General features: G+C 44.5%; 3 protein-coding genes and 1 long non-coding RNA gene across 5 annotated transcripts; all 4 read right to left on the bottom strand.

The window, feature by feature from the left end:
* Positions 1-14498: 14498 nt before the first annotated feature.
* LOC132335817 (uncharacterized) lies at positions 14499-32655 on the bottom strand. The gene is made up of 4 exons (XR_009488740.1): positions 32384-32655; positions 27814-27943; positions 21946-22094; positions 14499-14679 (listed from the first exon to the last, which is right to left on the bottom strand). It is a non-coding gene; the product is annotated as an uncharacterized LOC132335817 (long non-coding RNA).
* A 67596-nt stretch (positions 32656-100251) lies between these two features.
* DHX35 (DEAH-box helicase 35) lies at positions 100252-128948 on the bottom strand. 2 transcript variants are annotated; one of them, XM_059862452.1, is made up of 22 exons: positions 128855-128948; positions 127364-127497; positions 126888-126980; positions 126651-126728; positions 124970-125074; positions 124054-124115; positions 123333-123402; positions 122657-122716; positions 120667-120779; positions 120404-120500; positions 119191-119349; positions 117714-117924; positions 115246-115370; positions 114734-114788; positions 109777-109872; positions 109322-109416; positions 108667-108744; positions 107428-107557; positions 106644-106725; positions 106026-106097; positions 104341-104479; positions 100252-102004 (listed from the first exon to the last, which is right to left on the bottom strand). In XM_059862452.1, exons 1-22 carry the CDS (start codon positions 128892-128894, stop codon positions 101960-101962), a joined length of 2139 nt encoding a protein of 712 aa, XP_059718435.1. In that variant the 5' UTR covers positions 128895-128948; the 3' UTR covers positions 100252-101959. The 2 variants fall into 2 exon arrangements, with proteins under 2 accessions (XP_059718435.1, XP_059718436.1); XM_059862453.1 differs by having other exon boundaries at positions 104368-104479; positions 128855-128903.
* A 1675-nt stretch (positions 128949-130623) lies between these two features.
* On the bottom strand, positions 130624-135349 carry LOC132335746 (protein FAM83D-B-like). Its single transcript, XM_059862586.1, has 4 exons — positions 134645-135349; positions 133524-133691; positions 132818-132942; positions 130624-132571 (listed from the first exon to the last, which is right to left on the bottom strand). Exons 1-4 carry the CDS (start codon positions 135092-135094, stop codon positions 132181-132183), a joined length of 1134 nt encoding a protein of 377 aa, XP_059718569.1. The 5' UTR covers positions 135095-135349; the 3' UTR covers positions 130624-132180.
* Positions 135350-135439: 90 nt separating this feature from the next.
* LOC132335745 (protein FAM83D-B-like) lies at positions 135440-142626 on the bottom strand. The gene is made up of 4 exons (XM_059862585.1): positions 142109-142626; positions 139273-139440; positions 138434-138558; positions 135440-138084 (listed from the first exon to the last, which is right to left on the bottom strand). Exons 1-4 carry the CDS (start codon positions 142556-142558, stop codon positions 137130-137132), a joined length of 1698 nt encoding a protein of 565 aa, XP_059718568.1. The 5' UTR covers positions 142559-142626; the 3' UTR covers positions 135440-137129.
* Positions 142627-143257: the final 631 nt, after the last annotated feature.

Below are 143257 nucleotides of genomic sequence, written 5' to 3'. Positions count from 1 at the left end.
CCCTCCATGAAACCTTTTCTAGCTGCCATTTCCACAAGCCCATAGACTGCTGGGAGAGATCTACCCTAAGCTTGCTACAGGAAACAAAATACAACCTGTTCCAGAGCTGCTACTTGAAGAAAAGCACCACTTCAAACCCTTTGTCTTTAATGACTTTCAAAAATGAAATGCATGCACAGAGCATATGCAAATCACACTCTTTCTCCCAGGCAGGCACAATCCTGGAAGTCTCCTGGATTTGAAAGAGGCAAAGGGCTCATCAGGGAATAAAACAGTGCCCAGCCCAAGCATGGACAGCAGCTGTGGCCTTAGAGAATCATGGTAGCTATCACATCTACTAAAAGGAAAAAGAAAAAAAATTTCCAAACACTGACAAAACGAATCCCCAAAAGCTGCTGTGAGTTTGCAGTGATGTTTTTTCTTCTGTGTTTGTGGGAGCAGGTGATGTCCCCATCCTGTTTGGCAGAAGCAGCCAGCCCAGTCTGGCAGCCTGAGCTGTGACCCTTGCGTGGTGCTCTGCCAGGCAAGGACATCTGGCTGCTCCTCTGATCTGCAGTCCTGTGGTTTCCTTTGTGATGTGGCAAAGCACATGGCCCCCAGTACATCTGTATCATTAATGTAAGGGGAAAATATGAGCAACAACAGGAAAAAAAAAAAGAGCCCTCAAAGAACAGAAGCTGTTCGGGGTCAGCAGAAGGGCTGATAAAATAAGGATGCAGTACAGAGTCACAGGGTGGGTTTGCCTCCATGCATTGGGGTATTTAGGGGATGAAGAGAGCTCTGATCTCACCCTGTGCCACTGAACAAGTTCTCCACACCTTGAAACATCTGTTTCACCAGATTCTCATGTGCTGCAAGCCCTGCAGGGCAGGGACACTGCTGTATTTACAGATAAAGTCTCTACTGGACCCAATAGAATATAACAACAAGAATAAAATGGAATCTGCCTATTGCAGGAGTTACCATATCTGCAGTTATTTTAACACTGCTTGTTGTGTTTTGGCACACTGGGGCTTGCTGGGACATTTTACTGGAAAAGTGTCCTGTACAGGACAAAGGGCCACAGCTCTTACAGAGCAGAGCTGGAAATCTGAGCTCCTTGTCCTGTGAGCCACCAAAAGCCAAACTGCAGTGACACTGAGCTTCGAGCAGCCCCCCTGGGTGAGGACCCAGAGGCAGGGGTGACATCAGGGGACAGGGACTCCAAAGCCAGCAGGTCACTTCAGAGCCCTGCTCCCCTCAGGTCTTGGGTCTTTGCAATTGCACTGGTTGAAAACAAAACCAAAAAATAAAAAGGAGAAACAAAAGTAAGGCTTTCTCTCTTAAAGGACAAAGGGAAATCCTGAAATTCAAAGGAAACTTCTCATGTGATTTATAATATTTATAAAAATCCATTATCAGGGAAATGTTATTATAATTTCTTCCCCCTATACACACCAAAGGTCATAGGTAGGGGATGAATTTCCACATTTTATACTGTAAACACTGCACTGTTCAAACCTCTCCTATGACACCCTCCTCTGTGGGGATTTCATTTGTAGTTGTTAAACTCTGAGTGTCATTTAGTTGCATTAATGGATACTTAACAGGCTACCAAGTATTTTTTGGTAAGCCTTTATTTCAGATTTCCCATTATGATTAATTCATTTTGCTCTGAAAGCAATAGCCCCACTTGTAATGTATTTTTCTGGTATTAACATGCCTCTGCAAGCATGTCCAGAGGTGCTCAAGTGCAATTTATCATTAGTTAAATGAGAGTTAATGGACACTAAAAGTGCCACTTATTTTCTGAGTGATCCATTAACACACACAAAAAAAGGAGACAGAAGCTGGCCAGCAGATCCCTTTGGTAGGAGAGCTGAGAGCTCTGCTCTGCACATGTCAAATTTGTTTTGATACCAGGGTGGCCTTTAAAGCACTGAGGGGTTGCACATCTCAGGTGCCTGAGTGCAAGCAGCTGATGTGAGAGAGGGGAGGAGAGACTGAAAGTTTGTACTGAGCACTGGGGAGGAAGGAGGCAAGAGCAGGAAATGATTGCCTGGATCCAGACAGGCAGAGGTGACGTGGGTGCTGGAAGTGAGCAGTTCTGAATGCTGGGGAACTTCTGAATTCATTGGTGACTGCTTAGAAAAGGATCTCAGATGAGTTAAACTGGGTTTTACTGCAAGTCCTACCATCACTGCTCAGCTGATATAGTAACAATCAGACTAGGCCTATGTTTTATCTTTCATAAATTATAAATATCTCAGTGTTAAATCAAAACACTAATAAAGTGGTCAATAAAAGTAATTTCAGCCAGGTGAGGAGGAAGAAAAGATGCTTTTCCTGGTATTTAAGCTGAAGTGAAAGCAAAGAGTGCTAAGCCTTGTGAATCATTTTATCAAGAAATAAATCACTGAAGCAAAGCTGGCTGTGGGGCACAAGCTTCCTCACTTTATATCCCATAACCTCCTCAGAAGGTGAGACATAAGATACCCAAACACCTGAGTTCTGCAGCAGACAGTTCCAGGTGCTGCAGCACCTGCAGTGACTCAGTTCAACCTGAGGATTGTCCCAGCAAGGAGCAGATGCCAAAATCCCACAGAAAACACTGCCAAGCCTCTCATCACAATTAATACACTTCTTTTTATTTACCCTTAAATTAGATGCCACCATTTCCCACCCACAGCCCCCCAAACTGCACTACTGCAGTTCATCTTGTTGAAAACTCTAAAATTCAAGGAATTAGCAAAACATCCTCCAATTCTCAGTCCTGCATCAGCTTACAAAGGTCAACACTCAGCAGAGTCACAGAAAGGCAGCACCAGGACAGGCCACAGTAAAACCAGAGCCTATTTTAGCCATTTTTCCTTAAGAACAGAGGTGCTCTGACATTGTTATTTGACAGTATTATTCCATTTGAATGTGAAGGACGACCATAGGTGCAGACTAACATTATTTCCAAGAAGGGGATAAGAGCCCATAACTTACCTAGATATTGGTACTTAGATATCTAGGTAAGTTATGGGGTCTTACCTAGATATATCTAAGTTACCTAGATATACCTTATATACATGTTCTTTATATATATATATAATGTATTTATTTTTTATATCTAGTATTGTTGGTTTTCTTTTTATATACAAGGGAAAAAGGATCACCAAGAGGTACCACATCCAGGCAGGAGGAGCAGAGAGAAGAGGGGGTGTGGGTCTCATCAGGTCACAGGGAGCAGATGGAAGGGAGGTGCAAAGACAGCAGAGATCTGTGTGTAGCAGAGCAAGGCAGAGCAACGTGGGCCACACATTTTGCTGCCTGTTTAATCCTTCCCCCAGTTGTGGCCAGGCTCCCAAATTCCTTACTCCAGCTCTGTTCCTCTCTCAGATGAAGGTAAATGTACAGCTCAACAGAGCATGCTAAAACAACTTCTTAAACAACCTGAACAGCAAATAACTGAAAGCCTTTTACTTTTAGAAATCTGCTTTCATCAGTTTAAGGCAATTAGTTCAGGAAGATGATGATAAAGCAGTGAAGGTTGCTACAGCAATGAAACTCCTGACACAGATATGGCCCAGATTGCAGGAATAAACACTTCCCATGTTTCAGAAACCACATTGTCATCGATGCTTGCAGGCTGAAATCAGCTGAAGCAATCAGGAGCTGCTGGCAGCAGGCAGTTTCTTGGATTGCTTCTGTTTTTCACTGCAAGGGTCTCCATTTGCAGCTTGAACCCCCTCACACCTGTAACAGCTTTCAGTCGAGTTTCCCTCTGTCTGTGGCCAAGAACATCCCCAAACTGATGGAAAAGTCCAGGTCCCTGGGCCTTCTGCATCCTTCCCCAGCACCTTCTCAGCCCCAGGAGCACAGCCCAGGGGCACTGAGCTCAGCCCAGGCTGGCTTTGTCCAAGGCAGAACAGGTCCTCCCTTCAGAAATACACAGCTTTTAAAACAATAAGAAAACACTAAAATTGTCAGGGTTTCCCCCAAAACGTGTCTTGCTGTCTTCCATTTTGTCAGCTCTCTGTTGTGGCATGGGTAGATCAGAAATTAGGCATGTCACCTCTACCTGAGGAGAGCTCACTGACAGCTCTGAAAAGTCCTGATTAGTTATGAAATGTCAGAAAAAGCAAACACTTCTGCAAAGATCCCAGAGAAATTCCCTCTGTGGGGTCACCTCATCCATTCCCTGCACTCATGGTGTCAGGCACCAAGCTTCCAGTTAGCCCTTTACCCCAAAAGCAGCATCTGGAGGAATTCCCCCTGCACTGCTCAGTGCTGTGTCATTTTTCAGAACAGAATGGAACTGTTTCCAGCATTTTGTTCCTGGAGTAGAGGATCCACATCCAGGGGAGCCTCTCATGCAGGACAGGTCACTCCAGGACACAGGAGGATGGCACAGGGACCCTGGTGAGGGCAGGCTGCCTCTCCCTGGGTCTCCACAGCCTCTGGAGAGCTGCTCAAAGCCAGCCCATGACTTCTGCAGGAGGCAGCACAGGATGAGGCTTCATCTGCCTCCTTGTGAAGGTCAGAGGTGTCCTGATGGACAGGAGTTTTCCTCCCTCCCTGGCCCTGCACCTGCTTGTCTCCATTTGCCAATTATCAAATGAAGCAAAGCAATAAATCATCACCTCAGAGGCAAGTCCCCTGCAACCACAGCATCCCAATGGTGTGGCACACTCCACAGTGAAATCCCTCTGTGCTCACACAAGGGCACATTTTGTTCTCTTTCCTTCTGTTTCCCCCCACTTTTGATGGTTCCTCTGTTCTCCAGCACCTACAGATGACATCTCTGATGTTACCAGGTTGGTTTATCATTTTTTGCTTACTTGGCTCTTTTTTTCTCTCCTTTGCACTCCTTAAAACCCTTGAGGAAGTGGAGTACCTAACCAGGATTTTTAGATAACTCCCTTACACCAATCCCAAACCTCTCTCCTTCCTCCACAGAAGTGAACAATAGAAAAGAGTTCAGCAAGGCAGACAAGTCAGTGGGTAAAACCCTAGGAGAGATGGAGCCCCAGCACCAGGGCTGTTAACCTGCGTGATAAAAGCACTAAAACTGGTTTAATCTGCAAGATCTTTGCCTACTGCCCTCAGAACTCACTTCAGTTCACTGCCCCTGGCTGTATTCAGTGATGTTGGGGACAGGGAGAAAGGTCTTCAGTTGGGAAAAACAGAGTCATCTCAAAACAAGGTTTAGAGGTTTCAGTCCTGGGTTTTTCTACCATGTCTGTAGAGAGAAAACCCTTGGAGTAAGATTTCTAAACCCTGACACTTAGCTCATATTCTGAATAGCCAGTATAAAGATTTTTTTTTATTATATTTCTGCATTTCAGAAGAGAGAATACAAAAGGCATTTTTGGCCAGTCAGTAGAAGAGGTGGAGAAAGTCAGTATGAATATGCAAATATACACAGATCATGGCAGACAAAGTCTACAAATGAAAGATCAAACTCATCTTTCTCAGCTTGAATTTTTCTTTGCATTTTGACCTTATTGAGGTGCAGTGAATTGCTTTCAACCTTGCCTTGGCAGCTAAGAAAGGTGAAAAAGCTTACTCTTTCTGTGGAAATGAACAGAGAATAAAAGTTCAACAAATACCAACATTCACTTTTTCTTAATGGAAAAGAGAAAAGCACAGGTTGTGGATATTGGGATCAGAGCCACTGAGTGAACTTGCAGCTGCAAATATGAAAGAAACTGGAACGTGCAAGAGTTCATCAAATCATTTATAACAGCACAGGCAGAGCAAGGGAGAGTCCTTACAAAGAGAGGGGAATACAACAGAAATCTTACTGCCATCATTACATCCAAGCAGTTTAACCCTGCACCAGCCTTAATTTAACCTCCAGCTTTGGTCTTTTGTCTCTGCCCACAGGATTTGTGTGGAGTTGCCTCATATCCTTCTTCTAAAGGTAACAGAAAATATCGTGGAGTCTCCAGTTCTTTTTTTCTTCTCTCTCTCTTTTTGATGGGGAAAGAAGATCTGACTTTAAATGTGTCCCTTTTGTTTTCCTTTCCATATGGCTTGTTTGTTTGTGGTTCAATTATTGTGATATTCTCCCTACGGATAGTGATGCTTGGGGAATCTGGTAATACTTAACAAAAATATAAAAATAAAAGGATCCTGTCTGCCAAGCAGAAAGTAATTAAGGAACCTGGAACACAGAGGGCAATAAAGTTATTGAAGGAACAGTGTTCATTAAGCAAGATAAAGCACAGCAGGGTGTGCAGTGCTGGCCCTGTCCCTGTGCCCTACTCACCACCAGGTAGCCAAGGGCTGAGCTGCTCTTTGGAGGCTGTGAGCCAGGAGCCAGAGGAACAGAGCACTAAGGGGAGAAAGCCCAAACTACAACCTCTCACTTCTCTTCTAAATCAGCCCTTGTTTAAATTAAAGTCCAGCAGCTGGCTGAACAAATAATTCCCAATATCATTCTTAGCCTAAACTTGCTCCTCAGTGTTGTTCCAGCACTGTATTCTGCTGTATGAATTCTAGATTGGCTGAAGAATGGCCCTCAGAAGAATTTATTACTCTGGGTTAGGGATCTTTTAACTCTACCTGGCTGATACAGCATTGCCTCTGCTTCTGAACAGGAACCTGTACAAAACTGGGCAACAAAACAGAAATAAACCCCTTAATTCCAACCTCACTGTTTACAAGTTCAGTTTCTTCAATCATGCATATGGAAATCCTTGTGTCTTCAGGCAAGTTGCAATAAAACAAACTCCCAGAAACTCCAGGAAACATTTACCCTATAATATGACAGCTCTAATTCTGGGGAATGCCAGCTCCCACCCCAGAAGCTGCTGCATTTCACTGCTAATTGAAAAGATCTCAGGTCCACAGTAGAGACCTTCAGAATCATCATCATCCAAAACTTTCCCTCGAGTGACAATGGTTGTCACTGAGTTTAGTTTTCCTGTGTTGCCACAACACAGGAAGTTATTATTATTCTCACTTCCCAAAGAAAATTGTCTCATTCAGAGTCACACAGGAAGCATGTGGCAGGAATGGGAGGTGGAGCCAAGCCTCCCAGCCCTTGTCAAACCCTAATTCCTGAACTCCTTCATCATGCCCTAAGAATTTTGGGGATATTTTTCCCTTTGTTCCTTCTTCTTCCTGTCCTCAGAGTGTATTTACATTGTATTTTAAACCTTTTCCGTTCAGCCCTTAAGGCCAGAAACATGATTTGAACCTCAAGCACACATGACTCCAGGAGTTACCACTCCCTGATTATTTCTCTCAATTCTTGCCAACTGGTTGCAACACCACATTTGTATTCCGTACTCTAAAATGCTTATGGAAGAGGTAGTATGCACATAACCAAAACTCTAGATTAAATTAAATGTATTCAAACATGTGAGTGGTTCCACCAGGACCAATTCCAAGTTGCAGCCCATGTGATAATGCCAGAGTTTAATCATAGCCCACAACTACCTCCTCTAGTTTGCTGGTTTCAAATACTTTCCCAGGAGCTGCTGGGAGCACGTGAACAGATGATGATGATTTTGCTGACAATTAACTACACATTATCAAGGCTGCTTTTAGCTCAGCCCAAAAATTGTAGCTGGACACTGATCCCAATGGATATCTGCTACTGAAGGGGGCAGGGCAGCTTCCCAAACCCTCCCATCTGAGCAGCCCTGTCATGGCACAGCCCCACACCAGCTGCAGCAGTTTCCCAAGCCCATCCAGCCTGGCCTGGTGCTGTGCAGCTGGAGCTGAGCCAACAGCCACATCCTGGCTAAATGGCACTGCCACTGTGGAGCTGGGCACTCTGACAAGCCCAGGGGAAATGGTTTGCATTCATATTTGCTTTGGGAAAGCCAGGCAGGAGCCCTGGGTGCTGAGGCCAGACCTGGGACAAGACTCATCACCAGAGGGTTTAGCTGGGTTAACTCTTGGGTTTGATGAGCTCTGGGGTCTGTGCCAGCCTTAATGAGCCTGTGGTCCTACACACAGGGCAGGGGGTGCAGGGCAGTGTCACACTGGCACTCATGGTCAGGGCTGGAAAGCTCCATGCAGGACAGCAGCTCCCAGGGGCACAGCTCCTCCCTGGCCTGCCCAGGGCCCTCTGACCACTGAAGGGAGCCCAGGTGTTGGGGAAGATGAAACAGGAAAGCCTTATAAATATGATTGCCTGGCAAAAGATTGAGAATATGGAAACTGTAAACGAGATTGAAATGAAAGCAGCTTTGAGATCCCTCAGTTACTGAACACCTGGAAAACAATGGCATGGCCAGCTGAAGGCAATCCCCTTTTGATCAAACACCACCCTCTGCTTGCAGGCAGCTCCAAGGGTCAGAGCAGACCCTGCTGGCTTGGCAGAAGGGCCCAAAGAGGAGTTTTTAGGGTTTAAAATGTAACACAGTGTGGTGATGCAATGATTCTTATAGGCTGTATGTAAATGCTGTAGGATTTGTATCTTGTATTAGATTGGTTGGTGAGAATTAGAATATTCAGCACAGAGGAAGATTTATGGTATTGTAACAGGAACCTCGCTCTCTTGTACTCTCTTTTACTCTCTCATCCTCTTCACCATGCTCTTGCCTTCTTTCTCTTCACCACTCTCTCAGTCCTGTCCTGAGCTGTGGCTGGCAGCTCCCAGCAGGTCCCTGCCCCCAGGCCCTTTGCAATAAACCCCAAGTTCCTGACCTGCCTTCAGAGATCTCTCGTGTCCGTCTGTCCCCACCGTCCTACCCCCATCAGTCCCACAGCCAGGCCATTGGCATTCCTGCTGCCCAGTGGCAGGGCTGCCCCCAGCAGGACCTGGGCTACCTGCTCCCTGCAGCTCTCCTCACCATCCCACCAACCCCAACACAAGCTGTTTGTATTTAGTCCTTTTCTGCTGCTTTTCCCTGATCCCTTGTTCCTAAATCTTTTCCTGCCTCCCAGCTGCCCTGCAGGTTGTCAGCAATGGAGAGACTGACTTGGTGATTAGAATCTGATTTGATTGTGGGATACAAACACTTATGTACTATTTCAGGGAGACTGGTAATGTGTACTAGAGTGATTATGTTAAAGTCTCATACACAAACTTATGCATATAACAACATCTCTTGCTTGCAGAGTTTAATGGGATTTTCTGGTAAACCTGTTTGATTTAATCTTTTTGCAATCTAAGTCTAATTTTCAAAATTCCATTTGCTTTTGCTAAATCATCCTGTTATCAAATTTCTTATGTAACCCAAGTCCAAAGTCCATCATCTGTCTTGTGTCCCCCAATATTCCACCATCAAGTCACACTCGCCACACATCTCCCAAACTTTACAAGATATTTTCTTTTTATATGTCTTTTCACCCTAGAGTTTTTGTGTACACAAGAAGTATCTTGAACTCCCTGAATTCCTGACTGTGCTGCCTTTGATCAGGCCTCAGAGTGTCTCACCTGAGTCAGAAAACATCCTTTTTCCACCTAAAAATCAAGCATTTCCCATTTAAATGACCATTGCCACAACTCCTATATCTTACTACATGGCAGGAAGATGGAAATATGAGGAGAGTGTCTGAGTATATAAATAAAGCAGGAGTTTATCATCATTTATTTATAAAAACTATTTCTAATCTAATTCTTTGGATATTATCTAGGGGCAAGAGAGACGAGACAAAAAAATGGTTCTTAATCAGGAATTGCCACATGGAGTGGTTTTGATTAATATGCAAAACTTAGATTATAAATAGATTTATAAATAAATGATCAACTACGGCTGCTGCTTTATTTATCTATGGACTTGCAGAAAATTTGAAGGCTGAATTCTGATTAAATGAGAATCACCACTAATGGTGGACTGGCTGGCTCAAAGGGACTGGTAAAGGAAAGTGAGAATATATTTGCATAGCACCTTTGATTCAGAAGAACTCCCAAGTGCTTTGCAGAATTAATATTATATTTTAGGGGTCACTTCATCCATTAGTGAAATGCAGCCGCTGAGGAGGAGGGAAGATAACTTTCTGCATCTATTTCACCTTTCCTTGAAGATCTCTAAGCACTTTGCACACTAATTAAGCTTCCTATTGTATCTGTGCAATCCACTCCTCCTGCCAGTTACTGAACCAGTAAAACCTAAAGTACCAGGAATAAAACCAAGGAAAATTCATCAACCTGATACAACTTCATTTCACTTGCTGATCATCAAGCTGAGGTCAGCTTGTACCTCAAAAAGATGAACCCAGCAGAATGGCAGTGCAGATCCCAAACCACAATGTAAAAAAACTTATGGGTTCCATACTGCTGTCTCCTTATCACAAAAGTTCCACACCTCCTTGGTGTTCCCCGTGGGCAGCTCCTCAGAGCACAGACTCGCTCTTCTTCACAAAGCAGCCAAATGACTCCAGTTCCCTTCTCACCCACCCACCCCACTCTTTTATACCTCTCTTCTTCTCATTGCTTACAGCTGTGGCCAGTTAAAGTCAGGCCTGCTCCCAATCTTTGCTAATTGGCCCAGCTGCAACTCCTTAGGGGTGAGATTACTTTCTACACTATCTTTATTTCCTTATATTCTATCCCCCTACACTTAGGAGTTAGACCCATTGTGTCCAGTGTCACACCACACAAACTTCTCCTCTAAGAGCACTCTAGCATCCCATCCTAAGCAAAACCCCAGCCCTGAGGTTTGCAGCTCTTCCTGAGAGCCTGCACTGCTCACTGCTCTGTCCTGCTGTGGAGTCACACACATCTCTGGGAGACTGGAGCTCAACACCACACTTCAGGCAAAATCTAAAGACCTGAGGGTTTGCAGATGCAACACTCAGCCCATTCTCCTCTGTGCCAAACCCACTCACCTGGGTCAGACTCCCCCAAATCCATCCAACACAGGGCACAGGGGAGAAATACATCCCCTGAAAGTGCTGGTGAGTGGGTTCAGCCTCTTCCATTTACCTTGCCTTTTAAAAATAAGAAAGGCAAAGCATTTCTTTTCATATGGCAATGCTGTCCTGCCAAGACAGTTTTCACAGCTGAACACTTCCCAAGGTGCCAGTTCTGCAATTCAGGGCCTGGATGTGATCCCCTGAGCATGATGGATGGCTTTAAAATAAAGGCACTGCGAGAAGTACCAGCTGTCCAGGTGCACATTGGATCAGCTTGGCTGAACCACCCCTCCTCCTCCTCCTTTGCCTCCCTCTGAGGAAGGAGTAGGAGCTCATCCTGTGCAGGAAGAAGGCTCTGATGCCAGGAGAGACACAAGAGCCCAGCAGAGATGTGGCATAAGTCAGATCTCATCCAAATGTGAGCCTGCTTTTACTATGTCTGAAATAGCCTGCTGTTCTATGGCAAGTTTGTGAGACTCCTTTTAAATTCTCTTTACTTGGCCACCTCATTTATGATTTCTTCGCCCCAACAGCCACTAGCTAAGAGGCAGAAAAAAGGCAAAATTAACTTTTTTTTCCTCAAATAAACCAAGCTCAGACTCCAATAACACCCCACCTACTGCACACACTTCTTCCCTGTGTTCATTCCAGGTTTCCAGATATCCCTGGAAAGGGATTTCATTCTAAACCATCCTGTTATTTAACAGTTTCTGTTTGGAGTCCAGACTATGAAGATCATCTTTAAACACTCCTTGCAACCAGCAGGGCCATCTTGAACAATGGGCACCTGTGTAACACTTGCTATTTGGGGACAGCTGGGCTGAAATTCAGCCACCCCACAAAGAAGGACACCAGTGTGGCTCCTTGCACCTTGGGCAGATGCAACCTTAGCATCCTTGAAAGGAGAAGATTGGTTTCTACACAGGGCTTTTGGAGACAGCACAGAACATGTCCGAGGTGTTCTGGGACAGCTGATTCTGTCAGTGACGTAGACCAAACTCTATTTCACACCAATACAGCCCCACTTCCTCTCTCCACTCAGCAGATCAGCAGTGTGGAGTCTATTGACTAAAGAGAGCAGATTTTACCACAGCAGCAATAGTCTGTCCAGAGAGAGCATTACCCCTCACTGCCCAATTAGGAAAACATTGAATGCACGGAAATGCCTTTTGAATAAACACTTGATAACCCTCAATAAAACTGTAAGAGAGAGTTACTGCAGATTTACTACCCAGGAAAGCAAAGCTCTTCAAGGCACAGCCAAGAGCTTATTGCTTCTATTTAATGCTGATAAATGCAAGAGCTCCACAATCCCCCAGCAACCTGGGTTAAAGCAGCTTAGCAGGAAAATAAAATAGGTGTCCACAGAGGGTTGGGGGAACCACAAGCTGGCCACAGTGGCTGTGAGGTGCTGTGCTTGCTGTGGGTTGTGTGGGATTTGCTGAGGGCTGTGTCACCCCTCTGGAGAGGCAGTGCCACCAAGCAGCTGCACAAAGGTCCCTGCTCTGCTTGGGGACATGAACTGCCCAGGCCCTGCAGCTGCAGGGGTGACCCAATGCTGCTCTGTAAAGAAGAGAAAAGAATCATTTAAGGAATGAAAAGTAACACTCACTTGGTAACGAAGCTGCTGCTGCTGGATTGTCCAACTTGCCTGGAGATTTTTCTCTCCTCCTAAAACAATGGGATAAGCCTTGCTTATCTCTTACATAAACACTAGATGTTTGCTGGTCACCATTGGAGTGATTAAATTTTCACTCCCTTTGCAATGCACATTTTGGAAAACACTCCCAAGACACAGGTCCAAGTTTGTGTAAAAATGATTTTGCCCTTTGGCTTCAGAACCTCCCCTGTTCTTCCCCAGGGGGCACAGCTGTGAGGCACATCTGCCTGGTGAGAACACCTCTCTTCCTGCTGCCTCACTGGGAGGAAAGGAGCACCCTGAAGTGCACCAGGTGCCAGCCTGGCCACCTCTGCTGTGAGGATGCTTAAATCTCCTTGGGGTTTTCTGAAAATGTGTGATTGGCAAGGAGGAAGGAACGGGCTGGCTCTATTTACACTAATCCAGGTTTCCCAGCCACCTCGGGCAGCAGCCCTTCCTGCAGGAGCACAATGGGGATGTTCACAGCCCCAGGGAGGATTCCACAAATGAGCACTGACATAAAGGTCCTGCCCTTGCTGATGAGCATCGATGTTTTGTTTTCTGTATTCACAGCTCTTGGTGATGGCAAGGCATCTACAGGGTAATTTTGTTTTCCTCCTTAAGGAGGCTAGCAGGGAACAGCCCGGTGCTTAAAAAATAAACACCCACCAAAAATCCTCACTAACTCCCTTATCATCTCTATTCACTTGAACAGGTTTCCTTCCCAGCAGCCCTGTAGCCAGTGCCTTACATCCTTGGGAACACCCAGGGTGCTGGAGATCACAAACCCTGTGAGCAGAGCAGCCCTGCCAACATCCATGGCAGCAAATGGATTCTGATGCTTCCACTTCTCCTCTTCCAAGAAAGGATGAGTGAGCAGGTGTTGGGAAGGATGAAAGTTTGACAAGAAAGTCTCACAGATATGTGTGCTTAACAGAAAGATTTTTGAATGTAGAATCTGAAGAAGGAATAGAGATGGGAGCAAGTTTTGATAGAGAAGAAAAGAATTGCTGAGCCAGTCTTACTGGATAAACAAGAAGGACAAAGGGGATGTGAGTTAGAAGGGGGTTTTATGACTTAGAGCAAAGGATAAACCCACCTCAAACAAGAAGATGGTTTTACCAAGCAGAAAGATAGCACAGGCAAACGAGTCAGCAAATGTGGCAAGTTGAAAAAAGGTCTCAGAATTTTCCACTGCAAGAAAAATGAAAAACAACTTCTAGCTTAAACTGTAATGTACTGACTTTTAGTGATTGGAGAATAGTAACATCAATATGGTGATTATAGTAGTTATGATAGGCTAGAGATAATAGTTAAGGTATAGATTGGTTCTACTGTATTAAGATGCTCAGCAAAGAAAAGCATGTAATGCATTGTGACCAAAACCAAAGGGTCTCCAGGCCTGCCTGCAGCTGGAGCTGACAGCTGTGGGCACAGCTCTGTCACTCACAGCCCTGGACTGCTGCAACTCTTGGATACAAAAAACTGCATTTTGGAGAGCTGCCTGGAGTCCCACATCCCTCATTTCAGCTCTTACAAGCTGGCCCAACCAGGGCAGTCTCAAGGGCCCAGCCCCTTGTGTATCTCAGTTTCACCACCCTCTCCAGCCAAGGTAACTCTTCCCATGGCACAGCCAGCACTGGCTGATGTTTGTTCTATTTTAGCAGCTGCTGCTTTATTGAGGAGCCAGCCAAGTGTACTTTGGAGACCTTTCCTGCTCACACTATTAATGTGCAGTGAGCAATCTTCGGGGTGATGGAGGAGGGCAATCAAAGGAAATTTCCCTCCAGGCTCCCACTATTATTTCCTATCCAAAAAATAATATTAAGTGTGGTCTACCATTGTAGTAATTAAAGAGATAATGTGCTGTTTTATGTATTATTGGATCCCTCACACAAGTAAGTGGAGTTATATTCTTGGATGCAAAAGTATCTCTAAAAGACAATATCACTAAAAGACACAGAGGTTAAGCCATTTAAAATATCACTACACTGTTCCCCTGGTTCAAAAGGTGCATTATCACTCAAATGGGTGTGTATCAACATTTTCAAATATTTTTTAATTTATTTCTTAATCACTGTGCAAGGCAGAGATGGAGCACTGAGGGTTTTTCAAGTGGGGAAAACCGAGGGGAAGAAAGAGGGTTTTGTTGGGATACTACAGTGGGTTGATGACATCTGGGACAAAGCATCTTCCCAGAACCAAGCTGGACCCAGATTCAGAAGCTCATGCCCAGGAAGTTGCCAAATGCTGGTCTGTAAATAAGAGAAAAGAAACATTTAAGGAATGAAAAGTAACACTCACTTGGTAACGAAGATGCTGCTGCTGGATTGTCCAACTTGCCTGGAGATTTTCCTCTCCTCCTAAAACAAAGGGATAAGCTTTGCTTATCTCTTCCATAAACATTAGATGTTTGCTGGTCAGCACTGGAGTTATTAAATCTCCACCCCCTTTGCAATGCACATTTTGGAAAACACTCCCAAGACACAGGTACAAGTTTGTGTAAAAATGAGAATACATCCTTGGAGCCCCTGGCACATTCCAAGCAGGCTGCTGCAGTTGTTCACACTAATTCAGGAAGAAAGGAGGATATAAATTAGGTACTGAGCTGGCATGGAATCAGTCTGTGCATGTTATTACAACAACAGCAACATCCTTGCTCTACATCTCCTGAACCAGTAAATAAAACCCACTCTCTCTCTGATATCAGATATATTGTTTTGGATTGCAAAAAGTAACTATTGCCACACAAAACTGAGAGAAAAGCAAAGGCTTTTCATTCACAAAACAACTTCTGATACTGACATTTAAACTGGAATTTTTTAACAAGGAAGAATAAAACTCTAAAAGACACAGCTCCCCTCTTTTCATAAGCAAAACATCCAAACTTAAAATTCTCCCTGTGCAATGCCTTCAATTAATAATGTAAAGTATCTGCCACCAATTATAAATCCTTTTTATGAATGCTGAATGTGGTTCATATCTTTTCTCTCACTTCATCAGATGCCATGAATTGAAGCCTGTAACAGCATCCTGGCTATTGCTTTTTTTTTTCCCTCACACAGAATCATATCCAAATTTTTCAATGTTTTTTTAATGCTTCATTTCTCTTAATGGCAAATGAGGTTTCAAAATGCAGAGGAAGTTTTGAAAAGATATTGGTGAAAAAACAAATTGGAAAATAAAGGGAGGGAGAAAAATGAAGCACTATCTGCACCATATTATATCAGTAGTAGGGGGAAATATTGGGAACATGAGGAAAGAAAGCTTTTAAGTGCTTACAGTAGTGAATTCTGATGTTTTACAGGATTCTCCCTAGAAGAGCAGGGGGAAATTTTTAATGGATGTCCTTCACAATTCTGACTTATAAAAACAAGGACATTTTTATTGCAACTCAAAAAGAATTCTAATTTTAAATGTTTTAAATTCAAAACTTGTTAGGATCTGTCTTTTTCAATTATTTCTGCAGCAAAGTTTGTTTCAATTTGACTGAAGCAGGCACTGCAACACTTGGTCATTTTGCCATCCCTACAGTGACCTTTTTTGCTTTCTTGCCTGTCAGACTTTCACAAATGATGCCAGATCCCTACCATGCTCAATCATTTCTTTATCTGTACTGCAAAAGTTGTAATTTACATCCTGCAAGTTTTTCTTTCTCATGACTTACATCTGTAGTGATAAAGACTTGTCTTTAAAAATTCAGCTAAAATCAAGCAAACAAGTGCAAACCCTACATCAAGGAATATCATTGTCTACAAGGAACCAACAGCCACTGGTGTGGATTTTTTTCCTTTTCCCCCTGAAAAGTTGCATTAGATTTGCTGATGTGTGATGGCCTCAGTTGTGCATCCTGCAAACCTTCTCTGAGGAGCTGCCCACACATGGACCATCACCTCACAGGGAATAAAAGGCACAACACAAAAATCTTCCTCTTACCAGCAGGACCATCCTGTGAATTTTGACTTGGTTGATTTAATGTCCAAATTCATTGTCCTAAATGTGGACTTCTACAGAATTACTGATGTGTCTGAGAAGACCAAACCAAGCTCTAGATTTTATAAAGCAAGTATTTCTTTTATTGATGCTTCTTGATTGCTTTTATTACCATGATCACAGTTGTAATGCAGCTTATTCACCTTTTACACCTAACCAATATAAGCACCCTCCAAAGCATACCAAGGGGAAGCTAAGTTTGGGTAATGCAGCCTCCAGATCTCTGGATGAAGTTACCAGAGTGGAGAACAAGCACACAAAGTGCCATAATGCTTCTGAGAAAGCAGATTAACATGCAACATCTATTTTATGAGTGCATCTCTAGTGCTGGTTTTACTGAGCTCAGATGTTTATACAATGGTCAGGAAGTCCTCTCTCTGCAGGGTGGACAGCTCCAACTACCCCAGAGGGACAGAACAAGGAAGAAAACAGTAATTACTCCCTGGTCAGTGAGGAGGAGGTCCAGCCTCATGTGCAATGTCATCCAGGAAGTCTGGGGCAAAACTGGGAGCGGGCTTTAAATTTTAAATGTACAGCGCAGGCGTTAATTGCAAAACTCTGTTTTAGGGTCAGGTTCAGATTGAATTTGATGAGCCAAATTCTGACAGTTTTTTCTGTGTGACTTTCATTCCTGCTCTAAATTACTGGGTGCTGTGATACTCAAGGCAAAACAATACAGTGGCACTTAGGGGTTGTAGTAAGGTGCCATCTCACAAAAAGAGAATTTAACCCCCTCTTCTAAGACAAGGGGGAAAATTGTATCTTTAGGACTCATTTTGAGCTGACACACTGCACTGAGGTGGCTTTTTCCCTCTGTAGCTGGTGTGCAGCAGTTCAGCTCTCTGTGTTTTCCCCACCAGCTGCTCTGCACACAGCACCCCTGTCAGCAGGGAGGTGCAGAGCAATGAATGAAGACTGATGATTAACGAAGAAAGAGGGTGAATATTAATCATGGAGTCAACATTTGATGGGAACACTGATGGAATAGTGGTCCCACTGGAAGTTGTTAGGAGTTGATTTTTGTGCCCCAGGGCAGTAGTTTTAAACCAGGACTTATGATGGAAGAGAGGTTGCTTGTAATGTATTAAACAGGCCATTGTGGAAAACCTGCCTTCAGCCCCTCCCTGCCCTGACTCCTGCTTTGCTGAGTGTGGCCCAGGTCTGCTGTGCACCTACATTCCCCCAAACACCCCAAACTGGAAAGATCCAACCTTTCAACAGCAGCAAAACAGAAAGAGGACATCTCCCTTTTCCCTTGCTGAGCTGCAGGAGTGCCCTCACCACCTCAGGTTAAATCAAGAAATGCTGATGCTGCTGGTTCTCAGCACCCTGTACTGGACCAGGAGAAAGAGGAGAGTCCCTAGCTGGGTAATTCAGGTTTGAACTATGGCTGTTTGCAACCTGCTCCAAACCTCCTGGAAGGCAAAAGGAGTCACAGCTACAGTGTGAAGTGGTGTAGTGCTAACCTAGGCTGGAATTTCCTGTACCTCAGATTAAAAACTGCACTTCCAATAAATGCCACAAAAGGGATCTATCCGAAAAGTTCTGTTGGTGTTGTTCCAAAGGGGTTTTGAGGGAGGAAGGGATATGTAAAAGAAAGGAGGGAGAGAGCTGGTAATCAATTCTGTTGAGGTCAAACAGAACTACCAAGTTTCTCAGGGACAGCTCTTTGGGTTCCCTGTGGTGCTCCCTCCTCCAAGCTCTACCAGTACTCCAAAGGATGCAGAATGACACCACACAACACCTTTCCTGAACTTTGCTCCACAAATTAATCCATACCATAGCTCCTAGCAGGAAAATACCACATGCCCAGCAGACTTGTGTAGAGACAAAGTTGTTTTTTTCTAAATAAAATATAATTTTAAAAGTACAGACAGCTTTTATACTTGCAGCAAAAGGTTATGCAGAGAATGGGTTGGTTATGCATGTAATACATGCATTTTTCTGTACATTTAGGCTGAGATCTTTCACCTCCCAGCAATAATTGCTTTCCCAAAAAGGAAATGTGTCTGCTCATGGGATGCAGCTTGGCTACCCCTCCACCCAAGTGTCTCACAATATGAAGGAAAAGGCAAAGCTGTTCCCTTGATTTCAGCTATAGGAGTGCAGTTGGCTACAGTGCAACAAGTCACAAAGAATCCCAAGAGCACAAAACAGAAATTCTCCCAAGTGCACTGAGGCCAGAAGCAGCTGAACAGCACAAGTTTAATCCTCAGTGCTGCATTTTATCCAGAACATTGGGCCTTCAACAACCCAGAAACCTCAGGTGCATTTTCACAGTTAGTTAATGCTGTTCCAGGGCTGGGGATCTGCAGATGTGCAGATTATTGGCCTGGGAGCAAACCCGTGGCCCCTGCTCCTGTTTCTGCCTTGCAGTTCACAGGGTATCCCTGACAGGACTGCTGCTTTCCTGCACAGCAGCTGCTTGTGGCAGCAGCCACAGAGGGGATGGCTCAGGCAGCTCTACCCTGACATCCTTATAGAAGTAGGGGCTGCCTTGCAAAGGGTGAGATGCTCTGCAGCTCCCCTGCATAAATAACTTCTTAATGCATCTGTCATTTCAGGTGTCAGAGCAGAGACAAGGTCAAGCTTGGAGAGAAATCAGCCTGCTCCATCCTTGACCCATCATTCATCACTGCATTTGTCCACAGCCTAACAGCCCAGCTGCTTAACAGGGAAAATACCTTGGCTGAGCTCTAAAAAGGTCCTGTTTCTGCTATGGAGGAGTTTATTAATAATACTCTTCAGAAAGCAGCAGGGGTTTGGATGGACAGCCTTGCATGGACATTGTTCAATGGAGAAGTTAAAATCCTCCACTGTGCACCCAATCCCAGGGCTGGGGGAGACAAGAGGTCAATTTTACAGACAGCAAACAGTGACTGTAAGTTATTAGAGATTCACAGTGATTCATATGAGCTTTGCATTCACCTTCTCTCTTGGATAAAGTACAAGCCATGCTGGCTGTGTTAACACTGCCATGCCATGCAGGTGCCCCTTCATATCACCAGAGTAATTAGCACTGATTTCACAGGATTAGGCATGGTTGTTAATATACACACCTGAATTAATGCTCATTCATATAAATTTCAGCTATTTTTACAGAAAAGATTCCTAGTTCCTAAGAAAAAGGAAACTTCAAAACATAAAGCTTTGTCCTTCAGGCAAAAAACTATGTGCTTAAATCACTCTTATGAATTGCTGGCATTTGTGTGAGGGTTTGGAGTTTTGGAAGGGTGAGGTGGGAAGCAGGCATATAGGATTTCTCCCCTGAATGCAGAATAGACAGTGAAAAGTTAGGAGGAGTTGACCTCTGAGGTTCATTGGTGAGGTGGTTGCAGCTACTTTGTGATGGCTTCAGCGTGCTCACAGCCTCAATAAATCCTGTCACAGCAGGAATGTGGGACACACACAGGTTTGGTACAAACCCAGGCTGACCTCTGACTCCTTTCAGCTGAGACAGCTACACCTACAACATATTTAAAAATTCTAATTTTTATACACACAGACATCAGCTGTTTATGGGCTCAGACACACAGACAAATTCCCACAGTCTAAAAAGTTTCCAGCTCCCACCTAAGCCGTGGTAAATGCCCTGTAGGATCAGCATGACAGTGCAAGAATTTTCCACTCAGGGCAGCTTCCCATCAGTGTGAGCTGAATGAAGCTGTGGGGTTGGCAGAGGTAGCCCAGAGGTTCTGCCAAGGAGCACTCAGCAGGGTCTGTGTTAGAGCCCTGTGGCAGGAGCAGGCTGAAGTGTGATGGATTACCCTGAGGTTACACACAGAGTGTTGTCTGTTCCTAGGCATGGCAAGATTTAAATGAAGTTTTTGGTCCTTCTGCAGCTGGTCATCAGCTGGCACCTTTCAGGGGCACTGCACTCTGCTGTGCACCATGGTGAAAGCTGGCTGCAAAGTTGGTTCTTTAGCTCACCACGCTCTTTTCTCAAAGATTTTACCTTCATTTACGTGCATCAGTTGTATCATGCCAGTGTTCCAAGAGCCACAGCATTTTGAGAGGCAAGGTGAGCACTGAAGTACTCACAGGTACAAGAGGCTTCCCCAAATTATCAGTAACTGCTCTGCCTACTTGAAAAGAAATTAGGATTCACTTGAGATTGCCCAAGTGATGCAGTTAAGTGGTGAGATTTTCAGTGAAATGAATGAGATCCAAAAGTCCTGTGGGCAGTGGTGGCTGAGGCGTGTGCCCATCACCTTCAAGATCCAAAAGCCCCTCAGTCTAAGGAAGGAGTCTCTCTTGCCCTGCAGCATTTGTTACCCCAAATCTTAGAGCATTCCTCAGCTAAGTTCCCATCATCTCTCTCCCGACTCAGCAGCTCCATTAGCCCCTCGTTTGTTTGCTGGGAAATGTGCTCCTCTGCTTTGTTTCTTTGGACCTAACATCATTGTTTCTTTTGCCTCTTTCCTCCCTCCACAGGGTGACAGCTATTTTATCACCTACAACAAGAAATGCTGAGCCTGTGGTGCAGGCAAAACATTTGCAAAGGGGCAGGGGGTACACAGAAAGCAGTAGGAAATTGATAAGGGCTGTAAAGTAGCTTTATAAAAATGCAGACAAGCCTGTTCAGGGCACAGAGCACCTGCACCTCTGCCCCCGGCAGCGCTTCCTTCAGATGCTCCTATTGTTTTCATTACTATTTGTGACTCCATCATTAATAAATTACTTTTTTTTTTTTCCTTCCTGTTGGCTCCAGCCACCAAGGGAGCCAGCAGGTGCACCACTTTTACAATTAGCCCTTTGTAATGCATGGTTGGCAAGAAAAGTTGTCCACGAGCTGCAGAGTTTTCCGACTGGATTTCTGCTTGATGGCCACAGCTCTTGGAGCAGTTAGAGAATGTGCAGGAAAGCACCTTCATGCATCTGCTCATCTGGCCAAAAACTTCCACAGAGAGGCTAAATCCAAAACTTTTGAGTCCTGCTCATGAAGCTGGGATGGAGGGAGAATGCAGGGCAATGAGAGCAAGCCATGGCTTCTGAAAAGCATCATTTCTACCTATTTCCTGCTTTGATCCCCTGTACTACATGGTTCAGATCAAATAGAAGAGAGGTGGGACTGAAAGGCTGGTGAAGTGGCAGTAGAGCCACAAACTCAAAAACTTGCTTATTTCCATCTCTCAGTAATTCAAGTCTGTTCACACCAGGGCTCTGCTCTGCCAAAGCAGAGCTGTTCTCTCCAATCATGCTGGGAAAATTATGGATATACTGAATTCCCTTTCTCATTTGATATTGCTTTCTAAACACCATCACATCTGCATTTTCCTGAAGGTGATGCAGTGTTTAAACAGCAGCTAAGGGGAAGGGGCTGTGGTTGTCTTTGAATGGGTTAGGTCAGGGACTGTCAGCTTCTGGAGTGCAGGTTGTTTCATTTCCACTGAGCACTTTTCCCCCATAGGAAAAAAACCCAAAAAACCAAAAGCAGGAAAAGAAAATACAGAGCAAAGAACATAAATGATTTGGTAATGCCTAAACAAAATTAACAGAAATGAGAAATCCAAGGAAGAGGAACTCACCACAGATTTCAAAGCCAGCGAAGCCAGAGAAGTTCTGTGTCTGCTTCTGGCAGTTTTCCCTCAGTCCTTGTGAGCTTGGGTGTTTCCCACAGTTCTGAGGACAAAGCTTGCTGACATCTCTGCTAGAGACAACCTCAAACACATGGGTACTAGGGGCAGAGGGAAGCAGAAAAACAAATATTAAAGATGGCATATGTCAAAAACCTCCAAAATCAGGGCCTGCACAGAGCTGGCCCCATTGACCCTGCTGTCCTGCCCTTGAGAGCCCAGGATGCTCCAGAGGAGCAGGAATGAGGCCTGCAGCAGGCACAGAACAGCCTAGAGACTGGATCAAACTTTAATTCACAAGTCCCCTTCAAAATCCTTTTCTCTGAAAGGCAAAACTTGATATTATATTAATCACTTCCAAAGAAGCACCCAAGCTCCTTCTTGTGTGCTGTTAATTTGAACAGGACAAAACTTTTGAAAACTCAGCTTTTCCCCCCCTAACTTTGCATGGTGGCAAAAGCAGAAACTTTCCAAAAGACTGTCTTGAGAGATCTGGACATCACCATGAATTCAGCACAGCAACACCTGAGACAAGAAATCACTGCAAATGATTTGGTGTAGAGGTCCAAACCTCTGGTGAAAATCTTAATCAGCACGTGATCAGGTGATTCTTTGTGACCCAACAAGTGTTCAGTCTTAAAAAGAGTAAAATAATTCTGACAGGAGAACTGCAGGGTTGAGCCAGTAGCTCTTGTATCAAGTTTAATGGATGGAGACAGCATGGGAGCACTTTGGGAGAGGAGTCCCACCTGTGCCCCCTCCCCAAACCCAGGTCACTCAGTTCACAGTGGGTGCTGGTTTTGTCCCTTCCTGAGAAAAAAGCTCATTGTGGTGAAAAAAGGCAAAACTTCTCAGGTCCCAGGAGCCTCTTAAAGAGAATTTAAGGCAGGATCAGTTAGAAAAGTGTTTTAATAGGAAATTAAAGGAACACTTGACTCAGAACCATAGAAAGAGGTGGGGCCAAGCTGTTGTTTTCTGTGCAGCTGAGGTGTATCCTCACTGCAATCCAGCTGTCATGATCATGGCCTGCCTGTGGTATCATCATGATTTTCCTTTTTCTCTGCAATTCCAGGGCAAATTGCTAATGAAAGACAAATTTCCTACTGCAGATTTTGGTCTGAGGTCCACAGCTCCAAGGTGGCAGCTCCCACCTGCACTAAGTCCATCCTGCTCACTGCCTCCCCCAAAATGACAAGAGCTGAAATTACTTACAGCATTCTCTACCTTAACATGTGATTTATAACATGCAACCTTATTCAAGTGCTCAAAGCAGATTCTCCTGGCCAGACTTTTCTAATTCATGCTCTTAAAACACCCCCCAAAAAATAAAGAATAATTCTCCAAGAAGGAGAGGAAATTCACAGTGCAGTGAGATACAATGGAGGAGGGAACCACGAAAAAAAAAAAAAGAAAATAAGAAAGCTAAACAAAAAACAATGAATTCAAACCTGAAAATTAGAAAATGCAGTGCAGTGGAATAGTGGAATAATAGCACGAAAAAGAGGAGTTGAAGTCAGAGTATAGTTTAATTTCAGCTTCAAAATCAGTTCTTGATATAGACAAAATGAGTCACCTAGCCCTGATCCTGGGCAATTTGATGAAATTTGCTTTGTTGAAATTTGCTAAGTAGTTGCACCTCAAAAACTCTGTTTTCCCTATTTAGAGAACACAGGGTTATTTTCCCTTTTTTTTCCCCTCCTCATCTCCAGAATTAACAAGGCTTCCTTTGTGTGTTTGCTTTGCCTGGCTGTGAGCAGGAGCCCTGCCCAGCCCCGGGGCTGTGTTAGAGGGGATGTTCCAGGGGGGCAGCCCCTCTCTCTCCCCTGCCCCAGCTCAGTCGAGGCACTCACTGCCATATGTCTTGCTGAGGCCACATATTGTTAAGCCATTAGACTTCCTCCTGCAACCAAAACACAGAGCCCCTGAGCTCCTTCCCTTTACTTGACCTGAACTATAGGTTCTGCTGGCAGTAAACTCAATCACTGTCCTTTCTCAGGCTGCTGTTAAACCTTGGCTCTGAGCAGCCAAGAAATTAATCTCTGGTGCCCGACCTCTCTCAGCCCCAGTGAGCTCTACAGCAGCTCTGCACAACCTTTGATCCCCATCTGCATGGCTTCATCCATAAACAAAAGTACCTTGTGGAGTCCAGGGAACCCAGCTGGTCCCTCACTAACATCATCTGGACAACAAAAAAAAAAAAAGGAAAAGGAAAAGAAAGGGAATAAAGGGAAAAAAGGAAAAGAAAGGGAATAAAGGGAAAAAATGAAAAGAAAGGGAAAAAAGGAAAAGAAAGGGAAAAAAGGAAAAGAAAAAGAAAGGGGAAAAAAGGAAAAGAAAGGGGAAAAAGGAAAAAAGGGGGAAAGGGAAAAAATGAAAAGAAAGGGGGAAAAGGGAAAAAAGGAAAAGAAAGGGAAAAAAGGAAAAGAAAGGGAAAGAAGGGAAGGGAAGGAAAAGGAAAAGGAAAAACAGAGCATGAAGCCTTTCAGCTTGGAAGTTTTATGTTCTGCTGTCAAATCTTATCTTTAGAGTAAAAAAACAACAAGAAATTAAATCAGAATGTCTTGTCTCTGATCTGCATTTTCTGGGGTTCATATATATATTCACACTGTAATGGGTGAAGAACATTGCTTTCTCCACTTGCCAGCTCCTGTGTTATTGAGTGAGACAGTGCCACACATCCCTCTCCTCTGCATTTCTGGGATGCATGTCACTCTGGCAGGATTGCTTGTTCCTGGAGAGGGACTAAATCATTACACGTTTGTTAATCCATCATTCATCCTGACAGCCAGTGGTGCTTGCTGACAGCTCTGGGCAGAGGACTGCCACCAAACCCTGGTGAGTTTCACATTCAAATTCTAGCTAAAGCATCAGCATTTCAGGCAGGTTAGGTCTGCCTCTGGAAGTTTTATTTTAATGATAGTTAGCAGGATTGCTGCAGCATAAACTGCTCTCCAGACTGCCGAGGAGCAAACAGATGGGAAAAGCATTCATGTGAAAGAGATCCCCATAAAAATAAGTTGGGCACAAAGGAAGGATTCTTATCAATTTAAAGGTGAGGAATAAAGGCTGAAAGTAATAAATGAGTTTTCTTGAGGGGATGCAGAATATTTACAGGAAAGTAAGAACTGAGCCTCAAATCTTAATCTATTGCCCAATCCCTTTTCTGCTAAAACGTGAAAAAGTGGAAGAGAAATCAACCCCTCATGCTCTACCACATGGGAGAGCAAAACTGGCTACATCCCTCTGAAAAACCCCACCTTCAGGTAGGCAGAAATTCATCTCTGATAAGGTCTGGACTCACACAGCAATGCAGGCTGGCTTAGCATAGCTGATGAGGCACTTTGGGACTCAAACAAGCTGATGGTTTTTTTCTAAATGCAAACAATAGGCAATCTCCTTCTGTTTTATAACACTCTTTTCTTCTCCATATAAGCCATTCAGCAGTCAGCAATTGACTGTTTTTCAATGTTAGTAATAATCAGTTTATCTTTTATAATTTTTCAGAAGTTCTCAAGAGACTCTCCCCTCTCCCTGAGCAGGAACACACAAACACTGACTTGGCATTTGCCACAAGTAAGGAGACAAAAGCCCACTCTATGGGGGTGGGAAAAAGCATTGGAAACCTTGTAAAATATACCCCCTTGGAGAGTCCCACTCCCTTCTGCTTCTCCCCCCTCCAATTTTCATCCTCCTCTGTTGTGCTGGAGACTGAGTCCATGGCATATATGGTTGTGCTCTGACCCTGGGGGTGCAGGGGTGCAGCAGCAGAAACAATAACTAAATCACACTAAATTTTCCAAGCTCAGTATCAGTTGTGCATACAAGGCAAAGTTAAAAATCCTCCTCCTCCAAAGTTAAAAACCCTCTATCTGTTCTGAAGACCCCAAACAGGGAGCTCCCTGCCTTCCCTTGCTGCCCCATCCCTGCACAGCAGAGGGCCTCCAGCAAAAACTCAGCTGCAGAAAGGAGTTCTCAACCTCAAGGGCAGATGTCAAGCCCAGAAGGGAAAACACACATGAGATCACCAGCAAAACTATTTGGGTAGTGCTGCTATCAAGCCTTTTAAAGAGCAGCCCTCAGTTAATTCCTTTTAGAGGTCTTTGTTCCAGCGTCTCCCTTCTCCAGCTCCCAGCCAGGAGCATGAGGAGACATGATCCTTCCCATGGAAGAATTGCTGTCCACAGCTACTCCTGCTCAATAAGCTTTGTCACAGACTTGAGACTATTTTTGGAAGCTTTAAAAATATCTAAGGGGCACCTTTCTTTTTTACTCAGACACAGCATCTTTTTATGTTTAATAGAGAGATTAAAAAAAAATATTTCTGCTTAGCATCAACATGCTTTTCTGTTAAAAATAAAACAGCTGAGCTAGCGAGAAGATTTGGGCAGGACGAAATTCTATTTATAGAAACTTTTACAACAGTTATCACATGCTGATAAGGATCGTTGTGAACCACAGGCTCCACGGAGGGGTGGTGTGGGGATGAACCCGACACGGGAGGAGCCGAGGCAGCAGCACAGAGGAGACAAACAGCTCTGGGTCATGCCCTGGAGGGGACAGCAGCTTGTTCTCTGCAAGGTGGGACAGGAGCAGCCCTGAAGGGGGACACTCAGGAGCACTGCAAGTTCTTCTCCAAAGACAGCAAGCCCAGGAGCTGCACAGGGCAGTGTGAAATGCTGCTCTCCCAAGGCACACAGCTTCTTTTTGCATTTAATGCACTGACTGGAGAAGTATTTGCATTGTGTTGCTTGGTGGTGTGGCTGGGCAGTCATGGAAGAGCAGAGGGAGCCCTGAAGTGCTGGACAAAGAGATTTCCTCCAGTGCATCCACTGTTCCTGTCAGACTGAGCCTTCCTCAGTCTGTGCCCAGAAGCAAAGAATAATCAGCATGTCTGAGTTATCAAGATGGGGAGGGGAAAAAAAGGGGGAAAAAAATGGTCAAATGTTCCTCTCCATTATAGGCCCATCAAAAATTACAGCCTTCAAACCATGAACAATAGGAAGGTGGGAGCAGATCTGATTTGAAACTACAGAGCAGATACATCAAGATAATAATAGAAGTGAAATAATGGCAGGGGTGTCAGAGGAGTGAGTCAGACCAGCAGGCTTCTCTTCCAAGCCCTGCCACCAGCTTGCCACATGACCTTGAACAAGTTCCTTTCTCTGTTTGTGCTGAAAATTTCTCATCTGCAAACCTGTATCTACCTAGCTTGGAAAATGCCTGGGTTTGTAGGTATAAAACATGGCATGAGCCAAGTACTGCTGCCACCTTGCTACCCCTGGTTCAACATTTCACTAAAAGAATAATCAAATATCTCTGGTAATCAATGATCAGAAACTTCTGGAAAAGACTGGGTCAAGTCCAGGTTCCTTAAAAACCCTCTTGAAGCAGGGGAAGCAGGATTTTATATCCAAGGAATAAGGCATTTTCATGTCCTTCTGTAGTTAAAATAGCCTAGTTTGAGCCCCCAGTTGAACATAATAGATGTGATAGCCTAAAGGGATAACTTCTGAAATTTCACCTTAATTCTCAAGCATCTGTGTGTTCCCAGAGGAGCTCCCATTGCAAACGGGGATGTTACAAAAAGCAGAGTTTAAGGCATGCCATCCATTGGCAATCAAATAATGGAAGTCTATTTCTTGTCAAAAATAAATCCCTGCTCATGAGACAACCTTGCAGGGCCTTATTTGGAAGCAAAGTTGATCTTAGAGTAAAGCTGAGCTACATTTTTGTTTCAATACCAAGCAACAGAAAGAGAAATGAGAAAGAGAAGCAAAGAGGAAGAGACAACCACCCAAAGAAGATTTTCACAGGAATTACTTTCTCATTTCTAGATTCTTTACAAAGCTGCTCTTTGTTGGGCTCTACCAATTGATATTTCCCCACAAATGATGGTCAAGGATATCTTCTAATGGTCCAGGGGTTCTCTCTTCAGGTTTTTGATGCACCTCTGTAAGAAAGCACAAAGAAACAAAAGAAGAATCCCTCCAAATTTTCTCATATTCTGGTCAATTTGGTCAAATTAAAACACCCTACCAATAAAAACAGACTACAGGAATGTTGGATTTTCCTTTGTCACTGTCATATTTTCTGAAAAATCCCTTCACCAGGATTTCTTCTCCTGGGAAGCTGAGAAGCCTCAGAGAAAAATAAAAACAATAATGATCTGATTTGCTTCTCCTGTGTTTTGCTGCTTTGGAATGTGGTTTGGACATTGTTTACCAGCTGGTCATCGTTTCATTGGTTTCATGGGAATTGTTTTAACTTAATGACCAATCATGGTCAGCCTGTGTCAGGACTCTGGAAGGAGTCACAAGTTTTTCATTATTATCTTGTAGCCTTCTGTAAGTATTCTTTCTGTATTCTTCACTATAGTTTAGTAGTCTTTAATATAATATAGATCATAAAACAATAAATTAGCCTTCTGAGAACATGGAGTCAGATTCATTCATTCCTCCCAATGATGGAGGACCCTGAAAATACCACACTCCTTGGTGGGGAAGGCAGTGTTTTTGCAGTGAGTACTTCACTCTGCCTGGAGGGGTCCAGCAATTTTCAGTGACCAAAAGAAAATCACTTTCTCTCACGTTTTCCAAAATGCTGGGCCACCCTAGGAGGTGCTCCAGGAGCAGTGCCCTGCCCTGGTTGCAGCACTGCCCATGCAGGAGCCTCCTGCACACTGCATAACATCTTCTGCAGGGTTCTCAGAAGAGTCCTTTGATATTTTTCTGACAAATAACCATTCCTTTAAACTGTGGCAGCCCTTCTCCTGGTGCTCTGCAATGGGACTCGTTTTTCCACAGGCAGCACCTCAGCACCAAAGTGCTCCTGGCACGGGGCTACCATTTGTGCTGTAATTAAATTGAATCCACTCCTTGGCTTGGCTCTGTCCCTGAACAATACCAGCATGTGAGCAATCCATTCTCAGGGCACTAATACATCACTGGGGTGAGCTCTGGCCGTGATGTATGGGCGCAATCCATCAGAGTGCACTCCTGCTAGCAGGATCTATGGGCACCATACATCACCAGGGTGAGGCTGAGTGCTGATGGATGGCTCCAAAGATGGTACCATGCAGCACTGGGCTAGGCCAGGACCAGGAGGATGAAGGTTGGCACCAGTGTTACCTGATTTCCCAGGGTTATAGTGCTGGCACTGAACCAGCCCTCCTGAACTGCAGTCTAACTTTAGCTCCTTATTTATTTATCCTGAGGTACTGGAAGCCCATTTCTTGGGATGCACCATCCTCCCAGAGGTCCCGGTGGGTGGCTGGTACACAATTAGCAGGAGTACATCCTCAGCTTGATGTGAGGGCTTCAGCCCATCAGCACCAATGGCAGCTGTATGCTGATGCTCTGTACATCACCAGAGACAGGCACGAGCTGAGCCTCAACCCACACCAGAGCACCTGCAGATTAGTGGGAATAAAACCCTCACAATGCCCAGAAAACCCTCTGAAACCCTGAGAACTCCCTACAGTCACTTCACTGTTTTCAAACATTCACCCTCTTGAGAAAACTCACCCAAATTTGAAACATAAACCTGTCCAGCCTGTGGAGGCAGAGCACCCCGTGTTCATCCTAGGCTGAGGAGAGCAGCAGTCTAGAAGTGAGCACTGTGACCCCTCTGTGAACAAAATCCACCATTCCCTTGACCAAGCCATAAGGGGGAGCATCATTGCAAAGCAGAGCTGCCCTAGGGGCTGGGGGGATGATCAGGGCAGGGAAATGAGGCACTACAGGGGCACAAAGGAGCAAAAGAGAAACATCTGCTGCCTGAGAGTCCTTCAGGTGCTGTTCACAGGGGTCCCAGGATGAGGGAAGAGAGGAGAATCTTGACTCCATGTTTCAGAAGGCTGACTTATTATTTTTTGATGAAAATTATATATTAAAACTATACTAAAGAGAGAGAAAGGAGACATCAGAAGACTAGAAAGGAAAGGAAAGGAATGAGTAATAAAAGCTTGTGACTGCTCACAGCCTCGACACAGCTGGCTGTCATTGGTCATCAAGTAAAAACAATTCACATGCTGGGTAAACAATTCTCCAAATCACATTCCAGAGCAGCAAAACATGGAGAAGATGAAGCTCCCCAGCTTCTCAGGAGAAAAGATCCTGGCAAAAGGATTTTTCAGAAAATATGTCTGTGACACAGACCTCCCTTTTGCAAATAGGAAAGTTAAAGTTTAGAGCAATATGAGGGAGTTTTATGGATATTTGCTCAGGAGGAAAGTGGCCAAGGAGACCCCTAAATGAGCACAATCGTGCATCATCATCTGGGCCTGGGCACTCTGAGCCACTGCTGGGGCAGCAATGTCCTGGGGAGCAAAGGTGCTAAAACCAATCTGTGTGCTCCTCGTGGAGTCACTCAGGGTCTCCCATAAAGCAGACTTACTACTCTTGTGAAAGAAGTAACAGGTATAATAAAATACAGATATCCCAGCCAACACCTCTGCCCAGCCCAGCCAGCCCCGAGGGGCAGTGAGAGGACTCTGGGCCAAGTCACAGCCTGTCCTTCCTCCCCCTCAGCTCCTCAGGGCAGGATCTGACCCTCAGCACAACCAGCCACCACCTCCTGGGACCACCACAGGGACACAATTTTCCTCACACCACACAGGGGAGAGCCAGCCCTGCCTGGTGCACCCAGCTGTCCTGATGGGTGGCAAGTTCAGCAGCTTTACTGAGAGGTCAGCTCTTGCTGTCCTTAAAAACATGAGCACAGTGATTTCCCTCCAGATGCACCCCCATAGTTTTCTTAATAAAAAACAGTTCAAAAAATCCTAAAGCTTTGACTGAAATAATTTCTCAGACTCTCTCAATCTAGTCTTTGAAAACAACCTGGGAATGACATTCTCATTAATTACACCCCATGTACCTGGAAAATGATAACATTGCCAAGCTGAGTGCAACAAGAAAACAGAAAACAGCTTGGACAGGTGGATACCAAGCACACTTCATGAAAAAAAAATCCTTGTCTTCATACAGGGGAGAGCAGAGTGAGGAGCAGCAGCAATGGCAGCAGACCCTCTGTGCACAGCAAGCAGTGGCAGCAGCACCTTCCAGTCACACCCAGCCACCACACAGAGGGAATTCTGACAATATTTTCCCTTGTGAAGGCAAGACAAGCTGAAGCCAGACAAGTCATCTGTCTTTCCTCACTCTGTGAGTTCCTGTCAGGGCAGTGGGATTGGTTACTGGAGCTGGGGCATTTCCCCACCACAGCACAGGGCAAAGTCAGGGCTCTGCCCCTTGCTGACCCCAGTTCAGGTCAGTGGGAAGTAGATGTAAACTATAAACACCAAAACATGGGGAAAACATTTGGTGTCTGCTTCTACTTTGACAGAAGACTCTGAAAATTCATATATGAAGAACATGAAGAGAAGTCCTCTCTAAACTGGGGAAAAGTCTGGCAAGTGTGAGTGATGAAGGGAGTAAAACAGCCCAATGAGGGACTGTGACATGCCAGTGAAGGACTTGGAAATCTTGGATTTATTGGTCTGCAATGGACCCGTAAACTTCTCCAGATCACGGGTGAAACTGGAGAACAGCACTTACCTAAAACTCAGGAGCACTCACAAGAACTCGAGCAGTTGGGTTCAATCTCACTGAAGCTGGAAAACGTGCTCCCTTCCCTGGGACTGTCACCTGACACAACAGCGTTTGGGCCCCAGCTGGAACCTGAGATCCCCAGCAGGTGGGGCTGGCACAGGCTCCAGCCCAGGGCTGCCTGCAGAGGAGGGATGGGAGCTCTGGGGAGCACAGCAGGGGTGGGGAACACGGCCAGGGGTGGGGAACACAGCCAGGGATGGGGAACACAGCCCAGCCACAGCCAGGGATGGAGAACACAACCAGGGTTGGAGAACACAGCCAGGGATGGAGAACACGGCCCAGCCACAGCCAGGGATGGAGAACAAAGCCCAGCCACAGCCAGGGTTGGAGAACACAACCCAGGGAGGGAGAACACAGCCAGGGATGGAGAACACAGCCAGGGATGGAGAACACAGCCCAGCCACAGCCAGGGATGGAGAACACAACCCAGGGAGGGAGAACACAGCCAGGGATGGAGAACACAGCCAGGGATGGAGAACACAGCCCAGCCCACAACCAGAGCTGGGCATGCTGCTGCTGCTGCTGGGAGAGTCCATAAGAACCAACCCCAAGTCTGCTCCAGGTTGTCCAGTTCTCCTGACACAACCAAACAAGACCCTCGTGCTCCTTTAGTAACACCAATAAAAGCTGCAGTAAGAGAAAAGAGCTACTTGAGAACAGTTTCTCCTGTCCCTGGAACAATTCACAAGTGATTCCTTTATTCCTTCTCTTTGTTTTTCTTTTTCTTGTTTCTTTTAGAATGACTCAGAACATAACCTTATTTCCACGAGACCCATATTTACCTGAAAGCACAGCCCACCTTCGTTGCTGAGCCCTGAAAGCATCACCAGGCAGGGAGGGGAGAGGCAGATTCCTGCTGCCAGAGCCCCCAGTGGGATTCAGAGAGGTCACAAGCAGGAGCAGCAGTGCTGGCAGAGCTGGACACCCATCATGACACCCAAACCCAGCAGCCACACCAGCTGGGACATCACTTGGAGGCTGCTGCAGAAGCTGACACAAGGAGCCAGCAGCACTGGTGGCTCCACTGGTTTTTCTTGGCATGGTTCTGCTGCCTTCTGCCCTGTAGAGGGAATAGCCTGGTTTCATTCAGGAGTTGTTTGATTTAAGAACGTGCACCTCTGCAGGTTGGAGCTGTGCAGACAGGCTGTTTTCATGAGAGAGAGAGTGAAAACAGAGCAAAGTTTCAGAAAGAAAGTTTATTTTGAAGTATTTCTTGCCATCTGGTCAGCTTATACTTTTAAAAGTTCAATTATCTTCTGAGATAAACTTACTAGCCAAATTAGGAAACTAAATACAATTATTAAAGCATAAGAGAACAATTTCAGATTTGCTTTGAGTGCCAATCCAAATTTAACAAGCCCACAGATCCTGATGGATAATTCCAGAAAGATCCTTCAGCTTCGTTTCAAACTAGAAGAACAGATGAATGCCTGGTATATGATTTACATTTATTCTCATGTTTTTAATCAAAACTTACACAGTTGTTTTAGCTGGCCAAAACCAGAACCAGGATTTTATAAAAATGTATTCAATTTCTCCATGGAATTGAGGGATTTGAGCAGCTCTGCTATTGAAGTGCTGCACAGTGTGCAACCCAAAGTCTGCAAACCTGGGAAAAAATTCCATGTACCCCAGCATTTTGCAGAGTGAACTTTTATCCAGATGCTCTCCCAGCAGCTAAATTAATCTTCTCAAGAAATTCTTTATGGAAAAAAAACCCTTTAAACTTAAAAGAAAACTTCCTCTAAACTCTTGCCAAGGGTTTGGTGCCCTCTGATTTTACACAACAACCTGCAGCATTAACATTTCCCCTGGTGTTCCTCACCCTGACACACACCCAGTGTTGGTCATGGATCATGGAGTCACACCCAAAATGATCATTCACCCCATTGAATTCCAACAGGAACAAACTATCCATCAAAGGGACTCAAAGCTGAAAGTGTCAAGAGTGGAAACATCAGGTGCCACTGGTGAAACTTGATGGCAGAAATGTCTCACCTGTAGATGAAACTCTTTTTGCTTTTCCTGTGCACAAGGAGGGCTCCTGGACAGCACAGGTCAGTGTTACTGAGCAGCAGAGCAATTGCTGCCCACCAGGCAAGAGACACTGATCCCTTGGGCAGGGAGGTGGCTCCCAAACTCAGTTTATGGATTATTGATGCTGTCGTGTTCAAAGGGCAAAGCCCAGCTCTGAGGGAAGTGCTGCTGGCTCTGATGGTGCCACTGGGATAGACCCACAACCCCGAGCAGGACCCACAGCTCAAAGCTGCCTGTACTCACAAATTCTCAAGTCCCATATTCCAAGGAAAACCTTCAAAAGCCTTGAAAAACCTTCAACCTGACAACTCTTCCCCAGCAGAGCTGTTACAGGAACAAAAAGCTAGCATTTAGGGGAGAAGGTGCATTCAAATCCCTGATGGAAACCCTCATTGCTGCTCCTCTTGCAGCAATTTTTGCTGCTGTATTTTTGTGCAGGGGTTCAGAAAGGTTTGATTTTGCAGTTTAGCATGCTGAGGCCTCTCAGTGCTCGCTGTCGGAGGGTGCCGATTACCCAGCTTCATTCATCAAAGTGTCACTTTTCTGACAGCCATTAATAAATATCCTGCCAGAGCCCCTCACACCTGGCAGCCATGGCACACTGCAACACGCTGCTAACCTAATTTGCTAATTGCTGCTTTCCCCATTAATTTTAGTCTGTCTTGTTTGGTGTTGACACGGAGGGAAAAAGAAATAACTGTGGGAGAAAAGCAGGCAAGAAAGAAAGCATTTGGTGATTTCTGTTTATTTGCTCGTTTTTTCCTCACCCTCTATCACCTTTTTAGTCTGGAACAGCAACTTCTGTTGCTCTTGTTGTTGAACTGAGCTTCATTTTGCACCTGCCCTGTCTGCCAGAGGGCTGGGGACAATCCTAATTTTGCTGCTGCTGGGTGAAGGGTTAATAATCCACACGCCTTTTTTTTATCCAAACCCAAGCCCAGATATCAGTGCCTCCAGTTCTGCCAGACTTCCTCCCTGACCCCCAAAGCAGCCCACACCCAGCCAGAGGCTGCACCCCACCAAGCCCACGGGTGCTCAGGTCTGGCTCTGCCAGCCCTTCCCACCTGCCAAAATCCCTGCTCTGCTAATTCAATTCCTGGCCACTCTTGAGCAGAGATCACTCCGTTCCATTAATCATGTGATTCTCTGATAAATCTCCTCCTTGGGGCTCCAGCCCAGCCCAAGCCCTCTGTGGCTGAGCTGGACTGAAACTCAGGTCTCCAGCCGAGGTCAATTAAGACGAGGAGCACCAGACCCATCAACCCTTCAGGCAATGATGAATTGTTGTTGCAGTGCTGGTAAAAGTCTCCCTGCAGGACACTCACCAAGCTGTTGTGCTTGGACCACACATTGGGACCCATATGCTCCAAAGCTTTCCTTTGCCTGATTGGATCCAGCAGCCACCTTCTTCACCCTCCTCTCCAGCTGTGGTGGCTCTGCCTCCTCCTTCCAGGAGTGGGGCACCAGCACACAGGAGAGCAGAGCCTCTGCAGGCTCCAGGCAGATGCTTGGCCACAAATACCTGTCTAAGGAAGCATAAAAGTTTCTGCAAAGGTTTCCAGATCAATCATCCTTTTCTTTAATCAGGGTAAGAAACAGACACATCTGTCACAAAAGTAAGAGCTGTGTGCATCCTCCAGCCTGCCAGCCTGGGGTCTTGTTTCAAATTCTTTTTTAAAATATCAGCTGAAAGTGTAGGATTCCTGATCCCTCTGGGTAAGCAGATCCCTCTGCCAAGACTCCAACCACACAAAGTTTGCAATGAGACCAGTGATCTCCTCTCAGCCCAAGAGCCTTGGGCCAGCTTCCACTGTCAGCTTGTGCTGGATCCAAACATTTCTGTGTCTTATAAACACCTGGGAGAGAAGAACATGGGTGCCAAATGCAGGCAGATTGCACCTTCAGTGGGGCCTTGCAGCCAGTCTTCCAGGACTGAATATCCCTGTCTCAGGGGTGATTCCAACCCTGGGGACAGGTACCAGGGGCAGCTGTCGTAAGCTGCAAAGAGATGTTAGCAAGAAAAGTTCTGCTGCTTCTGAAAAGAGTTTAGTGTGAACCCAGTGTTTTTCCTTTAAAGCAGAAGAGGGTATAAATAGACTAAAACTGGATCGTGTCACCAGAAGGGTCAAACCCAGGAACAGTTTGTGTTGTTTCAAAGTGTTGAGTGTGTAGGAAAGCTACTGCTTTGAATCAGCATTTGTGGGACTGCTGCTTGGGGACCAGCTCAGGTCTGGAAGCAAGAGTCAGCCTAATATGCTAATTCAGGCCATTGGACAATGTTTTTTCTACCTCTGAAACACATGTGTGTCCTTTTAGCTCTTCTGGCACTCAAAAACTGTACTGATATTTAATTTCACAGTGGCACAGCACTCCTCACAGCTGGCAGAAGTGGAATCCACAGCTTGCCTTAACCCCCTGGTGGGATCTTTCTGTGTTTCACCTTTACCCAGAACACCTGGGCTGGTTCATATTCACCTTGAAAGGTCCACCACAGTGTTGGGCTGCTGCTCCACAAGGTCCCAGCTCCCAAGGAGCTGAAGGAGACCTGCCACAGGCAGGGCCTTCAACTTCCAAGGGCCTTAGAACTAAAATATACTATCCTGTTCCAAGTGAAGTTAAAAGGGCCCAGTAAAGAGTAACAGCATTTCAGCTTTTAGCCAAAAGCTTCAATTCATGGTCCTTTAAAGTTAAATTTATTGCCTCCATTTAGCAATGTCCCTGTAAAAATCCCGTCTGGCACAGAAAAACCCGTGTGCAGCTCAGCAGTGCTGTGGCAAACAAAATATTTCATCCCAGGGATCTAGCTATGCATCCATCTGCCTTTATTTAGGTCCTTGTGTCTGTTTATTCCCTTCAGTGCTCGATGGCTCCAAGCAATGAGGCAGCACAGGTTATCCCACTCCTGCAGCCCAGCATCTCCTGCTGCCTGCTGAAGGGCTGACCACCAGGAGGAAAACACCAACACATCATTTCCCCCTGTGCCTGTGACCCCAGGGAAGTGCAGAGCTCTGTAAAATTCCCTGGCTCTTTCTCCCCAAGCAGACAGAACTAGAAAAACCAGACAGGGCAGAGCACGAGCAAAATGATCAATCAGTGTGAGAACTCCTCTTTTGCAGAAGCCAGGGTTACCTCAGGGCTTTGGCTGCTGTGCAGTATCACCCCTGCCCTTTAAAGATCCAATTCATACTCTTGCTCAAGCCTCAACATGCCCTGACTGTTTGCCATGAGTGTTGTCTTGGACACTGAAACCAAGGGGAGCCTTTCCCAGGGAGGGTTTTTGGTGTAAAACATTTTGTTCAAGAGCACTTTCTGACAAAAGAGAACGTAAAGGAAAATATTCTGTTGAAAAATACCAGGTCTATTGGGGAGGAAGTCCTTTCATCTTCCATCCTCTGGGCTGGTTTTATTACTGTGAGAAGCCATTTTACTGAATTAGTATGATAATCATGGCAGTGTAATGGGGGTTCTGAGCACTGCAGCAGGAGCCAGATCCCTCAGCTGGTACCCACCAGCATGGCTCCATTAACTTCACTGGAGCCAATTTATATCAGCTGAGGATCTGCCCTTTAGTTTTTACTACACGAAAGCCAGACTAAAAATGGGAGAAACCTATATTAAAAACAAATATCTTCAATCACAGCAGCAGGAATGCAGAAAAATATTGGCTGAGTCAACTTTTATAGCAATGTTTTCTTTCTCTCTTGAGTGCTCAATTTTGAACACTCCCCTATAAAATTTTCCAAGCCTGGAGCAACTTCCTTCCTTGCTCTGGTTAAAACCCAGCTCACCTGGTGGAGACAACGGGGCTCTGGAGATTCTCTGCTCCTTTGCCCACCTTGGGGAGCTGGCAGCATCCCCACGTTGAGCTCTGGACAATTGTGCCAATGGAGATCAGGGCACAAACATCTGCTGCTCCTGGGCTGTGTGACCCTTCCCAGGAGGAGGAGGTTGCTCCACCAGCCCCCTTTGGAAGGCCACCAGGTCCCCCAAATGAAAGCACACTGAAGAGTTCAGGGCCCCTCAGCAGCCTTGCAGTAAGTGCCTTTTGTTCAAAGCCCAGAGCTGTTAATTAAAGACTGGTGATTAATGATTAAACTCCACGTGGTTCCCACCTCAGGCTGAAAAAGTCCTAGGGATGCTGACTTTGCTGAAGGCTCCAGTGTGAGGTTCTGGGACTTGAGGAGCTATTTATAGAGAAGTCCATCAGAGCTCTGAAAGGAAGTGCTCCTTCCACATAATTAAGAGGGAAAAAAAAAAAAAAACATTTCCAAAAAGCACAAAGGTCAAATATTCAGAATAGGTAAACAAGCTCTCTGCCTGAATAAGCCTCAGCCAGAAATGAGAGAATCTTTCTGTGTGCACTTTCCCCAAATGGCTGCTTTCAGCTTTTGGACTCAGGTTTCTACAGCAAATATCCTCTCTGTGGGAGTTCAGCGTTCACTGTCCATGAAGCTCCTGGATCCTTACCTGTGCTCATGAACAGTGAACACAAAGGGCATCCACAGGCAGGATCTGACACCCTGCTCAGGGCAGGGGGAGCTCAGCTGCTCTGACAGGGCTTTGCAGTTCCATTTGCTGTGCAGAGCACTCTTAGGTGAGCACCTTGCAGGTCAGAAAAGCTGTCCCACCTGGAGAAGCACTTTAAGAATGACACAGAAGGGCCCTTTGCTATCCAGCTCCTCAGTCCCTGAAGCTGGTGCAAGGTGCTTGGCTTTCCTGAATGCTGTTCAATTCATACTACTCTACAGCTTTCCTAAATACCCTGAAAAAGTTTAAAACAAAGCAAAGGGTGTCCAGGACTCTTACCAAATTGGTCTGCTCTGTGGCCAGCTGGATGCATCAACCCTTCCTGACTTGCAATCTGAACACTTCAGGGTAAGATCTGGACCTCCCAGCCTGAAACTCTCCCTTTAGACAATGCCAGAAAAGTAACATTTGGCTTCTGGTGCCCTCCACTGTGAGAGCAGCGTGTCAGGGCAGCACAGAGCCACGCTCAGACCTGGCCCAGCCATCCAGCAGGAGGGAAGGAGAAGGCTCCAAACAGAGCCTGCCTCAGCTCAGGGGAGGAAAATTCAAAGCAAGGGGATCTTTTTTTGACATCTGCACTACCATGGCTGAATTCTGTTTGAAGTTTTAAAAACTGTTTGAAGTTTTATTGTTATAAGACATTGGACATTTAAATGCTTTGCTCAGGTCCCTAGACTGGGACATTGCTGACCAGTCACAGACCAGGTGCCTTTTTTGATTATGAACCCTCTCTCTGACCACATTCAATTAGAGAAGGCTTGATTTATGCTCTCTGTGCTAGGGAGCAGCCTCCCTTCTCACAAAAAGGTATATAAACATGTTCTGACAGCTCCTCATTTGCTTCAGTCCAGCCTCTGATTTACTGCAGTCCACAAATCACAGGAACAAAGAGCCCCTGGGAGTCCTCAGATCCCACCTCCTGCTCAGGGAGGGACTGCTAGCAGTGCTGCCCCAGCTCAGCTGTGCCTGGGCTCCCACAAAGCCCCTCTCCTGTGCTGCACCCATGCAAGCAGGCATTGCCTAATGCAAGGCAGTTGTGGTGCTCAAACACAATTTTCCCAGCACGAACTCACGCTGATTTTCCTGACCAGCATCTCTTCTCTTTGAGCCCCTGACTGAAGATGGGTTGCAAGAGGAGGAGCTCCACGAGCTGGAGATGCACTGCCTGAGCTGACTGGTGGCTGGTCCTGCTCACTGCCTTTCCACAGCCAGCAAGGACCTCCCCCAGCTCACCACGATGGCTCACAGACACCCAACAGCCACACAAGTCTCATCTGCTGACTTGTTCACCACCTTCAAGTGAATTCCATCTGACCCCACAAACACAAATACATCCAGCTTCTCTCAGAAGTCCCTAAATTGTTGGTTTTCCACCACTTTCTGCCCCTTTCCTTCCCCACTTTATCCTGACAAGAACATCATGCACCTCTTCTCTGGTTTCACACCAGTGCTGTAATCCACCCTTCTGCTGAAACACTGCATTTTCAAAACCTGAGTGAAAACAAATGAACATTCCCTTAGATAAACATTGCCAAGTCTGAGTCCCACTGCCACTGTTTTACATTTTCAGGTCTCCCTTAGGAATGAAAATTCTAAATTGTGGTTTTGAGGGGTTCTCTCTCCCTGTCCTTCAATCACACTTGTGGGTAGCAAGTTAGACATGTTTATGTTGAAAATCTTGGTAGGAGTTCTCAGAGCCTAATTACTCCCTATCAAAGTATAATAAATCCTATATAGCTTGCATAGGCTTCAGGAGATTGTAGATTATCCCTTTTTGACCTTGACAGCCAAAAAATGAAGATACATGTCTGGGGTTTTATTTTAATGTAAATGGAAATAATTGAAGGTAGAGTCAATGAGCATGCCCTGTTTACAAAGGCCATAAAACATCCCATTTTTCCTGCATGGCATAAATTGTGAGAAAGGACTGTTCTTCAGAACTGCTCACACCACTGCCTTTGGGACAAAAATCCCACTCTAGGTTTCCCCAAAATTCTTTTCACAGCATGTTTTGCACTGCTGTCTCTCAGCTCTCATGTCCTTTCCACCAACATGTCCTACCAGACACTCCAAAGCTTTAGCACACACTCCACATGTGCCTGCTCCACCAGCAGACACATTTGGGGTTTGGCTTCACTTAAGCTGTGTGGTTTCAGAAATGTCTTCTTAAATCCTCCCAGTGAAGGGGTGGCACTTCTCCTTCCCTGTGCTGTTACAGGGCTGGAATTCATTAGATGCTTTTTCTCTGCTTTGTTTTAGCCTGTGCAAGAACGTGTTTGCTGCTCAGTGCCCCGGGCAGCTGAGGGAGGGCAGGGCTGGAGATGTGACACACATTAGAGACCCATGGAAAACCCAGAGATTGTATTGAAGTCACAAACACTGGGTGCATGTCCTCCCCCAGCCGCAGCAAGAGCTCTCCTGGCCCCAGGAGTAAAATACAAAGTGCTTCCTGCAAAGAAACGGAGCCATTAGTGGGTAATTAATGCAAGGCTGGAATGCTGAAGCAGGATGAGTAATAGGGCTTTTGAAGTTTGGCCACAAGAGGAGGGGGGAGAATCTCACATCTCAGTTTGACCTGGCTCAAAGCTTCAGCCAGCAAAAGGTTCAAAATGACATGAAATAAAGGTTCTAGCCTGGAGGTTATGGTCATTTGTGTGTAAGACCTCATAGCCACAGAACTGGGCAGAAGAGCATTCCCCCTCCAGTTCCCAGGAAATCAGGGCTTAGGAAGACCCCAAGGTCCTCACTGCATTATGTAAAACAGTCACATGAAAATACAAATTATCTGCTTGTTTTGAAAGATGACAGTTTTCTTGGAAGAACTGTTTTTCCCAACAAATATCTCTCTTCTACCTGGTAATGGGGTGATCCACCTCCCTCCACTCCGTGGGCCCTGGGAGAACAGGACATCAGCCTTTGGACAGTAAATTTCAGGAGTTTGTAGAAAAAAAGCCCTGGCTTGAATCTAAGGTTCTGCCTAAATAATATGTCTTTCAATAACATCAGAAAGTGTCCAAAGAAAGGTATGATCACATACTGAAGAGCAAGTTGCTAATACTTAGGGCTAGAAAACCCTGCCTTGAGTGGTGAGAAGAGCCAGAGCTCTCCACAGCCCACAAAGGCAGGGAAAGCAAGCTTGGGTTGCACCACAGCTTTCAAAAAAACTGATGGTAAAAAAGAATAAAACTTCAAAAGACATAATCCCATGGTCTGTTATTCTGAAGTAAATCCAGCAGGCTTGTGGAAATCAGGAGTGGGTTACTCCAGATTTAACTGAAAGAAGCTTTGCCTGATGCATTTAATAATTGCAAGAGAACACAAACATCTGGGTCCAATTCCCCTCTGATCCGAGCCCTTGGTTACCACAACTGTAAAATACCTTTCTCACTGGAGAGAAAACCAGCATGAAGGATCTTTTTGTGCTGACAAATGCCATTACAATGAAGCATCACCTAGACCCAAGCCCAGCCAATTCCCTTTGTTCCCAATTTTCACAGGCACCAAAGGCTTGTCCTCACTTAAGCAAAGCAAGTCAGTAACGTGACAATGGAAGATAAATGTCTAACACAGGAACACCAGAGGAAAGACTTAGAGTATGATTGTAACCACAAGGATAGGTGCTTCCAGAGTGGGAATAATTAGCCCTTTAATTAAACTTATCTTGCTGCTAGACAAGAGCAATGCTCAGCAACACCTGGCCTGGAACATTCCCATCTCTGCAGGCAGCAGATGGAGAGCACAGACACAATCCACCTCCCTCCTACCAGCTCTACACTTGCCTGTGCCAGTAATTAAGGCCTGGGACAATGTCTGAATTATTGTGAACATCACCAGACATTTCCTTGTCTGGTTTGCCCTCATTAGGTAAAGCTGCACTTTTCTTTTTGCTGATTTTCCTCTCATCCTTTCCCCTTTCCTGCCATCCTGCTGTTTCATTCCTCCACTCCTGTCCAGGGCAACAAAGAAATAAACTCAGACTTTGCAGCAGCTTGCAGGCAAGCATTTCCTGGGGACTTCAGCAGGGCTTTGCTGAGAGAAATTCATCCAGGTGACAGCCAGTGCAGGCCTGGAAGTGTTAGCCCCCGAGTTAACTGCTTCTCTGACCCCTCCTTGGTGCCCTGAAGGGGAATTAATGGAGATGTCAGGCCTTTGGGATCCTTTCCACATCCCTCCTGAAATCATTACAACATAATGACAGAACAGGGGCAGGTGAAAAGTTTAGCTGCTCCCATAACCCTCCTCCAAGAGCAGCCTGCTTGGGAAAAACAGAATGCAGGAACAAATCAGGTATATTCAGCAATGCCAAATATGTAAAAGTACATTCAGTGTCCAGTGATGATAATTTTTCCATGGGTTTGGCTATTTGAACCCAGATAAACTTCACACATCCCATAGCAAGTGGCTTCATATTACAGCTATATGTCATAGGAAAATGGAAATTAGTGTGCTTATATCAATTCTGTGACCTGATGAATTGTTTTGACAGCTCTTACTTGTGAGAAACAGTGATGAGCTGCTCCCTATTTAGTTTATCCTGGCAGCTCAGGCTTTTATGCACCTCTGCAACAGGCAGGTTTCCTTTTCCCAGCTGAAGGACCCAAAGTTAATGTCTTTATAAAGAGTTACTAATTATATCATACATTTGATCACCTCCACTGCAGCTTTTCTGTTCTAACCACACACCTGAGATGAGGACAAAACCCTCACAGATTATTCAGAATTTGGGCACATCAAAGCCATCCACAGTGAGTGGGCAGCAGGGATATTTCTATGGAAATTACTTCCAGCATGAATATCTTGCTTAAAGACCATTATTGAAAATATAATAATAATAATAATAATAATTATTATTATTATTATTATTATTATTAATGTTATTATTGTTGTTTTTATTGTTATTATTAATGTTTTTATTATTGTTGTTATTGTTGTTGTTATTTTTATTATTATTATTTAGGACTGATTTTCTCCATTTCCTTTGCTTTGCATTTAACAACAAGCAATTTTAGCCAGCTCTTCATCATCCACTCAACATCAAGAGATTTCCTAATCCTTGATCCAGTGCAATGCAATAGTTAATGTCAGTATTTCCTTCTTAACCCTCTCACTGGGTCATGGCAGGACTAACCCCTGACAAAACAGCTTTCACAGAACCATACTCTGCTGGTCTGAAACAGAAGGTCACATTTTAACTTAAAACCCTCCTTAAAGCAGTCATAAATTCAGAGGTGTTGGCCTTGTGCTTGTTGTGGGTGAAACTCAGCAAGCTGTAGAGCATGTGGGAACACAGGAATTTTAACCTTAAATCACTTGAATTCTAGGCCATGGCTTACCTTGAACTAGATAAAATCAATCCTCCTTTCTCAGCAGCTTGGAAAGGCTTCCCAGTTTGCTTGCAGTGAAATATTTCCATGAATTATCCATGCAGGGGTGCCAGTTTTGTGTAGGTTTATCCTTTATCTGAACCATTTGGTCAAGAGCACAATCAGGAGCCAAATTAAAAAGACACTTGCAGTTCTCCTGGTGTAAGAGTTTTGCACATGCCACGTGCCCACAGCACCCATCAGAGCAGGGCAGTGAGGAGCAGACAAGTCTGAGTTCAATTAAAGCTGCAGCCATGATTTCTGTAATGGCATCAGCTCACAGGGGAACCCTAAAATCTTGGAAAGTCAGTGTTTAGTGGACTTCAAATTTAGATTGTAAAGACAATAAAAAAAAAACCCAAACATTACAATAGAGAAATATAAGACTTAAGGTATTAGAATTGGTTGGATAATAGTAAAACTGGACTCATTAGTGTGTTCCAGAAGAGGCATGCCAGCTTTCTGGGGTGACATTAATCATGGCTTGCAATTATTCACTTGAAAAGTCAGCATGAGAAAATAAAGCTTGATGTTTCATCCATTTTAGTACACATTCTTTCTGTAAAAAGTCATCCCAGAATTTAGTGATTATTGTTCTCTTGTTAGGAAAGGTTCTCTCATCCCATGGAGCAACACTAATTTGGAGTCTGTTAACATTAACCAAAAGAGGAAAATAATTTTCTAAGGTGAGCTGGTCCAATTCCCAGAAAAAAACAACAGACATAAATCACTTACCAAAAATGAGCACTTTTTAATAAGCTGGAATAACTTTTACAAAACAAAACAAAACAAAACAAAAGGATGAGTTCGTAACTGATTCTTTTATAAGGATTATTTATTTGACTTGGACTAAATTCTGTTTTTCAGCTGTGAGAGTATCACTGTACATAAGCCAGAGCAAAATGACCAGAGAAGTGACCTGTAAGTTTGTTTTGTCTCTCCATTTGTTATAATGTCCTGCTGAGTTACATCCATAATTTAAAAGAAGTAAAGACCACTAAGGTAAAAGTAGAGAAGGAATCTGTCATCACATTTAATTTTTTGGCTAGAGGTGGACAGGAAATCCAGGTGTAAAGAAGTGGAGGGGGAAAATGAAGGAAGAAGTTCAGGTGAGTTACCCAGCACTAACTTAGACCACAAAATGACACAGGAGGAAACTGCAAGAGCCCTGACAGGAGTCACATCTACATCTCAGTGGATCTGTTAGAGTGAGCACAAGAGAAACAAACACAGCTTGTATCTCTGCACAGAAATGGTGAAATATTTGGATTTTTTCTGTTTGTTTGAAATAAAGGGTGAAGGTGGCACAGATTTCCTAGTGGATTTAGGTGCTGTTCCTCTTTCTCTTGAAGCTCATCTCCTTTCCAGGTGCCCAGAGCAGCAGATCTGCAGGCAGCCCTGGAGACAGCTGAGACACTCAACTGGAGGGTTAGCCAGCCTCATTTGCATATGCAAAGTGGAATCAGAATTCATTATTACTAAAATATGACTCGAGATGTTTGTTAAATTCAGTTGTAATTTTAGGCAGTACCTTAAAGCTGTGTCCAGATAAGCAGAGGTAAACTGACTGAAATCCCGTGTGTCCACCCAGTGTGGAAATGCCACAGGAGAATTCCTCACTCTCTTACAGGAGGCTGGAACCATTTGTACCATCCCCTCTCCTTATCTGCTCCTGGGACAGAGACAGGCACAGTTCAGATAACATTTGTGCACCAGCAGCTGGGAATATTTGCACCCCAAAGCCCATGATCACAAACATTTTTACTTCTCCAACAGCTTTGGCTTGTGCAAATGCTGTGCAGGTGGGTCAGCAGTTATTTTCTTGAAGGAAATGTTCCTTACAGGGTTATCCAGAAAAGGGAGGAAAGCCTCAAAATGTAGATCTTTCTTCCAAATGTTTTTCAGTTTCTTTGAACCATGAATCCTGGCAGTAGTGCAGAACATTCCTGTTGTCCTTAGGACACAAATGAAGAGATGGATCTGCTCTCCACAGGTTTTAGGTCCAAATACAGGTGTGGTTCTGAAAAGTGGAGAGGAATAAGCTGAGACTGGTCACTCAGTGGCTGCTGGGTGCAGATGAGAAGATGGCTCTGCCTGGCAGTGGAGCACAGCTCCCACAAAAGGCTTTGCCAGAACACCATCATTGCTGGCATAAGGCAGGACCCCAGAGATGTTGTAGGAAGAGTAAAGGAAATATCTCAGTGCCTGAGCACAGCCTCAAAAGCAGCACAGGCCCATCAGCAGGACAAAGATGCTCCTGCTTGTAGAGATTTGCAGCAGATTCACTCTCAGTTCAGATGAGCCTTCTCTCCCCATCCCCTTGCAGGGATGTACAGGAGCAGCATGCAAAAAAACACAAGAGAAAAGGAGAAAAACCCATGGGACTAAACACAGCACTGCTGTGAACATGAGCACAGAGCTTTGATTTGGCAAAAGGTCATTTGCTGATGCCCACAATGGGCTTGCCCCTCTCCTTGAAGGTGAAATGGGGGATTGCTCCCTCTCTGCTAATTTGCTCCCTGGGCTTCAGCTGTGAGAGCTCCTGGCCTCCTGCAGCCCAAAGAGGCTTTCTGCCCATGCATCCCCAATCTGGGCACAATTAGGAGCACAAATTGACCAAGAGATCCTTTATTAATCTGCTCCAACTTCTATGAGAAACACCTCATTCCACTGCTTTGGCTACTGGCCCCTAACATAACAAGTTACATGGGACTTGTCTCATCAAAATATCATCATGTCTAAATAGAGGATCTGTCTGAACCACAGTGAAAATGAGTAATGATCACAATTATGGGCCGTATAACAGTCCAATAAAATCTAATTAAAATGATCCACATCCCATCTGCCAACAGCACATAAGCAACACCAGTCATGGGGGGGTGGGCAGGGGAAGAGAGTAAATAACACTCTCTTAATTTTTAAAATATGAAATATTTCATGGTGGAAAAGCTGTTTGCATTTTACAACTAGCTCCAAACTGTGCTGCCAATGAACTTCTGTGATGATTGGAGATTCATCACCCTTAGCTTAGGAGAAGTTTTGGGGCTGCTCCCTGGGAAAAAAAAAGTCATGTAGTGGAACCACAGAATAGTTTGGATCAGAAAAACCTTAAAGATCACCTGGTTCCAACACCCCTGGCATGGACAGGGACACCCTCCACTAGACCAGGTTGCTCAAAGCCCTGTCCAACTTTGCCTTGGGCACTTCCAGGGATGGGGCATTCCGTTCCCTCCAAGGGAAGTGTTTCAGAAGAGCCTGAGCACTTTGACTTTACCAAGGTAATAACCAGCACCCTCTTTTAACACCTGATTAAATTGCCTTGGTGTTCTATTCTGATAGATGGATGGAAGGGGGAAAACTTCTCCATCACCTGTCCATAACATGGCTGGGTGTTGTCTACATCACTGCCTGGCTCTCCAGGGCTTTGGCCTGACACAAGAGGTGGTTCCTGAGGCTTTGAACCACTCCTTGCCCAGCTTTCACCCAAGCACTGCTCAGCTGAAATGGAACCAGTCTGAGCAGGCCTTTCTGCTCCTCTCTCTACAGAAACAGATGCAAAGGAGCAGATGGGATCCTCCCTCCCAGGCTGGAAGCTGTGGAATCATTTCTCCTACTTCCATGTGGACTCAGCCTTCACCCTGGTGTTTTCAGCTGTAAGTGCTCCTGATCACTCATAAAATCTTCCTGAGCATATCCTGCTACTTAGTTAGCACCCAGTTCTTGGACTGCATCCTTGAACACCTCCCTGGCTCTGCTCCTCCCAGGCTCCACATCTCCTCAGGGGCACACCTGCCTTCCCTGCCCTCTGTTCTTCCTTTCACATCCACAAAAAGTGTGCTCTAGCTGCCAAGCCCAAAATAGTGATTTCTAATCAAGATTAAGAATGTTCCTTCTTGAAATTTTATCTAGTGATCAATTCTTATGTTCAAATTCGTGAACATTTCTATGCCAAGGTACCAAAGCCATCCAAAATTTTAAGATTCCAGAACAGGAAGGGAGTCCCAATGAAATTTATTTTCTTCTAGCAGAATCCACCTGGGATGGAGTCCATTTTTTGCATTTTGTGTGATTAGTCTCCATCCATCTGCAAAGAGGCTGTCACAGCTTCACTCCCAGCTGCCCCAGAGCTGCAGAGGTTTCATCCCTCTCTGGTTTTGTATGGCTGGGGTCCATTTTCACACTGTTGCACCAAGGTAAAGCAATTTTAGCTTGGTGCCATTTTTTAAAGGAAGCAGAAGGGGTCCCAGCTTGGCTTTGGCTGTGCTTGCCCAAATTATCTAACCTCTGACTGGGGAAGAAGTTCAGGAATGCAGAGCCACAGCAGTCTGCAGCAGAAGTGCTGGATAAAATGAAAGAGGGAAAATACATATTACACACATCACCTCTGGGAAACAGTAATCACAAGTTATTAAACATTCTGTCAAAGGCTCTGCAGAGTCCTTTTCTTTCCTGCCCAGTTTTGTTAGCAATAAAGGCAGCTTGCTAATGTTTGTCACTTTCAAATTCATAGTTTACTACTCAAAAGGCAGCAAAGGTACATTATATTTTCATAAAAGACTATGAAGTTGTCCAATTTTCAGAGCTGCAGGACTAAAACCCTGTGCTGTGGCACAGGTCCTTTCATGCATTATGGATACAGATTTTACAATTCAAAGCAACAGTTCTCACCTTTCCCATTGCCTGGATCTTGGGTGATGCTTGAGGAGATGCAGCAGCTTCTGAGATTGACAAACACATCTTATGAAAGCAAAAGGATTGATGGACAAGGCATCCCAAATGCCAGCTTGATACTTAGGGCTGGGATTTGACTCTCCTCTCCAAGTGTCACTCCAAGTATTTCAGTGGTCAAAAAAAAAAAATTTCCTATGTTATAAATCACTGGGATTTTCACTGCTAGTTCTGAGTTAGTAACCTGTAAGAAAAAGAGGTAAATTTTAGGAGTGCACTTGGTATAAATATCCAGGGAGGATGGACAGGACTTGGGCTTCCAACCCCATTGTGCTTTCAGGGCCAATTATTTCAGCCAGTTATCACACCCCACAGACTCACATCAAATCTTTGGGTCCTCCCCATTACAACAGGTTCTAGTTAGGCATGGTGAGTACATTCCTATTGTCTTGCTCTAGTGGATTCTCTGGAGTCCAATAAGGCACTGTATTCTTTAAAACAGGGTTTTTTCCTGCAGCTAGAACCCTCTAGATCTGGGCACCCTATTTTAATGAAACTCACAGCAGGTTCATCTCTTTCAGACCTACTGACAGAATATGTTTAAAACAAGCTGAAAGGAATTGCCAGTTTGCCTGCCTGCAATCAAGCTTCATCCTTTTCCAGTCCTCAAGACAAAATCCTGCCTCTGCATGTTGCTGAAGCCAGCCCTGCCTGACACGTTAGAGCAGCATTTCATTTTTTCCAAGTTTAATGCAGACACAGAGCAGTTTCTTACTACACACTTAACTCCTATTGGCTTGAGAAAGGTTTGCTTAAATTCTTCTGGGGAAATTAGAGCCCATAGACACAGAGCTTGCCTATCCACACACATGCCAAGAGACATGCCAAACCTCATCACATCCAGCCTAAGAACTCCCATTTGAAAATTAAAGGCAGGTTCCAAAAGCTTTCTCTTCCTGAAGTATGGATTTTGCTATGTAGTTAATTTTGCAAGCTTTGAAATTTTACACGATATATCCCCCTTTTTCTAATAGATTGAAAAATCCATTGACAACTCTTTTGATGCTCCTTTCCACTTGAAATTGAATCTTACTCCCTGTTCTCCTCCCTCCCCTCAAAAATCTCCAGATTATCTCCAAAACTATACTTCATACACTGAAGAAATGTAAAATAATTCTATATCTCCACTCTGCTCAATATAAATATTTCATTATGAACAGGTCTGCTGTAAATTGGTCCAAGTATGGAGAAGAAGAAAAATAAGTAAGGTAAGTCAACAGCCTACACATGGAGTGGGCCAGAGCTGGATATGAGTGAAGGGAGGGAAAGGGGAGGTTTTTGCAAACCAAAAATCTGCATTTCCAAGTGACAATGAAGATCCCCACACTGCCATATAAAAATGCCTTGTGTGTCCCTCAGCAGCCAAAACTATGGGGGAAACTATTCCAGCTCCTAATGCCTGGAAAAGGCTGGAAAGGCTGAGCAGTGACAAGGGAAGTTTATTAAATCAAATGAGATTCAATACTAACATAGCTCACTGCTATAGATCCTGAATCCAATATCCTACATGAGACAGATAATGATATAGTCAGTGGGAGGTCCTTCCAAAGAGGGGAAAAAGTACAGCTATATTTTATATTTTATTCTTTTTTTTTTTTATCCTTTTCTATCTTGGACCTTTGCAGAAGGGAGGGGAAGTTTGTTTCGTTTCTGCTTTTTCCCTGCTTAGAAAAAAGAAAACCAATTTTGTCACATACATATACAGGAGACCAAAGCCAGAAATTCACAAGCAAGTGGCATTCCATCAGGAATTTGAGAATTAGGCTACAGAGAGCTGGAGATGAAGTGTGCTGTGTTCTGGAGGTTTTGGAATTAATTTGTAGAAATTCAGTATTCAAGGAAAAAGGGCCAACTTCCCAGCTTCTGTAAATGAAACCAAAATTACTGAAGTCAAATTAACTCCACTGATCTACCCCAAATCCCCTGGCTTATTTCTGCCCCATTCATAACCAGCATTATTCAGTACATCCACTCTGAGTGGGGAACTTTAAGTAAGAGCAACAAATTCCCATTTTGTGAGAACCTTGGTAACAGAAAGCTGATATTCCTCAGTTCCTAATGAGTAACATTAATATCATGCAGGAGATTTTTAACAAGCATGGAGACAGGGTCTCTCCCGCAGGCACAACTTCCATCCTTGCTCTTTGGACATAAAACAAAGGAAAAATCCAATTGCAGGGCTCTGACTGTCAGGATGAGCTCAGCAGCAGCAAAACTCAGTCACCTTGCACAGTAAATATTAACATATGGGATAGATTACACAGCTATTTCCTTCATTTACCCAAGCATGGAAATCTTGGGTATTATGATTATGAACTGATACAAGAAGAAAGCAGATACAAGTAAATCCTGGAGCTACTGACCCTCACTGCACCAAAAGCCTGCAACAGACTCACAGCATCTCTCAGAAGCCTGCAGAAATCTCCTGGATGACAAAAACCCAGCAAACAAGTGAACCTAGTAGATAAATCAGCCAAAATGCAACACATAAGTACAAGTTATTCTCTGAGTTGATGAGTGAAGGATGGGGCCCATTCAATTAAATAAAAATTAAATTACCCTTTCAGCAATGTTTCACAGAAGCATTCCAGCAACAGAGTAAGATTTCTGTAAACTGTACAAAATGGTTTAACCCACCCTACAAACAGAAGTACCTTTAGAGTTAGATTTTCACTTTAGCAGACAGATATAAACTCTGGCTAGCACGAGCAAGAGCTCTGAAATCTTTTCAGAGGGAAAAGCAAGCAGAACTCCCTGGCTGCTTTTGCTGATTTGTACAGAGAAGCTGAGGCTTTTCAACCTGCCCCTCTTCATCTTGTCCCCAGCCCCAGAGAGATGTTTCCCACCACAATTTACATTTTCCTCATTTGTAAGTTGATTATTTGGCTTAAAATTCAGTCTTAATTGAGAGCAGAGGGCTCTGTGTGTGATGCCTCCCTCTTGAGCACCTTTGGAGAAGGAAGAAGGAGCTTTGCACCTAACTCGTTCTCCACCCCTTGCTCTGGAGCCACCCCCCACTAAAATGTGCAACTGAGGTGTAAAACTGCAGATGAACTTGCAGAATTTCTGGCACCCCCAGAGGAGGAATGACCAGGATGGCTTTGCTACGTGGGACCACAGCTGGGTGATCCTGTCACTGCCCAAAATGGTCCCTTTTTCAAGAGTTATTTCTCCATCTGACTATAAATTAACTAAAGCAGTGAATTAACAAGTGATTTGGAGGCTGGGTGAATATGTAAGCAGGTATTAAGAGCTGACTCACAACACAAATGGGAAATTACCTATTTTCAAACACCCTTTAGGAAAAACTATAAAATTGCAAAGAGGACTGTCCATATTATACAACCAGCAGCTAAATGGGATCTCAGACCCCACACGTTTCATTATCATGGGCTTGTTTTTAATACCCAATGTTTCTATTAATGCCTGTCTACATTTTGTTTTCCCCCAAAAAAACTGTATTAGGATTGATATTGCAGCAGGTTATATCAGCACAAACACGTCTGCCCAATGTCACATCAATACTAACAGGACTTCTAATGCTTATGGGATATTGTATATAGGGTATAAATATTTATATATGACGTGTGTTTGTGAATACATGGCCATGCACAGGACCAGCCAGACCCAGTTAATCAGAAGGCTGGAAAACTTCATTGCTTTCAGATGAAAAAGAAAATGATATTAACATATCAATGGCATGTACATGCTGGGAGAGTGATTACCCTTTACATCTCCAGGATATCCAAGCACCCACACAGGCCCTGCTACGTGAACACCCCGTCTGGAATATTCCCTCTCAGCCTCTCTCATTTCTCCCCTACTCTCTTGTCAGACTTTCTTCTCCCTTATCTGCCTTTCCTCTTTAGCCTTTACCATCCATCTCATTTCTCTTTCCATTTCCCTTATTCATCCATCTTTCTCCCCTCCCTTTTGTCATTCATCACTCCCTCATCCTTTTCTTTTTTTCCTGTTCCCTCTCTCTCCCCTCTTCCCCTCCTGTTCTCCTTCTCCCACCCCCGTTCCTTGCTGCCTGCTTTGCTTGAAGTTTCCACCTTGTGGGTACTGCTGACTTCACATTTGCTGTGGTGTGAACTTCACATCTGTGAATGGATGACAGGAAAGATTAATAACCCCGTGTTCCCCTTCTCCTTGACTGTGGGCCTTTCTAATGAATAAATATATAAATAATAAAAAAAAACCACAGAGCTAAAAATCATCTAAATAGAGACCCAGAGCCTGGGAGAAAACAATATTTTGCTGAATCTAGTATTAAAAAAAAAAAAAAAAGTAACAAAAAACCCCCACAACCTCTAATGATCTTTAGTTTACATACTCGGCATTTTTTTTCCTAAATAGTTTATGGGAAAAAAAGAAAAGTTAAAGGCAAAGCAATGAGCCCTTTCTCCTGAGCCAATTAAAGGAAAAGTGATTTAAAAGCACTAATAGAGGAGATACAGGAAATGTATGGGACAGAAATTTCAAAGCCCCACAAAAAGAAGAGCTGTCAGATGTGGGACAGCACGAAATCCCTGTCAGTAACAGCTCACACGTGGCTCTGTAGGAACCACGCTGCAGAGCCACAACATTGCAGCAAGGAAGGGATTTCTGGCTAATTCCAACTTTTCCAGGCAAATGAAAATCTCTGCCTTTGCTTTCAGACCTGTTTATACCACCCACAGCAATTTACCCCAAAACAATTCACATTTTGGTCAATTTCCTCATTTGTAAGTTGATTATTTGACTTGAAATTCAGTCTTAATTGAGAGCAGAGGGCTCTGTGTGTGATGCCTCCCTCTTGAGCACCTTTGGAGAAGGAAGAAGGAGCTTTGCACCTAACTCACTCTCACTTTAATCCTCACCTCTCCCTCAATATTAAAAAGGTCTTTTATTCTTGAGGGAAGAAGAGACCCACCACTGGCTAGAGCAGCAGGAGACATTTCACCTGGGGCTGCAGGGCAGGTCTGGCAGAGATCACAACAGCTCCCAGGTGTCACATCTTTGCCCCCAGGAAATCCCATGAACAGCACTGCTACAAATCCTGCTCCAAATTCCCCTGGAATTGATTCACCAACACATAAATGTCCAGAGGAAGGGGGAATAATTAAATCACGAGTTCAGCTCCACTGTTTGCTCTGGGGCAAAGCAGTCACTGGCTTTGCTGAGCCCTTTGCAAGGGTGAGGGGCAGAGGAGGACCCCAGCCCCCTTCTCTCCTCCTCCATTCCCATTTTGGTGCATTTTTGCCCAAAACTGGCAGCCTGCCCGAGAGAAAACATCCCGTCCCTTCCACCCCCTGCTGCCCAGCCCCAGGGCTGCCCCACACCAGCCTCCCTCTTCTTCCAGATGGATTTCCCAGAGCTGGGGGGGAACAGACCAGGAATTTATGTTTATGTGCAGCCTCAACAAACAAAAAGCCTTAAGAGCACAAAGCTGCTGATATTTAAACTCTGGTTTAAGCTGTGCTGCTCCTCCAGCCCAGCCCAGCCCACCTTTGCTGCTCTAGAGGAATGTCTCACCTTGCCCCATCCCTCACTGCTGCAGGGCAGAGAGGAGCAGACTTGGTACCTGCAGGAGCCAAATTCAGGGTCTCCTCTGGCAGGAAAAGCCCCAATTTCTCATCTTTAGCTCAAAGACCTGAAATTAAAAGTGGCAGCAAAATCCTGGCCTCAGCAACCTTGTCTGGGGACACCTGTGCAGCAAAACCTGGTTGGTCTTTCTAAGGTCATCTGTGCATCTAACTGGGTTATTGGAAGAGAGAAAAATATTTTAAACCTTCTAAAACTCAGTAATGTAGTAAATAGAAGCTATAATTTATACAATAATGTATTATACATTTATAATACATATTATACATAATAAAATTTATTATATATATTATTATTTATAATGTTATATATTGTAATATTGTTATACATAAATAACAATTATACAATAACTGTAAATAAATGTATTCTTTTATACCGTGTTTTTAACTGTAAATAAATGCATTTTATGTAATAGATGAACACATGTATAATCGTATAAATATATATAATAAATATATGCATGTGTAAATAAAAACAAATATAAATAAAACCTAAACCAGGCATGAATCTTGTCTCTGACAACACCTGTACACAGGGGAATTTTACTCATTTGAATTTACCAACAAGCCCCATAAAATCAAGTGGGAAAACCCTTAGAGAAAAGAAAATTTTTTAAAAGATGACAGGATATCTATGTGTGTCACACACACACACAATTTTTTAGATTATAGTACTTAAATTTATGTTATTAATGGAGAAAAATCTTTGGCCTAATCTTGCAGTTTTTATCTTGCAAAACTGCTGTGATTTTGTAAAGCAGGATCATGCCCAGTGCAGCCAGACTTCCAATTCTTTTCTTGCACTCCAATTTTAAAACAAAGCAATTTTTTCTCTCTGAAAATTTTGCAACATCCATGAATTATAAACTACTCTGATATGATAGTGACCTTCAGGTTTTAAATTTGAAAAGAATTCTAGATGGAAGAAATAAACACAGTGTAAATAACCACTGGGTAATTAAATTTATTTTTAAATGGCATCAAAGTTCAGAAAAAAGAGAATAACAAAGAATATCTCATACAGACATGCATAAAGGCTGTGTCTGTATAATTAGCTATCTAGCAGTAACCAAAGTCTTTTTTATACAGATTGATTATTGTTGAGATTGCATCTTGCAAATCTGAACTAGAACTGCTTTTTGAGCAGCGTTCAAACACGAAGCTGCCTTTTGGTAACATTACAGGCTGAGGAGCCCGAAGAGATATTTAATTTAGATTGAACAGGACACTTGTGCCACGGTAAATAAATCAGTTTATTAATGAAAGTCTTTTCATTGATGTTTAATGGCTATCACATCTATGGAATTGCTGTAAATCCAAAATAAATGTGTTTAATAATCAATTGATATTTGTTTATAACACAATCATTTTCTTTTGGAATAAGAATTAAATGCCTTTTAGGAATATTAACTTAAAGCTTTACTAAGACCTCTGAATAGGAATATAATTAATTATTCTCTTCTTGAGAAAGGGTAACAAATGAATTGTCAAAATACTGTAATGAATGTTGTGAAACCTCATAAATGAGAACTTTGAATTTTTAAGTACAAAGAAAAGATAACACTTCCCAAGAGCAGATTAAAATTTCTACATTATAATTATTACATTTAGCAGGATTTCTTTTCCTAGGTTTTTATAATTCTAAAGTCTTTTTTTTGTAATCCAATTGTTTGATGACTGGGAAAAGAAAAAGAGAGGAGGGATATCTTAATTTTCTTATTTCTTTACAGCTACTTACAAAAGAGCTGCTCTTGGTTCGACAGATTTTCCTTTCCAAAAGCAGTTTTCTGCACTACTGAAAATTCCCAAGTTCTTTTTCTCTCTGAATCCTTTTAAAGGCACGCTTTCTTTTCAAAGATGGGGGGAAAAGAAAGGATTACAGTTAACTCGTTGGCTTTAATTGCCAACATCTCCCTCCCCATCGGGAGGGCACTTGATCAAAATGCCAGAGATAAATAAATTAAGACATCCATCAGATTCCTGTCCCGGCTGTCTTTTTTTTTTTTTTTTTTTAAAGAACTTGGGAAGTGCCTGTTATTCCCATCCTGAGGGCTGGGCTGAGTGGTGCCGGGGTTCCTGCAGCTTTCCCAGCGCTGAGGAATTCTTGTTTGAGCCTTGCACCCAGGGAAAGCTCGGCAGCAGCTGCAGGAGAACCTGGGGTGCAGCAGCTGCCAGAGGGAGCTGGGGCACAGCACCCCAGGGATCCTGAGCTCTGCAGGGACCCCGGGAGAGGGAAGGAGGCTCTGATCTGTGTGCAGAAGTGGAAGAGCAGCTGATAACAAGCCAGGAGTGCGGGGATAATCTGAAGGTGAAGGTGGTTCAGAGGCAGGTACCACCAAAGCTGCCCCTGCTCCCCTCGGCGTGTTTGGCAAAACTGGTGTTTTTTACAGGCTGCAGTGGAAGCAGGGCAGGGGTAAGAGCAGCAGTTCTGTTTAAGGAGAAATGTTTTACAGAGGAACTGAAAAGGTTTGAACAAAGTGACGCCTCGTTTTTCTTTTGCTCCCCACTCAGGAAGCTGCAGCCTTGCCCACTGCTGACAATTATCTCCAGTAATGACCCAAAGCACAGGCAGACCTTCAAACTGTTCTTTTCCTAACATTTAAAAGAAAAAAAAGAGGGGAAAAAAAAAGGCAACTGGTGTGTTTCCAAGTCCTTTCAGACAGATATTGGAGCTATAAAAAGAAATAATGCCCACAGCTAAGTGCCCAGAAAAAAAAAATAAATCCACTATTTCCTTGAGTTAGCAAATGGAGCTGAAAGAAGCAGCGCTCTCACACCTTCCTTTCACCAGCTGTGGTGACTTTTGACACAAGAGCCTCCTGGCACAAATATTTTTTAAATTGACCAGTTGGAGAGATCTGGATTTAGAACACAGAATTCCATGGTGCAGCAGCTCTGTCCAGAGCAGCAGCGGGTGCTGCAGCCCTGAGTCAGGCTGGAGGAGCAGCCAGTGGACCAAAAACCCACGGCAAAGGGATCAGCACAAAGAACCCAGCTCGTCGTGAATAGAGGAGCACACACCAACACCAGCCTGCTCGGGCAGTTGCAAACAGAGGGGAATAAATTCTCCTAATGAATTATTCAGGATGTGGTCAGCTCTACCTTGGGCTGGATTTGTGGATTTCTCTTTGCTCCTCCAGAAGTTCCCGGCCCTTTGCAGCAGCAGCTTTGCCACGGCCGGGGCTCACACCAGAGACTCATTTCTCTGGAAGCCTCTGTCAAGGGGTTCAAGTTTCTAATAAAAATGTTCACTTCTGCAAAGCAGGGGAGCAGATTTTCAGTAACTGATATGGCACGGCCCAGCCCCAGAGTTTCATAAACATTTTATAAAATGTTCACTTGTGTTGTTCAAGTAATGAAGAATATTTCAGGAGACTATTGGCTACCAGAATCTCATTGTTCTCTCTTAATGTATAAAATTTTTTTAATTAATTTTTTGTCATTTTTAACTATGTTTGTGCACATCTATTACAACCAAACTCCAGCAAGTCAAAAAAATCTCCCTATCTATGCAGCACAGTCATAATTAAACACTCAGTCCCTGTCATAACAGCAGGCAGAGCTGAAAAGATCTGCCATCCCTAGCACCAGTTCACTTGGAAAAGAAGCACATTGAAGAAGAGATCTCACCCTTTTGAAGGCAAAAATAAAGAGGAAAATGGAGAGAAAAATAAGGAGAAAAAAAGAAGGAAGAGAACACATGTCATACAAAATAATAATTTTTTTTGTTTCTGTAGAAGTTCTATATAATTTAGCATCTAAAATGCTTTTCTTTTAATTAAAGAACCCGATTCTCCTAATTCACTGTGCTGAATTAAATTTTACCAGCTCACTGTTCATTGATTATGAGGGAAGAAGAGCACTTCAAAACATCATTTATTCCCTTACCCATGAAGGAATGCCAGTGTTTAATATTTGCATCTAGAGCTAGGCAGGTTTGAAAGCCTCCCCAGCACATGCAGGGTGTCAGGGAGAAGAATGCTGTGGGCTAAGAGCACCCCTGCAGCCTCCCAGAAGAGAGAAAAATGCTGCCCTGTAACAATCATCAAAAAATAAAAATAAAAGTTCTGAGTTTCAAATGGAAAAGTAAATAACTTCGACCAGCAAAAATAAATTACATTTTATAATTATAACATCGATAACATTTACAATTTTTAAATTAATGTAAAAATTAAACTGAGGGGAAAAAATAATAAACCCCATAATTTCGAGGTCTCCAGACGGGTTTTTACGGTGACTCAAGCCCAGCCGCAGTGGAAAGCCCCAGAGCTCCATCTTGTGGTTTTTCTGCTCTGAGGCAGGGAAAAGAATTAAAAATAAAAGTAATTTTGCTATTAAATCACTCCAAAATGCAATTTCTTTTGCTGGCATCACACATAGAAGCAAGGCAGAGGAAAAAAATCAGCCAACAAACTATTTTTTGCTCTATTTTGCCATGCAGTGTTGTCTCCTTTTCTCACTTAAGGAAAAATTCTCTGCTTTTTCCTAACCCACAGCCCATTGCAAAACCATTGCCAGCAGTAGGACTGAAATTAAATAAACCTGTGGTCTGGAAGGAAAAGTTGCTGGGCTGGAGAAGGGCACAGAATGGAGCACAAGGGCCGCAGAGCTCCCCAGTGAAACCAGCTGGCACCATTATCACCATGGCTGCTCTTCCCACAAGCACCCTCCTTAACCCCAGAAAAAGGAAAAAGAGGGATATTTGGGCATCCCCTTCTGCGTCCCAGACTCTGCAGTTCATTTTGACATTTATTATTTGCCATTTTATGGCATTTACCTGTACAAGAGCTGAGTTCCTGCAGGGATGGCTCTGGTTTCACTCCCTGCTCTGCCTCCCCCCTGCAGCTTCTGCATCCACCACAGGATCAAGGGTGAAGTTACAGTGCTGTGGGCAAAATGAGAGACATGATAAAAGGGAAATAAAAATGAAGAAGGCTCACCTTGTTCATCTGATGGAGTAAAAACTTCCAGCCCTGTTGTGGAATGGGGCTGTTTTGTATCACAACATTGAGTTTTGCTGCATTGGAGAGGTCACAGATAAAGCCAACAGTCTGCTCTTGCAGATTTCTGTAATGTGTTTCTGAGTTTCTTAATTTTGAGGTGGCAACAGGTAAATCCCAACTCAAGTGTTTGCTCCCCACTCTGAAGTAGGATCTTCCTTAGGAGGTTATTGTTCTGTTTCCCTCAGGAAACCACACTCAAAATTCACATCTCCACTCTGTTCAGCCCAATCAGGGACCAGCCCTGAAGAGATATATTTTTGAGATGCTCACAAATCTTGGAACCTCCTTAATTTAACATCAAGCCGAAAAACCAGAAGTGAGATCTTTTAGAAATATCTGCATGATGAGACAAGCCAGGCAGCACCAGGCCCAAGGTGCACTGTGTATCCCAGCCAGGTGCCCCCAGTGCAGGGAATGATGTGCTCTGACTCCATGACTCAGAAGGCTGAATTAAAACTATATTACACTAATACTAGAGTGTAACTGTACTAAAGAGATACTACACTATACAAAAGATACTACAGAAAAACCAGTGCCTGTCTGAGACACTCAGGACACAGCTTTGACCCAGCTGGCCAAGGAAACTAAACAACCCTCAGCAGAATCCACCTGTGGATCACTGTGGGTGAACAATCTCCATAACACATTCCACATGTGCCAAACAACTGGAGCAGTGAATAGAGATAAGAATGTTTTCTCTTCTTCTCTCTGAGCTTCTCACTGCCTTCCCCAGGAAAAATCCTTGGGCAAGTTGTGCCTGCTGCTCTCTGTGAGGAGAGCTGTGGCCACACACTGCATCCTATCAAAACTCCCACCATGGAGAACAAATGGCTCCATGGATCTGCAATGACATGAAGTGTCTGGTGCCTCCAGATGATGGTCCAGTTGCCACCCAGGGTCACCATCACGGGACAGGCCATGCAAAGCCAGCTCTGCTCCAGCCACAGCTCACTCACACCCCAGGACACGGCTGGGGCTGGCATGGATGGAGCCGAGGTCATCTAAACTCAGCTAAATATGGGCCTCACTGTGGGAAAACTAAGGAGAGAAAGGTAGAGATGGACTGCAAGGAGTAGGTTGGCAGTGAAACCTCTCTCCTAGCACTCAATACCTGCACCGGTTATGTTGACCCCACCCTGAGAGTCAGACAAAACTTAGATAAGGGTTCACTGAATCAAATCAAGGTGCAGGGGTAAAGGAAAGCATCCTGCAGGGTGAGGTGAGGAGACATTTCCCTGCCAGCAGGTACGGCAGGAATTCATCCCTCCTCACTTCCACCATCCTGCCAGGGCTGAGCCAGAGCCTGCAGCTGTCTCTGCTGTCCTTGGGAGGGCTGGAGGGTGGCCTGGGAGCAGCTGGCTCACCCACAGCTAAAAATAATCAGCCTCTTCCTAGATGTGATAGGAATCGTAGGAAACACACTGTCAAGTTCAGGGGAAGGCCAGTGGCCATTTCCCCAAACCCATTTGTCTTTTGGCACTAGGGCTTGCAACCTTTGCTCGTCCTGGGACAGGACTTTGCTCCTTCAGGACTTCCACTGGCAATAATGTCACTTTCCTGGATTAAAAAGAACACAGTGTATGAAAAGGAGCAGGGAGGAGCAGAAGGATGGGAGAGGTTTGAGGACCTCTGCAGAACAGCCAAGGCCACAGAACCTTGAAGTCCACAATTAAGGGGCATGAAAGCAAAGCCAAGAGAAGGCAGAGAGTAGTAGAGATCTAAGGGGAAAGAAAGGAGCTCTTAGAGAGGGATTTTAATTTTAGAGGAAACATTTCAGATCTATGAGGCAGAAGAGCTGGGGGGTGAGCAGGCAGCCAGGTGGCACCAGGAGAGTGTTTGCCAAAGGTCCTGGGAGGGACAGGAAGCTAAATAAATCCAAACTTTTCAGCTATCCTTGTGGAGTATGAAAAAAAAATTAAAAAGCAAATCATATGTCAGACAGATGTAAATTTGGAGTAAACATGTAAATAGGATAACTAAACCATGTACATCTCAGAATCTCTCTTTTTTCCTAAACTCATTTATACAAGGGGCTGTATTTATGTTTCAAAATACTTCCCATCAAAATAAACTGAGAGGATACAGGAGCTGAGTGACACCTTATTTCTCTGTGTTTGCATTTTTTTGCCATGCAGGGCATCATCTGGTTCTTAGGGAGTTAATGCACCTGCCATTCCAGTGCTGACAAGCAGTTTTTCAGAGGAACATGGAAATTTTTTTATTTATTTATTTATCTGAGGAGCCCTGAAGATTGTACTCAGGAGACTTCTTGAGCACTGCCAATAACTAGCAGGTACCAACACATGTACATTTTTGACTGCACTGTGATTGATGGTGCTTATTTGTGGCTTGCTGCCTAAACCTCTCCTTTTCCTTTGCTTTCTGTCTCTCTCAGTCAGGCTTTTTTCTTGTGTGCAGGGTTTTTTTTAAATAATAAAGACACTTTAGCCATTTGGGGAAGGGGGAGAGGCAGGGGAGGAATGATTTATCTGGTGCCACTGTTATCTTTGAGCTGCTCTATTCCATGGAGATTTTCTGAGCAGCGAGTGGTCAGGGGAGAGAAATTGAGACCTGCAGGCAGGGAGGGGTTTGGGATGTTTGGACACCAACTGGCAGGTGTCTGTGGGAGCAGTGATTGAGGGGAGCCCACCTTGTGAGCCTGGTCCTGCTCCCAGAGCCCACAGCAAACCTCTCTCCAGAGCTGAGACCCAGCCACTTCCCACGGGCAAAAAAACAGTCTCCATTTCTCCACCCTTCCTTCCCCATCTTCACCTCCTCGGAGCAGGATGGGGATGGGAAGTCCATGTAGGAGACATGAGGCTCTAAAAAGAGCAGAAACCTGTAAAGTTAACTCAGTACAATCTCTACTTTCCTGTCCATCCTTCACAAAACTCCATCCAACAACTGAGCTTAACAGGCTTGCAGCAAACCCAGACAAACCTCTGAGCTGGATGCTGCTCCTCCTTCAATTCCACAGGTGACTAACTGCTTTTATCACTTTTCCTAAGCCCCTCTACACCTGCATGGCACACTGGGGAGAGGCAGAGCAGTGTTTCCATTTCCCTCACACTCAGGTTAACCAGCTACTTTCCTTTCAAAGGAAGAGAATTGATCTGATGAAAGCTTAAACATGAACTGCCTGGCAAGAAGACAGGAACAGCAATAGGTCTACGAGGAGATCCCTCTGAATCCAGCCAGAAGTCCTGCATTGCTCCATGTGGGAGTGATTCACACCTGAGCGTGGCACAGCCCTCTCACCAAACCAAGACCCAAAGCCTCCCGAGCCTGGGGAAGTTCAAAGCTCTTGACACCTCATCCAAAATTCGAGCCTGTGAGGAAATTAAAAGCCAAATGAATTTCAGCCAGATCCAGGGGTGCCTGTTTCTGGCCCTTTTTCCAGCACCCTCCCCGTGTGCACATGTGGCACACGTGGGCTGCACGCTGAGCTCCAACCTCAGTGAGCCAGCTGAGCTCCATGCTGGGCTGGTGTCTGCACCTGGCTTGGTTTCAGCCTGAGCAGAAAACAGCAGCAGGGTGCTGCAGGGCTCCCAGTGAGCTGGGACAGGCCACGGGTGTGCCAGCTGAGAGGGCACCTCCCTGGGAAAGGCAAACACCTCCTGGCCCGGGTCCCAGCTGTAGCCAGCCTTGAGTGCCTGCCCTCTCCTCGGGGCTGGAGGAGCACTGCACATCAGCTCCGAAGGGAAAAGGTGAAAGAGAGGTGATTTCCCACCTCATTGACTTTGAAGAGGCACTGGGAGTTCGGGGCTGAAATGCAGATAATGTGCAGAGTAAAGGGGAAGCACAGCCCAGCTCTGCCAGGCTCTGAGCAGCAGCGTTTCCAGAGCAAGGAACACTGCAGGGGACACATCAGACTGCTGGGTGGATGAACTGTGAGCCAGCCCAGGAAAGAAGAGACTCCAGGGCTGGCACGGTGCCTCTCAGGCAGTCTGGTGGCCAAGCAGACACCAAGCTAGATGTCACAAAACCTAAGCAGTAGTTCCAAATAAGCTCACCACCCTCTCAGCCTTCAGCCCACGCACAGCTGCTCAGAAGGACCCAGCATCATCCCCTGACTCCCCAGAGCTGCCAGCCCGGCAGCACTGCAGCTTCAGCTGATGAGCTGATTAAATCCCACAAAAGCTCTGGGCATCCACACAGAGAAAGCTGTTCCATTCCCACATGGTGAATTCCAGCTCAGGTGCCTCAATTAAAGCTGGTCACCCCCTGATGAGGGTTGTGCCTGCAAACTCCCCCTTACACAGCATGCTGGCACCATCCCAGGTGCCTGACCTTCCAAAATCACTCAAAAACTGTGCATCCCGACGAGATCTTTGCCCTTGCACTCACCGGGAGCAGTGGGTGCTGTGGTGCTGCCCCGGTGTAGAATTCCCCTTAAACCCGCGGTGTTCCCGAGGCTGGGTGGCTGCAAAGTGGTCAAACAGTACCATCTGCAGGGGACGGGAGAGGCTGCAGTAGGTGCTGGTGGCCAGCATCACTCCTACCCCAGCCAAAGTGGGCTCTGCTGGGCTCCAGCTCACACAGCTCAGGCACCAGCTGCCTCCACTCACTTCAAAACAGATTAACGGGAAGGACATTGAAAAACAAAACAAAAACAAGGACTAAGCAGTCTTTAACACTGGGGAAAAGCTTCCAGTGGGAAGGCAGATGCACAGAGCAGGGCAGGGTGTGCTGGGTGTAGCAGGAATCACCCCAGCTCTCAGCCTGGCTCCTGTGGGTGCCCCTAACTCTCTGGGGAGACACAGGTGAGAGCAGAGCTGAGCTCAGCAAGAGCAGCTCAGAGCCAGGAGAGCTGACTGGGCACGAGCACAGGATCTGGAGCCTTGTGCCCTGGATAAGGACAAGAAAGGAGTGTTTTCAGGACCCAGAGGTGACACTCAGGTGTTTGAGCTGTGACCAGCTCATCTGGGCTGCAAACCATCCACAGAGCACTGCCAGCTTTCCTTTAGCTGTGAATTTGTGGTGCTTTCCCTAAAACCACCACCACAGTGAACCTAACTAGCTGCAGCCCCAGCATTTACTGCACATGATGGCATCTGTGAAAGTGCTGACAGGGACAGCTGACAGCCACTGCACAGCGTAATTCACACCATAACATCATCTCCCAGGCACTCGGGCTTCTCACTGGAAAATTATGCCATGCTTTTTTTGGAAATCCAGTGCCAAATTATTGATAAACAGCCTGAACCAACTAATGGGACCTCCAGCAATCATGCTTAACTTTTAATTTTTTTTTTTCTTTATCCTGTAAGGTCTGATTCAACCCACCATGTGTCGTGGTTTTACTGGGCAGCAGCAAAACTCCCCGCGGCTTCTCCTCACTGCTCCCAGTGGGATGGGGAGAGAATCAGAATAAAAGAAAAACTTGTTGAGATAAAGGCCATTTAATAGGATAAGAACGGGGGGGGAAATGACAAAAGAATATACAGACAGGTGCTTTGCAGTGGGACTGCTCACCACTCCCTGAGTGATGCCCAGACAGTCCCTGAGCTGGGGCTGCTGCCCACAGCCACCTCCCCCAGTTCACAGAGTGAGTATGAAGCCACTTCAGCCAGCTGGGGACACCTGCCCAGCTTGTGTCCCCTCCCAGGTTCTTGTGCCCCCCATCCCTTCCCTGTCAGGGCAGTGTGTAACTGCCCTGTTATATTTTTGAGCAAAAATGCTCAAAAATCATTGGCTTAGTGCAAGGAGCACTCAGCAACAGCCAAGCCATCAACATTGTTCTCTTCCTGAATCCAAACCCCAGCACTGCACCAGATACTACGAAGGAAATTGACTCTCTCCCACCTGGAACCAGGACACCATGTTAAGAGTCAATGGATCCTTCAGCTGTAAGAAATGTGTTTATTTTATCACTCACCTCTGTCCCCCCATGTGAATAACTCCCTCTCTGTGTAACATTCCTGTGACTCCAGCCTGCTCTCCTTTGGATTTCTGTCCTGAGCAGTTTTATTTCCTAAACCCTAGACCAAGCCACAGCAGCAAAAAATTCAAACACTCAATAAAATCGTTTTAGTTTCTTTCACAACATAAAAAACACACCTAGAGGTCAGACCCAAACAGTGATTCACCTCTTTATTGGATAGATCAACACAAGATATTCCTTACATCAAATATTTCATGTTATCTGCCCTGCAGCCTCTTTGAGCCAGGGACCATCCAGCTGTAAAACACAAGTGCCATTCCCTGCTTAAGTTCATAAGCACCACAGATTTCCCAATATCAAGTGCTAGATAGGATTTGCCACAGCAAATCAGACTCTGCCTCACTAGATTTTAAATCCAATACAGGTGACAAAAAAATTCACAATACACACAAAGTATTCAAAACCTGGGCTCTGCTGCCAGGTAGCCAAGAGTGGATTAGTCCCAGTTCCATCTGGCACCCGCTGTCACAGAGGCAGAGTCAGGCTCAGGTGCTATAAAGCCACCAGAGATCAGAGGACACCAGAGCTGCAGGAACTTGTCCAGCTGGAAATCCAGTGCTGGGTTTGACCCAGCTACAGTTCATAAAGCTATAAATAAGAGAGTAGTCAAAAAGTTACCAGCCAGCTCAATTTAAAAATAAGAATAACAACTAAAAATAATCTGTTGCTTTTGTCACCCGGACACGTTTCTCTGTTATCTGCACGAGGACAAACCTTTCCACCTCTGTCAATGCTCAGACACAGCTGCAGTATTGCAAAGGCACCACAGTCCTCACACTGCTCACTGCCTGGACTGCAGGCTGAGTTTCAGCATGCAATAAGCCACCAGAAACCTTGGGGATGGTTGGAACTTCATCCTGATGGTTTGTTCCTGCCACGCTCCTCTCTCCCTCTCATGTCTGTAAAGGAAAGAACAACACAGAGGCTGCTCAAGGCTGGCTGGGGGGAGCAGGAGTGTGGATGGTTCAAAATGCACCCACTGGGTCTGAAACTCAGACTAAACCACAGAGATGGGCCAAGAGGGGAAGGAAAAAAGCAGCTTTTGCTGGGATTCAGTGAAACCCACCCCAACACTGACCCACCCTGTGTATTCCATCAGTGTGCCTCAGGAACCTGAGCAGTAGGGTCCTTGTCAGACCCAAACCAGCTCACATTTCCTGCTCCTGAACCTCCCAGGAGCAGCTGAGGGCATCCCCCACAGAGCATGGTGCCAGGGCTGATGAGAGCACTCCCCTTGCACTTGTCACAGGGGCTGTCTCCTCGTGTCCTCTGGGAAATCATGCACCAGAGCCAGGAAACAAAGAAAAATGGATGTTTAATTCACCCACAAATGAATAGACTTCTCCTCCTTCTGCAGCTTTGTACCAAAGTCTACTTCACTGTCAGATTGGATGCACTTAAGTTTAACTCTTTCTGGTAAATATACATTTTTAATGTCCTTAGGAAGGAGGTTATCATAACATTAGTAGAGGTTTAGCTGCAACTTCAAGTTTTGTTTATAAAATAAGGTTTTGAAAAAGCAGATGAGGGCACATTTTAAAGCTGGAGATCAGCCTGAATGCATTTTCTAGGAGCACCTTTAATAAAATGAGAGAGAATTAACATGATCAGTTGAGCCTGACTAGAAATCTCTATTCCCAATGAAAAAGTCAGCCCCGTCCTCCAGCCTCAGTGCTCCCTGCCCCTCCAGCTCAGTGATTAAGGCAAACCCAGACCTTTCTGTGTCCTGGTCTGCTCTGCTCAGGATCACTCTGATCCCAGCAGAACAGGCAGCTGGGGAGGGGAAGGAGAACCCTCTCATGTGGCTCGTCCCAATTACAGAGCTGCACTTTCAGAAGGCTTTAAAACCCATGGCAAATCTACCCGTGCTCACTTTACAAAACAAAGGTTAAACAAAAAAAAAATTGAGGATGAAAATCATGATGCAAAACAAGAAGGGAACTTGAATGTTATAAACACACACAAAACCAGAGGTATGGGAATTTCCTTTCAAAGGAGCCAGAGCAGAACCTGAGCTCTGCAATCTGTCACTGCCAGTGACACACCCAGCCAGGGCACCTGGGGCTCCCCCAGCCCTTGATCCTGGATATGGAATAAATGGATAATAATGGTAATAGATATAAATAATGCTCTGAAAAGCAGGCAAGGACCTTCCCTCAACCCACAACCCACCAAGAGCAGCTCCTGGGAAGGAGCATGTGCTCAGTGCTGACTTTGGTGGGTTTGTCTTCAATCAGTTCACATTATTTTGACTCAGTTTGCCTCTTGCTGCTGAAAATGACAGCTCCCTATATTGACACTGCATAGTATATTTATTCTAGTTTAGCACAATCTCTGGGCCATGGCATTTAAAGCTACAGCCCATGTTCAATCTGCATCAGTTTAACATGCCAGCACCATATGGTTTTCTATAATCAGCTGCAGCATTGTACTTCAAACCCACTGCTGCATTTATAATATTATTGTATGCTGCACAAACACCAATATTTAGAAAGAAAAACGTCCTTTTTATTGGACTCCTGCTGATACCCCAGCTGTTAGCCAAAGCAGGCAGAGTTTCTCTTCTTTTGCGTGCAGAAAAAAAAAGACAGCCCAAAGGGTTTTTTTAAAAATCTTACATCTGAAAGGTACATTTTGTCCTGCCCCAGTAGTCTGTAGGACTGAGTTAAAATGTGGGTTTTTATTAGATGAATTGCATCATTAAATTACATTATAAAAACTAAAAATGCACCATTAATTTTCAAAAACAATGGTAAATACATCTCATTTCTGATACATGATTCTGCATTTAATTTTTGCCCTGGGCCACGTTTTTCTAACAGGCTCACTGTCTTCCATTATGCAGACTACACAAATGGAGCTAAATTGCTGGAGTTGTGGGGAAGGAGATATTGGTCAAATGTCTAATGTGAAAATAAATGAATTTCTAATCAGCTGTTGCAAAAAGAAAAATTACTTTTTGATCTCGGCTCAGCCAAGCAAGAATCTACCTAGCTCAAGTAATAAGATCCAATGGAATTGTGCAGGATGCAGAGAGAGACAAAAGGCTGGACAGACAGACAGCCATGGCAGTAAATGAGGTTCATGCAGTCAGTTCTGTGTGAGCAGCATTTCTTAATTAAATACACAAAGAAGTTTCCCTTGAACTGGAGCCTCGTTGCTGCAGGGTGTTCACCAACAATGCAGCTGCTCCCTGAGCACCCATGGATCCCCCAGGGTGGGGAGTCTTGGAGGGAATGTGTCTGTTTGTCTGTCTGTCTGCACGGCCGTGGGGGAGCAAGGGTGGGAGCAGCACAGAAACAACCCCCCCAAACTTTCAGGTGAGCCAGGAGCAGTTAAACCAAACCTTGCAGAAGGTGCCACAAGCCTGGCAGAGGCCAAGGACGTGCCTGTGCTCAGTGGCTGCTGCTGGCTCTTTTCTCCCTGCTGGGAAAGCAGGAGTGGGTTCCAAACCAGCCCACAGCACAGAGCTATAAACATCTTCTGGCCAAAATTGTCCTCTGGAATGGGTCCTGTGCCCTGAAATGCACCAAATCTGGCACGGGTTACTCCCAAAGCCAGCTGGGTGGCCCCCTCAATCTCCTGCTCAGGTGACATTCAGGGGGTGATGTCCCCACCCCAAAGGGCTGTGTTTGCATTCCAGGGAATGCAGACCAGGAGCAGAGGAGCTGCACAGCCAGAGGAGCTGGCACCCACAGCAGCCACAGCCCAGAGGATTTCTGCTCCAGATTACCCCCATGGTCTAAATGCCCCTTAGGGGCTGCAGTCACATGCTTGAGGAGCATTTCCCATTTCACTTGGTTTTAGAGGAATTTAGGTCAGACACTCAGAGATGTGAAATCAAACCAAAATCATAGAATCACAGAGTGGTTTGGGTTGGAAGGGACCTTAAAGACCATCTGGTTCCAACCCCTGTAAGTGGAGATAGCCAGGGGTTTTGCTTCAGAAGGGCCTCCCTGATCCAAAGCACAGCCCAGTTTCAGGGTTACCCAGAAAGCCCCTGGCTGCCAACATCTCTGAGCAACAAAACACAAAGGAGACATCACTGAAAGTTTGGAGAAATGGAGAATTTAATTCCTTCAGAAGACAGGCAAGGAAGACTTGAGTCCCAGTTTTGAACAGCCAAGTCCATCAGAAGTGTTTCATGAGTCATATTTCTCTGCCTCCACCTACCACTGCTAAAAATTACTGGATTTTTCAATGGTAGGAATGAAACCCACCCAGTAAAATGGATAAAAGCTGTGGTGATCAGGACTAAACTGCAGTATTATGTAGCAATGTTATAAGATAGTTATGGCTCAGTATCATTTTACACATAAAGAGGTTGAATCCTGATTTTTGTAGGAAAGGCACAGAATAACTGCCCAGAATTAGAGCACTCTGTAGTTCAGTATTGTAAATAGTTTATGATTTATATTGTTAAAACTTTTTTAAAGTAATGATGAGGGGCCAGTGCAGAATGAGCATGGAAATCCTTTTATGGTCCCAACAGCGAGGCCAGGCTGCACAGGAGGAGGGAAGGGAGAACATGGATCAAACACCAATGCAGTCCACTGTTTTCTAATATTTTGTGCTATTTTTATAGAGCTGGGATAAATAAAAAAACTAATGGAATCCCAAGAAGAGAAGGTGAAAATCAGAAACCAAAAAGAAGATAAGAAAAGGGTGTGTATGGAAAATTTAAAGAGATCTGCTGCTGTGTTTCTTTTTTTTATCTGCATATTTATTTTTGATAGAAACTCACATTGGTGCCCAAGTCAGATGTTACTGGGAGCTCTGTCCCCCCATCAGCCAGATGAGTGATGGCTCCCTACCCTCTTTAGTTAACAACAACCTCCTACTCTCCATCCCCCCACCACGCCAGGCAGCAGCACGATGCACCATTTTCATAATCTGCTAATGGATGAAAAATATTTACCACATTACCCTGAGGTAACCTTGTCAAACCACGACAGGAGCCACATTGCTCCACACATCCCCCTTTGAAAACTTCTGTGCCAAGTTCATTAACATGCAACAATTTTTCAGAAGCCAGTGGTGGGAGTGGAGCAGCACAGAAAGGCACGTGCTCGTCCTGTGAAAATGGTCAGGGTTAAAGGAAGGAAGATTTTTCTGCACCTGGGTGAGAAATCTTTAAAAAGAAAGAAAAAGCAACATGTCCCAGCTTCCCAGTCCCAGCAGGAAGGGAGCAAGGAGAGAAGGAGCTGCTGCTCAGTCCAGAGAGCCCTCCCCTGGCTGCCAGCTCTACTCACTGCTTTAACAAACGAGTTCAGGATTTTAAACCATGAGCTACTTGCTGTAAAATTCAGAGAGAAGTAGAAAGCAGTGGTTTTGCCCCAAAATGGGCAACAGCTTCTGACAGCAGAACTGTGGAACAGCCTGCCCTGAGCATCTGAACCTGCCAGACCTCCTGCCCCAGGAGGGTGCTGCCTCCTGCTTCTCTGGGTTAAGGCAGAAGCCTAATTCAGCACAATCCTGTGTCTATGAAACCTTCCAGCTGATTGATACATTGATACATTTTTTTCCCCAGGAATTGATACATTCCTGGGGAAAAAAAATACCTGTTAGAAATTATCAGTGTTTTCTTCAAGCTGGTTTTGACTCAAATATCTCAGACTTGCTCTGGGGACAAGGGAGGCTCACAGGCCCCCAGAGGTGGCAGGCAGTAACCCAAGAACTGGGACACATAAAGCAAGGATTTCTGTAGGGAATGAGGAAAATAGCAGCCAAGGCCATTTCTGTGGGCTACCAGGGGACCTGTGAGAGCTATTACAGCTGCTGCTTTCTGGACAAGACACTCCAAAGTTTTACTTTTAGCTAAACTCCCCACCTAACAACATGACCAGCTTAAACCTTTTTGATCCTGAGAGCTCTATTTCACCCTTCTCTTCTCCTTTTATGCTCATCATATCCAGTGCAAATACATTTTTCCCCATCTTTTTGACACACAGAGGTTTCCATTCGAGTAGCCTTGCTAGGCTTTTGTCAACTTTCTCCCTTTCAGTTTGTTTTAATCATAGATAAGTTCATATGGCCATTTCCTGTTATCCAAACTGGTAATAGGGATGATTGTGGATAAACTCCTAGTGAAACAAAAAGTAACTGTTCTTGAAATACACAAACCCTTTCCACCAGGGACATAAAACTGCTGTACTCAAAGAGCCCAAACCCCCTGGGCCAGTGGCCTCTTGCACAAGGCAGGGCTCCTCATTGCAGGCACTGTTTGCCCACAGAAGGATTTGCAGAATCCAGCCCTTCCAGCTCATTTTTGAACAGATCCCTTCCCAAATTCCCATGTCACTCTTGCACATTAGGATTTTTGTTAATGCAATGCTACCAAACACATAGAGCTGATTCCACATCCATTTCCTGAGCAGCAGCCTCTAGATCACTGGAGAGATTTTTTAAAGCAGACTCTTTGTTTTTAGAGTGCATATTAATTACCCTTAAGCAGGTGCAAAATCAACCTGTTCATTACTGTTTCTTCAAATCCTTAATGGTAGTTGCAAGGAAATAAATCCAGTTAATGCAATAAAAGGATTTATTGTCATCTAAATTTATGCCAACAGTTTAATCATAACACCTTTCCATCTGACACACTTCCTCAAGAACAATTTGGCCCACAATTTGTCAGCAAGAAAATGGCCTGGTGTAAATGCTGGGAGAAAATAAATGCTAATATGTGGCACAGTCTTTCATTCTTCTAATTGCCCAGGGAGTTTAAGGGAGACAGACTTATTTACTCACTGTAGGAAGTGTGCTGTAATAAATTATCACTGTTACCAGCCTAAGATAGTCCCTGGCAGTGACAGAAGCAAGGCTGGAAGGGGAGCTTGGGGAGATGTCAGCATCCAGAGGACATCCATGCTGGGTAGGGGGTGTGTGAGGGCACAAACAGCCACTGGACATCCACACTGGCAGCTCCAGCACCCAGGGGTTCATGATCAGGATCCACACAGGAGCCCTGGGAGGCATCCCTGGCATTTTAAAGGGATTCTCACAGGCTGTAGAAGAGCCTCCCCCTCCCTGCTTGCCCACTTGCTGTGGATTCCTGACCCTCCCCAACCACCACACCCATGGCTGTGCAGCAGCTTCCTGGCAGCTCTCCTGGCATTCCCTTTGGGCCAGGCTGGAGCTCAGAGCCCTCAGGGACAAGGGGAATGTCACTGCTCAGGATCACCTGCACCAGTGCCCTGCCAGGGCAGTGCACTGAGCACAGGGCTCTCCTGGCTGCCAGAGCCTACGGGGCTGAGCTCATGTGCAGCCCCACACTTCTCCTCACAGAGAAAAGCAAGGCACGATTCTTCCCAAGAATATTTCTGGGATTCACATTCTCTGAACCTCAGAGAAAGGGAAAACACAATTCTTATCTCTTGCTGTGCCTGTGTTGTGCCAAAGTAGAATGCACCATGGAGATTGTTTACCCACAGTGATGGTGTTTTGTTTCCTTGGCCTGTCAGGGCCAGGTGTGTGTGTGTGTGTGTTGGGACTGTCAGGGGACAGTCACAGATTCTGGGCAGTCTGAGCAGAGTTGAGTGCTTGGCAGGTTCAGTTTTAGGTGTATAGAATAATACATTATAATAAATTAATTAATTAGCCTTCTGCTATCCATGGCGTGCAGAATGCATCATTCTCTCCCCTCGCTGGGGCCATCTCAGCACTGCAATTCTCATGGTGAGGAGCAGCAGCCCCTCCATGTGGATCCAGGCATGGATGAACTTCCCAGCTCTGCTGGTGAGTGGCTTGAGAAGTTCACCTGCCCACAGGCACTGCAGGGTGTGAGCAGTGAGCTCACTTTGGCAGCTCTTTCAGATGACACCCAGGCCCCATAAATACCAGCAGGTGCCTCAGCAAGCCAGCAGGGAGGGGAGGGAAGAGGAGAAAGGAGCAGAGACAAACTCAATGTTCCCATGCCAGACACCTCCTCCTGGGGTCTCTAATGAATGCCAAAGCCCCCAAGCCTGTCCTTGAAATGAGATTTGCCTATTGCCATAACAACAGGCTGGTGTTGGCACAACACAGACAAGCTTTAGGTATTTCCCTCTCTTATTATTATTACTTTATTTCCTTTCCTTTTCCTTTTTTTTTTACCCCCTTCTTTTGCTCGTGTCCCTCTCTACAAAGACTCCCTCATTTCTCTGAAACAAATTGCCTGCAGCTTGCTTTCCCATACATCACAGAGTGGGGACCAGGCCTTATCAACACTGCTCTGCTTTTCCCATCTATTACCCGGTTTGTTTGCACTTTTATCCCATCGTCCTTGCACAAGGGAGAAAGCATCCATCATCCATACATCTGCCAGCTGTCACTGGGCTGTCAGCACGGTGACAGCCAACATGACAAAACTGTTGTAACACTGCACCAGTGCTGGGGCTGAGTTGAGATTAAACAGGCGGAAAAGAAAAAAAAGGGAAAAAAAAAAAAAAGGAGGAGAAAAAATATAAAAGTAGATTTAGCTACAGAGAGCAAAAGGAAAAGATGAGGAACTGCACTTTGTGCAAAGAGAAGAGGGGAGTGAGGAGAAGGCAGCAAAGAAGGAGGTGAAGGAGTGAGGTTTGTTTTAAAAGAGGTTTCAGAGAGCTGGTAAAACAGAGAGGCTGAGATGTGTGTTTGTTACCTGGCTCAGATGCACGTTCCCAAAGCACAAATGGGGTGCACAGCACTTCACCCTGTGCTGTCAGATCTCCTGCAGGAATGTGGCTCAGCTCAGGGGGTCAGTGCCACTCCCTGGTGACACAGGAGGGACACAGCAACCCCCACAGAGCAAAGCACAGGGTAAGGGATCTTTGCTGCTGCCTTGGTTTGTCTCTCCAGCACTTTGAACAGAGCTGTAGGTCCTCCTTTCATGGCCATTTCCTTCCTCACAATTCCCTTGTAGCTGTGCAGAGCCCTTCCCAAGCTCTGAGCCAGAGTGGGAGGGCTGGGACCCAAGCCCCAAGGAGAACATTCATTTTTCATTGAAGCATTCCATGCCTTTAGCATGACTACAGCCCCAGTGACACAAAATGCTTTAGAAAGCTGGAGTTAACTCCTTCTCATCAGAGCACGAGTTACACCCACACAAAACCTTTGGCTCATACAGCTGTGCCCTAAATTTCATAACTACTGTCCAGCCATGCCCTGCTTTGAACTCCTGGGGGATCAAGGCATGCTGAGCACATCTACTCATTCACTCCTCTCTACTGGACCTTTTCCTCAACATTCAAAACAAGAAATGCCTCACCTCTATCACTCTGTCAGCCACAATAGGAATTAAAACCAATTATAAATCCTCAGGATGCTCTTGAGGTAAAGTGTAGAGAAAAATCCCCATCCATGTGGCCAGTGGCTGATCCTCAGGTTGTTAAAGACATCCTCCCCTGAAACACTCAAATGGCAACGGGTCAGAGACACAGAGCAGCTCTGCTGTGCTCTGGCCAGAGAGAATGCACAGCACTCCTAACACCAGCAGTGCAGAGTCCAAGCCAGTTTGAGGTCAGACCTGTAGATATTTCTTTTTTGGTGATATAAAAATAGAGCTTGGAAATCAGTTTAAGTGATTTATTCACAATGCACAGTCTGAAAGTCCATGGTCTGGGACTATTAACTTAAAAAATAGAGAATTTAGCCTGCACTTAACTTTTCAGAGAGTTTTTCTTGCAACCAAAACACCATTCCCTCAGGGATGTGTCTTGGCTGGTTCTGTTTTTTCAGGCCTTCAGAGTGAAAAGTGTTGAATTGAGCTTTAACCCACTCTTGATGCCAAGAAAGGAGTTGCAGCTCCAGCCTCCCAAACCTGCAGCACGTGAAGCCCAGCCCACTCTGGGAGCAGCACCACGTTCTCTCAGGAAGGATTTTTGTCCAAAATCAGTGATAAAGCTGGGCTTCTCCAGCTGGGAATGGGATGGCCACACCAGACAAGGGTAGGGATCTCTGAGCCCATGGGTGCCACGGGGCAGGTGAAGGGGTGGTGACAGAGCACAGCTCCTTGCAAAGCACAAAGTGGGGCAGCAGGTGAGGGGAGACAAGAAAGGAGTCTAAAAGCAGGAAAAAAATGAGGCTTTTTTTTTTTCCAATCACACCACATGTTACAGAGGGGAAGTAATGAATGTACATATGTTCAACTCTATAAATTCACAGAGGGGAAAATCCATCAAGGGCCATTAACAAATGTGTTCCTTTTGGCTCATAAGTTCCCATATAATAGATTGCTGGAAGGATATATTGAGGGAAATATGTGCATACACAGTTACACCATTCCACTTCCAGCCACAGTGGACCACAGGTCTGAGTCAGAACAGCCATTTTTATACCAGTTTTCAAATTTCTTATTTGTACTATATATATATATATATATATATATATATATATATTTTATTTCTTAGAAATCAAAATTACTCAATTTGCTCTAAAAACAATCTTCGTTCCAATTTACAAATAAAATATATAGTCCAAATCTCTTCTGAGCCCTTAAATACATTGAGGTGATAGAAAAGGAAAAGCAAAAAAGGAGTAGATCATTCAAGACTGCAAAGTCCAAGTCAGAACTGAGGTGAGAGCTCTTTCATTGACCCTGTCAGATTTACAGTTAACAAAGCTCTTGTTCAATATTTCCATCTAAGGCCATCTCATCTTCTTTTACTTTCTTATATTCAGGGATACACAGAGTGGGTCAAAGTGGACCAAGAAAATCCACTTTTGTTTTGAGGACAAAAATCCTACTTATTAAAAAAAAAACTAAATAGTCTTTATCATGCCCCAACTCAGCACTGATTTAAGCAAAACCTTCTCAAAAAAACCAGTCCAGATTGTTTAGCCATGGAAACACTGACAAAGGTTATGGATAAGAAGAGGAGAACCTGGATAATCCCTTTCCCCATGCCCTGGTGGCTCCACTTCCTCAGCAGCAGGAGGCTCAAATTCAGCCAAGCACTGCCAACATTCAGCTCAGAATTCAGGGTTTCTTCCAATTTCCCTCCAGTTTGGGACTACAACCAACCATAATTTAGCCAAGGCAGTGCCTGACACTGCAGCTCTGCAGGAAATAGGGATTGTTATGGTTAAGAAAGCATGGAAAAGCTTGTGTGTTCCTTTCCCCAACTACTTTCGTGCTTCTGCTAAATAAAAATCCATTTTTATTCTTAAGGGAGCTGAGCAGAGAGATGTTGTTTTACGTCCTGCTTTTTGCCAGTGATGATGTATGTCCCTTTTACAAACTTATCTCTGGGTTTTTGCTCAGTTTATAAGCTAGGAGCAATCTTTCTTTCCTAAAGCTTCCTTCTCTCACAGTCTGGAGGAACCTTGAGATTTCCTGCTGGTGATTTAAAGGGCTATAATCCTCGCAGGCTAGATTTGTTTTAGTGTCCATAAAACTCAAAAATTTCATAAAACAATTGGTGAAAATAAAATTACCAAAAAATGATGTACTGCCAGCAGACTGTATAATAGTTACGGGGGAAATGGAGAATATGATTCACTGGGGTATAAAAATGACAATGTATTTATTGCAGTGCAGTGACAAGAAACTAATTTGTCCCTTTTACTTTTCAGACAGGACTTGAATTCTGATTTTTCTCCTTTCCCCCTGTGGCAATGTGCACACTGGCTGGGGGGACAGTGACAGCTGTGGCCACAGTGCCAGTTACTGTGACATTGCAAGGAGAAATGTCAAGAGGGGCTGCTCTGTAGAGCTAAAAACTCATGGAAACTGCAGAAATGTTAACTAAAAGCAAACAGCTTTGGCTAAAATAAGTAAGTTCAAGTGTTAACCCAGAAATCTGTCTATTTGTGTGGCTGAAATAGAGTTAATTCTCCCAAATCCATTTTCTCTTCTTCTTCAAGTCAAACCTCTCCTGTGGCTCAGGTGTTTTCCTCCTTAGGCTTCTCCAGAAGGTTGCAGGAAAAGCAAGCAGACTTCAAAAAACTCAGAGTGAAGACACTACCAGCAAGTGAGGGATTTGTCTTGAGGAACCACACCTTTTTCTCACCTCAAAATGTGCAATATTCAGCTCTTTCCCACCCTGCAACCTTTGGACAATTTGCCCCTTCTGGCTTTGGAATGGGGAGCTGGAAAACCTTGTTAAAAGGTTCAGATTCACAATTAGATCTGGAAACAAGGAAAGCAGGTTTAGACCCTGAAAAAAAAAATGAAATGATGCAATGTGAAGAATAAACAACCAAAAAAGAGAAAAATTCTTGGGGGAATGGATACACAGTAGAATTCAAACACGGCTACAGAAAATGCAGCACCAGGAAGTGGAGATCCCTGGCACAATCAAGTAAAATATGCTGGGAGTGTCATCTTCACATTCTGTTTTGAGGGGTCTCTTGTTTCAGCTGTGCTACCTTGTGTAAGCAAACATTTAAATCATCAGATCCCGGAGAGCAGAGAAGTTCCCTCAAACCTTGGGCTGCAGGGAGAGGCTCTGCCCATGCCACAGCAAGGGTTATTTATGTCTAAATTTATTTATCCCTTTGCTACTGATCACAGAGGTGAGCACCATGGCTGTGCTCCTGTCCCTGTCACACTTCCACTCCATACCATAAAGTGCTTCTGCTGGCAGTCCCTGCTCTAGAAAGCCCCAAAGAGAACAGGATTGATTCCAGGACTGTGTAAACTGGGTTTTATGAGGCAAGCAAAGCAGCTGAGCACATTGCCCAGGTCATTGTCCTAAAATGCACCATAAAAGTGCTCTAAATCCTCTCTGTTTTGGGGATGGAGTGGAAAGCTCACTTCTTCCCCCCCAGCTCGCACAGGTCTCTGAAGTTAATAAGTTTCTGTGGATTATAAAAGCCCAGAATTGGATTTCAGCACCATTTCAATTTGTTGTTTCATTCTGTGCTATTAAATATATTTATTTTTGTGAGCCCCCTTACTCTCCTCAGCCCCCAGAAATAAAGGGCACATCCTGCCATTTGCTCCTGGCCCATAACACCATAACTTGGCTCCCTCCAAATCCTGCCAAGAGCTCCTGAGAGGGGCTCTGGACCAGCTGAGCGTGGGCTGATTACAGGCTGGTGGTCTGGGGATGACTCCAAATGTGGGATCATAACCTCAGAAATGCAATAATGTCTGACAGCAGCACTGCCTCTGGAAAAGGCCCTGCACACCAGCCTGAACACACTTGATCCTTGGGAAGTATGGCATGGTTCTCAGCATTTCTCCAATTTCCATTTAAATCAGAGAGGACAAGAAGGAGGGAATGTCCTGGCATCTCAGCAAGCAAAGCCAGAGCTCTGCACCCCCCTCCTTGTCCCCTAAACTCTGGGATTTGGGATTTGGCCATTTCAGCCCTGCCATGGACAGCAGAGCATTGGAGACAACTCCACTGGGCTGGAGTGGCAGCAAGAGATGGATCACTCACAGCAGGCTGAGAAAACACATTCTGCTGGGCACAGCTTTGCTGCAGTAAGGTAGAAAAATTATTAAAGAAAGGCCTCATAAAATTAGGGCTGCTCTGTTAGATCAGTGGCTAGCAGTCTGCAAGTTCCCATGTGAAAACAATCCTGGTGTGAACAGTTTGTTAACATAACAATCTATTCCTGGGTGGAAAACAGCTAGCACCTACTAAACATTAAATCTGTCCCACGAGAATCAGTGAGGAAGATATGTAAAAAATTTAAGAATAGAGGTATTTGATGGACAAGAAAAATATCTTTTAGTAACCAACAGAGTAATTGGCAAGAAAGCTACGAACCAACTGGAGTCACCCAGGAGGTCTGTAAAACTGTATAAAAAAGGAGAATATGCAGCAATAAAAGAATCAAGAGTCAAAAAGCTGGATATTGCCCACAGAGGATGAGTCCAGGTGAAGCTGATATGCTCCCAGGTACTCTGCAAACACTCCAGGGCAATTACAGTAATTTATAAAAGCACCTGCTTTGCCTGCAGCAAACCAAGCTCCTGACCCTCATCAACTTTCAATCCTGTCGTGGCAAAATCCTCACCCAGGCATAGGGGAGCTATTTTGTGACTATTTCTAAGCAAAGCAGAGATTTACTCACCCATTGTTCTGCTTTATTTCCATGGTGTTTAGATGGTTTGGATTTTGGATTAAGGACTTTGGTTTTAACATTTGCTAAATTACAGATGAACCCCAATAAAGCCCCTTGTGCAAGAGCATGAAGCTTTCAAACAATTAACATTTCCCTGAGATAGAGCAGGAGCATTTTAGAGGTAAATTCACTATTTCTCATGGCTGAAAACAAATCAGCCTGTGCTAGCATGTCTCTTGCTCTCCAGAACAATAAAAATGAAAGCCCAGAACAATAAAAATTTAAGTTTAAAGACATTTTCACAGCTCTCAGCAAAGCCAGGAGAGCTGGCTTTAAACCCAGAGCCAGCACTGACCTGTGTGGAGCCTGGCAGGGCAGCAGTGTTGGTTCCCCCACTCTCTCCTCAGTCCACACCTGATTCTTTCCCTTCTCTCACTGAAGAAAGTTTCAAAATTACATTTGTTCTGGGTTTTTTGGTTTTTTTTTTTTTTGCTCTGCTGGCCAAGGAGAGCCCTGGTGCAGAGCCAGGTGTTACCAGATCAGCAGAGATTGTAGATGTACACAGCTTCTGGAGGAGTTGGTAATTAGCACTAAAGCAACAAAAGGGGCATATTACAAAAAAATCACAGTAGTCCCTGCCTCACTGAGGTGCAGAGTATCTCACAGTGTTTTTCTGGAGGGTTTTAGCTTTCCCCTGCAAGGACTTTTCAAGAAACATTTTGGGATTACAGCCAGCCACCCACAGCCCAAGCACACGTGCAGGTGACTCAGAGCAAATCAAACCACTGCAGGGAGGCAGGTGAGGGGGGAAGAGCTGGGAGTGACCATCCCAGGCAGCCCCTGAGCCCACCTGACCCCACTGCTGCAGCTGGTGAGGCCAGACAAGCCAGCTCAGGCTGGGAACATCCCCAGTCCCTTCCCTCACTGCCTCAAGCACTCTTTTCTCTGACACAGAAATAACCAGCAGCCTGTGGCAGGTCCATCCTTGGTGGGTGCTCTGCACAGAGAGGTGCAAGGATGAAATTCCCCCCGTGCTCCAGCACTTGGCTGCCCTTTCCTGCTCCCTCCTCTCCCCTCCAAGAAGTTTCTTTTCAAATGTTACTGTATTTGCACCATTAATGTCACCATCTGAGCTCCTCAACCTGCACACAGCAGCCCTTAGAGCGTGGATTTATTATCCAAATGCCAAGAGTCTTGTTATCTCTAATGAACTTTGGGAAGCAGGAGGACTTGTGCATGATGGTCTGGGTTTATTTACCCAGCTGGCATCTTTTAACTACTGAAAAATGTTACCCCTTTAAATCATGCAGCCCCAGATAGATGTGTCTGCTTAAAGCTGGTAGCTCTGCTGACAGAGCACGTGGTGACCCTTCCCCAGCACAGCTGAGGACTTTCAGATATTAAACAGGATCCAGGTCCTTAGGCTTTGCCTGGAATCACTGTCATGGCCAGAAATCTGAATTATGCTAGTCCAAAGCAAGGAAATCTGTGAATTTGCACTGGAGATGAATTTCCTGAAAGAGCAGGACCAAATGCATGGGGACACTGAGATAAGCAAGCCATCCACCTCACTTTGCTACAAAAATGAACTGTATATTTTGATCAGCTAATCACTTCTCCCATTCAAACATCTTGCTTAATTTAACCTCTCTGCAACAGCAAGCCTTGCCATCCCACAGATCCCAATTCCACAATATGTGAGGCAGCTTTGTGATTGAGCAGGTAAGGGACACACTGGATGTGTCACATCATAAACATCGGCTTTGCTCAAAAACTGTGAACTTAATACTTTGGTTAGCACATGCAAACTATTAGTTTGGGCTACGGAATACTGCTGCACACAACTTTAAACTTTATAGAAGAAAAAAACTCTCATGCCAGCAGGGTTTTATAGTCCCAATTTTCATGGGAAGTACTTGACATAGAGGCGTGAACACAGCTGAAACAAATTCACTTAAGATGTTACACACTTCCCTCAGATTGCACATGTGTTTAAGGGTTCTGCTGGGCTATGGACCAAAAATCCAGTCATAGAAATCCTTCTTGTTCGCTCTGAAATTTTGTTTTAGTACTTCTGGCCCGTCCACACACAGGCTGAAGTTTCTGACAGAGGTCTGCAAAAGCAGAGTTAATGTTCACCACAAAATTCTCCCATTTACATGGTGGGGCAAGGCCAGCTGCAGAGCAGATAAAAGGTGGTGGGAAATGTCCCATTCCAGCCATACCCCTCAAGCTCAGCCTGTTTCTCTTTAGAAACCAAAACCTTAGAGATCAAAAACCGTTCTGGAGAGATGGCAGGTACCACAGCTTTCTCAGCAAGTGAAAGAGGATAACAGCACTGCTGTGAACAGAAACAGCTCACAGAGACATTTCTGTGAACAATTAACTGCACTAATTCTGTTTTCTTCACACATGTTCGCAATCCAGCAGGCTGCTCTGACACACAGCAAGTCTGCAGCTACCTCTGATGGTCCATACAAAGTGTGACATGGTTGACAAAAAACAAAAATAACAGAGACAGAAAAACTAATTTAAACCATTTTCATGCCTGAAAGAAAACAAACAAACCCCCAAACCAGCACTGGTACAGTTATGACTTTTTGGAAAAGAACAGTTCTTTTTTGATCACAATCCTCATCCAGCCACCACCACATCCAAACCACTCAAGGTCTCACCACCTCTTGCTCATCCATTTAGATACCAAGGTGCACTTCCTCAATTCCAGTAGCAGAAGTTCCTACAGGCACTTCCAACTGGACATGAATTCACCATGAAAAGTCATTTCCAAGCCCAGCATTCTTTGGCTTGCATTGGATGTGGAGCAAGTGAAGCATCACAGGAGGAAAGCAGTTTCAAATATTTGTGTTGTAGTTGATGGTAGCTGCTTGCCAATTCTTTACATTGCACACAACTTTCCAAATGAAAAAAGAAAATAGAAGTGAACACCTCCGTTCATATAATGATATGTACAGAAATGTATTGTGAGTATATTGTCCACCCTCCAAAAAAAAAACCCCAAAAAACATAAGTAACTCAAAAATTAATTGGGGTTGTTGTGCTTTTTTTAACTTAAGTTTTTCCTTGTCTTCTAGTTCCTGAGTCTTTACAGTGGAGCCAGATCACATTTTAAAGCCGTTCTCACAAACCACAATTACTAGAAATGCTTCAAACAAAAGCCAAGATTCCCTTGCAGTCCCTTGCCTCCAGGAGCTGGGATAATGAACACAAGCCCAAATATCCCAAGGCTCAGTAAAAGCACAGGAACAAGCAGCACTGTCTCCATTTCAGTGCTAAAAGGCACTAAAAGCCATGGTCACTAGAGGGTATGAACCAAAGCCTACAGGATCTGTGACTGGAGATCCTATTACTCAAATGGGTTTGTGCAGCTCTAATTTTATAGATAAAACCAGGAAAATAAATCTGTCCTGCAGAGTGTTACTGATAACTCACCCGTGGCCAGGGACCCTCCCACATGGGCAGAGGCAGCTGTGCCAGCTGGGTGGGAGCTCCAGAGGCTCAGCTTGGCTTTGGGTGGGAGCTCCAGAGGCTCAGCTTGGCTGGCTGGGAGCTCCAGAGGCTCAGCTTGGCTTTGGGTGGGAGCTCCAGAGGCTCAGCTTGGCTTTGGGATGCAAGATCCAGGCTGGTCCTCTGTTGGACTTCATTGGCCAACTTCAAGAATTCTGATTGGTTTTCTTCCAACTGCTCAACTTCTCTTGAAAAACAAGAAAAAAATAAAAGGAGACAGAGGGGGAAAAAAAATTGGGGGAGGATTTAGAACAAGGTGGGTATCTGGGAAGAGTTTAAAAGCCTCAGCTAAATACAATGGGAGTCGGCACACTCAGGTTTTATCATCAATTTTACCTTCACATAAAGTTTTATAGCTGCAGATGACCCAGCCAGCTGCCCGGTGCCCCTTGCCATGGTGTGCAGGAGGTGACCTGCCCACCCTGCTCCCACATTTCCTGCCTATGCACAGGTGATTATTGACCCGGGGCTGAGGTGAAACCCTCACTTCAGCTCACTGTAAGAGAAGAGCAGGGGCAGCAGGGATGGGGATTTCTCCATTTGGGATGTGTGTTCAGGACTAAATCCTGCACCCTGGTGTGACAGACACCGGGCCCTGAGCATCACTCCCACCACAGCCAGGGACGTGCCAGGGCTCAGCCCTGTGAAGGGACTGTCCCCACTCCTCTCCTGCCAGGTGCTACCTGGCGGAGCTCTGTGCCCCCCTGGCAGAGCTGGAATCATGGTGCAGCAGCTGCCTCAGGCAGGACTGAGATGGACTGAGGACTCAAACCAGCTGATGGCAGAAAACAGCCAGTCCTGTCCAGCACACGGCTCTGCTGGCTGTCCTGAGAGCTGGAGCACAGTGAAGCATTGCCCAGTAAAACCCCAGTGGCTCTCCCTGGCACTGAGGGGGTGTCCAGCAGCATTAACCCCCTCCTGCTCAATGACTGACTTCAAAGGACAGCCCCTGCCCTAGAGGATCTCCAAGACCACCCTTCCACAAGATTCTCCTCTCCACTTTGAGGGAACAAACACAAGTTAGGAGGAGGCCAATGCTGCAGCCCCAGCCAAGGGAAAGAGCAGGGAAGGAAAGAGAAGAGTCCTGACTCCCGGCTCTGAGCTGCAGGTCAGAGTTTCAGAGGCTCAGCTGGTGGCATTGGGAATAAACATCCAACCCCCCAGAGTGGGTTACCCCCTGAGTGTCTTCAACGTGCTAAAAATAAATCTGAAAAATAAAAGCACCAAAACACAACAGGCATCAAATTGCATTAGAATGTTTATATTGAGGGAAATTGCATCCTGCAAACTTAAATTACCTCTCTCCTCCCTCTCCCCTCCCACCTGCCACAGCCCATTTCCTATTATATTTTTCTAACAAACCAATAGATGCTTGAAATCATGGAGAGCCATAAAGAATTGGAATCAAATTAAGTCTACATTCTAACTGCTTTAGGTGCTGTCAAGCATAGTTTACTCACTCTTCACAGTTCTATCTAGAGGCTAAACAATTTTGTACCCTTTCTCTACTAATCAAAACTGATTACTCTGATAATGGACCCCTGACGCTGAACACTTTATGAAGGTAAATTATGCCATATCGAACAGGAAGGGGAATGGAAAAATCACCCAGAGATAAATAGGCCTAAAGATGCATATATTGATCTCCCACTCATTCCTTCTCTCTCTCTCAGTGTCTCTGTGGCTAAAGGTTCAATCAATACTTCCAGTGCTGTAATGCCATCTTTTATAATCCCATCATAATTGGCCGTTCCCATTGCATGCTCTCGGACTGGCTTGGGCTGAGCTGGGCCTTTCAGAGCTGGGATCTTTTGTTTCTTTCCTCCCCAGATCAGGTGACTGAAGGGGCAGCTCAAACCTGGCCCCAGAGGTCTCTGAGCAGGACCTGCCGGGGTCTCTCTTTCTAGCTGGTCAGAGTGACCCCGACTAAAGTTCGAAAGTTTCTTTTCCCAGCCCGGTGCTTGAAGAAGAAGTCAGGGCTCTTCATTTTTTCGGTCTCAAGATTGTTTATTGCATCTTATCTATAAAGTTCTTTCTCCCTGTCCAGCCGAGATCCGTTTGGCAGGACAGCCAGAGGCACTCCCCCCTCCTCCAGGGCGGTGTTATCTTTATATACTACAAACTACGTGTACAATATTTACAGTTATTTTCCAATACCTATCATCTATATTAGACAGTGAGTTTCTACTTTAGACCAATCTAAAAGTGCCAACATCACCAGACAAGATGGAGGTAGAGAAGAAGAAGAAAGGCTAGACACGCCCAAATCCCTCCATCTTGTCACCAGAAACCCCTATACCAAAAATCCTAAAACCTACATTTAGACTCTGTAATTATTTATTCTTACACTATTTACACTATTGTGGCTTTTATCTCTTTCTATAAAGGTGACAAGTTATTCCGTGGTTCATAATCGAACCCACTGGTGTTCTGGGCTGTGTGCCAGGGTCTCCGAGCCCCCTGGCAAGGGTCCCAGGAAACTCCGGACTCCCAAAGGAATGTCCTGAGTTCCGACAGGACCTGCCTGCACACCAGGGCAAGGGGAGAGCAGGGATGTTCAGCCATGAGCTGGAATGGCTGGGAAATTCAGCCAACAATCTTCCCATCCCTTCACCAAGGAATGCTCAAGTACAAGCAGCTCTTATGCTTGAGCACGTTGATTTTTGATTGTGAGAGACAATACACCTTCACCCTCCTGGAGCTTCAAAACCCTTCCTGTCCCCAGAGGAAAGGATGGCTTTGCTTTACAAGGTTTAGCAGTTAGCAGAACAAGCTGCTCTGGGGGAAGAAATGCTGATTTGATGCCTACCCAGCATGAATTTCAATAATTCTGCAATATTCTGTCAGAGGACAAAGAACAGGAGTGCTTCCCAACCCTGCCCAAGCAAATTCCCAGCACAGTGCCTCAGAGGGTAGATTTATGGTTCTCAGAGATCAGGGTGATCCAGAGAGCACAGTGCACACCTCCAGAGAGCAAAGGTCTGTGAGGTTGGCTTTTTTTTTTTTTTTATGTGGAAAACCTGTATTGGGTCACACTGGGTGTGGCTGAACTGGTTTCCAAACACCCTCCAAAGCTTCTGCTTGAGGTGCCACCAGAACAAAGTCGTGTTACCCTGGGGTAGGAACCCCTCTGGTTTAGATCCAGGCCCAGCATCTTCCCTCTCATTGCACTGTAAGAGGATGCTGTGCTTTCACAGGAACCAGGAGCATCCCAAAGGGTGGGTGCAGCTGCTGGCTTCACTGCTGCCTCCCTGGGGCAGAGTCACAAGTGCTGGACTGTCCTGCAAGGGCCCCACCTCACTGAACACAGCTCTGATCAACAGCACAAACCTCTCTGTCAGAGCAGCCCAAGGTCCCCCACAGCCACAGAGGGCAATCTAAGCATGAAATTCTCTATAATCACAGGTTAGGGCACGATCCAAGCTTGTGCAGATGTCAAGAAACCTCTTCTTGGGAATCAAGTGGCAAAAAAATAAGTAGAAAGATAAAACAAACCAGAAAAAACTGCATAAAAGCATGTGCTCCACAGAATAAAAATGAGCCTTGATAAAATTCCTGAATTGCATCTATAAATATCCCATGGAATTCCTTCACTGCACCTATAAACATTCCCTGTGTAACTCACATGTGAGACAGGAGCCAGGTTATAAGTTGTGGAGCTTTCTTTTTGTCCAAGATGTTTAAGTATCACCCAAAACAAGGGGAAGATTTGTGGCATCACACACAGATTCTGCTAGAGAAGGTACAAACTGTTCCTTGCTGCCTGGATGGGGCCAAAGGATTCCACCCCCCTTATTGATTCAGGAATTTAGGCTGTTGCAAGGGTTTAAAGACATCCCAATGAACTTGATGAAACACAAATAAAAATTAACAAAACTTGGCTGAACAGATACTGGGCTAAATCTTCTCTTTTGACCCATCCAGACTTCTCATTTGTGTGTTTCTCAACGAAGTAGGAACCAATACCCCTCCCTCCACCCTCACAAAATATCCTGTCCTCTCCCCACCCCTGTAGATCTCCAGGAGGCCAAAATGTTTGCATTTCACTAGAGGAGGATGCCTGACCCCAAATTACACCACAGGAAAGCACAGGGAGGATCCTTCTGGGAACTCAGCAGGACCACTCTGGGAACCTCTGCATCAAGAGGAGGAAAAAGCAAGCAGAGCTCTCAGAGGGCAGGTTACTGCATGCACAAAATAAAAAGGGTGCATCAGGGTTCCATTTCCCACCAGAGTCACACCCAGCCCATGGAATATCCTCACAAAACCATCGTGCCTCAGGGGCAGGTGGGCTTTACTGCAGCCACCAGCCTGCTCCACCAGTGGAAGGGTTGTTACAGAGCTACATCTGCTCTTTGGGTAAAGATTGCTGCCCTGAAAATCCACAATTATCTTTGGCTCCAAGAAAATCAAGTTACTGACCCAAAGAGTTTGATTTGTTAAAGTAACTCTTGGAGCAATCAGGAGATTTTGCTCATCAAGGATGAGCACAGCAGCTTGGATCCCATCTCAGAAGTCCCGTGACACCTCTTCAGGTCTCACAGGGAAATGACCCAAAAGTGACAAAGTTGTTTACTGTCACAACAACTGTGGGCTTATTTGTCAGATTATCTGCTTTTCTGATTGGGAGATAGAGTAACTGAGAGGTGTTTTAAAAACTTTTATTCTATTTTTAGTCTCATGAGAAGGATGAGACAATACAGATATTAGAAGCTATTTTTGAATTACAATACACTAAAACTGTTTCTTGGCCTGTTAGCTTTAGGCCAAGAAATATTTTCACCAACATTTTCAGTAATAAGCTAGGGCAAGGGATTTACTTGTGTTTCCACATTTGTTGGGGAATATTTAGAAATTAAAACATGAACAATTGGCACTTAAAGGTGAAAGCAACCTTAAATGCCTCCACCCAAGCAAGCAGCACACCCCAGCAGCTGGGGCTGCCCTGGATGCTCAGCAAGGTCATGTCCTCCTCTCCAGGATGGGATCCCCATGCCACGAATCCCCCTGCAGCACCCCTTCCCTCCAGCCCTCCTCCATCACTCATCCACTGGCAGCAAATGCCAGGAGCAGTAACAATGAGGCAAGTACAGATGGAGGGTGGTGCTGGGGATGGTGCCTTCCCCTCCACACCTGGCTGTGCTCACAGGCACTCCAGGGCTGGCACATCACCCCCTGCTCAGGGTGGCCCTGCCCAGCTCCTCGTGTCCCCTCAGCTTCACCTGCAGGTTGTGCCTGCACCAGCACCCCCAGCTGACCTGAGCCTGGCTCAAGCAGGAAACGAGAGCATCACATCCTCCAGGCACAACTTCAGGCATTTCAAGTGGGAGGAGGCAGGGAATAAACTTGTGTTAATTTAATTTTTGCTCCTATTTGAGATGGCTGTGTGCTGGCAGAGGCCTGTCCTCAGCTGCCTCCCTCAGCCAGTGCAGTCAGAGAAAACCAAGGAGCACAAATCACCTTCCCTTCACCTGGGACTGCTGCTCCTCAGGAAGGAGCTCTGGGAAAGGCTCCATGGGAGCAGCACAGTGGGAGAGGGCACAGATAAAGCAGTTATGGGCTGAAGCCCAGGTCCAGAGGGGTGTGGGACAGCCACACCCTCACCTGCACCTCTAAACACCTGCAGACAGCTAAGTGGGATGTCTGAGCTGCATGAAAAAGTGGGTGCTTGAAAGGCAAGGAAAAGTTCTTTGTTTTAAGAGCAGATGTAACAAAACCCCTGGGGGATCCTGCTAGCAAAGTTAACAAGTCAGCTGGAGGTATTTTGGGAGAAAAGCCTCTTGTAGGGGAGTGATGCTCTTTGGTGCAGCAGCACCTTCCTGCACCTGGGCTGCTCCAGGGTCATCTCCTTCATAACCTTCCCTGTCTGCCCAGGCACCTCACCTGATCTCCTAGGAAATAACAAAATTTAACAGGCTCAGTGGAACACAAAACTCAACAGGGTGTGCAAGGAATACCTGTGCCCCCCACAGTCACATGGCCAGAATCACTGAGCTTTTAAAAACCTTAATCATTGCTCTGGACTTAGGTAACGAAATCTGGTTGAAAGAAAACATCTGGAAACACCAAAAGAAGCACAACTGTACCTTTCTGATGGGACAGAGCTGCAAAGGGTTGCAGTGGGTTGAGTTCCCTCTCTTTTCCACAAGTTTAAACTTGTAAAGCTGGAAGACCCAACAGCAAAAGAAAAATCCCAAAACAGTTTTTCTGTCACATGAAAGAATGGGGAAATGGAGAGAGGAAGAAGTCAACAATTTTCTAAACCTTTGCAAAAGTATTTCATGAACAAACAATTCTTCCACTTTATACCCTGCAAATGTAATCAATTTTTCTCTCCAAATTTCTTATTTTAGATTTTATTATGAGGCTTAGCAATCACATATTGATTTAATTAAATTAATCTCCCTTTGCTGGCTGATCTGACCTTGTTGTCTAGAAAATGGCCAATGCCCCAGTTAAATTTTGCAAACATTTCCAGTGGTAACCCTAGCCATTACAAAAAAAAAAAAAAAGAAAAAGAAAAAAAAATAAACCCCACACCACAATCTTCTGGATTTAGAGTCTTCCAACAGGAACTTCAGGTGCAGTTGTTTCTACTATCACATAAACCTGATGAATCCAGCAATTCCTTTAAGCTCTCTTCCCTACAGCTGAGCTAGATAAATCCCATCTCCTCTGTCAGCTTCCTTTGTGGACTCTTCTCCTCCCCAACAACCCCTCCTCTGGGGCCTGGCAGTTCCTGAGCTGAAGTTACTCACAGTTATTCAGAAATGCTTTCAGGGCTCTACATCATCACCACTGCAGGGACCTCACATCTCCCCTCACTTAAAACCAGCATTTATTTCATCTTCCTTTCCTGCTTTGCTCCACAAGGGAGAGGGGCAAAAGCCAGAGGAAAGGCAGAAGCCAGTGGAAGTTATCTTTCATTAAAAAAATCCTAGCAAAAGGGTGGAGTTTTTCCTTTTCTTTCCCAAGCAGCTCTGTTTTCCCAGAATTCAACCACGATAGAGGCAGGTAAAAGTGCACCAGGATAACAGTTCATGTGAACAGATAATGGTGCAAATGCTGGGAGAACTAAAATAGCTCAACAAAATAACCTAATCAGAGCCTCTCTGTTGTTTCTGACTAGTGCTGGGACACTGCCCTTCCTAGACACACTAAGAACTGGAATAAAAGGGCATTTCAGCATTGAAGAGGTCAGGCAGAACATTTAGTTCCTAACTCACCTATTTCTGAAGTGTGTGAAACAGCAAAGATCTTGCTAGAAGATAAAAATAGTAAACAAAAGGAGCTCTTCCAATTCACTGGGTTTTAATTGCACAGACACTAATGTCTGAGAATTATTTACTCACAATCCACACACCTGCAAGGGGCTAGCTGGACCTGTGTCAAACCTTTAAATTAGGTATTGCCCAGCAGAGAGCAACCACTCAGGAACTGCACCCATTAAAAACAGGGGAGGTGAAAAGACTCTCCTGAGCCCTTTAATTCCAAGAAAGAGGAGAGGAGGGGAGAGGAAGAGGAAGAGGGAGAGGAGAGTTCTTATTTAACACACAACATCAAGACTCAAAAGTAAAGTAATTCCATTTCCCCCTGGAGCCAACCACACAGCCTCATTCATCTCTTCTGGTGCCTTATCCAGGCAACACTTTCAAACACATCTTCTCTTTTACAGCTGCTTACATCTCTCCTTTCACACTGTCCTCTCACCATTAGAAGTCTTTTTGAAGTGTCTTGGACTTGAAACATTTGGACAGTTCCCAACACTCAGCAGTGCCCAAACATCTTCTTATCCATCTCTGGGGCAAGTTTTAGTTCCTGAGGTGGGCAAGGATAGCTGCAGGTTGTGCCTACACCAGCACCCCCAGCTGATCTGAGCCTGGCTCAAGCAGGAAACGAGAGCATCAAATCCTCCAGGCACAACTTCAGGCATTTCAAGTGGGAGGAGGCAGGGAATAAACTTGTGTTAATTTAATTTTTGCTCCTATTTGAGATGGCTGTGTGCTGGCAGAGGCCTGTCCTCAGCTGCCTCCCTCAGCCAGTGCAGTCAGAGAAAACCAAGGAGCACAAATCACCTGATCTTCCCTGTGAGAGCTGACTCAGCCTCGTGCTCAGGGGTGTTGAGGCAGATGTGCACAGGTGTCACCACAGGTGCTCAGGTGACCAGACTGAGCCATTTAAGGGCCACGACCCAAAGCTCAGGTGGCTTCTGCAGGTGTCCTGGCAGAGCTGCTGTCCCTCCCCAGCATCACAGGCTCCTTTTTTTGCTCTCCCTACAAAATCCACTCCGTTTTCAAATAACACAGAAAGCCTCATGCCTCTCCTGTGTGCCTCCCAACAAAGCTGCTTTGTCTCCTTTGCACTTAACAAGACAAAGAAGATGGTTAACAAGAACTTTTGCAGATATGTTTTATTTTTATTTTTAAGACCTTCGGAAGCCAACTCATCTGCTCTCATGGGCTGCTTGCTGATATGTCTCACTTTATTAGTGACTTTGGCCTTGAGTGTCTCAGCTGTTTGATCAATACTGCAGGGGGTCAGTGATATTTTCTCACTTTTAGTGTCTCCCTGCCTTTAACTTTGTCACCTGATGAACAGCACAACCCCTGGAACGCTTATCTCGTATCGATTTTCTCCAGGCTCCTGCTGCATTTCCAGCTGTCCCACCATTTCCCTCCCTGTCACCACATGCCCATTTAATGTTAACTTATCCCCTTTCTCCTAGGCTTTTCATTCTTACGAGCTCTTTTGCCTCCCCCCTCCCTGCCCAGCAGCAGATTGTCAAAAAAACAATTTCCTTTTTTCACCTGACTCATTGTTATCCTCCAGCCGTTCATTGTTTGTCAGCCCCTGGCTGGGCTCAGAGAGGGGCTAAGTGGAAGCAGATGTTTGAAATTCCCCTGCCCCCAGCCACAGCACCCAGCCTGGGCTGGAGGGCTCAGATTTACCAGACAAAGTTTGTCTCCCTCACCAACAGAACTTTTCCCCTCAGCTCCCTAGCTCAGAAAGCAAAACAAAATTATTTTTGCACAGCAAGGTAGAACAAACAGCATAATAAAGTTTAACACCTTCTAAATGGTATCAATTGGAAGCTGGTTTTGGGGAACACTGGAAAGCAGAGCCCTCCTTAGGGCAGGGGTGTTTAATTCCACTGTACCTGGTCACAGGCTGGAGAAGACTCTCCAGCCATGCCTGGGAGCAGGAAACTGTTTTCAAAACTAGCAAGGTGCTGTCTGAAAAGAATCAACTCATTCCATTCCCAACATCTGAGAAATTTATCCACAAAGAGCCACTCCTCATTTCCAGAACTCTGGGCTTTCTGCCTGTGCACTTCACATTTGGGAAGGGCAGAGTCTGGTAAGATGAGACTGAGAGAGTAATTTCTAGTGAGAGAATCATTTCTAGTGAGAGAACCTTAGAAACGTACCTCAATTTAGAAATATCTAAAAGCAAACCAAAGTAACTAATCTAGAATTTAAAACAAAATTAGATCATAAGATCTAAACCAATAAGCCTGATTTCACATCCCAACAGAAAAATAAAAAGCAAAATAAGTTTCACCTCATTTTTGACATGTAAAAGTTCAGTTTTTTAAGGAAAAGAAGCAATGATTTAGTTCTATTAGTTCTATCATTTAGCAATGATAGTTCTATTTTCAGTCCCATAGGAGGGAGTCCATTGGTTTCAGCAGAGCAGATCTAACAGGTTTCCATGTTGTTTCCCTGTTACCAGCTCTGATCTTCAGCCTTTCAAAGTTCTGAGCTCAGGGCTGGAAAGATGGTACAAGACAATTGTTTACCTTGTTCTGCTTTTAATGTATGTATGTATTTAATCCTTGGCTTGAATTGCTCCATTTTTTAGGCAAATAGCACAGTAAATCTCAGGGAAACTATCCCACTACCTGAATTAACATAGGGACTGTCCTCTGCAGTACTTAGCCCAACATTTTCCTGATTTTTACCTTTTGAAATGTGTATTTTCAATGAACACATCCTCCTTTAACAGTTGAGTGTCCTACCACGGGTAGGATAATGGGTTCAAATGCTGCCAAGGAGAGTTGGGGCACTGAGCAGTGAGGGGGGCTGGATCCTTCCCATGTCCAGGAATCAGCCAGAAGGGAGAATTTATCTGTAGCCCAGCCAGGTGAAGCCATCCTGGGTAGCCCACCCATCACTAAGGCAGCTGGGGCTCGAGGTGGAGGAGGTGCTCACCACCATGAAGATGAAGCAGCAGGACTGCCCAGAGCACACTGGAGAGCCAGGGAGCATTTTTGACCAGGGAAAGCTTTCACAGGAGCTTGTTTCCCCCCTGGGACTGTGGGAGAGGAGCCACAGGCACTCAGAACACTCTGCCCAGCAGGACAAGCAGAGCCCAGGGAGTGGAGCAAGAGTGCAATGGTGAGTGCTGCTGCCTTCACCTGCCACCAGTGCAAGGATGCTGCACAGATCCTGGCCTCCCCACTCCCTTCTGCAGCAGCCACTCAGTCCCAAAGGAAGTTCTGGACAGGTCTCACCCTCTCCTTTTCTCCTCTGGTGGGTGAGAACAGCACACACACTCAGTACTAGGGGGCAGTTTGTACCTGTCCTGCCCATGAGAAGCTTTCAAACCCCTGGGGTCTTCTTGTGCCTTTCTGTGAGCTACTCCTGCACGGCTGAAGGGCCACCTGCAGCTCCCTGTCCCCCACTGAGCCTTCCCTGAGCAGCTTTGTCCCCTGCCCAGCCCTCTCAGTCCCTGCCATTAGCCCCTGATTTAATGGCCACGTGCTTTTTTATTCATCTAACAGGTTTATTCCTTTGTCAGGTGCAGCCTCACGTGGGAGCTCTGCGCTGGGACAGGCACAGCAGGATTTATTGTGCTAACAGGTTTGTTCCTGGAGCAGCTTTTCATTTCTGCAGGCTCCCAAGGAGGGAGGCAGGAGGCTCCTGCTCAGAGCGAGCCTGCATTGCCCTCCTGCGGCCAGCACCCGGCTCCCAGAGCCCGCACATTAATCATAGCAGCAGGAGTGTAAAATTCAATTTTACCTCTCCATTCATTCTGAGATGAGTTGAAGGCCGGCCTTGTACATATACAGCACACTTTACTTCATCAGAGCCCTGGTAACAAATGGAGTGTCTTCTTGGGGGAGTTTAACCATCAAAAAGTAGTGCGCCGTTTAATTCCACGTGTGCCGAGGGTCAGAGAAGGAGCTCTTGGCATCAGCAAATGCTTCAGCCCTCAGCTGTGCAGTAAACTATGTTTTAGAGATTGTTCCTCAACAAGAAATGATCAGTCCATTTATCTGCTAAAGCAGCCTGTCTCTGTGTTCAGCCTCCCAATATTTTTTCCGCTGACCTGATCTGGACAATAAACCAAAGTCATCTTAAGATATTCACTGTTCAATTTGTTACCTGAGTGCCTCTGGGTCTGGCTGGCCCTGCTGTCAGAATCCTGGGCTCCCCAGCCTTCCCCATTGACCCCAGTGCCTGTGCCAGGCACCCCTGGTCTGCACCAGCTCATGGGGCCAGGCTCTGGTCCCAGCTCCTGCTGTGTCCCAAACCCCCAGCCAGATGTTCTGCCCTGCATCCCTCCCACACCAAACACACCTCAGCACTTGTAAAAGGATCTGAGGCTCTCTGTGAAGCTGCTTTTGCACAGCTGCAGCCACAGTCTTTCCTCAGGGTGCTGTGGTGCTGGTTCCCTTTTATGAGAGGAGCTGGTCTGTGCTCAGGGAGTGCCCAGGTCCCCTCTTTGCACCCTGACCCCTCTCCTGGAGCTGGTGTCCCACCATAGCTTGAGTGAATGCATCTGAGCCAACATGCAGGCCAGGAATTCATCACCTATCTCCTCCTATAGCTGGACTTTTAACTGTTCTGCAGCAGTGTGGTGCAGCAGCTCACCATCCTCACACCTCTTTGCCCACTCACCAGCAAAGTGCCATGGGCTGTGTCCCTCTCCCTCAGAAGGGGATGTAACTCCTGCACAGCCCAACCACTGCTGGCCATCAGCATCTCACTGGTGTTAGACCTGCTTTGCCTCTCTCTGCATCACTTTATGGTGAAGCTTTCAGACACTCAGCTCCACAAGAGGTTTCACAGTAGCTCAGAGAGCTGAGCTGGCTCTGGCACTACCACCTCAGACTCACTTTTTCCTGGCTACCCCAGGTATCTCTGAGTGCCATGCACCTTATCCTTGGGCATCAGCAGTCCCTCTGCACGGCATGGGGGATCAGACACCCACCCAAGGCTGTGGTGTCCCCTGCAGGAGCCAGACACCCCAAAGTCAGCCCTCGCAGCTCCCTGACTCACACCCTGAGCCCTTTCATGCAGGGAGCTGTAAATAACTCATGCAAGTTTACACTACAGTGATGAGGGATTTAATCTTTAAAGATGTTAAAAGAGCTTCCAAACCACCAAACCATCCTGGCTGCACAGACAAGACACTGCCTGGAAAAGCTGCTCCTCATAATCATTAATTTTGATTCCCTTGCCATTTTTCATGGTGGGTTTGCCCCGTGTTGCTCATGGGGAGCTCCATATCATCTGTCCAGCATCACATAAGCAGCAAGATTTTAACAGCAGCCTGCTGACTGCAGCTTTCTCAATGCTTCCCAGCTTGGCTGTGCCACACCAACCCTTCAGCCAAAACAGAACCAGCCTGCAGGAGCAAATGAGAGATGCTGGAAGCCTCTAGAAGGGCATTTTCATTTCACTGCAAAGGCCCAGTGAGTTGGACTGTTGTGGGGGGGGTGTGTGTGTGCAAAGCACAGCTTGAGGAACCACACCTCAGCAGCTGGGCAGTGGCAGACAGTGCCATAAGCTTAATTTGGGGTTTTTTCGCTGAAAAATTTCATTTAAACATTTTTGATCTTTTTTTCCCAAGGAAGACCCTAACCCTTTATCCATGTTTTAAAGTTTCACCCTGCTTCTTTCACAGTTTTTTTAAAAGAAAAGGAGGGGGGAAAAGCTTCCTTTGCAGATCTGCATCTTTCTGCAGTGGAAAAGCACAGAGAGGAGAGGGATGTGGCAAAATGCTTTCTGCCACTCAGCCAGAGAGAGTGAAGTGAGGAAAAAAGTGCAACTGAAATCAAGCACAGCATTTAGAGATCAGTCAGCACTGAGAAATATCAGATGTCAGCAATCTGCTCCTTCCAGCTTTAGAAAGAAGAGTTTTCTCTCAAACCGTCTCAGCCAGTTTTGGCGACAAAACTCCAAACATGCAAACCCACTTGCCAAAACCATTTTTGCCTTCCAGAAAGCATCGTGTTGGTGGGTGTCAATAAATCTGACAGACACTGCAGGCTCCTACTGCGGTGGGAGATAAAATTTCACCCATATTTACACTTCAGTAAAATGAACTACAAGTGGATTTACCCAGAGAGAGACAAAGTCAACAGCAAAATTCACATGTTCCAGTTCCTTGTTTCCAACCAAAAAGTGATTCCAGAATAAAAATCTGGAGGGAGGAGGAGAATAGTCAATGTTTATCTACCAGCTTTGGTAAAAATACACCAAGCAGCCTGCTCCAAAATGGTGGATAGTGCCCCTGGAGTCCCTGAAGGTGCTTTTCCCTGGAGAACCCCCCTGGGGAAGAGCTGGGATGGTGACAGGCACTGTGCCTGCCTCTCTGGCTGTGCCCTGGGCAAAGCTGTCAGGCTCAGCTCCACTCTCCTCTCACTGCAGCTGATGCAGGAATTCTGGCAAAGCCTAAAACTCCTGTCTTGCCAGAAGTTATTGCTTGCTTAGGTACAAGGGCTCCTGGAAAGTTTCCAAACCCTAATGGGAACTTCACTCAAATGACTGAGTAGTGGGTTCCCACATATTTCAGCTTCTCCAGTCCCTGAGATTTCCTTCTACAATACATCTTCCCTCTGTATTCCACTCCTCACTCTCACAAGACAACCCCTAAATAGACTCAGGAGGACTTTGTGACAAAGGGACAAGAGTTAGGAGGTGTCTGTGAAAAGCTTTTGGATGGAGAGCAGCAGGAGGTGGAGCAGACCCAGAGCAGCAGCTGCTCTTCCCAACATGTACCAGCCCCTGCTGCCTTCATTCCCTGTTCAACGATGAGTGCTTCCCACTTGGACATCCTCACTCATCTTCACAAACTTCCTTGTGGCACAGCACATTCCCAGGAGGCCTCCAAATGGGGCTGAAATGGAAAGGTGGAACAATGAATCACACCAAGGGCACAAATACCCACAGAGTAACCTGCACAGAGTGGGTTTCACACTGCTCCCCTGCTGCAAATCCTGCCCCCAAAATGGCACCAGTGGGGACATTCTGGGCTGGGGGTCATGAGGTTTGAATGGGGCCATTTGCCATTCATAGAATTCACTGAAAATTAGCCTTTTCCACATATATTTTGGGGACAGGATGAGGAACAGAACATAACATGAATCTTGACAGCTTGGAAAATCAGTTCTAGGGGATGTGGACACCTTACAAGCATCACCACGTGGGGACCCTTGGCCAGACAAAGGGGCAGTGACAGCTTGGTCCCTCTCTGCACAACAAGAGGGATGTGCCCTGCTGCCAGCAAGAGGCAAACACACCACCAGAACTGTCTCCTTCCCTCCATGGTGAGCCCTGCAAGGCAGATCAGGTGCCCAAACCCTGCACTGACTCCCTGCCATGATGGTGCTCAGCCAGGCAAGCTCTGAGGGCAGGGTTTGTGACAGAGCCAGGAATGACCTCCTCTGGAAACAGCCCCGTGCAGCAGCCCCCCCACACACAGCTGCACAGGAATCACTTTCTGCTTCTCTAGCTAAACCAAGAAGCTTCAAGGCTTCTCTGATGGATCCCTCCTTACTGTAACATGCTGCTCTCCCACCTGTAAAATGCAAAGGGTTAAATCAGCAGCAGCTGCAATTTCCAAAAAGACTTTGAGTAAGCCAAGACTGGCTCAACAGTGCTGCAGTTCTGCCACAACCCCATGTGCCAGGCTGGCCAGCATCCCCAGGGAGCTGCAAAGAGCCTTCCTGGTGTCCTGGCAGCTCTGACAGCTCCTAATGGCCATCACTATTTCACAGCCTGGATTTACACCCAGAGCTGCCTGTGTGATGGATGCCTCCCACCAGCACTGCCCCAGCCTGTGCCAGCACAGCAGGGCCAGGCAGAGCCTGCTCCCTGTGGCAGGACTGAACAAGATCCTGGCTCTTCCAGGTCCCAGCAGAGTCCCTTCCCTGCCCTGGCTGCAGCAGGGTCTTTGCACAGCTTATGAAAGCCTGGTATCTCCCCAGACACCAAAGGGAGAAGCAGCAGGAGTTCCATAAAACCTGGTCATGGAAGATGTTTCCTGACACCAAAACATTCCCTGTCTGACAGGACCCTCTCTCTGCCAACTGGCTCTGCAAAAAACAATCTATTTCTTGGCTGAAGGAAGCCAAGAAGCTCTGGTGATTTGCTGCTCTCTGTCCTGTAAGGTTTGACTTTTCCAAGCACTACAGCATGGAAAGTCTACCAGGATCTGATGGCTGATCCTTGCTCAGGTGGAAGACCTTGAAGGGAGCCTCACAGGCAGAGGCTGCACAAGCAGAGCAGGACTCACTGCAGGGACCCCCAACCACTTCCAGGCATCTGTGGGAGGGCATCAGAAACACCCCAAGGACAGGAAACATCCTCCTCTGACTGCTTCTGCCTCAGCTTTCCTCCCCTGGTGCCTCTGCCTGCAGGACCCAGCCTGGGAGGAGAGCACAGGGAGCAGCCTTGGAGCTGGGAGAGCAAGGAAGGAGCAAGGGTGGGATGTGCAGCTGCAGGCAGCTCCTGATCCCACATGAGCTCGGCAGCAGGGGTTTCCTGGAGTGGTGCTCCTGATGCTCTGTGCACTCCAGCAACTGCAAGGGACAGGTCAAATAAATCTGCAAGACAAGTTAAATGCATTTAGTTATTTTAAATTCCAGCTATTAATCTAGAAAGGAGAAAAGAGGGATTTTTTTTTTCCCTAGGAAATTTTTGATTGATCATAATTGGCAACACAGCCAAATTCAACCCCTGCATCTCACAGCCTTGCACATCCACAGCCCTGCAAAGCCAATTTTGGAATGGAGCAGGAAAATACTTCTACATCCTCTGAGACAAATCACATCTGCCATGCTGCCACAAACAAAACAGGGGGATTTTCTGTTTGGTTTGGGGTTTTGGGGGTTTTTTTCTGCATTAAACTGTTAATTTTGTTTATTACAATAGTGGCTAGAATCCAACAGAGCTCAAAGATTCCTTTGTAGTGAATATGAAGTGTGGACAAACTGCCATTTTCTATGACTCAGGGTGTAAGTAAAAGAACCACTACAGAATGTCCTGGTTGGGAATTTTGGGGGTTTTTTAGGGCATTTTGTTTGTTTGCTTTTAAACCAGCAGGACATTCAGCCCTCTGGGTTTTTCACTAATCTCTGCTCCACAAATACTGCCTTTATCCCATAGCCACTGACAGATTTGTCCTTTACCCTTTCTCATCCCACTTACCATTAAACTAATTAAATGTTAAAACCGAAGAATAAGGGAAACTTTTGAAGAATTGGCAAATTAGTTTCTGCCCAAGATACTTTTTGAAACCGGTGCCTGCCATCTGCTGGCACTTTTCTCAAAATGCAGCCAGAAACTAAGATACAAGAATAGTTTTTTCACAAGCTACTTACCTTCATCTTGCAACTTTTTTATTCCAAGCCCCTGCAAAGTCACTTACTCTAAATGCTGAGTTAGGGTGTCGACTTTCTTTGCCAGTTGTTGACAGTGTGATTACTTGATAGAGATGAACATTATGAAATTAAAGTAATAAACCTCTTTCCAAGCTGCTTTCAGTAAAATTGCCTGAGCCCAGTGACAATTACCAGAATCTTGGGATAAGCACAGTTATCCAAGACACTGATGCTCCCAAAAGAAGGGATTCTGAAAGGCTCCCTGCTCTCTTCTCTCCCTCCTTCCCTGCAACCAAAGCTCCCAACTTTTAATTACTTTTCTCTTCAGATTAACCAGAAAGGGCTGTGACTATTTTCCCTTGAGTTTATCAAAATTACTTTTACTCCACAAGATGGGAAACATATTTCAATTAGTATTTTCTTGGCTGAATCTCTCCAGTTTAAATTGATTTTCTTCTAGAGCTGACAATACTGAAGTCCTGAGTAGAAACATTGACAGCACTTTCTGAGAGGCTTGAGGAGTACACCTTTTTTTTACCCCACAATCATTTGATGTCAATGGGTAGGAAATTTACTTTTTAATAAGTCTGTCTCCTTGCCAGCAATGGAATGACTTCTATCCCAAGCAGCATTTTGATTCAACAGACTGATATTTTAACCTCATTCTCTAAAATTCAGGGTTCAAATCCTTAAATGTTCCCTAAACTCCCGACAGCCATCTTCAAATGACTCCAACCTTCCCCACAACAACCTGCTACTGCAGCAAAGAGCCACACCAAGGCAGTGAGCCACCTCCTTGCACCAGCTATTTAAAGCAGAATGCTCTGTACTAATCTAGCAGGGAGCTGAAGGCCAAAGCTTTACAAAATAAAGAGATTTGCAGGGGTTTTTTAAAGTTTTCTGTCTTCCAACACCTTCCAAGGGCCCACATCTCTGATGCCAGCAGTGTTTTCTCTCTAAAGGGGACCTTAGTCTGGATCCTATGAACACTTACTCTTAGCCTGGACTCTGCCTGTTCTGGGTGTGGAGATACCTCAATTTGTAAAACTGCTAAAAAAGTCTCAATTTTTTTTGTTTTGTTTTGTTTATAAAAACCTACTGCACTCATTCTTACCTAACTGATGGTTTGCAGCATGTGACAAAGCTTGCACATCCCTGGGTTCTGACCTCAGCAGGACTCACAATCACTCCCTAGAGGAAATTCTGCAGCTGTGCAGAAAGGTAAAAGAACATCTGGACAAGACAGGTCTCCAGAGCCACCCAAAATTCTCAGAGCTGGCAAATGCAGTGGCCACCCACTGCCAGCCCAGCCCAACACACCCTGCTCAGCCCAAAGTGATGCATTCCCAAGCTTCCTCAATTCAACAGTTTTATTTTTCTTAAGAATACTTCCAGAGGACAGAGAAACACAGACAATTAACAAGCCTTCATACTCAGTTCTTTCTCCGATCCTTTAAGAGAAAAAAACCTGCAAATGAAATCTTTTTAGTGAGTTCCAACACTGCTCTCAGCTCTGGCTAGGAGACAGTCCCTGCCCCGAGGAGCTTCCAGTCTAAGAGAGTGATACAAAGGTGAGGGGCACAGGGACAACAAGGAGGAAGGTGACAGTTTTCATGCTGCTGGTGCCATTCCTGGAGACTGGTACATGTGTTTGTGCTGGCAGTCAGGATGGACACACTGAGGAGACCACACAGTGCACATGGCACAACGTGCTCTCTCTGCAGGTATTGGGAAGGGACAAGGTAAAGAAGCTCTCAAGAAAGTTTTCAAGGCAGTCCTCTGATGAGGAAGGCATTTTTTCTATGTAGAAATTTTTGCCTATTTACATCCCTTTTTTTTTTTTAAAGAAAATAAAACAGTTAATATGCCAAAAAACACATTCATCAAATCAGTTGAATTAGAAAAATAAAATTTTCAAGCGATGTCTTTCTAAAATAAATAGCAATAGGTAAAAATGGAAAATGGAAATAAATAAAGATGTGTATCCAAGCTGTCTTGTTAAAACACAAACAAGCATAATTCCTTCCTGAAAAGTAGCCATGGAATCCCAATTAAAGCAGCAACTGTTCAGAGCATCCTTCTCCTCAGTAACAGAGGAAAATGAGTCCCAAGCAGCAAAGAACAGATTGGTAATAAAAGAAATATAAAGGACTGTGTTCCTTTTAGGAAAGTATAGAACATTTCTCTCTTTGCTGATCAACAGAGGCTAAAAAACAGAGTTCCATGATATTCCTCAATGAAATTTACTGGTATTTCCAACCAGTGGAAGGTTAACATCTTTTCTCTCATAGGATAAAAAAGAAAAGTAAAGCCCCATCTATGAACTTGATTGATTGTGAACATATATCTTTAGTCCCCTGATTGAGCAGAAAATTAATCCATCTTAAAAATACTGAGCTGCTCTTTCTCCCCCTCCCCAAACAGCAACTCCCATGAGCAGAACCCAGACATCTGAGTCCCCAGGGACTGCTCAGCACAGTGGGCTGGGCCAGCTCAGCCTTGGGCAGGACACTTTTACTGCTTGGGAGCACAAGCTGCACCAGTTTGGGATGGTCCAACAGGAAATCCATGTTTCCATGGCAGCACCTTGCATTTCAAGGGGTAGTTGATTGCCCTGAGCTCCTGCTGGCAGGAGCCAGGCTCAGTTTGGCCGGTGTAAGTCACAGTGCTCTGGGTGACAGGAGGCAGGGTACCCTACTCCCCACGCTCATAAGGCAGTACCACTCCAGGAAATCTGTTTCTTTCTTGAAGGTTTCAGGTTTTTTTTTGTGGTCCTGTATGTCCTCTTACTTTTTAAGTTGTTTTTCTACCTATTTAAAAGGAGCAACATGCCCAGATTAACAAGAGAGGTCAAGTAGGCAAAGATTAAAATGTCCACAATGCAAGCTCTAGGTTTACAATGTACTGGTCATGCATAAACCCCTACAGATCCTGGCAGGCATTTAAACATTTAGGTTGATGGAAGATCAAATTGCTAATGAACTGACTGCTGAATGGACTGTAGCCAGCTTGAAATCACTGGTAGGTTCTGCTTCTGATGTCAGAACAACTGAAGTCATGTCAGTGGTCATCTACTTTAGCCCTTTTTGCTTTCAAGGAAAGATGCTGCAAGAAAAGAACAAAAAAAAACTGCTTAGCAGATACACCAAAATTAAGGGAGAAAATCAACTACAATGCTTTCTATCCTTAATCACAATTTAAATAAATTCTAACTCAAATATCCACACCCATCCAACCTCTGCTTGTTACTGACACAACTAAAATAAACCCATTAAATAAAAACCCACATGCACCCCAAATTGATATTCTGGCTTGTAATAAAATAACTTCTAGTTCTTCTGTACTAGCTGCAAGCATAGAAGCAATTTCCCACTGGAAGCAATTTTCCAGGTGTAAAAATGCACAGAAGGATGTGCTCCCAACAATACATCTGCAAAAAACACCAGGAGAATGTATGTGAAGGACAAGATTTTAACAACTGAAGTTGCACTGGATCTTTGGAACCTCTGTGCCTTAAAGACCTACAAATGTGCAAGGAAATATGAAAAGAATTCTGCAAAACTTGAAATGAGAAATAACTGACCAAGATCAAGCTGTAGAAGAACATTTTTTAACACAGAGTCCTTTTCAGGGGTTATTTGTTTTTAACTTGACAAAGGAATAAAACCTTTCCTTCCTAGCACAAAGATGTGTCCTTCAGTGGAAAAAGGGTCTGAATATCTATAGATTAACATAAACCTGTGTGATTTGCAACAGATCACTTATTCAAATTTTACATGTATGACTCAAAGTTTTACACAAGAGAAATATTTCTAATTTTCAAACATTTTATAAGGACACCCAAGACTTTTGGCTGATATGGATAACTGACCAGGCTGGAAGAGAGAATTTTCCCCAAAACCAGCACCATCCATGAGAGCTACCATTTATTTTAGGATTAAAGCAATGATCAGATCATACTGCAACTGCCTTCACTTGATCAAAAGGTAAAAAACTTGGTAAAGACTGAGTTTTGATGTAATTTCCTAGAATATCTACAGCAGTAGTAGCACTAATCTGAAAAGCATGTTCCCTCATTCAAGACAAGTCCTCTTTGCTACCACCTACCTAAAGGAAAACCTCACCCCAAACTTCAGCCCATGGAGAGGTCCCAACAGGATTTTGTGTGGGTGTGGGCTGCTAAATGTAAATTATGTGACAACTGTAAATATGTGAGTCTAAGGACTAATTACAGCAGGAACTGATTTGATACAGCATTGGCTCAGCTCCTTTTTACACCATGTCTGCAGATCATCTCCCAGCAGCTGAAGGCTCAAGGCTCTGCCCCACAGGGGTCATCACAGCCTTTGTCCAATGTCTTACAGGAAAAAGGAATTAAATATCCACTACTTAGGAAGTCCATTTATAGATGGGAATTGTCTGGATAATTGAGATGAATTATCCAAGATGAGCATAAAAAACCCCTCTCTCAAGTCAATCACATGAACAGATGTCAAACTGTTGGGAGCTGTAACCACAGAGGTGTCCTAAGGTGCTCCCTGCACCACAGGATTCCCCATTTTGACAAAACCCCAAGAAGTGAAGAAAACAAACATCAGATTCTCCAAGAAGTCAAATAGTGAAGCAGATGTATAAATTAGAAACACAGCACCTTTTTCATAGGTCTGATATGCATTTTTTCACTCAGATTTTGGAAATATTTCATTAATTTAAAATACAAAGCTCAGTAGATACAAATGTCCCATGAGAAATTCAAATACAAGATCAATTTGGTAATCTGTACAGTATTTATAGGCTATGTGGTACCAACAGCTCCAGCTGAACTAACATTTAGATAATATTTAATACCAATTCAGTTCTCAGAATGACCAGTGAATAAGTCTGGATTGACACATTCCCATAGGACAGTCAACAGAGGTTGGTGACAACTACTAAAAGATATTGTAAATAAAAGGTATCTGTATCACACACAGCAATTTGCAATAAAGCTTTGCACAAACAGCAGCTGTTCTTTGCCATTGCACATTTGAACAGATCAGAACTCAAAAAAAAAGGCTCAGGATTTTCACAAACATTTGCAAAATATGTAAAGGTTCTCCTAAAATTATTATGCCAAGTGTGACCACTGCCTACCAACAGAACTGCTCAGGGAAGTGCTACCAAGGGCCTATATTGAAGTGTAGAATGGCTGAAGGCTTCATTTCCCAAAGAGATACCATGGCAAATGAAACTTCCCCAGCAAATGGATCTCATTTTGTAACCCTGAGATCCACTGGCTGGACCATAGGGAAAAACATTGCATGCATCAACTTATTAACCTCTTCCTTTATATTAAAACCACTACAATGACCAGAGCCAACTTAATTTCTGTCCCATCAGACCAAGCAAAACATAAACCCCTAGAAAGGTCAGACACAAGAGCTGCTGTGCAGCAATGGTACCGTTTGGCCTTTATGCCGATTCCGTACCGTTCCTTGCTGGTAAAAGTGGGGTGCCAGCTCCAACAGCCAGGAGGATTCCACAGCTGTCACATCTCTCATGTAGTATTTAGCAGTCTGTATGACTTCATTGTAGACTACCCTGGGAGAAAGAAGACAAAAATGAATAGTGGTTGCTGTCAAGCAATGAGGGAGAGCTGATTAACAGCGTATTTAGACAGTTTCACATACATGCTGCCAGAGGTGGCACTTACAGAGTGACAACAGAGTCCTTAAGCTGTAATTCAGCCTCCTGCCTATTTCTCTGGTTGGTCAGAGTTGTCCACATTAAAAAAATCTTCAGATTGTCATAAAACAACCTCACATACTACCAGACCATATGGGTGCAAGGTATACATGAAAGGTTTCTTATAATAGGGTCAAGGGGGACTCACAACTGATGCTTTGGAAGACAGAATATGAATTACTCTGTGATATCACAAGGGAAAATGTCCAAAGCACCAAAACCCTGCACCCACAACAAGGAGGGCACAAACCCCAGCATGACTATCCCTGGCGCCAGTCTGCAGACAGGTGAGATAAGCATCAGAGGAAGAAATCAGCTTTAACTCCTGCCAAAACATCTCCTGGGAATAGATTTAGGAACATCCAACCATGTGGACTCATCCCCACTACCAGCACAGTCAGGTTGCCAGCATGGACAATCTATTTCTGTTTCACCTTCAGTAGGTAAGGTCATTTTCCCCAAGAAGTGCAAACCCTAGCACTGAAGGGGCAGCTACCAAATCCTTAGGGCACCATCTGCCTTCTACACACAGCAGAGCTGCAAACACCTGACGTTTGTGGTTTCTCATTAAATGGTATTTAGCTCTCAAAACCAAAGAGGAAAGAGTCCAAAAGTCTCTTTGCCAAATGTGTCCTGAGACATGGCAACTAACACAACTAAAAATAAACCAGAGGAAAACAAACCAGAATGAAAACACATTTCCCATGCACTTGTAGCAGAGAGAGAACTGAAGCCCTCAACAGAAGATGGCTGCCCAGGCTGCAGCAGCACTGAAATTTAGGTTGCTGACTAAGTTAACTCCTATGTGACAGGATGACACCAGGCCAAGCTTATCCTTCTAAGTCTCAGCAGCAGGCAGTGCAAGATGGAAGTCCAAATACATCAGGCTGATCATGCTGACCTGAGAGCTCCACACACTTCTGTTTGTTATCTGAGAACCTTTAACCTGCAAATGGAATGATCATATCCCAGCTAATAGGAAACACAGCCAGTTCTTCCCTCAATCTGCTGGACATCCATAACTTCTCACATCATGCATCTGATGTGTAAGCCCTTTTCCTGCAATCCATTTGCCATTTCTGCAGCACCTGTTTGACAGGATATTTCCTTAAGAGGCTTAATAAAAGTAAATTAACCCTAGCCCTGTTTAGGTACAGAGACTACTTGGAGAACAATCTGCAGTGCAAGATGTGATGGCCATTGAACAGGGTCACCTGGCTCTGCTTTCCAACCTCTGCAGGTTTCTTTGACAGTCAAACATCACTCTATTCCCCTTATTTATTTGGATACTCCCAAAAAATTGTTGCAAAGGAAACACCACTGATGGAGAGAAGCAATTCAATTTGGATGCTGCAAATCCCTTTAAAAAATCCCTAAAGAAGAGGAAGCAGCTCTGACTTACCAGCGTGGAGGTTTCTCTGCATACAGCACTGAGCTGGGGTGGATATGGAGCTCGTGGTCATCACGGATAGTCCTTGAAAACAAGATACTACTTCAGACTGTGCCTCTCTTTATTGCTTAACATCTGGCTCCTTTCTGCCCCAGTATGAATGTTTCATAAAAGCAAGAATGAAAGGGCTTGAGTAAATTAACAACATTTGCATTTAATGAGCAGATGAAACCAGGCTCATATGCTGGCGAAAGGAACAATCAGTAATTTGATGTCCTAAAAGAGTTTTATCTACATTAAATGAAAAAGTAGCATTTCAGGCTTTTACTCAGTGCTCTGGGAGTGCTACAACACTACTGCACTATAACTGTACTTGCTTAACTTAAAGCAATCTAATGACTACCAGTAGCAGCTTCCCACTATTAATAATTTTTGTTATATTTGCCAAAGAGAAGAGATAAACACTGAGGCTATTTCCAAATACAGAACTTCAAATATTTAGTGCATTGATTGTCACATGTTCCTAACTGCAAATTAGGAGAAACATCTGCTTGTTGATTAAACTTAGTTTTATCCATCAGGGGAGCTTTCCAACCAAGCACCAGTTGTAGTGAAACTGTATATAGTCACCTGTAAGCTCCTGTGGAGTGGAATTTAGCTGCATTAGCAAAGAATCCAGAAACTATGCACCTCAAAACAGGATCTGGATCACCTGCAAAGAAGAATTTATCTAAGATGAGTCAATGGAAAGGCAAAAATCCCTAAAATACCACTTAATCATCTCAAACAACTTTTTCAGAGTGTATCAGGCTTTGACAGCAAAGGCAGGAGAGCAGACAAACCCTGCAATTCCTTTTGACTTCAGTTTCACAGCAAAGCAAAAATTGCTGCCTAAAAAACAAATGTTGCCACCTGTGTCTCCATGAAAAGTTTCACAGTCCCTGAAGCAGCCCAGTGTGACAGCGGAGCACTGAAGGCTGATTTTTCAGAGCAGGTAGAGACAAGTGTTAAGAACCAGTCCCAGTACCCAGGCACACACAGCACAGCTGGAAATCACATCCCAAAGGCTGAACAGCATTTTGAACAAAAATGGCCTTTTTGAAAAGACAAGGAGGGAACAGAGTGACCTATTTATGAGTCTTTTGGAAAATCTGTCCATTAAATAGATAATCACTGGTTTAAACTTTTGCTGGAAATCTCAACTAATGAAGACTGGACTAACATTTAATCATACAAATAGGCTAAAGTACTCATCTGCAGCCATTTTTAGGAAAAAAATCTGGTCTAAATGGTCTAAATTAACATTATTTTGAGGCCAGGATACTCCAAAGGTTACAAGAAAAGCAGGGAGCAGACTGACAGTTTGGAAACTACCTTCACTATGTATTGGACAAGAGCTTAAAAAAAAAATCACCTTCACTGGACTTCTTTGGCACTTTAAAGCGGACGAGAAGTTTTTTCAGCTGCTCTCTTACAACAGAAGCTCTCACAAGCCCTTTGTAGTTCAGAAAGTGTTCCTGACACCACTGGGAGCTCTTGCTGTGCTGTACAGTGAGAAGAGAAAAAAATCTTAATGAGATACCATCAGCAAAGCAAACCCAATCTCTTCTTGATAGCCTTGTTCTGTCTTAATTCTGATCTCCTGCAACAAATTTCTTGTGGTTTTCCCTGAAAATTACCTATTTACAGAGCAACTAACAAGGGTAGGTAGTACTAGTAACTGAAAAACATGTCTCAAACAACTTGTAAATAGCTGCAGATCAAATGCTATGGGGTATTTTCAAACAGATGTGCTTCATTTCTTCACATGTGGTGAAAGAGAAGAGCATCAGTCATTTCATTTAATCCTCTCAGATCATAAACTTGTCTGTTTTCAACCTCAAAATGTAAACAACCTTTTCAGTGCTGTTTTCATTGGTCTTCTCTCTGCAAAGGGCTGTTTCTCCAGAACCCACCACTTCCTCCAAGAACTTTTGCATTTGACTGTTTCTAAGAGAATTACACAGATACAAAATGTGAAAGGGCAACATTTCAGTTGGTGCCTGCCTGGCTGCTTTGTGGCTGGGGAAAAAAAGTCATGTTTGAACACTTGGGTGGTTATACTGTTTCAATTCAGCAGTGTTCAAGTATTTTACTACAGAAGTGGTTTGTGCCAGCAAAATATACCTTTCCCAAATAGGTGTAGCAACTTCAAAACTATTACATAAACCTCAGCTTATAGAACAGTACTAAGGTTGGTGTTAGACCTCAGGGTATGATGATCAATGAGTTAATTTAGCACCAGAAAAACGACTGCTAGAATTAAATGCAAATTATCATCATTAAAACATGAAAAAAATATTAATTTCATTGGAAATTTGGACATTTGTTTTCCCCAAGACCAAATCCCTGTCTCTTTGAAAACACAGCTGTCTACCCATAAGATTTCCATGCTGTACCCCAACAAAATTCTCTTTTACTCCCTGTTCAGAGAACTGTGGAAGATCTGTGGCAAATGGTGACCAGAGAGTCTTTTAATGTAGACTTATCACTTGATAGGCTTGGTAAATCCTCAGCTTTGAGGACTTTTTGTATCCAGAACTTACAGATTCAGAAGTGAGAACCTCAGGTTCCTCCCACTCCTGCAAATCCACATCCACCTCAACTGACTTACTTTGACAAAGGCTTCATAAACATTCAGCATGGTCAGATGATCCCCTTCCTCCACAGCAAACTTTCTGTGCTGCCTGGCCTGCAAAACAAGAAATACCATTTTATAGGGAGACTGATTTTTGCTGAAATTATGTCTGACATGCCCAGTTCCCTTCAGCTCTGTGTTTCCTGGGGACTGTTAAATTCTTACCATCTTGGGCAGCTCCTCTGGGCAACAGCAATACTTTAATAGCCCCCATAAACTCAGGAACACTTCTAAGATTGAAACTGGAAAAATGAACAGATCAAGAATCTCCATTCATTAAAATTAGGCTATTAAGAATTTGCTGCATCCTTCCTGTTTTGTTCATCTCAAAAGGAAATGGTGTGTGGGAAGGTTTTGGGGGATTTTTTTGTGCAAACCCTTCCACTGATCAATATTGCTTTACAACCTTTCATGTTCCTGGACCTCAGAAGGAGGTTTTTAGCACTACTAAAAGACTCCAAGGTTCCCCTGTTATTTGGTTTCTTCTTCTACCTACAACAAACAGTTACAGTTCCAGACCTTATTTTATTTTCAAACAAAGTTGCAGTCTGTAATAGGCACCAGTAAAATACTTGCCAGAGTCCAGAAATGTGGGAACAACAAACAGAAAAGGAGACACAACGGAACTTACAGCCTGGTTTTTTTGATTTGGAGGGATCACAAAGATGTTTTGAATCTGCATCATGGCAGCAATTGTCAAGATCTCCTGGGAGCAGCCAAAATTTCCTAAAGAGTAAATGAAGAAATTCAATAAAGGAAATTTTCCATTCAACTTACCCCCATGGAGAAAAAAATGAAAAAGAAGCAGAATATATTTTTATAGTATTTCAAACAAAAAATACATAAACTCCTGTATTTTTTTTTTTGTATGGGAGTTAATGTTTTCAGTGGAAAACTTAAGAAGAAAATGTTAGACTTATTAGACCGTGAAATGTCTTAGACTAATTATTTAATGGAGATTTTAACCAATTCTTTTCACTGCAGACCACACCAAGATGAGGAATAGTTTGAGTTTAGCAAATGTCTAGCCATGCATTAGAACTACATGACTGAAACTGGTGAAGAAATTGATCTTTTTCCTCCTACCTGATTCCAGAAGCATCTTTGCAAACATAGGATTCAAAGGAAACTCTGCTATTCTCATCCCAAGAGGCTCTGTTAATCGGCAGTGCATGTCCAAACCTGCAGCACATTCAGAAATGTAGCTGGGACACAGGCAAAACAGCCCAGCAAGGCTTCTTTTACACTTAAACTGTACTAAAGAGCAGAATTACATGCTAAAATATAGCAAATGTACTTAAGAGTTGCTGAATGTGTATTACACTTAGCTTAAAGGCAATCCATGACACCCATTTACTCTCCCATGGGTCACCAGATTTATTTTTCAAAAATAATTGAACACATAAGGTTTTTGATTTTGACCAAGTTTCACTCTTACTGTCAATAATTTAAAAAACCTGCAGTCCAACTCAATGCCATGGCCAGAGGGGATATTAGCTGTTAGACCTCTGATGCTCTTTTTAAATATTTAGTAACATCTTTGTTCATGGGGATGTAAAGCAGATGAGAATGAAAATGGGGATAAACGTGGGACAGGCTTTATTGCAGGAACAGGAGGCACAGCTGATGGTAGGGTGCCATTTTTCTAAGCACATCTACTTAGGCCATGGAGAAAAATACTGTATTATTATGTAAACAAGAGATGCACAGCTGATGAAGCTTTTCTACAGTTTAGTCTGCCTCATGTATCATCCACTCAACTGCCAGTCATGCTCCAGCCTTTTCCCTGGAGATGGCACAGGAGGGAGGCCTGACAGCTTGATCTGTGATGGCCAGAGCAACCCTGCCATTTACCATTTTAGAGGTTTGGCTCCCTCCAGTCGAACCCCTGCAGCAAGGGTGACTCATGCAAAGCACAGGTCACAGTCTAACTCTGAGCTTTATACTGAGATTTCAGGGAAAGATTTAAATGGAAAAGCTTTCCTTTGCAAGAGGATGTAGAATAAAAAAAAAAAATACACAGGGAACAATAATAAGGAAAAAAAGCTTGCTAAGGCAGCAAAGAGTAAAAATTGAAAGAGAAGACTTCAAGAGGCCAAGTTGTATGAGGTATGACAGAGAGGTAAAGCACAAGAGAAAGGCTACACAAGCAGGGGTGAGTGAGAGCCCAGTAGCAGGACTTTGGGGCACTGCAGGTTGCATAACCAACCACAGCAAAGCAACCTGAGGAAACACAACCACAGCTCTTACATTGTATAAACACATTATTTGTCAGACTGTGTGCTGGTAACAAAGCCACAGCTGCACTGCAGCTCTGTTTCACAGAGAAAAGCAAAACCACAATTCAGGTCAAGGAATGAGATCTCCTATAACTCATGTCAGCATATCTGAACAAACAGATCCCTCCAGCCAGCGTTTATTTCATTATTTGATATGCTACCAACTCATGACAATGTAGTGATTCATTCACACACCCCTACACTGTCCAACAAAACCTACCAGGCTTTTCACATAATGTCACAGAGTTTTCCTCAGAAACAGGTACCAAAGGCAGCTTTTGTATAATGATGAACTAACATATTTAAACACAAAGTCCCAGCACCTGCAGAAATTAAGGTATGATAGCTTTCATTTGACTAGTGCCATATGAGAAGTTTAAGTTCTAACACAACTAATAGCTTAGATAGGTTTTCATCTGCAAAAGGACAACTGCATCTTAAGTAGGAAAAAGGAGAAATTTCCACATATTTATGCACCACTTTCTACAGGTGCATCAAGCCAAAATCCTTTGCCTTCTTATGCATCCTATAAATGTCAATACAATTTTGCATAATCTATATATGGGTTTTGCACAGATCTATTTGTAGTAATAAGCTTGAATATAGCCTGCAATGGATACTAGTTTGGAATAGGTGAAAGTTTCCTTCAAATAATCCTGGAAGCAACCACTGAGTCTACATATATACAGGAAATTAAAGATCTTAGAAAAAGATATTATAAAGATTTTAATTAAATATGCTCAGGAGAGATTATTCAAGTACCATGGCACTAAAATGTTTCAAGTAACAACCACTAGTGTGTGACAGGCTGAGGGCTTAAAACTATCCTTTTGAAACTTAGGTAGAGTGGTTGTTTCTGATAGTTGACAACTCTCAAACAAATCTTCAACAAAGACCTAAAATAAACCTAAAAATAAAGCCACTTTTTGCCTGCTTATGTACCTCTTAAATTATGCTTAAAACCAATAAACTTCAACTGGCAACTCAGACTCTCAAAAGGGCATCAAAGGAGAAGGCTGAGGAGAGATAGTCCTGATGTAATCAGTTTGCACCACTGTAAAAATGATCCCTCTACAAACAGTGGAGTGTTTATTCAACACAGCTATCTCACCTTTGGAGCCTCTGCCCTGCACGAGGTGGCACCATGCTGGCACAACAGCAGCCTGACCCCAAACTGCCTTTTTGAATGTGGCTGCAATGCCAGTGATGAAATTCATGTTCCTACTTGCACAAGAGAAATTTAATCCTCACTGCACCTGCAAATGCTTGGGCAGCTTCACCTCTGCACTTGATATAAAATCTTTGGAATAAACCACTGAAACTTAACTTCACCTTAAACTTCAGCAAAAACTGAAGAGTGTATCACACACATGCACACATATTTCCTTCCATCTGAAACACCAAGATCAGCACTTCTCTGTTCTGCTACAAAGCTGTGCAGCCAAGAGAATAAGAGCTCTTTGAAGCTACATGAGCAAGAACACTTCTGCCAAAACATCACCCAGCTAATCAGTGAGTTTACTGAACTTTCCTCTCCATTTCCCTAAGGTGGTTTTGGCTGTGAATTCATCCTTGCAACACATTCCTGAGCCACTGTGAAGGTCCTTGTTCCAAGCTTGCAGAGGTTGCCAAGATCCAAGTGTCTTAAGTGAAACCCTCCTTTGCGAGATGGAACTGAACCAGCACAGGGCAAAATCCTGGCCAAGCAGAGTTACAGCTCCATGAGAATAAAAAAAGAGCAGACTGCCACAAGTTACAGCACAGCATCTGTGAATGGTCTAAAAACAGCCACAAACCTCTGGAAGCTTCCAAAACTTACACAAATCTCCTTTATGCTGCCTCATGTTTATATTATGGAGCAAATATTGTCAACTCTGAATTAGCTACAAACAAGGAGCTGAAGTCAAACACAGATTAGTTTTGACTACTTGGCCTGGCATCAAGTTTCTGTTTTGTTTGGTTTGTTGCATTCAAAAAGATTACACAGCTGTCAAAAAAAACTCAACAATATAACAGTTCTTCCTATAAACAAAATTAGGCAGCAGGCATCTCACTTACCACACAAAAAGGAGTTGAAAACTGTGTATAAAAACATATTACTACAGTGTGATCTGAATGTTAAAAGTAGCCAATAGCAGCATAATGAAAAAAAACAGAATGAACACACTTAGAATCAAAGATTATCTCAAGTTGGAAAGGACCCATCCATAAGGCTCAAGTCCAAGTCCCTGCTCCTCACAGAACCACCTAAAACCAAATCATATTCCAACAGTGTTGCCCAGACTCCAATGAACTGGAGAACAAGTTGTGATCAGTAACAGAGAACAGAATTTTTAAAAAGATGCTCTTTTAAGTAGCTAAATAGTAAAGTACTTTGAATTATGCTCTCAAGATCTGTCAGGCTAATCTTTTCATTACAAGTTTGTGTGTATGTGTTGACTTGTCCATAACTGGCAAGTTCAATACTGAAACTAGAGCAGAGTCTTTGCAAGTGGCATGCACTTAAGAGCATGAAAAGCCAGAAAGCTCTTCACTGAAACACACACACTGCCTTGAGAAACACAGCTCCAGTTCATCCAGGAGAAAATGTGCTGGTTTTAGGGATGATCAGGGGGGTTTGTTAGTGGTTGTATCCTGTAATCACAGCTAATAGAATCAGAACAGTTTGACTTGCTGGGGGTTTGAATTTTGTCTCAGCTGCAGGACCAACAGCACAAACATAAAGAGCATTACACTACAGCAGGTGTAGCCTTTCAGCACAGCCCATCCTGCATCCAGAGCAGAGAACAGACTGGAATTCATTTTAAAAATTGCAATTACATTAGCTCTTAGTAACTTCTGTCAGTCAAACCTTCAAAATCATAGCAAGGAGGCAGTTTGAAAACTACCACACTCTCTGTGGGGTTTCATGCACAGCCTCCAGAGACTGAGCTCTCCCAGATTCAGGCATCACTTTTGACTCACAATGCTTAGGCAGAGTTCCAGCACACACACAGCAAGATCAGATAATGGCTGCAATGTGTGAACAGGAAAATTTACAATAGACAGGCTGTGCTTTTCAAAGTCCCACTAAGGAACAAAGTTGCAATTCTATCAGCCTTGATAAAGTCTGGGTTACTACAGCCAAACCTTTGCTTACAACTTTTTCTGTTTATATCTGCAAGTGTAACATGTTTCCTTGCTGGCACAGTGACATGAAATAAAAGACCACCACACCAAGTCTTAGGTATGTAACAAGTTATCTAACTGGCTGCAGGTAAAGTTAGTGTCTAACTCCTCCACTGCTCTAATTAGTGTACAAACTCCATTTTCATCTTCACACTGCTCTGTAAGGGCTGAAGGAACACAAAGAGGATCTGCCAGGGAAAAAACACCCTCATCAGCTCAGAGCTCTGGTCCTAGCAAGGACAAATGGGTGGTTTCCTCTTATGAAATTGCAAGGAAATACAGATAAGATAGCTATAAAATACTCATTTACCCAATCTAAATGGTCAAATTCTAGTTTAAACTCCATTGCTGCTGTTTGCCTGCTTACTCATCTGAAATAACCAAAAGACAGTAAATCCAGAAGAGACTGAGATACACTCTAAAAATCCACTAACAAAAAGTTTCCACCAGTCACATCTGTGTTTCTCCTTCTTTCTCAAAGCTGGTCCTGAAATGCAAATTTTATTAATGTCCCTCTAACACCAAATACAAATTACATTTTTTTTTCACAACTCCTGCAGTATAGCTACAAATAAAGCAAAGCATTAAAATCTCACCTCCTAAAGCATACAGCAACTCTAAAGCTTGCACCATCGACTGTGCAGGGGGTGGCTGTGAAGAGAAAATGTCCATTCATTGCAGTTATCAGCATAGAACATGCATTCATAGATCCTCCTCTTTTGCAAAATCCTTAACTACCTAACTCTCTGCTGCAAAATGAACTAAGAGCTCTCACATTCTTCCTCCTCCATAAATTCAGTGCAAAGGGACTGCAGTTACAATTCTACAGAATTGTAGAAGTTTGTCTTCTGTCTTTTTAAGACTTTCCTAACTTCTCAACAATTGAAACATCAAACTCTGGAATCCAAATGGTTGTCTCTAAGTAGTCACAAACATTATTTGCATTACTGGCTCCCAGGAACACACTTTGCTGCCTGACAGGGGACAATGAGCTACACTTTCCAAACCAGCAGGGCAATGGTGAATGGTTCTGGGGGCTATCCCCAAGTCATCCCTGATGTCTCTTCAGCCCAAGGAAAGCTGGCAGCCTTCAGAGCCTGGGACTCACCGAAAGGAAGGGGAACCTGAGCACGTTGTCAATCCCCAAAGCCTTGAGCTGCAGGATGACAGGGGCCAGGTTGCTGCGCTGCATCTCTGGCACAGTGGACTTGGGCAGCTTCTCAAAGTCCTCCTCTGTGGGGGGAGAAAAACACAGTTGGGGACTGAGCTTCAGCTCCCATTCATGTAGTCATCACGACAGAATCACACCCATTTTGAGTTTAAATTATCACATATGGATAATTAACAGCTGTTAAAAGACAATCTCTATCCTAAAGATGATCTTTCTCCAATTAATTTATTTTACATTACTTTTATTTAAGTAGAAATTCAATGGTTTTGGCTACAGTTTTGATTTTGCAGTTCACCCACCCACATTTCAATCTGATATGTTATAAATTTTTCACAGAAATCTGGAAATGTTTTGTTTCTCTTCTGTTTCTGTTTAATGTTTTTGTCAGAAAATAAAAGACAGGGGGCAATACTACAAAAAAAGCATTTTTTTAAAGATTCATGGAAAAGTTTCAAAGCAGCATGCTTTCAGTACAAGAACACTATTTTTGTAATTACTCAAAAAAAATGGCTTAAAATTTATATTTTAAGTAGAGATTAAGGATGGAAAACCAATGTATTTAACAACGCCTTTTTAAAATCACATTCACTATTAAATCCAAGTCTGGAAAAATACTCCATGTAAGGATAAAACCTTCCACTAAACAACGTTCTGCAGTAAAAAAAGGGCACATTCTACATAATTTTCACCCAAACTATTTTCATTTCTACAGAACCCTTTTCTTTCTCAAACCTTCCCTAGGACAAAGACAGTGCTGTTTCTCTGCTGTTGTTCACTCTGTGCAACTTCTTCTTTTCTTTTTTATTTTGCCCTCTTTTAAAACACTTCTTAAAGCACTCCCTAGACTTTGAGCTCTTGAGCACACAAAAATATCATCAGTGTAGTCATGGTTTCTCCAGTAAAACACTCCCAAAGCTATATAAGTTTGGGATATTGTGTAGCACATATTGTCTCCTGATTCTTTCTGGGTACATATAAATTCAGGGTATAAATCATGGCTTGGTTTAACGTGGCAACTGCTGGCAAGCACTAACACAATTTAAAGGAAAATGCTTCATCTCCAACATCTCAGAACTCCAGTAAAACTAGAGGGGACCTGAAGCCCATCAGCAATGGGAGTGTTCAGCTGCAAAGCCTTTTCTCATTAAGCAGCTGAGAACAGACACTTTGATTGCAGCTTTCTGGACAGTGTGAGGTAGCCAAGAGATTTATTTATAACAGCAATTTTTGTGCACTGCCAGGGTCATTGATTCAAGGGAAGAATTTGGGGTCGGCAGCTATTCCTAGGAAAAAAGGAGACATGAAGTTTTCTCTGAGTTACGTAAAGGATTTCCAGAGCCCTTTTGTTAAATGCGAGGTCTATAAAGACTTCAGTCAGAGAAGAGAGATTATAATACTGGTAAGTATAAAAAGCTGAAACTGCTCAGAAACCAAAATCCTTAAAGAACAAACTTCTTAATAAGCTCACCACTTTTAAGAGCTGCATTAACATTTCATGTTTGCAACTGCTGACTGCCTCATTTGTGCTTCTGATTCACAAAAAGATTCAGTTTCTAACATCTAGCACATAAGAGTGAGGTATTTCTAAACAAGCTAGAGGAACAACTGTGGGAATCAGAAAAATAGAAACTTCTAGATACTAAAGAGTTTGATTTACAGCCTCAGAAGAAGCTTAAATTGATGTAAAAATACAATACACAGACATTAAACGGAAAAATCATAAATTTATGTTTCTAGAGTGGTAAGTAAGAATATAACTTAAGTAAGTGAGAAACTGTATTGATAAGATAGTGATAGGTTTATAATGTAGGGGTGAGGTTATACAGATTATATAGGTTATAGATATGTAGTGTAGAGGTCATACAGAATAAGCTAAGAGTTTAGAAGTTATAATAGAAATATGTGTATATGTACAACAGCAGCCTGTGAGACAAAAGTATCTGCAGTGCAGTCGAAGTAAAAGTGATTAGTTAAAAAAACAAAATAAATCTTGTAACATCTGTCCATTAAACTAGAAAGAATATAAATAGTTATAAATATATAACTAGAAAGTTATCTATTATATAAAATTATATATATATTATATACAATTATATAAATATTCTATAAATATATAACCAGAAAGTTATATATTACCTTGCAACGAAGAAACTTGTGACTACTCTTGAACTATAAGCAGCTACTTAATCTCATAAATCTCACAACCTCTAAAACTAACATTTATCTAAAGAATAAATCATTCTTAACCCAAAAGTAATCCCATTCCCTCATTAGCAACAGCAACCATGACAAATAACAAAGGGAAATATTGTTCTTTCGATGAAAGAACAAGCACAGCCTTTTCTCTTTAATCTGGCACTGAACGGGAAGCACGGGCACAGCAGGGAGGGCCCGGAGCTGCTGACCTGTGTAGAGGCGGTAGCACTTCCCGGAGCGGTTGCGGCCGGCACGCCCTGCCCGCTGGTTGGCCGAGGCTTTGGACACGGGCACCACCACCAGGCACTCGATGGCCGTCTTGGGGTTGTAGGCACGCAGCTTCACAAAGCCACAGTCGATGACAAAGGCGATGCCGTGCACTGTGATGGAGGTCTCGGCAATGTTGGTGGCAACGATCACCTGCAGGCACGGGCACAGAGAGGATCCTGTGAGCTCTCAGCGAGCTCATCAGCCAAATACCAGCCAGGGACATCTCAGCCGTGAGAGGCCCAGGACACACTCAGTAGCACAAAAAGATACAGTACCAGCAGAAGGAGTTGACAGCTTGAAATAAGACAGTTTGTACAGCAGTTCTCACAGCTTCACAATCGCTTTCTTATTCAAATTTATTCTCTCTTCATAAAGGAAGAGCTTGGCAGTGTTTGCAGGGAAAAAGATTAACTGACTGTAAATCAAGTGTTCTTATGTAGCAAACTAAGAATGTTTTCTTTCTGCTTCTCATTTACACTGAACTATTCTTTGCACACTCCCAAAGCTACGTAAGGTGAGGTAGGAAGATGTAAAGCTATGTAAGGAATAAAGTGGGACATAGGAGGAGAACAGAGTTGATTAAGAGTTCCACATTCAGCATTCCTGCAGGGATTCACTTATATATGTATGCCCTAAAATAATTAAATAATTGTTCCCAGGCAACAGTGGGAAATCTAATGTTTATTTCACCTAAAATTAAAAAGTAAACTTTGAAAGTTAACTGACTAATGTCATATCCTGGAGAGAAGTATTTATATGAAATGTTCTTCAATGGCAGATGAACAATTTCACTTGTCAAATCCCAGCAGGTACAAGAATTACAAGTCACCTTGGTGTAGTTTTGTCAGCTTATTTCAGCCCCAACACAGGATCTGTATAAGCAGAAAGCACTAATCACATCCAATTATATACTTCTGTGACATTAAATGTCTAAACAAGACTTACAGAAGTCAAAATAAAGCTTTTTTTTCCCCACTAAAATCAAGTAAGCTTGAACTTCTTCCTTAGATGAAAATACAGCACTTACCCACTCTGTCACCAATTTTTCTATTACTGGTGGAAAAGAGCCATGGACATTCAGATCACAAAAAGAAAGAAAAAGGTAAAAGCAAAGGAGTTCAGAGGGTAAGAAGACAAATACAAAGTTGTATGGAGACACTTAAAAATTGCAGAGTTGGTGAGGCACAGAGGAGAGCTGGAACTGACATGTCTAGGAGTGATCAAAGATGAAAAGGGAAGCCAGGGAACATGTTCTTGGTTCCCAGTTTGAAAGCTGACAGCACTGATGGGAGATGCAGAAAGCCTCCTCCAAAGCAGCATTTGCAAGAGTCCCGTGATGTGAACCTGATAAATGCAACCTGTGTGCTGCAGACACCCTTCTGGGCGGTGGAAATTGAGACAGACACAAGAGCTCACCTTCCTGACAGTGTGAGGGACTCTCTCAAACACTTTCAGCTGCTCAGGAGAAGGCAGCCCAGCATACATGGGCAGAACACGGAGGTGCTTCTTCATGCCGGCGCGAGCGAGGGCCCGAGCCTGCTCTATGAGCATGGAAACCACAGTCTCCACTTCCTCCTGCAGCCAGAGCAGCACAGGGCACACAATGAGAGAAGCTGCACTTTAACAGCACATTCCTGTCACCTAGATAAAGAACCTGCACCAAATAATAGCACTGTACTTGTCCAAACTCCAGGATTTGACTAGCTCACTCCATGCTGTAGTATTCTTAAGATAAATTGCTATTAGGAATAAATAAAGCTTTATACATGTTTGTGTTCACTGTCATTTGAGTCAATGTCCTATCACAAACACTTGAGCAAAATCACAGGGAACCAAGCTTAGGAGGAAGTAGGTTAATTTTCCTGTCTGTCTCAACTGGTGAGAGCAAAATGGGAGGCCAGAATGCTGTGGGCCTGATCAGGAATGGCACAGGAACAGCACTGACACCTCTTGCTCAACTTAATGTTTAATCTCAGCTGTGGCATCTCACTCTTAAAAACAGAAAACAAAATGTTCAAACATTGCCTCATGAAAAAGCAAATTCATTATTCCAAAGTTAAATCAATAAAGGGGAGGAGGAATTGCTTTTGAAAATATGCAAGCTGTTACTGAAGTTCTTCAAGGGAGCTCCTCACTGGAGAAATGAGCTGCCTTCCATTTGCTCTTCCCAGCTGCAAAGTGAGCTGACAAGCATAAATAGAGCAGAAGAGACCAGTACATTTTGATCTCATGGCAATTTGTTTTTCTGTCAGACACTTCAGATGTTAAGCCTAACAAATGGAAACTCCATTTGCCTTAACTATTAATGATGACTCACTGTCAATTTAACAACTGGGTATGTGTGACTTGCACCAGCAAACCACACAGAATTCCACTCACTAACAAGGCTGAGAAATACAGCATTAAATGACAAAAACTATCATCCATCACTAGTTTTGATAAATTCAGGCCATATGTTGTCTTCACATCTTTGGGACTGGCCTAGTTTTGCTCCCATCAATAGAGAAATGCTTGTCATCTTTACTGAGAATAAAGTAAGCACAACTAAAAAAAGCCTCAGGAGACTGGGGCAGCTTTGCAAAGCTCACAATACAGCACTGTAAAGCAAAAAAAAATTGCTTGTCTATACCTGGCCAGTTAAAAATGCCAGTATATCACCATCATTCTCCATCTGGTGAATTTTCATTGTAGTTTCCACAGTTGATTTTATATAGTCAGGAACAGGGCTGTGGGGAGAGAAAACAGCAGAGACATGAGCAGAAAAATAGGTACAGACTGCTCCCCTCCAGCAGGGACAAACAGAGCAGCTTTGGGACTGCAGAGCTCTAACCTAGACAAAATGATAGCACAGTTGCACAGTCTCACTACTGCCAAGACCAGACAGGAACACACCTCTGTAGGTAAAAGATGTCCACTGGAAACGTCCTCCCCTCAACAGTGAGGATCACACTGGTGTCTTTGCTGGGGTCACCGGTATCATTTTGATTAAAGAAATCCCTGAATTTCTACATTAAAATAAAAACAAACACTTTCAATTTGACATTTCAAGGAATGGAGAGAAAAACCTAAAGACACAAAGACGTTAAATCACTACTACTTGGATGTTTACTTTATCAATATGACAATGTCAATTAAAAAATGTGAAAGCTTGATTTTGTTGCCTTCTATTCTGTCTGGGGTTCAGGCATTTAGCACAAATAGTGTTGCAATGTCTCATTACTTTGAGAAGTAAAAATTGGACAGGGAAATAAAATTGATTATATCAGCTGCTACAGTTGGAAAAAGAAGATGAAGAAACTTTTGACTGGAAGTTAAATCTATCAAAGTAGCAAAGTCAAAGCTAAGAAGAACTCAGAAATAATTGGGGCAAAAAGGTTTGTGCAGGGCCTGCATATTCTCATCCATTTTGGTGTGAGTGAGTTAATTTTACAGCCCTTACTGAACACCAAGATAGCACTCTGTAAAAGCAGAGTTAGGCATGATTTATGAAATTTTTTGATTTATGTATTGTGAGACACCTTAATAAATTCAGATCTATTATCATGAAGTATTTTCAATAAATAACAGCAAAAGATGGAACTTAAGAATCCATATAATTCATCTTAACTTTCATGAGCATTGTAGAGATAACCATCAAATCTCTGTATTAAAAAATATATTTATATAGTCACACCAATCATTTTGCTGTATTAAATCATTTTAGATTAACTGTCATCTATTTGAAATGTGGTTTCTGGCAGTTAAAATTCTGCATTGTAATGTACAGAATATACAGCAGTGCAAACACTACCAAAGCACAGCACACTACCAACATTCATGGCATATGGTACTTGTCACTATAGGAAATCTCTTCAGTGCCACATCTTATTAAGGCCAGAGCAGTTAGGAAAAGTGGAGAAAAGGAATGAACATGATGTAGGAGATGGAATAGCTACCATATGAGGAGAGACTGAAAAGGCTCTGCTTGGGGAGAACAAGGTTGAAAAGACATAGCTGAAGTTTACAGAATCAAAGGTGACAAAGTAAATGTAAAGCTGGTTTTGGGGGTGTTTTTTTTAAACACAAATACCCAGTACAAGAACTGAGAGATCCTTGATGAAACTAACAGGTTTGAAAGAATTAGACCAACTACTTCATTATACAGCAGGTGGCAAACTCCTGGAAATTACTCATGGTGTCCTGGAGATTTGCAGATTCAAAGACAAATGAACAAACAGCAGGTCCATAAACACATAGTAGAGGGAAACAGCAGGAAGGTGCTGACTAATATCTGTACTACAACTATTGCAGCTGCTGAGGCAGCTCAGACTGAACAGACCCACAGCAGGTGCACAGCCTCACGTGCTCTCCCTAACAGCATCTCCTGTTGCAGCTGCTACAAGCAGAACACAGGGCTGGGTGAAACCCTGCTCAGCTCTAAGAGAGTTTCTCTTCTCTTCCTACTCAAAATTAAATTCAGGGTGTTTTTACTAAGTTTACATAAGTGTCCACAGGCCATGAGTCAATCAGGGATGTAGTAAGATCTCACTGATATTAAATCTATTAATTTATCATTTATTTTTACTTGTCTATACTTGCCTCAGGTAATTTCTATCAGCAAAACTGAGCTAAATGTCCCTTAATAAATTAAGCCAAGAGAACATATTTTTATAAAGAATACAATAAGGGGAAAAAAGATATCAGTGCATAAAAAGCAGATTCATATTTAAATTCACATCCAAAACAGTTTGCTAATAGAACATGAAAACCAAACAGAGCAACTGAACTACAGCAGATTTTTTCCTGCAACCACTCAAGCAGCACAGAGGATAAGCTGTACATGAGTAGCAGTGGAGCTGTCACCTAATGTCACCTCACTTCAACCCAAATCTCTGAGCTGTACCTCTGCATCCAAGGTGGCTGAAGCTACAATCAGGCGAAGATCCCCACGCTTCTTCTGAACCTGGGAGAGAGACCACCAACACCCAGAGTTAAAAATGCTTTCTGAAATATAAGACTAGAACCAAGATTTAGAGAATCCAGATTACCAAAAACCTATCTGTAAAACTACAAGACAGGTGATGAATTAGGCAGCCATATCACCCCACAGGTCTAAGAACCAAATGACTGTTTGGATTTTTATGTATTTATTTTAAGGGCATCCAGTCAGTTATTTTAAATTACTCTTGATTTCTGGTGGGAATCAGATCATTAGTAGGCTGAAAGTCAGCAACAAGCCCCAATCAGATCACTTCACATGATCAGCAGCAGCAGAATCAACAGTGTATTTTTGGAACTATCAGCTAAGGAGACATTTCAGCACCAGGGGAAAGAAACAGAGGATCCTCAATGTCAGATGACCGAAGTAAATAGCTGGGTATGTACAATAGGCTGCAGGATAAATGAGGAAGCAGCAATCACACTCCCTAAATGAGGAAGCAGCAATCACACTCCCTCAATTACCAGCCATCAGGATCAGAGGTTGAATGAAAAGGATGGAAATTAAAACAGTTACAGAGAACTGTATTAAAATCACCAAATTAAAACTACAGAATTACACTGAATTAAAAAAGAATTACCTTTTTTAGTAAGCCAATGGCAATGTCTGTATAAAGAGTCCTTTCATGAGCTTCATCCAGCATGAGGACACTGTGAAAAAAGCAGAAAGGTAAGGTTTCAAAAATTACTTGACTGACACTAGAATCAGTGTCTCCCTGTCTTCTAGAAACACCATTATTTGAAATCTGCTGCTGGACTATTACTGTTCACAGCCACTTAGAGACTTGGGGAAGTTAAAAAACTTGCAGCAGTGAAGCAGGGAGAAAAATGTACCTGATACCATATGGGACATATACACTGTTCTCTATTCAGGTTAGGTTTTGGAAAGGAGTAGAAGAAAAAGGTCTATGTTTACTGTACTGCATAGGTTTTCTGGATATCAGAAAAGCCTGTTTGTTGTTGACTCTTTTTATTAGTATAAGGAAGAAAAAATAATCTAAAACTAGGAAATGAAACAATTCAGACTCCATAAGGTTCCTTTAGCTTTCATCTCAAAACTATAGGATCAAATCCTGTTGGCTTTGGTGCTGCAATGATCAACTAACAACAGTATGTTGTTGCTAAAAACAATGTCGTTTTTACAACATAAAGAAGTCAGACTTCTACAATATTTTTCACTTTTTTGGTATTTAATTTTAAATAGCCGCTAATAATTCATAAAAACTGCTACCATAATAGCTTGAAAAAAGCAGGTTTGTACCAAATTGCACTTCAGAAATCACTCATTCCATGTTTTCTTACCTGTATCTTGTTAATAAAGGATCAGCCATCATTTCCCTCACCAGCATACCATCAGTTAGAAACTAGAAGTAAATGAAAAAAAAAAAGTAAAAAAATCTAGTCATATAGTCTCCACTAACTGTGATTTTTATAGATGCTTTTGTAGGCTTTTGCCTGAATGTTTCCTGGCCTCTAATTTTCTAATGATCTATCAAATTAGACTCTGATTGCAACTGTGGTCCTGAACTAAGTAAGAATTGATGGTAAAACCCTCCAAATTTCCAACTCTAAATGAATAATCATGCTTTAAAAAATTAAATTCAGCTCTATTTAATGAACAAATATCTCCATTTCTTTCACTGTAAAAGGAACACCATCCTCTGAAAAAAATAAATCACAAAGCAAAATGTCTCACTCATCATCACTGCTATTCCAGCACAACTAAAGCAAGTCCTTTTCTGCAAGAACACAAACAACACTAACATTGCTCACAGCACTGAAAAACAGCTGCAAAGTTGCTATTTAATCCACCAAATTATCTCTCAGCCTACTCATCTTGGGTTTTGTCTGTGCTTTTAATCAAAATCTATTGTTAGAGGAGGATACTTTTAATTTGTGATTCACTGCAGCCTTTCCCTATGACTTTGTGTGACACACAGGTCACACCAGTGCTGTACCAACAGTTGGCCATACCTTGAAATTGTCCTCTAGATTTAAAATGGTGCTTGTCAGACTATCAGAATAGAACAGGTACTCATTTTAATAAGGTTTTGATTGCCACAGCCATTTCAAGCACAATTTTGGGGTACCCAACTGGGAAGCTGAAATGTTACCTATTCTCTTGAGTGGGTATCACAACATTCTCATTATTTTGCAAAAGAACTTGAAGAGTTCCAACTAATCCCTTCAGAGTAACCACACACTGCTGGTGTTTCACCTTAATTCTTGTAGCCTGTGGGTCTGTGCAGTCGTCAAAGCGGATGCAATAGCCAACCTCATGTCCCAGCACTGCTCCTCTTTCATCAGCAACTCGGCCTGCAACCTGAGAAAAGAGATCCTCATGAGCAACAGCTCAGCACCCTTCAGCCTTGTGTCATGACAAACTACAAAGACATCTAAAGACACAATAAAACACAATACATTAATTAGTCCCTGTAGAATTCCAACCACAAGTTAGTGTCAATCTTTGAGTGACACTCTAGCCCATACCTACAGGCAGTGAGTTCATGATTTCAGTTGGAATCCTATCACCCCACCACTTTTAGCCCAAGAATTCAGGATAATTGTCAGTCTGGGTAATGCAAGCAGAAGTGCAGGAATTTCTAAACTATGCTTCATATCTTTGCAGCTACCTATCTTTATTTCTAACAATCCCCATGCTCCAGATGGGAAAGCAGATAAGTCACCTATTAAATTAAAATATCATTTTCAGTTCAGGACAAAGCAATAAATCATCAGTTATATTTCTCATCTCCAGTAACAGCCACAGTCCAGGCAGGCTGCAACAACAGTCTCAAAGAAAAACCCTGCTGGGTCCATGTCCTAAGCCTGAATGGAATAATCTTTCTATTTTAGGCTTAAAAATGACGCATTGAGACATGAAAGGGAAAAGAGAAGAGAGTTTGCTGTGAGAATTCATTGCAGCACTCACAACATCTCCTGTAAAACTTGTGCTCTGTCAGCTGGATGCCCTGTGAAGGAGAAAAGGGAGGACACTGCAGGCAGACTGCCCAAAGCACAAGATGCAGAGCACTGCTAGAGACTGTTCCCTTAACCAGGGCTGGATCTGGTCAAGGAATACTGGATTCTACAGTATCTACTGAGGTAAATGCCAGTGTGTTGTAGATACCATTTTTTATATTACAGAGAACAGGCAAAATGAGGGTTATAAAATGGCACCTCAGCTCTCTGTAAAAAAAGAATGCTGCCGCAGAAACTTCACCCAAAACAGAGCCTGGCAGCAGCTGTGAAGGTAAAGGAGCAGTGGATGCTTTCTGTGCATGCTGCTACCAGACAGAAGAAGTCATTGCCCTCAGCATTTCCTTTTTCCCCTCACAGCACATCCAGATGATGTTATGCTCTCCAAGGCAAAATATGTATATGCAAAAATCTCTCACAATAAAACTGTTTCATTTTTACAAGGCGAAACAAAAACCCCACACCTCATAAAAACAACAAAAAAACAAACACAAAAAATATTAAAAACCTGGTTATGAATTGTTAGAAAGAGGCACACAACCTCTTGTTTCTTCCACTGGCTGCATAACTAAATTCAGATTTACATCACTGTTTCACCTTGTGAAAGAAGTTGAGGGTCACACAAGCATAGTTCTAGTCCTGAGTCAATCACAGCTCAGCCCTAAGTTCTGCACACAGTTCTGCTGACATCAGTCAGTTTTACTTCAAAGCTTCTACATCTGCAGTCCTAGAATGCTGGAATGTTTGGCCAGACCCACTAATCAGGTAGAATTCAGTGTGTAACACCAGCAGCTCTCAGAGAAAGACAAGCAGAAACATCTTTTCCTTCAGGAGCTCATGCAGATTCCTGCTACTCAGCAAAACCTGCTGATACCCTGGAGGTTCTAATGAAAACAGAATGGGGAGAAGGGGACACTCACTGAAACAGCAGCGACCCGACGAGGCTGTGTCACCCCAACAACTCTTCCTTCAGCTGTCCAGCCAGCTTCTGCCAGGTACTGCAAACAACAGTGGGGACAGGAGAGACACTGTCATGCTGTGGTTACACCAAGGTGTTAGCTCCTCACACTTTGTGTTTTTACCTGGCTCTGCTCAATATTCCATGGAAAATCCCCTGGGGGGGCTACCTGATCTCACCAACCCAAACAGACACTTACTTGTGGAATCTGTGTTGATTTCCCACATCCTGTTTCCCCAATAATCACCAGGGTCTGGTAGTTCTCCACAAGGTAAAGTATGTGATTTCTTAGCTGAAAGAGAAGATGACATATAAACATAAAAAGCAAATAGTACAAAAATAAGAAAACAATTAAAACTACAATATTTACATATCTGGCAGACACAGTAACTTCTTGTTACATGGAGTTCACTGCCAAAAGCTAAACAGTCCTTTAAAATCTATAAATGACATGTACAGCATATAGTAAATAACATCCATCAACAAAGCCCTTAAAACTCACTTACAGTTGCCAAACAAGACAATAAATTCCAACAAATAGAGAGCAAAGCCATAAAATTATTATTTATGTCGCAACGTGATTTTATACTGCTCTTTCAAAAAAAAAAAAAAAAAACACCCAGAAGAACCAGGCATCATACAGCACATTTAATATATCAAAAATAACTCCTGTACCTTAAAAACAGGCAGCTTTTGCCTTTGCTGTTCAATGGAGAGGGAAGCATAAGGGTTGTAGATGACAGTGACAGCGCTGCTCTCAGCAGGGCTCTGCCTCTCCTCCGAGACACTGACACCAGGACCTTCTGAGCCTACACAGCAGGAGTGAAATTTAACTGGAACAACACACCTCTGCCAGGTGTATCACAATACAGCCAAAATAAAGATGTTTCATACAAATAGGAATCATGGGTAGCAGCATATTAAAAAAAACAAACACGTTTTCTGCAAAAGCAATTGAAATATTTCCTAACAATAAACAAGGGATATGCCTCTCACTTCAGCTCTGAATTTACCTCAGGAACTGAAACTTGATTTATTCCTGCTGCAAATTATCACAAAGCTACTGACAACTGAAACTGTGGAATCACACAAGAGAACTAGAGACAAAAACTCATCTCAGTAACAGAATGGGTCATCTCCAGCTGCAGATTCAACCAGAAAAGCCTGAGAGCAAAGAGGAGGATTCCCCTGTTCTGTAGGATTTCTTTGCTTGCACTTCTCCCACTGTTAAAAGGTTAGTTCTTTTCAGAGCTGCCAAGCAGTTCTACCACAAATCAACAACTATCAACATTATTTCCAAGGTGCTTCTCCACGGAGCTGCTCTCCCTGGTGTTAACCACGGTTGTTCCCACCCCTGGCCAGGATTTTGCTCCTCCCTCAGAACTCCTTGGGATCCCCCTGCACACTTCACATCCCCTGGAGACCCCGGCAAAGGGCAGCACACCCAACCCACAAACCACCCTCTCCACACCGGGCAGCACCCAGCTGGAGCCACAAACACCCCCTGGGCTTTGGCAGGGAGAGGACAGCCATTGCCCCACTGCCCTCATTGAATCATCAAGGTTGGAAAAGACCTTCCCCATCATCCAGCCCAACCATCACCATCACTGTAATCCCTAAAGCACATCACCCAGCACCGGACTCAGACGCCTCTTAAAAACCCTCACGGATGGTGACTCCACCACCTCCCCGGGCAAATTACTGCAAAGCCCGACCACCTGAACAGTGAAATAAAAAATGAAAATAGCTAATGGGAATCTGCCGTGTCTCAGTTTAAGGCTATTTCCCGGTTCTCTGACGGCAGACACGGCAGAAGGGACCGGCTCAGCACAGCCTGTCAAGGAGTTGTAGGGAGCGATGAGGTCACCCCTAAGCCTCCTCTTCTGGAGACTAAGCAAACCCATTCCCCCCGCCGCTCTTCATACGACACGTTCTCGAATCCTTTCAGAGCCTTGCTGCCCTTCACTGTAAATGCACCAGCGACCCCAGAGAGCCGAGGGGAGCAGCGCCGCACCACTCACCACGGCCATCCAGCTCGGAGCTCTGTCCCCCCCATCCCTCACCACGGCCAGCAGAGATCCATTCCCCGCACCCTCCACCGCGGGCAGCCCGCGGCGGGGCTCCGTGCCTCGCACCCCCACAGCCCGCATCCCCCACATCCCTCACCCGGCTTCCAAAACTTCACCGGCCCCACGGGCGCCGCCATCTTGGGGTGAGAGGGCGGCCGGAAGCGGCGCGCGGCGCCCACGTGACGCGGCCCGCGTTGCCATGGAGACCGCCCCCCGCCCGAGCCCTCCCCTCACACGGAGTGCCCGAAGGTTTCGGCCCGTGGCAGATCTGCCCTTCTTCCCTGTGAAAAATGTGTATTTTATGATTGGCTTTTCGCAAATAATAAAATGAGTATTTCCTGTGTTGTGTTAGAAAGTGATGCTGTGTTAATTCTCTTAAGTAGTGTGTTAAATATAGTTTTAGGTTATAACAAAATGCTAAAATAGAAACTATGCTATGCAGGATACTTTTTTTTCTAAAGAAAGGACTCACACCAAAGAGCAGCCACAGGACACCTGAATCTTTCACAGAAAGAGAATTTATTGCCCCATTGTCAGAAGAAACGAACTTCTTCCTGCCTCTCTCATCCCTGAAGACGCCGTCAGGATTCAGAGGAAGAAGCTGACCCTGCCCAGACAGAATCCTGTGTGTGAATGGAATTGATGCATCATGTATGAGGTGTATGGACGTGCAACAGGCTGTCGCTTTTAAGGGTTAATCCTCTGTTAACGTGGGTCTTTTTTGGGCTTATGTTGCCCAGAAAAAAGTACCCGGACATCCGTAGCTCTTTGTTTCTATAGTCTCATATTGTCCTGATTCAAATTGTCCAAATTATTATTACTCTAATTGTATTAATATTTTTATAATTTTATTACTATTAATCTTTTAAAATTTTAAAAACAAGGGATTGGCGTTTTTCACATTCCCCCTGCCTTTTCTCCCCTCCCAAGGCAGAGCTCTGCGGCCCAGAGACACCGCAGTTACTGTAAGCTCTCGGTAACAGCCAGTTCGGCAAACTGAGGTGCGGCTGGAGGGCTGGCAGTGGCTGTCCCTCGAGCAGTGGATTATGAGGGAATAAGGTACAAACTGGCATCAGGTGAGACCCATCAGAAGCTGGGGCTGCCCCTGGATCCCTGGCAGTGTCCAAGGCCAGGTTGGACTTTGGGGCTTGGAACAGCCTGGGACAGTGAAATGTTTCCCTGCTCATGGCAGGGGTTGGGATGAGATCGGCTTTGAGGTCTTTTCCAACCCAACCCCTTCTCTGCTCACCTGGGGGAGCACACAGGATTTAACGAGGCCAAAGATCACTGTCCAGAAGTCCCTGCTCATTATTTAATTAAAGCTGATTCCTCCTCCAGTGAAGGATGCCTCCACACTACCCCCACCACAGCTGCTGCACTTTACACCAGGCTGAAGGACAAGAAAGAAAATTATCACACTAATAGTGAATAGATACATCTGGGCCCCACCACAGGCTGCTTACAGCCTATTTAAACCACAAACACACCCATGGAAGTTACTATAAGAATCAAACTTATCAAAGGCTTTGAGTTAATTAAGTAGAAGCTGAAGGAAATACAAAAAATAGCCCAAACCGCCTCTAGTAAGTTTATTAATACTGTAATATATTCATGCTTATGGGAAAGTAAAATTCTAATCACATCTTATATTCTTATAACTTCCCACGCTAGCAGTGCAGTTATGGTGATTAACACAAACTGTATCTCACAACACTCTACCTCCCTGGTCACTTGTTATGCTGAGTAACCACATGTAGAAGAGGTTATTAAGTTATAATTGTGATGCTCTTTAAAGTTCTAAGTATATGTTTCAATGTACTTTTGATATTAAGTCTACACTATCAAAAAGAAACACAACTCACAGTATTTTGTATTATCAATATATTAGTAATCATTGAGAAAAAATCCCACATGGAAAGAGCTGCCTATGAAAGTAATGAGATGAACAGCAAAGTGGAGAAGTTATGCTTGGGAAAATATATACAGATAATTATTATGAAAATAAGACTGCACAAACAGTATTTTGTATAGAATCCAACATTGTATGGGGTTTGCCTTTATGGAAAATATAGCTAAGAATAAAAATACATATTTCAAACCTCTTTACATCTGGATGGAAGTTAATAGTACAAAGCTATAAACTATTAAATATTTACAGATTAGGAGAGCCAGAGTGATTACATTTCCATGATTGTCAGTGCAGAAGAAAGAGGGCCCAGATTAGTTGCATATTAATCAGTACAATTTTGCAATGTACATTTTTACAAGATCCATCTGTCCAGTTTAATGTCACCTTGCTGCTGTTTAGCTGAAATTCCTCTGCCAAGTTTTAACCTTCCCCTCCAAAACCCAGAACCCACAAGACACTCACACAAGCACATATCTGAGTATTTTGCAGTAGAAGAGCCACAAGAATAATTGAGAAATGATAAACCTTTGTTTTGCCTAATGAGTGTCAGCATTGGCAGGCTGCTGGAACTTCAGTGTCTCAATGTGCAGCTGTTTGGGAGGATAGCTTATTCATTTGAGGGTGACTTTTTTTCCCCTCCAGAAATGAATGGATTAAAAAATAATAATAAAAAATTGAGCTTCCAAGAGACGTTAAAAATGGTTCTGTCACTGACTTCTGTGTCATTTCTGATGAAATTAGGACTTCTGTGAAGAGGCAGCAGCTTCACAGATTTCAGATCTACTCAGCTTTTCCCACAAGATCAGACAGCAGCAGCCACAAAGATAACAAAAAGTCTGTCTGGTAATGCCAAGGAATTGGTCTCATTTGGCTCTCCCACAAACATAGTGGGTCCTTTAGAATATTATCACTTGCACACATTTATTGCATGATGTCCAGCAATCCAACCAGTCTAATGTAAAGGCCATTTGAAATTCAGTCACTGCTAAAGCCTTGTTTGCTGACACATTAGCTCCTTCTGCCTGCCAGCATAGCTTTGTAGGAAGAAAATGTAACATTTGAGGAGTAGTAGTGTGGTACTGACCTACTGGTTTCTAAATTAGGGTTACTTCTGGTTTGTGTCATGAACCAGTTGGTGGAGAGCTTGTATAGGACCAAGACTGATTTCAGAGCCTGCTTTCATCTTGGAACAGACTTTCAAGCAATATGAATTTCAATACCTAGATTTCTCAATTAAAAAAAAAAAGGGTTGAGCTACTGAGCTATGACACTGCCAACCCATCAGCTTAAAACATGCATGAACAGGTTGAGAAATGAAAATTTAACAGAATAGTAGAAGTCAATACTGGCTTTACAGTATTCTTCAAACAAAGCCACAATTCCAGTTTCACTTTCTCTCAGTCTGAGGTTTCTTTCCCAGCTGCCCTCACAAACACACTGCAGGACAGTGCTGGGCAGGGATGGACAGACGTGGTTCCTGAGGTTCTGCTGCTTGCTCTGCATGGACATGCAGTTCATCTCTCTATGATCCAGTGTGGCCTCATAACCAGGGAGCCATTCCTCTTAGTCAGCGGGGGAGAGGTGTGCAGCGTGTTATTTGGGGTGTACACAGCCTCCCTGGAGGCGTGCAGCCAGCTCCTCTTCCTCTTCAGATCTCCTACAAATGCTCTCAGATACAAAAATTCCATTCTCAGGAAGTGTTCCCTGGTCACGTCTCTGGAAGCCACTGTTATCCTGAACAGCTGGTCCCACACCCTGTTCTTCTTGCAGCTAGAAAACTCTTTGAGGTTGATAGGCTTTGACCGTGAATGAAGAATCCGAAATTCCAGGTCAAAGTGTGCAACTGTGGGGCCTGACAGGATCAAAATGTTACTGCTGTTCAGCTTCCCATCTGTCCACGTAAAACTAGCAAAAGAAGAGTGAGAAAATGATGAATTAATTCCAAATAATCAGTAAAGAAAGTATTCACTGGAAATTCTCCTTCATCACATTTAGTTATGTTGTTCTTACAACCCAAATGATAAGCAGTGCGCTCTTTTAAGGATAAATGTTGGTCATAAAATCTGATAAGGAAAGCAATCTGCAGTATTGCTGGTTTTCCTTTCCATGGAGAAAAATCATGTAAATCAAGAGAAAGGAATTGGCACTTGCCTGTAGGAGCCTGTTGTCACTCTAATGCCATCAATCAGCATGAACTTTTCCCGGACTTTTCCAATGATTTTGGTGCCTGACCTGGTGCAGTACGTGCTCCCCGTGATAATCCGAACCCTCATCAGCTGTTAAACAAACAGCAAGAGTCAGGTGCACTGCAAAGTTCAGTGACTGCATTAAAGGAGTAACACAGCAACAACCTTCCCTGATGAACTGTGCACTGGCAAGAGTCACTCACCAGGAACCAAGTGAGGATTTTGTAGGCAAAGAGGTGACATTAAGGGGCAAACCCGTAAACTGGGAATGGGTTAGAATGGGACTGTGAAAATTCCTGTCACCTAATCATCAGGATCCAAATTCCACAGACTCCTGAGAACCTGCTTCTCCCTCAGCCTTCAAAGTCTCGGCGAGCCCAAGCAACTCCAGTCATGCTTTAGGAACTGGACATTCCTCCTGCATTTCCTTGAACTTTCAATTAGTATTTGTGCTCAGAAAGCAGCTGTAACATCCAATTATAAAGGTTTCAGATTTTCTATTAATTGCTGTCTTATGTAGGAATAGTTAAATCTTCCAAGATAGAGCTGGAGCTCTGTAACACCCATTTTAAGTTGTGGCAGGAGGTGTAATAATTTCTTCTTTTCACAGTTTAAAGATTACAGTCATAAGAGGATCAGTTCCCTACCCCTATAAATATGACAAAGCTCACCTTTTCCTGCTCAAGGTCAACTCCCAGATCCTTGCACATTTTTAGAAAATGGGAAAGTGAAGACTGATCTAGAAGGATATACACTTTAACCTGCCGTTGGCTACAGGCTTCCAAGAGGTCTCTGAAGATATCAGTGTCTGTGAAGGAATCCATAACCAGGGCAATCATCTGAAATGAGTTTCAGAAAAAACCATTAGGCTGTTTTCACAGTACTGCAAAGGAGATAGCACATGAGAAATTTGAGTTTCAAATTAAATGCTCCCCCCTGCCTTTTTTTCAGGTGGTTATGGAACATGGTATAGTCTTCTGTGATAAAGAGTATTCTTCCTCACCCTGAGATAGAGCTAGACCCCTGTTTTTGCCCTATGTTAGGCAAATTTGATCTCTTCCTAAGCAGGAGAGGTCTTTTTCTTTTTTTCTTTCTTTTTTCTAAAGAACAGATGTCTTTTCCTCAAAAGCATTGCCAGAAGAAAAAGTTGAGCTTACTTCTAATACTACAGTTTTCTCATCTTCCAACTTTTCAAACATAAAAAGAAACAGTTAGAAAATCCAAAACCACCAGAGTCTGACTGCTCTTTATATCTCAGCTCTTTGTTTAAGATAAAAGTCAGGTTCATCTTCACCTTACTATTCAGATTGTCATATTCCAAGTCAAGATATGAGTAAAACATCCCTTGAAGAGCCAGCTCCTACCCCCACAGATCTTCCACATGGATTGAACCCCAGCATTTGCCCTGGATTCTCCGCAGGATGGGGAAGCAACGGCTATTTCAAAAAGCTGGGAATGGGCACTCCGGATTTATCGCTCACGGGTGCCAACTCCGAGGGAACTTAGCGGCACCGAGAGAGCCCATTCAGCAGAATGGGGGGGGAGGAAAGCTGGGAAATGATGAACCTGATTAAAAAATAACTACAAAAGATGGTGGGAAAGACATAAAGCAATACGAAACAGCAGAGTAATTAAACACGGAAGAATATGTAAGTAAGAGTATGTAAGAGTAAGCGGGGAAGGACGCGCAGCGGGTGCGGGGCACTCCGCGGGCACTCACTCACTCACTCACTCACTCACTCACTCACTCACTCACTCACTCACTCACTCACTCACTCACTCACTCACTCACCTGTCGGGCGGAGCGGATCTGGCGCCGCACCGCCTCCTTGCAGCCGTAGATGCTGTCCCCGCAGCCCGGCTGGAAATGCGCCTCCACCCGCGTCAGCCCGCGGAAGGCGCCGCTGGCGAAGCCCGGCCAGCCCAGCTCCAGCGCGGGCGGCTCCAGGTCCGAGCGCTCGGGGAAGTAGGTGAGCGACGAGGCGTCCAGCGAGGCTCCGGCCGAGGGCTCGGCCGCCGGCTCCGGGCCCGCGGCGGGCGGCAGCGCGGCCCGAGCGATGTCCTGCACCTCGGGCTCCGACAGGAAGGGCGCCAGCTGCTCCCGCCGCAGGAAAGCGCGCAGCGCCTCGGGGCCGCCCGCCACCAGCTCCTCCAGCGCCAGCCGCTGCGCCTCGCTGTACGGCCCGGCCGGCGGCGGCCAGCGCCCCGAGCCCTCCTCCAGACACTGCGACGCGTTGGCCATGGCCGGAGCGCCCCGGCGCTGCCCCGGCTCTTTATAGCGCTCCGCGGGCTCCTCCGCGCTTTCCCCGCCCGGCTCCGCTCCTCCCGGCCGCTCGCCCACGGCACAGTCACGGGTGGCACAGCCCGCAGCCTTCCCCACGCCCAGGGAAGCGCCCGCAGAAGCGCCAACCTCGCAGGAGGAAGGATGAGCCCAGCCCTGGTCCTGCTGCCCAGCCCGGATCAAAAGGCTGCTCCAAAAGCTGGAGAGGGCAAATGGCCCCAGCCGGAAAGGACGAAGCGCCGACGAAGTGACTTAGTCACCTCGATTTAAAATGCCAAATAAACAGAAAGCAAAGCTCAGCGATGATCAGGTGAAAGCCCCATGGCAAAAAGGAGTTTATTTGTAAACTGTTTCTTGTTCCTGTTAGAGTACCTTAACAGCAGCCCGGTATAATAAAGTTAAAAAGCACATAGAACAAACAAGGTAATTTTACATACATTCAAGAACTGCAGGACTTGAGCTTTTGAAAATACAACTCGATATTGGCTTTGAAGATGTAATCTTGGCTCCCTCCCTGCAACTTGGTTTGCTGCCAGTGTTCCAGATCCACAAATCAAGCAATAAAGTACCTTATCATTTTGAACAAGTGCAGACAGAATATTTTTCCCCACCTCCAGCTTTAGCGAAGGAGTGTCTGCTTAGAAATCCAAGCAATAAAAGTAGCTAAGCCTCGTCCATAGAGATTTCAGACAGAAATGCCAAAGTTAGTTACTCTCAACACTTGGAGCCTTTTTGAGTTATGGATATTTTTATTCATTCATTCATTCATTCAATATTCAAGCCAACAGCTGAAATGTGCCATCTACCGGACAAACATGCTCCTGAATAAAAAAAATACATAACCCAGACTCTGATTTGATTTGGCAGAATTCAGTGTGGTTGATCACTGAAGTACTGAGATGCAGGTCTAAAGAAAAACAGTACAGGCCAGATATCAGGGAGACTGCACACACTGCTCAGGTAAGAGACCCAGCAAGCACAGACATGCACAGAAATCTGCAAACAGTCAGATAAAGGCTTTGCAAAGCAACCAAACCTCAGGTCCACTCAATATTGGAAGTATCTTGAAAAACTAGAGTGGCACTTTAGCTCCTCAAACCAAGTTAGTAGTGGAAAAATGATAGAGCAGGAAAGAGTATTTCAGACAGCAAAGTTAAAAAGAGAAAAATGTTTATTTAACTCGTACAGTTACTTGTAAATTAACATTGCCGACATAACCCATAACATTCCGTAGTGCATTTGTCAGTTTACTTTTGAACAGGGGCTTTGTCACATGCCCTCAGTGATTGTCTCGCCTTGGAGTTCACTGCAAAGAAGGAAGCACACACATACACATTCATATATATTTATGTATCTCTAAACAAAGGCACAGGAGCATGATCTGAAACAGAATGAGCTAGTTAGCTCATTCTGTTTCAGAAGGCTTAAACAAAGGAAAAATAATACAGTTGAAGACAACCTGCAACTGTTTCAACACTCTTTGCAAGTTTAGTGGAAGAGTAACAAATATATCCCAGAAGTTAGAATAAAATCAGCTTTATGGCTCTTTGTAAAAGCTGATTCCTCTCCTGTCAAAGATAAAGTAGAAATAAAAGCCAATATTGGAAAAAAAGACTGAGAATTCCTTGATATAAGATAGATCTCCAAAGCTACTCTGAGCAAGTTCAGTGTGACTCAGAATTTCCAAGTTTATATAAATTAAAACTAGGGCATTAGCAATCCTGGAAAATAGTAACAAGTTCAGTTTTGAGGTTAAATACCCAGAATTAAAATGATCTTCACCACTAATGCATACAAGAGGAACCTTTAAGTTGTTACTATATAATGTCTCTTTTTCATCACTTACATTGCATAGTATAAAACAAAGTGCTGGAGAGTGGTGTATTAAAAAAGTATTAAAGAAATAAAAGTGCTGGACGGCAGTGGAAGAATCTTTAGGTACAAAGTGACAGCAACTTGAGCCTGGGGTTTGTGTGATGTGTGGTCAGGGCAGGAATCATTTATTGAGGGAAAAGAGCGAGGCATCGCGCAGGCTGCACAGGCTGGCGCTGATGTCGCGCCTCTGCTTCAGGCTGCTCCTGGCAGGGAACTGGCTCAGGTAGGTGGCAGGGACACGGCCCCGCCGGGACAGGATGGCCACCATGTGGCTCAGCTTCGACCTGATGGTCGAGTAGTGGAACTGCCTCTCTTTGTGCAGTTTTTGGAAATACTGTGCCCTGTGACTACTGGAATATTCAAAGGAGCGGAGAGAGGATATTGAGCCTGTAGAGCTTGCAAGAGAGCGCTGGGATGATGATGAAGACAATGATTGCAGACTAGAACTGGATACTGCCTTTGCAGACAGAAAATACTCTTCTTTTGACAACCTTCTGGGAAGGAGGGGTGTTTCTGTGCCCTCCTCTTCCTTTGTTTGTGTCACTGCAGTCTTCAGCAAAATGGATGTCTGCGTGCCTGTCACTCTGGCTGTGACAGAAGCCTGAGTGCTCGTGTCTGCTGTGGCAGTGCTGGCCTGAGTGGCTGCATTGCATCTGGTCACTGCTGCCATCTCTTCCCATGGGCCAGTTTGAGTTGATGCACTTCTCTGTTCTACTGTGGCCACTTGATTGCTGAACAACTCCTCTTCACATAGGCAAGAATGCCCCAGGTTGCAAAGCTTCCCTGCAGGAGTATATTCAGTTTGATCTGTTTTTTCCAGCAATTTCTTTGGAGTGCTAGACAGTCTAGCAAATTCTGCTCTCAAGTTGCCTTCCACAGTATATTCTTTGGAGGATTCTGTTCTGGTCAGCAGGTGATCAAACATGCCACTGTTCCTGCAGCTGGACGGTCGCTTTGGGCTGATGGGCAGTGACTGAGCATAAAGAATCCTGAACTGGAGGTCAAAGTGTTCAACCACTTGACCTGACAACACCAGCAAGTTGCTGCTGTTCAGCTTTCCATCAGACCATGTGAAACTGTTGAAAACAAACCAAGACTCGCAGTTAATCTCCAGTGCATTTCAACAATACAGCTACAGACAGCAAGACAGCTTAAAAAATGAAGATAAGGTAAGAAGTCAACAGAGCATTCATTTCCGCTGGAAGAACTCTATTTAGCCATGGCCAAGCTCTCTGCTAGCAACAAGCTGAGTAAACCAGTTTTCCAAAGGTGTTTTCAGATTTGTGTCAGCCCCACATGGACTCAGCTAGTCCATGTGCCATTGGCACTCATTAACACCGGGCAAACAGCAAAGTTAATACATCCTTTTGCAGCAAATCCCCATTTTTACAGCTTCACTGGGCACCAGCAGACCCCAATACTTGCCTGTAGGAGCCTGTTGCCACTCTAATGCCATCAATTAACATGAACTTCTCCTTGGCTTTCCCAACAATTTTGGCACCTGACCTCATGTAGTACGTGCTCCCTGTGAGACTTCGAACTCTCATCATCTGGTTCAGAAAAGAAAGGAAAAAAGTGACATCAAATTTAAGTTAACTTCCAAAAGCTTTTGATTAGAAATTCTACCTGAAAGCAGGTAAGCACAGTAGGGAAGATAAGAGTGAAATGAACCTTTTTTATACAGTCTGTGTATGAGTGTTTTTAGTCACACAGTGCTAAACTGCTGTTAGATTAAGTGACAACAGTCAGTTCCAATTAATTACTGCCCAAGAAGGCAGGAGTGTCTGTTCCTCTCCAGAGAAACTTTAACTGCACTGAACATAAGCCTTTCCAAGCCAAGCCAGAACACAGCCATGTCCATTTATATTCACAGCAGCTAAACAAATCACCTGGCTCACATCATCCAAACCCTTTTCAAATAAAGTATTAGGAAAGAAAGCAGATGGTACCAGAGCTGTACCACCCTTCAGCTTCCCACGTTTCTGTTTTCCTTAGCAAGCAGTTCCTGGAGCCAAAGAATAAAGCTATTTAAACATTGCAAAATTAAATCCCTGAAAATTGCTGCATCCTCAGGACAGGGATCCCAGTGCACACAGCACATGGGGCTGGTACACATCATGGTTGTAGCTCCTACATATGGGCAACAGACAGGTTGCTTTAGCCTTTCAAGGCAGTCTGATGCTTTATAGAATGGTCTCTTTCATATGCATAAATTGTTCCACAAAAATAAAAATAAACCACACTGACCTCAGTTCAGTACTTACACTTTCCTGCTCAGGACAAACTCCCAAATTGCTGCACATTTCCAAGAAATGGGGTACAAAGTCCTGGTCAAGAAGGATGTAGACAGGGACTTGGCGGTTGTTATAGGCATCCTGAAGGTCACTGAAGATCTCAATGTCTGTGAAGGAATCCATCACAAGGGCAATCACCTGTAAGGAAAGCCACACCACTAACTCAAGGGTTTTATTTTACACAAGACCACTGCCTTCCCCAGCCATTTTCTCCTGCTGCTATCATCAGGGCCTCATGCATTTCCTTGTCCTGCACAGGCTCTGGAAAGCTCTAAAAGATGTCTATATTCCCACAACACTCCTGTAAATTCATTGTGCCCCAGCATGCAAAGCATAGGCTTGAAGAGGTTTTTCCTCTGTCTGCTGCTTTTGTACACTTTCACATTCTCCTTTCCTACACAATCCCCTGTAGTGTGACCAGACTGGGGAAGCTATCACAGCAGAACCTGGCCTCCAGACAAGCCATCTCCACACCTGTTCTCCCAGTGTTTCAAGCAGCTACAGGAGACTTAGCTCAAATGGCCTCTTTGCTGTCAGAGCTCACAAACCCCAGCTGATCTCCACACTTCCTGGTTTCTATATTCTTACTGAGTTTCTATCCCTTACCATCACAGGAAATCCCTCCACTCACCCAAGTTCTTTCAAAAAGGCAAACCCTGAGATGGGGATATCACATTTATGAATCATCTCTCCCGCTAATTCAGAGCCACCTCACACACTGATTTGGTGCTTGAGTTCTCACCCTTCCAAACCACTTCTGTGCAGGGACACAAAGATACAAAAGATTCAGCTCTATAACTGAATTTTCCACTTTTCTATTAAACCAGCATATAGAACAATGAGAATACAACCACTGTGGGTACCTGGCACTTGCCCTTATCAGGTGGAGGCTGCTGCAGCACACCCAAGGTGTATAAGCACGCAACACAGCTGCTCTGTGTGTGGCACAACCTGTACTCACAGGAAACCTTTCCCACAGGAACAGGCTGAGCTCTGCATTCCCACCTCTGTCCTGCTCCCTAAGGGACTGGTTCTGTTTGGCTGAGTTCTAACATATAACATGCACAAGCACATGAGTATTTCTAGATAAAGTTACTTTATGTTGGTGCTTCTTGCGTGTGTCCTGAGGCTCTTGCCACCCAATCACTTGTCTAAGTGTTGAAGAAGATTAAAAACCAATAAGATGCTTTTGACAAGACCAGACAAGTGAGAAAACCACCCCTGAAAACAAAACAAGTCACACTAAATCCTTGGGAACACTGAAGCCTTCATATGACAGCTCAATTCACTCAATTCATGCTTGAGCTCTAGTCCCAGAAAGAGCAGCTGAAAAAGAAATACAGTTTTGCCCAAAATGTTTGGAGGAAAGAGAGAAAAACCTTTTCTCTACTCATCCATTTAGGATAGCCAGGGCAAGATCACAGCAGTCACTTGATGTAACTGCATTTGAGTGCATTAACTTGGGAAGAAATTATGCAGGATCCGAAGTTTTCCCAGTCTTCACCTTGACTTGAGTAACTCGGGAATTACTGAGAAATATCACACAGAATCTGACATTCAGTAAATCTTAGGGTGTCAAAAATGCCCATTTTGTCCACAAAAATTCTCCCTGGATCAGGCACAGACACAAATGGGGCAGGAGCAGCTTGCCTTGCTCTTGGCTCAGTGTGAGGGAAGGTGTTTGCCAGGATGCTGCAAGGAACAATATTACAAACAAGTACAGCTTTTGGGGGGAATAAATGCCTTTATTGCATTTACTCGAGTTACCAGACTGGTCTCATATACCTGTAGGGATTGTTTGAGAACAGAGCTTCCCCTGCGACCGTTTCTGGCAAGGAGCCCATCGTTCATGTCATCCTCACACACTCCCTAAGCTTCTGCCCTCGCAAAGGAGTAGAGACTAAGCTCAGTTCTGATTCAGGGTGTGCCGTGCACATTATACAAAGAGACAGGAGTTGCTTCATCTGGCCACCCAAAAAGGAAGCTACACATTTAAATTTTAGCTGAGCCAATGGAATGGCTGCTAAGGAGAAGGGTGGTTCCCGGCTGGGATTACAGTTGGAGGCTATAAACTCCAGGAATGCAATGGGTTACAGGGAACAGTTACAAGTTCCTATGCCACGTGGTTTTCAAGCCATACTGTGCATTAGAACAATAGCGTTCACTCCTGTAGGCAGAAAGTCCTGTCAAAAGCAGTTCTGTACGTCACTTAGTGAGTTAAGGAAGAAAAATACAATCATGGTGTTATATCTATAGGTAACTTTCTCTTATAGAAGAGGCTTATTCTGTGTCACACATTTAAAGGACAGTAGGAGGTTTCTGCAAGCGCACCTGTCTGGCAGTAAACATCAGTGGGGAATCTTGAATAGGAGACCTTTTGCTCCCAGTGAAAGCAGGGTCAGCTGGATCCAGGGGCTGTGCTGGCCACGGCAGCAGCGCTGCGGGAAAGGGAGCTCTCGGCGCCTCACCCAGAGCACCCGGGAAGGGGAGGGCTCGCAGATGCAGCAGAGTGCCACTTTTTCTGTATTTTCCAGCTTGTCGTCCTTAACGACACTGTCTGCTCGACAAGGGCTTTAAAGCCACTTGGCTTTGCTCGGTGTCCCATGGCGACGCGCAGCGGTGTTGATCCTTGACGCGCTCGCAGACCCAGGGGAGAGGGGCCCCGGGCAGGGCAGAGCAGGGCGCTCCTCGGGCACTCGGGCTCACTCGCTCACTCACTCACTCACTGTCTCACTGTCTCACTCACTCACTCACTCACTCACTCACTCACTCACTCACTCACTCACTCACTCACTCACTCACTCACCTGTCGGGCGGAGCGGATCTGGCGCCGCACCGCCTCCTTGCAGCCGTAGATGCTGTCCCCGCAGCCCGGCTGGAAATGCGCCTCCACCCGCGTCAGCCCGCGGAAGGCGCCGCTGGCGAAGCCCGGCCAGCCCAGCTCCAGCGCGGGCGGCTCCAGGTCCGAGCGCTCGGGGAAGTAGGTGAGCGACGAGGCGTCCAGCGAGGCTCCGGCCGAGGGCTCGGCCGCCGGCTCCGGGCCCGCGGCGGGCGGCAGCGCGGCCCGAGCGATGTCCTGCACCTCGGGCTCCGACAGGAAGGGCGCCAGCTGCTCCCGCCGCAGGAAAGCGCGCAGCGCCTCGGGGCCGCCCGCCACCAGCTCCTCCAGCGCCAGCCGCTGCGCCTCGCTGTACGGCCCGGCCGGCGGCGGCCAGCGCCCCGAGCCCTCCTCCAGACACTGCGACGCGTTGGCCATGGCCGGAGCGCGGCTCCGAGCCTGCCGGGATCGCTTTGGAGAGAGTTTGAATCCAAACAGCGCGGCCGCCGCTGGAGCCTTCCCCGCCCCGCGCCGCCGTTGGCTCCGGCTGGGGCGGCACCGCCTCCGCCGGGCGGGACCGGGACAGGGCTCCCGGCTGGGGACAGCCCTGCTGCCCTTCCTTCCATGGAGCTCCCGGCTGGGGAGAGCCCTACTGCCCTGCCTTCCATGGAGCTCCCGGCTGGGGACAGCCCTACTGCCCTGCCTTCCATGGAGCTCCCGGCTGGGGACAGCCCTGCTGCCCTTCCTTCCATGGAGCTCCCGGCTGGGGTCCGCCAGCCCCGAGCCCTGCCAGCCTTCAGTGGAGCTCCCCGGCAGCGGACACCCCTGCCCGAGCCCTGTCGCCCTTCAATGGAGCCGGGACAGCCCTGCCCGAGCCCTGCTGCCCTTCAGAGGACGGGCAGGGATCGCGGAGCTTTTGCCCTGAACAAAACCAAAGCCCTCTGAGAAGGGCGCTCGTACAGATGCGTGCTCACAATGCTGGAGCTAAAGCTTTGAAGGCTCCCACGGAAGGCAGGCACAGCTTTGGCTACCCAGCTTGTGTCCAGCTCCAACTGCCGCCACTTCACAGCATCACAGAATATTCTGTGCTGGAAGGGATCCCCAAGCCTCATCAAAGTCCAATTTCCGGCCATGCAC

Source organism: Haemorhous mexicanus, chromosome 18 (assembly GCF_027477595.1).
Source record: "Haemorhous mexicanus isolate bHaeMex1 chromosome 18, bHaeMex1.pri, whole genome shotgun sequence".
NCBI classification, from domain to species: domain Eukaryota; kingdom Metazoa; phylum Chordata; class Aves; order Passeriformes; family Fringillidae; genus Haemorhous; species Haemorhous mexicanus.
Note: the sequence above shows the minus strand (reverse complement) of the source record. Positions and strands in the feature narration are given on the sequence as shown.

What these genes read in the sequence shown, in the direction of transcription:
- DHX35 (XM_059862452.1), bottom strand. Translation starts at nt 128,894, where the DNA reads ATGGCGGCGCCCGTGGGGCCGGTGAAGTTTTGGAAGCCGG. An exon ending in AAAAGCTGCCTGTTTTTAAG is followed by an intron (nt 126,981 to 127,363) that starts GTACAGGAGTTA and finishes CTTCTCTTTCAG; the next exon opens with CTAAGAAATCACATACTTTA. An exon ending in TCCCTCACACTGTCAGGAAG is followed by an intron (nt 117,925 to 119,190) that starts GTGAGCTCTTGT and finishes CCGTGCCTGCAG; the next exon opens with GTGATCGTTGCCACCAACAT.
- LOC132335746 (XM_059862586.1), bottom strand. Translation starts at nt 135,094, where the DNA reads ATGGCCAACGCGTCGCAGTGTCTGGAGGAGGGCTCGGGGCGCTGGCCG. An exon ending in AGATCCGCTCCGCCCGACAG is followed by an intron (nt 133,692 to 134,644) that starts GTGAGTGAGTGA and finishes AACTCATTTCAG; the next exon opens with ATGATTGCCCTGGTTATGGA. An exon ending in TTGACCTTGAGCAGGAAAAG is followed by an intron (nt 132,943 to 133,523) that starts GTGAGCTTTGTC and finishes TTTGTTTAACAG; the next exon opens with CTGATGAGGGTTCGGATTAT.
- LOC132335745 (XM_059862585.1), bottom strand. Translation starts at nt 142,558, where the DNA reads ATGGCCAACGCGTCGCAGTGTCTGGAGGAGGGCTCGGGGCGCTGGCCG. An exon ending in TTTGTCCTGAGCAGGAAAGT is followed by an intron (nt 138,559 to 139,272) that starts GTAAGTACTGAA and finishes TTTCTGAACCAG; the next exon opens with ATGATGAGAGTTCGAAGTCT. An exon ending in GTGGCAACAGGCTCCTACAG is followed by an intron (nt 138,085 to 138,433) that starts GCAAGTATTGGG and finishes TGTTTTCAACAG; the next exon opens with TTTCACATGGTCTGATGGAA.